Here is a 144,179-nt window from a genome sequence, read left to right as displayed (position 1 = left end):
CTTTTGAGCTGTGCCATTAAAGATATAATTTGTGGTGAATAAATCCTCCCTAGATTTTTTCTATACTTTTTGGAGTTTTTGGTCATTGTATCTTTCATGATACAGATTCAGAGCCCAGCACAGACTGTTAAATATCTTAATTATAGTAATAGCCTTAAAAAAAAAAAACCTAGGAAAGTTGATATAGTGAAATAGTTTTAACATTTAAAGTAACCACTGGTTTTTTTTGTATGTGTAAAAAAAAAAAAAAAGCAAGTTTTAAAAGTGCTCCTTATGTTGTAGTAATATTGATGTTTGGATTATCCAGAACTAGCAGGAGTTCCGTAGTTGAGGGTCTTGAAAATCCTGTTTAAATAACTATTGTTTTTGATCTGTGATAATTATATTTGTTGTTTCTGACCTTATAGGTAGATGAACCATGAAGCCCAACTTCCAGATGTTGCTTTCTTCCTTAAAACCTAAGTTACATAGACCTCCCTGAGGGCATGAAAGGCACTGAGTGTTTCAGTACGGTGCTTCTCTTGTTTTTATGGACTGGTTAACCATTTTAATAATGAAGACTCCTTTGGATTGTCTTTGAGAAAAGTGTAGTGTCCATAAATGTGGTTTTTTTAGTTGTTGTTTTTGGTTTGTTTTCTAACTTTCTGTGTTGTGATTTCCTAGGCAGCTGGAGGAAGTATTTCACATCAGGTTAGCTTCTCCTACTTCAATGCGTTTAACTCCTTACTGAATAACATGGAGCTTGTTCGTAAGATATATAGCACCCTAGCCGGCACAAGGAAAGATGTTGAAGTCACAAAGGGTAAGATTTAAAAAAAGATATATACATATATATATATATTGATTTGAATCTTAGCATGTTCACTTTTCTTCATCTAGGGCATGAGGTTGATCTAAGTTTACCACTCTGAAGTCAGATCTAGAAAGTATGTTGCAATGTGTATATGTTTCACTTGGATTGTAATGGTCTCCAAAAATCCAGGTGGATTTAATGGGATGCTGAGGTCAGGAATGGAAAAGTGGCTTTGACAGTTTTGAAAAGAACCTTGGCCCAATCTGTCAAACAGGTCAGTGGCACTGTGGCAGCAGCTTGTTTGTACTAGGAAGGAGTTGCCACAGAAGAAGGGCGAGCCCAGTCCTCGGGCTGAGTTGTGGCAGGGTGTTTTAGGAGACTGGAGAATAGCCAGTTCTTTTGTTTTGTAACTGAGTACCAAAGCGAATAAATGAGATAAGAAATTTTTTTCTTTGAAATTAATTTATCGGTTTTTGCTGTTTCATCATTGTAATATTTTCTATTGCTAGCTTTCAGAATTTTGTAGTTTTTCCTATACAGTTGAACTTGGGTATTTAAATTCAGTTTTAGATTTAAAAAATAATACCGAAATGACTTGAGCTTGCAGATTATAGTTGGTTAAGGAAGAAGATTGTTGTATATTATGAATCTTTTAAGATTTTAAAATATTTTTTTCTTCCAGAGGAATTTTCCCAGAGTGCAATACGCTATGGACAAGTTACCCCACTAGAAATTGATATCCTATACCAACTTGCAGATTTATATAATGCTACAGGGTAACTATTTTCATAATTTGTCATATTTATTAATAGGATAGTTCTTTTAACATGTGAAGCAGTGGTGCGCTTTCATTTTTTTTAAACAATAGTTTATTCAGTATATAAATTTCAAGAAAGAGAAGCAGTCAGATATGAGAAGCAGGAGGAAGGAGAGACAGGAAAACAAGCTAAAGGTAGGGGGAGATGGAAGGAGGGAAAGGGAGAGAGAACAAAAGGGGAAAGGAGAGAGGGGAAGAAAAAGGGAGGGGATAGAGGAAAAGAGCAGGTGAAAGAAGGGAGTATGGGTTTGTTGAGGGGTGTGACAGAGAGAAGTGGGGGAAGGAGAAAAATGAGCGAGAAGGGGATGGAAGTGAGAAGAAAAAAATAATGGAAACTTTTTGCAAACCCAAAAGTAAAACCCTTATCTGTTGCCACCTGGCAGGACCTGTGGGATAGGGGACTTATGATCTATAAGTGATCAGATATTCTTTTTTAGTTGCCTCTGGTAGTTAAGTATAGGAATATCTGAAAAATAGGTTTTAATCCCAGAACTGAAGACTAATAGAAGTTGAGTATACATGGGTAATTCATTGCCTTCACGCTACATAATGAATTGCTGAGTTAAAGATGATACTGAATATACCAGCCAGTCCTTGGTAATTGACAAAATATATCAGGCCATGTCTCTTTCATTTACAGTTCACATTTTTAGCAAAGGTTTTGAGCCTCCTACATGACAATAAATGCTTTAAAAAAGTGCTTCTCAAAACTGTATATGAAGTGACATTCTAGCTTGTTCATGGAGTGTACTTTTTTTTCATTTCTATTGAATGTATTGGGGTGACACTGGTTAACAAAATATTATAGGTTTCAGGTGCACAATTCTACACACATCATCTGTACATCGTATTGTGTGTTCCCCACCCCAAGTCAAGTCTCTGTTCATCACCATTTATACCCCCTCTACCCTCTTGCCCTTCCTCCCTCCCCCTGGCGGTCACCACACTATTGTCCCTGTCATGGAATAAGTACCAAATAGTGCGTTCATATGGTTCAGGATTCAGAGAGTCCCAAAGAGCACGCCATAAAGTCTCCCTTCTACCCTGTGCCTTTCCTTAAAGGCAACCAGGATTTCTGTTTTGTGTTTTTTCGTCTCAAGATACAGATGCATTAAGTATAGATCATATACTAAGAAAATACATTTAATATGTATGAACCGTCAATATCTATATTTTGCTTCTGGCAGAAATTATTTTTTTTACTTTAAATATCTATCATTGAAATCTTATTAAACGTGTATACTACACATCATTTCTCTGCAGTCTTTTGCTTCTTTTGTGGTAAGCAGGGTCTGAAGTTCTTTTTCCTCACTATGATCTGTGTGAATAGAGAAATACTATTTTTAAGCCATAGTTCTTCCACACACACACACCCATTTTTTTTTAAGAAACATGATCTTAATATGAAGAGTTTGTTGGTGTCTAACTGTTCTTTCTTTCCCATATTTTGCCTGAAGGCGCTTGACTTTGGCAGATATTGAGAGAATAGCCCCATTGGCTGAGGGGGCCTTGCCTTACAACCTGGCAGAACTTCAGAGACAGGTAGGAGTCTCATATATATAATAGAATCACCTTCAAAAATGCTGAATTAGTATGTACATGACAGCCTAGAGCTTCTGAATGATGACATTTAAAAACTACTTTCCAGAAAAAGGCTTTACTTAGTTCAAAGATCACCTTCATAGAACTTGTACCCCCACTCTCATAGGATATTTTCATGGGGTAACTAGATTTATGTTTGTGGTTTGCCTTTTAGTATTAAGATAAGGAAAATAAAGAGTGCAAGCATACATGAGTTTGTCTTCCTTTCCCCTAGAATTAGAAGTCCTTTAATTTGTCTAGTCACATTTAAAGATTAGTAGTGTTAAGTTCAGTTTGTATTGTTAAACTGGTATTATATAGGGTTTTTATATTTTTAGAGAGAGGGGTGGGGCAGATAGGGACAGATAGACAGGAAGGGAGAGGGATGAGAAGCATCAACTTGTTGCAGCACTTTGGTTGTTCATTGATTGCTTTCTCATATGTGCCTCAGCCAGGGGGCTTCAACTGAGCCAGTGACCCCTTGCTCAAACAAGCAACCTTGGGCTCAAGCCAGCGACCTTGGGCTTTAAACCAGTGACCTTTGGGCTCAAGCCAGTTACCATAGGTCATGGCTATGATCCTACGCTCAAGCCAGCAACCCTGCACTCAAGCTGGTGAACCTGTGCTCAAGACAGATGAGCTTGTGCTCAAGCTGGTGACCTTCGGGTTTCGAACCTGGGTCCTCCGCGTTCCAGTCCAACGCTCTATACACTGTGCCACCACCTGGTCAGATTGAAAAAAAGGTTTTTATGGGAGCCTGGCCAGTGGTGGCACAGTGGTTACAGTGTTGACTTGGAATGCTGAGGTTGCTGGTTCAAAAGCCCCAGGTCACCAGCTTGAGCATGGGCTTGTTGGCTTGAGAGTGGGCTTGCCAGCTTGAGCACAGAATTATTGACATGATCTGAAGGTCGCTGGCTTGAGCAAGGGGTCACTGACTCTGCTTGAACCCCCCGCCCCGCAGGGCATGTATAAGAAGCAATCAGTGAACAACTAAAGTGAAGCAACTATGAGTTGATACTTTCCACTCTCTCTCCCTTCCTGTTTCTTTCCCTTCCTGTTTCTCTCTCTCTCAAATAAATAAAAAGCTTTTATGGAAAATCATATGTAAGCTACAGACCACTCACACAAAGAACTTTTGGAATATAAACTGGGTTGGGTTCTGCCAAAACATTAGAATGATTTATCTATTTCATGTATAGCAGGGGTTGGGAACCTATGGTTTGCGAGCCAAATGTGGCTCTTTTGATGGCTACATCTGGCTCGCAGACAAATCTTTAATTAAAAAAAAATAACGTTAAAAATATAAAACATTCTCATGTATTACAATCCATTCATTTCCTACCGCTCATGTTCATGGTTGCGGGTGGCTGGAGCCAATCACAGCTGTCCTCCGGGACAACACCAAAATTTTATTGGATAATGCCTAACGTACCCGGGTCTTGTATGGCTCTCACGGAAGTACATTTTAAAATATGTGGCATTCAGGCCCTGGCCAGTTGGCTCAGTGGTAGAGCATCGGCCTGGCGTGCAGAAGTCCCGGGTTCGATTCCCGGCCAGGGCACACAAGAGAGGCGCCCATCTGCTTCTCCACCCCTCCCCCTCTCCTTCCTCTCTGTCTCTCTCTTCCCCTCCTGCAGCCAAGGCTCCATTGGAGCAAAGATGGCCCGGGCGCTGGGGATGGCTCCTTGGCCTCTGCTCCAGGCGCTGGAGTGGCTCTGGTCACAACAGAGCGATGCCCCGGAGGGGCAGAGCATCGCCCCTTGGTGGGCAGAGTGTCGCCCCCTGGTGAGCGTGCCGGGTGGATCCTGGTGGGGAGCATGCGGGAGTCTGTCTGACTGTCTCTCCCCATTTCCAGCTTCAGAGGAATACAAAAATAAAAATAAAATAAAATATGTGGCATTTATGGCTCTCTCAGCCAAAAAGGTTCCCGACCCCTGATGTATAGCATTCCTGAGACACAGGACTTGGTCTCTTTTGAGTATTTTGCATTTTCATGGACCCTCTTTGAATTTTGGATTCATGAGTAAAGAGAAAGCATTAAAATCCAGTTACTACTTCCTTTTTTTTGGAACTTTTTACCTTTGTCACCCATGGTAGTTTTACCATAAATGGAAATCTGTTCTCAAAAGGAATGAATTGGGTTTATATAGTAGTTTTAGTTGTTTATTTGCCATTTACCTCATTTAAATTACTGGATTTAAAGTATTTGAGAGAAAGTATATATTTGTTTAGTATAAGTTTATTTTAACATTATACACACACACACACACACACACACAATTTATCTCCATATCCTATACTAGTCTCTGGGTTTTAATCTTGTTTTGAAAGGCCAAGATATTTAATTCATTACAGGTGTATTAAATTCATAGATGTGATTTACAGACAAAAGAATTTTGTTTGATTTTTCCTAGTCTTATTTTGCCATTCCAATCATATATTTTGGTTGGTATAAAATCTAGCCTTTTTCTCCCTCCTATGCTCAGTATGAAAGAGTTCAGCTTTCCCTTCCTTTTCTTTTGTCCAGTAATGGTGTGCCATTTGGAAGAAGCAGTTCTCTTTATTAGAGTATACTGCATGAAGCAGCTTGGTTTGGGCGGGGTGCCTGACTTATTATCTGACATGATCTTGTTTTATCCAATTCTCATTAATAGGATGAGAATACATTTAACAACAGAAGAAAAAGAACTTTCTCCACTCAAAGTGAGATCTCCAGTCACTTCCTATAATATACATATGCTTAGGGAAAAGGTTAAAAATCATTTAAGATGCTCTTTTTTTAAAGATGGTCTACTCTTACTGTGCTTGTAAGAACACTTAATTAATGTTGTTAAATATCACGATCATAGTTATAACCTTAAGGGAGAGAGCACCTTTTCCTTTGGCCCATTTGCTCATGGTAGGCAATCTTCTTAGGCCTGAGTATTTTCTTTTAGCCTAAATGCTAAAAATTTTGTTCAGAGTCATTATAAATTGGGATAACAGCTACAGAAGCATTCTGCTTATGAATATTTATGATGTGAAATCCATAGCATTAATTATATTACTTTATGTACCTGAATAGAAGTGAACCATAAGTTATAGTGATAGGTGAGCCTAAAAAAAATCCTTAGTAACCATATAGTGTTTTGTTCTTTTTAAAATAAATGCTATTTAATAAGGGTGGAGGCAACATTTCTTTCAAAAGGCATTTGGGTTTTATAGTTCAAGATGTTTTTAGCTAAGAGTTAAAGCACTGTATAATCCTTCGGTTTTCATAGGATTTTGTAGGGCTTATAAACATTCTTTAAAAAAAGAGAGTATAAAGAAAACATATGTGATTGAACACGGAAACCTTTATATGAATAAGGGAATTAGTGGTTATTTGGCTCTTATTGAGATTATAGCCATTTTGTACTATGAGTTTTACTTTAACATATTCTTTTGAGAGGAGACATGATTGAAAATAATTAGTAATATATGAGAATGAGGTTTATTTTCACCCAGTTTTGTGATTGAGAAATTCTAATTTTGGAAAAAAGTTTTGTGTGCATGTTTTTAGAAGTTATACTATGTGTCTAATGGGAAGTATAACTACCATATTGATTTTAAAATATATTAAAATCTAAGTCAAGGCCTGGCCGGTTGGCTCAGCGGTAGAGCGTCGGCCTAGCGTGCGGAGGACCCGGGTTCGATTCCCGGCCAGGGCACACAGGAGAAGCGCCCATTTGCTTCTCCACCCCTCCGCCACGCTTTCCCTCTCTGTCTCTCTCTTCCCCTCCCGCAGCCAAGGCTCCATTGGAGCAAAGATGGCCCGGGCGCTGGGGATGGCTCTGTGGCCTCTGCCCCAGGCGCTAGAGTGGCTCTGCTCGCAACATGGCGACGCCCAGGATGGGCAGAGCATCGCCCCCTGGTGGGCAGAGCGTCGCCCCTGGTGGGCGTGCCGGGTGGATCCCGGTCGGGCGCATGCGGGAGTCTGTCTGACTGTCTCTCCCTGTTTCCAGCTTCAGAAAAATGAAAAAAGAAAAAAAAAAGAAAAAAAAATCTAAGTCAAAATGTTATAACTTTAATTTCTTCAAAATATGTGATACTAAACATTCTCTATACCTTGAAGATACAGATTGCATTTGTTTTCAACTATTGTGTTTTTGAAACAGTATTAGAATTAACTGGTTAGGGAAGGGAGTAAAGAGGGACAAATATACGGTAATGGAAAATGATCTGACTTTGGGTGATGGGTACACAACATAATCAATAGTTCAAATGCTATAGAAATGTTTACTTTAAACCTATGTACTCTTATTGATCAAAGTCACCCTGTTAAATGTAATTTTCTAAATAAATAAATTATTTTCTAAATAAATTTTGTATTTAAAAAAATACAAAAACAAGAAGAATTAACTAGTTAGCCTCACTATGTTTAGTCAACATTTAAAAAACTAACTGAAGCATATTCAGTTAACATAATACTTTAAAGTGATACTAAAAGGTTCTTGAATTATAAATAAAAAATAAAATTTTAGGCTCCAGCCGGTTGGCTCAGTGATAGAGTGTCGGCCGGCGGTGGATGTCCTTGGTTCAGTTCCCGGTCAGGGCACACAGGGGACGCGACCATCTGCTTCTCCCCTCCACCCCTTTCTCTCTCTCTGTCTCTCTTCTCCCACAGCCATGGCTCAATTCATTCAAGCACATTGGTCTGGGCACTGAGGATGGCTCTGTGGAGCCTCCACCTAAGAGGCTAAAAATATCTCGGTTGTGAGCATGACCCCAGATGGGCAGAGCATTGGCCTCAGACAGGGTTGCCTGGTAGATCCCTGTCTGTCTCTCCCTCTCCCTCCTCTCACTTGGAAAAAGCAGAAAAAAAATTTTTTTAAATAATTTCATTTATCTCATTCTTTTATAATTTTTATTTTGTATGTTTGAAGTACCTATATATTATCAATATATGTGATTTTATAATATGTATTACTTAAATTTATGTTAATATATAATTATATACAATTATATATAAATCATATATATATAATTAGTCCAGTGAAACATGCATATAATTTATAAATGAAATCATATTGGTGTTAGGTGCTTAAAATCTTTGCCTGGCAGGAGTATTCAATCAAAAACAGTTGTTGGAGCCTGACCAGGTGGTGGCACAGTGGATAGAGCGTCGGACTGGGATGCAGAGGACCCAGGTTTGAGACCCCGAGGTCATCAGCTTGAGCGCGGGCTCATCTGGTTTGAGCAAAAAGCTCACCAGCTTGGATCCAAGGTCGCTGGCTCGAGCAAGGGGTCACTCAGTTTGCTGAAGGCCCGCGGTCAAGGCACATATAAGAAAGTAATCAATGAACAACTAAGGTGTCGCAACGCGCAACAAAAAACTAATGATTGATGCTTCTCATCAATCATTCCTGTCTGTCTATCCATCTCTGACTTTCTCTCTGTTAAAAAAGAAAAACAAAAAACAAACCAGTTGTTGGAGACTGTTGACTCCAAGAATGATGGAGAATACAGTGGAGTGATCAGGGCCATTGCTCTGCTTATTCCCCTTTTTACTGAGACCTTCATCAAGTCACCTGTTCTGTTCATAGTATGGCCATTTTACCTTTGTATGTATAGTGACTGAAATAGTATAGTGTGGTCTCACAGTGGGTAGAAATTGCTGAGTGTCATCATCCTCCTGATGGTCTCAGAAGAACGTTTATTTACAGGAGACTGAAAAACATTGGACCCCTGAGGGCTGCTCCAGGCATAGGTCCTATGGTTGGTAGTATATTTTTTAATAGCACATCTCTAAACAATCTAAAATTAGTATTATTATTATAGTAATAAACAGAACAAAAAGTAATTATCTTTTTGAATGGCACATTTTTTTTTTGCTATTCTGTGAATGAACCAAAGTTAGGCTTATATTCACTGTTTTGTTAAAATATTCCACTCTTTTCCATAACAGAGTCCAAATAAAAATATCAATCTTAAATTATTAATTGCTAACTTTTGTTACAGCATATAAATCAAATATAATGGATAGCTGTACAGTTGCTTGGGCTAACTTGATAGGAAAAAATGTATTTTCTACAAGATCATGATTATAACCTGTGCGTGAAAATCTACCTATTAAATGATGGTTTCTTCTATTAATTAAATTCAGCTTTGGATGCTTATTATTTGGGTACCAGTCTACACTGGTATATTGGGATAAGTTGAGATTTATAAAATATGTACTCATATTATTTGAAGTAATGATTTTTCACTACTTGCCAGATTTTCTAGAGGTTTCATCTTGTTCATCAGTTTTTTTTTCGTTTACTATAGAATTTATTGAACCGCAACACCATAGCCTAATGAGATTTTTAAAAGATCTCTGCCTGTAGAGATCATAGTCAAACATTAAATATTTAGGTATCAGATGCTTTGGTTAAAACAAAAGATACTTATTGTGCTACAAAATTTACAAAACAAGAAGGCAGATAAAACCTTTCTATTGGCTGCTTTCAAAATTGTTTGTTAGTATCTGGCCTCGCCATATCTGGCTTGGTTATTTGAGCTGTGAAGAAATTATACAGATGAAAACAAATCAGAGTAGACTGGCTACCTTTTTTCTTTCTTTTAGATTTTAGGCATAGCTTCCCTCTTCATTAAATTATTATTGTTATTATTTAAAATTTTTTACTTAAGTGAGAGGAGGAGAGATAGACAAACTCCAACATGCTCCCCAACATACACCCCAGCAATCCCCCTCTGGGGCCGATGATGCTCTGCCTATTTGGGGCCCATGTTCACAGTTGAGCTATTTTTAATGCCCGAGGCAGAGGCTCCCCACAGCTCTCCTTAGCACCTGGGGTCAACTCGTTCCAGGCAAGCCATGGCTGGCAGAGGAGAAGAGAGAGTGAGAGAAAGGGGAGGTGGAGAAGCAGATGGTCACTTCTCCTATGTGCCTTGGTCAGGAATCGAACCTGGGACTTTCACCCCAGGTTGAAACTCTTATCACTGAGCCATCCAGCCAGGATGTCCATTAAATTATTCTAATTAGAGTATCTAAACTTTTTATTATGCTTTTATTTAACAGCTCATTTTTTAAAAAAAAAATTCTGTTTAGAAAATTAAATTTAACAGGGTGACATTGATCAATAAGAGTATATAGGTTTCAGGTAAACATTTCTGTAGCATTTGAGCTGTTGATGATGTTGCATAATCATAACCAAAGTCAAATCGTTTTCGTCACCTTATATTTGTCCCTCTTTATACCCTTCCCTCCCCATGTCCCCCTCTCCCTAAAAGCTCATTACAGGTTATTGTTTTTCAAGTTTTCTTTATGATAAAACAAGTGTTTTATGTTTTCATTTCAGAATGTTCAGTAGTAACTTCTATTTTATAATGAAAATATTAAAGAACAGGAATGACACTAATATAGACAAATTATTTCAAATTCTTTATGCTGTAGGTTACCTATGAAGTAACATTCTGAATCACAACAGGATTTTCCCCTTTGCTTTACTGTCATTGTAGATTTTATGTTAGAATCATAAATGCGACCAGGACATTGGTTTTCAACCTAGCTAGCTATCTATATAGCAGAATGATTTGAAATCTTTTAAAAATATAATATAAACCCTGCCAGGTAGCTCAGTTGGTTAGCATGTCATCCCAGTATGCCAAGGCTGTGGGCTTGATCCCTGGTCATGGCACATAAAAGAATCAACCAATGAATGCATAACTAAGTAGAACAACAGATTAATGTTTTTCTTTTACCGTTTCTCTCTAACATCAATCAATAAATAAAAATTTTAAAGAAATAAAAAATACATAGAAAATGTGCTTTAAAAAATATATATATATATATAAGCCCCAGGCCCCAGGGATTTATTTTTTTTAAAGCCTCTAATGTGTTTTCTATATACAGGTGGAGTAGAGTTGGGGAATACATAGGTCTAGGAGAGCAAATGCTCAATTGCATAGGTCAGAAATACTGCACTTGCGTAGCGATAATCTCAGTGGTTGAGCTGGAAAGCCAGAAATAAGGCTCTGATCCTAGAAGTAGTAGTTACTAAAGGTTTTCACTTTATCCCCAAAAGAGAAGCCCTTGACATTGCTTTCCACATAATCCTAGCAATCCTACTTATGTGATTTCTCCAGCCCTAATAGATGAGCAGCGGCAAAATCACACTAGGAATCTGTTGGTAGAAGAGGTGGTAGCTGTCCCGTGTGGGAGGACAGCACAGACAGCTGCATTAGATCTTTGATGCAGTCACTGATGGACATATGAGCATGATTTCCTCCAGTCATTAGAGGTGGTAGATATGACCAATGTTCTCTCTCCAAATCACAAGATAGTTCTTGTGAAATATTTTGGAAAGATTTTTAAATTTTAAAAAAGTTGCTTAATGTAAAGAAGGAAGGAAAGATGCTATACCTGAAATGTTTATTCACTTCAGTAAAATGATAGTATATTCCCTAATAGCACCAGATAAATGAAGCATTAACAGACTTGTTAAAAAATGGAAAAAAAGCTACTGTGTCTGTGACTGGATATGGTTTTTCAATGCCAATACTAGAGATATCCATACATTTTAAAATCTTAAAATAGTTATTGTAACCTTTTCGTTTGCTATACGCTTTTTCAGTTCTGTTTTAATTTTTAATTTGTTTATGTTTTCTTCTACCCCACAGCATTCTCATGGTGTAGGGAGGCCTGTCTGGCTCCAGATTGCCGAGTCCGCTTACAGATTCACCCTGGGCTCAGTTGCTGGAGGTGAGTGATATGTCTGGGTGCTGTTTCAAGCTTGTGATCATGTAGTATTATCTCACTAGACCAGGACAGATCAGCAAAGGTGCGGTTCATTGTTCCCGTGGGTCACGGCCGCAGGGCTTTCTGAAGCATTTTTTTTTTTTACCTATGATCAGAGGACTTGTTATAGCATGGCCACAGCCTTTCGGCTCCAGTCTGTCTTTAGGACAAACCCCTGTGATAATGTGAGAGTCTCGACGCAGTGCTGCACTCACCTTAATTATACTGGTTATAGCCAGGACACAGCCATGGGGAGTGAACCTGTGTGTGCTGTTGCGGGTGAGGGCTGGTAGAAACTCAAGATTTGGGATACAAATCCCGGAACCTTACAAAATAAAATAACCTCTCAAAGTGATTCACTTTTGCTTTTCTGATTGTATTTTTTTCCCTCATCCCTTTTACTTGTTGAAGAATATCTGGACTTGTGGCTTATTTGCTAAGATGAACCTACCGTCCCCGCTCCTGGGGAAAATTTGAGACTTTTCTTTCTTTTTTTTTTTTTTCCTCCTTAAATCTCTACATAGAAGAAGTATAGAATTTGAAATCGCTTTGTTGAGTAAAACTTATCAGGAGTGATTAAAATACTTACAATTTTTTCAAAACAAGCCTGAACTGATGAAACCATTCTCTTTAGTCTCAGTTTCAGAAGTTGCGAAGCATGTTTTGGTTTATAACAGCTGAAAAATAGTAATACTCCAGTTTATGTTATAAACTTGTTCATTCCTAAGAAATCTAAGGCCTGACCTTTTCTTTTTGTTTTTTTAAAACCAAATTCTGTACATAGGGATAGGGTTATATTGAGATTGGGATTTGGTTGCAATAATATGGTTGTAGCTGAGATTAATTTACCAAGATGCTTTGGTAAACTAAATTTTCAAATTACAATCATCTGTGTATACATAGATAGTCATTTTAAGTACTAACTGGTATAATATTTAGGCATTTAATGGAAAATATAAAGAAATATGTTATTTTAAAAAATATATTATGTTTAATAATTTAATGTTATGGAAAATCGAGTGTTGATTATCTAATGTTGGCAACGACTTGAAAAATCCACTACAGTTGTTCTCCGAAGCAGCTGTATTTGTGGCTCCCGAGGCTGCAAGCTTGGCACCGTGCAGCTTTGTAGGGGAGGAGAAAAAAATAACAGTCTCTTTTGTTAGAAAAGATACTGTGTCTTATTGTCTAGTCCTTTGAGATGAGATTTGTTGTCCTTACAGATTCTCCATTTAATTGTGCTCTCTTTTAAGCCTACAAATTGTTTTATTTGTAGCTGTGGGAGCCACTGCAGTCTACCCTATAGATCTGGTGAAGACCCGCATGCAAAACCAGCGTGGCACTGGCTCGGTTGTGGGGGAGCTGATGTACAAAAACAGCTTTGACTGCTTTAAGAAAGTCTTGCGTTATGAAGGCTTCTTTGGACTCTACCGGGGTGAGTAAGCAAATCTCAGCCGCTGAAGTTAGTGATTCTTATCTCACCAGCAGCAGATTTTAAGTCACTCACATAAACCAGTGTGTAGCCTGCCCAGTCAGACTAGGGCCATTTGTCTCTTCTTATTTTATTGTTCATCTCCCTTTTTACATTCTTGTTGGCAACCAGCAATGTGAGTCTGCAAACAAGGTCTTTATTTCTTCTTCCCGCTATTTATATTTCTTGGAATTCAAGTCTTGTATTTGTCCTACCGTGGGTCTTTGGTCACTGTACTCTTACACACCAAGGCACATGTCTGCAGGTGTATACAGTGATGACAGCTAAAATAGCTTGTTTTCTCAAAGAATTAGAGAGGAGAAATACATCTCTTCTCTGTGAAATAGAAGCCAGGCCATTCTGAGGTAAATTTACCCTCTAGCCACTTGTTTCAACTGAAATATCAAATAGTTTTGATTCTTCCATGGAGACCATTCATAAGTCTTTTCCACTGACTCATCTGAAGTTTAACAAAAAAGAAAAGAACCTTTTGGCTCCAAGTCTCGTTCTTGCTCCTTTCCTCTTAGTTCAGAGGCACTGAGTGGAAGCAGAGAGATTTCCTTGCGGAGGAAATGTTACCAACAGCAAGGCTGAGCACAGTGTCGTTGGCCTAGCAGCACCAGTCCGGTGCAGAATTCTCCCCGCCCCCGTGGGCTCTGTAAGAACTTGTTCTTCTCAGAGAGGGAACGACTTTCATGTCCATGTTTTCACATTAGAATTTAGGGTTTCCTTTGGGAAGGAGATTAATATTTTAATCCCTTTGGGCGCCACTTGGAATTCTTTGAAAATACTCTCTCCATGCTTAAGTCCAGGGCATTTATGTAATTTACTGTACTTGTTTGTTTGCACACACAGTCTCATTAATCCCTAGCTCATTCTGAGCTCTGTTGAACTGTTTGGCTTAGAACCTCTTCCTTGGAAAGAAAGACTGGGCCTGAACACAGCTTTCTGCTCATGGATAGGACGAAGAACACCCCTGGGTAGCATTCTGTGTAGGTGTCTCGGTGAAAAATCCAGCTCTGATACACTTGCATGTGAAAGAGAGGGTCATGAGTACGTTCATTTGTTGGCATTGTGTGTAGAAGGAGAGAAGAGAGTGGTTCTGAAATCAAAGTGGGCTGAAATGCTACCCTGCTCCTGAGAATAAATGTATTTTGCTCAAATATTCAAAAGTCTAGCCTCTCTAATTTGAGAGGTACCACAAGTGTTCCATGGAAGGGTATGTGTGATCAGAATCCAGATCAGTGCATGTGAATGCTTGTTTTAAACTGTAAAAACCCTGTACACCTAGATTTTATTTAATAGACATCTGAGGGTTGAATGGTACGTAAGATTTTTTTTCTTTGACATTTCCAATCTTTTTTGGTTGAATAGTGACCTTTCTCCCTTCTCGGTATACTTATTAAGAGAATGTCCTATAGTAGAAGGAACCTAACTATATACTGAACAGTTTAGCTTTCTCAATGAGTGGGTGCTTACAGATTTCATTTGTGAGCGATTTCATGTTAATTAAATGGGTCAGATATAGTCAGTTGTATGAGGGAGGAGGTGGAGGGATTGTTAGCCTTATTCAGGATGTGAGCTGATAAAATCATTCCTTTAAATAAAAGACTCTTGTAGTAAGGAGAAGATTGTAGGAATTCTGTATGTGAGCACTATGATTATTGAGATTGTCCTATATTGCTTAGAACTGGTCCATTATTCTGTCAGATGACTGACAAAATTGTTGACAGAGTAGCCTAAATTTCTTTGCAGGCAACAATGAGAAAATTACATAAATCAGTACTTTATTAAAATTCCATGAGCCTTGTTGAGGCTAGTCGTAAAACAAATACACATGCTGACATAGTTTTATGGGAGCTGGACTAAAAGTAATAGGGCCTGATAATCGTGAGGGTTAGAAAGTTAAGACTGCCATCTGCTGATTTATTCTTTTAAATCAGTCTGCTTTCCATTAAACGTGTGTGCAGATTTGTGTTTGTCGTTGATAATTCAGTTTGACTGACAGTAGCCTGTATGTATGATTACTTGCTGGCTTTCAACTCATAGAAAATCACTCAGCAGTGTCCTCAAAGTAGGCTTAAGATCAGCAGTAAGCGTGTACACACATACATAACTACTCCTTGGCTGGGTGATTTAAAGGATATAAAATGTTTATTGTTAGCATCTTTAAAAAACGTATGCAAAAAATGTATGCTAACAATTTGGGTAATCTGTGTGCTTTAGAAAGCTGAGCCCTATGAATATCTACAGATGTTGAATTGTTTATGTAGTTTTTTCCTTTCCAGTTTGCAGCCAGCCTGGAAATTTAACTTCCTAAGAATAATAATTTCCTTTGTTTTAGGAGGATTCTTTTGAAATGTCTTGACTTTGACATATTAGTAAATAAGAATACAATAGGCATGTGTTTCTGCTTATGGAAGATATCCATTAAATGATACATAAAACTGTGTTTTTCTGTTCCATTTTGGCTTCCTTTTAAATAAATGAGTACTGAATTCTGGGCTTCTCTAAAGAGAAAATTATGAGAGTTGGTATTCTGTAATGACCAAGCCACTGTATGCTATTCCATAGGTAGCATCATTTGTGGCAAAATCTGGATCTGTTTAACAGCATACTGTGCAGAGCTTTTCCGAGCACACAGCACTGGCTTTTTCTCACAGGTCTGTGTATGTTTGTATACTGTTGGTCGTAGAGGAAGGGAATGTGGTTCCATTGTTAGTGGCAGCGGTCCAGGTATAAAGAAGATCCATGGGCTTCATCCCTTCCTCACGCACCTTTTGGGAGGTTAGATAACTAGGCTTTAAAGGAAGCATGCTTAAGAGAAGGATTTACAGCCTCAAGGAAGCATAACATTACATTTGACATAAATAATTATTACATACATACACAGAGTTTTTTAGGATAATCCATCTTTCCCATTTCAATAATGGGAAATGGGTATATAACGTGGGGGAAATGATTTCTTGTCAGGCTTGTTTATTCACATCCAGCTCATCTCTATTGCTAACACTTCTCTCCATTTACCCAGGTCTGATACCACAGCTTATAGGGGTTGCTCCAGAAAAGGCCATTAAATTGACTGTAAGTTTTTTTTCTCATTAAATTTACGTTGTTTGTTTAGATTACCATTAAGCCGAAATTTAAACTGATGCTTCTGAGGCTGATACACTGTCAAGGCATTTGTAAAATTTTAAATTTACGTGTCGACATTTGATAATTTTTAATTCTATCACGAGACAAATATTTTGCTGATTTGAAAACAAATAGCATGTTAGTAGAAGAAATTCTGGTTAACTGATGTTAATTCTGATTAACTGATGTTCTCTTTTAATTAGGTTAATGATTTTGTTCGGGACAAATTCACCAGAAGAGATGGGTCCATTCCACTTTTTGCAGAAGTCCTTGCTGGAGGTTGTGTACGTATTAATATTGGGCGTTTCCCATGGAAAATATGTTCCTTTATCTTTCTTTTTTTTTTTTACATTTTTTTTAGAAGATTTTTATTTACTCATTATAGAGAGGCGGGAGAGAGAGAGAGAGAGACAGAGAAGGGGGAGGAGCAAGAAGCATCAACTCCCATATGTGCCTTGACCAGGCAAGCCCAGGGTTTTTTGAACCGGCAACCTCAGCATTTCCAGGTTGACGCTTTATCCACTGCACTCCTTTATCTTTCTTGCACATTGGATATAATATCTGAATGACATTCCCTTTGAATTCAAGGGATTCTAAGCAGATTTTCTCAGTGATTGTATGGAATGACTTAAATTTCATTGCATATTCTAACTGGTGTTGAATGTAGAAAATGGGTAGTGTTTTTGTCAGCTCAGTCTCTTAGAAGCTCCTGAAGCATTACCTTCTACACTTTTTAAAGTTCTAATTCTGATTCTTCTTAAATATCACAGTAAATAGCAGTAGTGGATAGAGTTACCATATATATATATATTGATTGTACATTAAAATAAGTGTGAGGTGACAGATGAATTAGGCTATTATATTTTAGCTGTAGGACTAAAGTAAGGCACTGTGGTCTAATTATAATTTTCCTTCTTTAGGGACCAGAGGATATAGCAAACAACCATAAGTATATTGAGGCTGTTGACAACTCTGAATGCAGAGGTTCAGATTGGATTAGAGCACAGATGTTTTTATCTTTAAAGTGTGAGCATGACATTGGATTTAGACTAATTTTCAAGTCTTAAGTTTGCAGCTAAACTAATTTTATTTGTTATTCATTTCACATTTGGTAATATGTGATTTGTTTAAGACTTACTTAGTCCATTTTGTCTCTGAAACCCCTGATAACTTTCAGTTGAATTGGCTGAAAGTCTTGGCTAAACCCTCCTCAGTTGCTTGTGGAGCCTGAGGTGATGATGTTGCTGACCTTTGTAGCTTTTAATTCAGAGAAGATGCCCTGAGGGTCAGAGAGAGGCTGCTCTGGATTCTCCTTGATGAGATTTGTCAGCTTGGCACATACCTGGGTCCTTACCTGTCTGCACCCGAAGTTCTTGTGAAAGGGTGTCATGGAGAGAGAGAGAGAGAGAGAGAGAAAGAAAGAGTGTGTGTGTGTTTGCGTGTGCGTGCGCGCTTGCTTGCGCGTGTGTGTCCAAGTGCCTTCTTAGAAATAAAACTCACCTCTTTGGCTGACTTTCTTTTTCATGAAGGACAGATGAGAGACATAGAATAAGCTAAAAGTGAAGTTTCTTTTTTTCTTTACCCCAATTAAATGCAGTAATTGTTTCTCTTTGAATGATGGACACTTTACAAATCGTAAATATTCTTTTTCTCAGTGGTTTTAGTTTCAACTTGGTTGAGAAGTTTCCTAACTCAGTTTTGCCACAGCACTTGCATACATTTGCCAGAAATCTCCTAAATCATTCTCTCTCCTATGTAGGTAATTATTTGTTTCCATTTGTAATATCCAGAGGTTTTTGCCCATGAAATTGACCTGTTCCCATGTCTGACATGTGACCGAAGTAGTTAAACCATAATCAGGTATTTGGTTCTTTTGGTGTCCTCGGTATGGGCCCCGTTTCTAGAACTGAACTTTGGGAATTTCTGTTGAAGTCCTGTGTGCCTTGAGGGTTATGCTGACACTCTAATCTCTTCCTTAATCAGACTTATTTCTGGACTCTTTGATGGATTATCCAGCCAGAAGTTGGCAGTGTGAAAAATAGTCATGTTGGGCTCTAGGCTGAATGATGAGGTTGTCTGCAATTCTTCACTTTGGATGTTTCTGCTTTTCTCTTCTCTTCCCTTTCCCTTCTATATCTCTTTGTTTGGGGAGGAAAGAAAATGTGCCCACCCCCAAAAAAGAGTGCAATTGTTGAGTATCTACTGATGAATTCAACCACACTGCAAATGACTGTTAAAGATAATCTACTTCTTCCAAAAATTTATGCATTTTGACAGGAAGTAAAGTCTTAAACAAAAAGGATGACTCTCCATATGTACAATATCAAACACTGTGGAGTATAGGAATATTCTTTTTACTGAATGAAACCTGGTAAACCACCACCAGATAAACACTGGCAAGAGTGGCTGCCCATGAGCCCGGTCATGAGACCCCTCACCATTCTGGGTGTCATAGTGTCCCTGTGACTGTGTGATGTTCTCAGGTGAGAAGAGTGCTGCTGCTCTTTCAAAAGTCATCAATTCTTTTTTTTTTTTACAGAGACAGAGTCAGAGAGAAGGATAGACAGGGACAGACAGACAAGAATGGAGAGATGAGAAGCATCTTTAATTTTTCGTTGTGCATTGCGACACCTTAGTTGTTCATTGATTGCTTTCTCATATGTGCCTTGACCGCAGGCCTTCAGCAGACCGAGTGACCCCTTGCTTGAGCCAGTGACCTTGGGCTCAAGCTGGTGAGCTTTTGCTCAAACCAGATGAGCCCATGCTCAAGCTAGCGACCTCGGGGTCTCAAACCTGGGTCCTCGGCATCCCAGTCCGACGCTCTATCCACTGTGCCACTGCCTGGTCAGGCAAAAAGTCATCAATTCTTAAAGATGTACTTAATGTGAACCTAATTTGGAAGAAATTGCTCAAACTGAGCAGTCTGTATTGTCTTTATACATTTTTCTCCAGCAGAAAGACTAGCTAGGACCTGGGCCTTTAGTACCATATGCATAAGAGGGAAATTATACATCCCATGAAAATGACGGTGCTGCCCTTTACGAGAAATGGCATGCATTGACTATCATGAAGTGACCAGGAAATAAAAATACTCAGTCCTTAGATATTATGTGTCTTTTGTTGTTTGTTTTATGATGTTTTCTAATGTAGGTGATATTTGATATGTGCAAAAGAGTGTATAGATATAAAGAGTAATAATAAAAATGAGCATCCATGAAACTCTCACTCAACTAAAATATTACTACTATCACTGACACTGGTTTTTGCTTTTAATGTAGTTCTAATTTGCTAGGTTGCTAGTGAGCAGTAGAGAATTTTTCTACTGGGCTGAGCATTTCATAGGCATTGTCTCATTATTATTCCCAACTAGAGTTGAAAAAAAATAAAACCTCAGTTGAGATCCAGCACTTAGTAAATGGCAAAGCTGAGATTCAAACCACTTTTTTTCCAAGTTCATATTCATATTTGGTGTGTTTCCATTCATTCATTCTTTCATGTGTTCATCTTCATCCAACAAGCTGACAAGGCTGAGAAGAATTTAAAGTTTCTCCCTGTGCAGGGAACCCGACTTAGAATGTGTTTATAGCTCATGGGAAAAGGGTAGTTCCTGACCATTATCATCAGATAAAAGTTAATTTTGTTAACCTTAAATCTAATCGTATTCTCCTGTGGTAATTTGAAAGTAAACTTTCTTATTGTGATTTGCTCATTTCTCCATATCACCAAAGAAAATATAAGCTTATGATTGTAGTTCATCATCATAACTATCATTTCCAGAGCATCTTGTGCTGGACTGAACACTTCATAGGCATTATCTCATTATCATTCCCAGCTAGAGTTGAGGAAACTGAAAGCTCAGTGAAATCCTGCACTTACTAACGGGAAAAATTGAGATTCCTCTCCAAATCCATATTTTTTCATACTTGGTATATGTTTCTATTTTATTTATTCTTTATTCATTCTATCAATCTTTTTTTGTGTGTGACAGAGACAGACAGATAGGGACAGACAGACAGGAAGGGAGAGAGATGAGAAGCATCAATTCTTCATTGCGGCTCCTTAGTTGTTCATTGATTGCTTTCTCATATGTCCCTTGACCAGGGAGGCTACAGCAGACCGAGGGACCCTTTGCTCAAGCCAGCGACCTTGGGCTCAAGCTGGTGAGCCCATGCACAAACCGGATGAGCTCACACTCAAGCTGGTGACCTCGGGGTTTCGAACCTGGGTCCTCCATGTCCCAGTCTGATGCTCTATCCACTGCACCACCGTCTGGTTAGGCCATTTTATCAATTACTGAATGCTTTCTGTGTTTCAGGAAAATTTAAAAAGAAAAGTTTTATTGAGGTAAAATTTACATACCCTACAGTTCCCTCCATTTAAAGTGTATAATTCAGCATTTTTAATATATTCACAGAACTATGCAACTATCACCACAATTTTAGAACATTTTTATCACCCCCAAAAAGAAACCTGGTACTCTTTAGCTATAGCCATCTGATCTTCTCTCCTGACCTCCCAGCCTAGCCTTAGGCAACTACTAAAAACTTTCTCTGTGGACTCGCCAGTTTTGGATCTTGCATATAAAAACAGTCACACAGTATGTGGCCTATTGTGCTGGCTTCTTCCACTCAGCATGTGCTCAAGGTTCATCCATGTTTTAGTATGTACAAATACTTCAGACCTTTTTATTGCTGAATAATATTCCATTATATAGATATACCATATTTTGTTTATTCAAAAGTTGAATGTTTGGGTTTTCACTTTTTGGATATTAGAAATAATGTTCCTATGAATGTTTATGTAAAAAGTTTTGTATGGACACATGTCTTATCTCTCTTGGGTATATACCCAGAAGTAGAATTGGTGGGTCATATGGTAACTCCAGTAAGTATTTTGAGGAACTGCTGGACTGTTTTGTTTTTTTTAAATACATGCTTTAAAAAAATTTTTTAGACTTTATTTTAAAGAGAGAGAGAGAAAAGGGGGGAGGAAAAGGAAACACCAACTTCTGTATATGCTTTAACCAGGCAAGCCTGGGGTTTCAAACTAGCGACCTCAGTGTTCCAGGTCGACGTTTTACCCACTGTGACCCACAGGTCAGGCCAGGCTGTTTTTCAAAGTGGATGTGCCATTTTATATCCCTGTGAGCGATGTATGCGGGTCCTGGTTTTTTGCCAATACTTGTTATTATCTGCCTTTTCTTTATAGTCATCACAGTGGGTGTGAAGTGGTCTTATTTTGATACAATGACTTGACAGAGTTGAACATCTTTTCATGAATATGGCATTTATCTGCATATGTCTATTTTCTTTGGAGAAATGTGTACAGAATCTTTGCCCATTTTTTAGTGAGTTTGTCCTTTATTATTGAGTTATAAAATTTCATTATATATTTAGAGTTCCAATCAGATGTGTTATTTGCAAATGCTTTATACTTTCTGTTCTTTGAAGAATTGGACTTTGATTTTAATGAAGTTCAATTTATCTATATATATGTTTTTATTTTATTTGAGCTTTTGGTGTTATATCCTGGAATGAAATCAATCATTGCCTAATCAAAGGTCATGAAGATTTATACCTCTGTTTTCTTCTAAAGAGTTATAATTTTAACTTTTATATTTAGGCCTTTGATTTTTTTATACCATTTCTTTTTCTTAAATTTATTTTATTGATTTTAGAGAAAAGAAGGGAGAGAGAGAGAGAGAGACAGAAACATCAGTCTGTTTCTGTATGTGCCCTGACGGGATTGAACCGGCAACCTTTGTGCTTTGAGAGGATGCTCTAATCAACCAAGCTATTCAGCCAGGGCTTTTGTACCGTTTTTGTTTGTTTGTTTGTGTTTGAGAGGGAAAGACAGGTGGACAGATAGGAAGGGAGAGATATGAGAAGCATCAACTCATAGTTGTGACACCTTAGTTATTCGTTGATTGCTTTCTCATGTGTGCCTTGACTGGGGGACTACAGCCGAGCCAGTGACCCCTTGCTCAAGCCAGCAACTATGGGGTCATGTCTATGATCCCATGTTCAAGCCAGTGATCTCAGGCTTTGAAACCTGGGTCCTCAGCATCCCAGGCTGATGCTCTATCTTCTGCACCACCACCTGGTCAGGTGTTTGTACCCTTTTTTATTTTTTTGTATTTCTCTGAAGTTAGAAGTAGGGAGACAGTCAGACAGACTCCTTCCTGCATGTGTCTGACTGGGATCCACCCAGCATACCCACCAGGGGTTGATGCTCTGCCCATCTACGGTGTTGCTCTGCTGTGGCTGGTACCATTCTAGCATCTGAGGCAGAGGCCATGGAGCTGTCCTCAGCGCCTGGGCCAACTTTGCTCCAGTGGAGCCTTGGCTGCAGGAAGGGAAGAGAGAGACAGAGGGGAAGGAGAGGGGGAGGGGTGGAGAAGCAGATGGACGCTTCTCCTGTGTGCCCTGGCCAGGAATCGAACCTGGGACTTCCACACGCCAGGCCGACAGTCTATCGCTGAGGCAACTGGCCAGGACTGTTGTAGCATTTTTTAACCTTAATTTTTTAGGGTCTTCTACCTTGACTTGAGATATTACCAAATGACAGTTTTACTTTTTATTGTCAAGATTTTGGTATGTTTTCTTCTAATGTTTTTATATACATGCTTGCTGTTCATGGGTATGTGCACATGCATGAACACACACACACACATTTCTTTTAAAACCAGATGGAAGTTTTGTTCACTCTGAGTTCTGATTGCAAATGAAAGAAGTTCTTGGTTTCTGAGGGCAGCAGGGGATCAGCAGCATTTCCCACGTTAGAAATACAATATAACCTTTGGGAATAGAAGTATAAACAGTGTACATTTTCAAATTTTGAATCTTCACTGTGAATATTAAACTCTTATTTTATAGCTAGAGCAAAACCTTCCCAAGAAAGACTTACTAGTTCAGAATTTATCATAATTTAGATATGATAATAAGATTTTTTTGTTGTAATATCTATAAATTGCATTCAGGTTTAATAATTGCTTGGCCTTTCTCTAGCTGGGAATGGGGTAAGAGTGTACGTGTACGTGTGCAGTTAGTAGATATTTGTTATGGATGTTGTATGTTTAGCGTGTATTTTTTTTATTGTATATTCAGATAATTTTTTCTCATAGGTAAGCCATTCTTATCAAGCTTTTTTTATTAAGTGAGAGGAGGGAAGATAGACTCCTGCATGCTCCCTAACCAGGATCCACCCAGCAGCACTGTCTGGGGCTGATGCTCAAATCAACCGAGCTATCCTCAGCATCTGCGGCCAACACTTGAAACAGTTGAGTCACTGGCTGCAAGAGCGGAAGAGAAAGAGAAGGGGGAGAGAAACAGATGATCATTTTTCAGTGTGTCCTGCCCGGGATCATTTTTCAGTGTGTCCTGGCCCGGGAACCAACCCAGGACATCCACATGCTGGGCCGATGCTCTATCCACTGAGTCAACCCGCCAGGGCCCTCTTTTTCTTTTACAATTTTATTTTTACTTTTGGAGGCTGGGGAAAGAGAGAGAGAGAGAGAGGGAAAGAGAAGCATCAACTAACTGTTCCACTTAGTTGTGCAGCCACTCATAGATGCCCTGACCAGGTTCCCAGCTACCTTGGCACCTTGTGAGGATGCTCTATCTACTGCACCACTGGTCAGAGCTGTTTTTAGTTTTCTATATATCTATTCATTTCATTTTATTATTTCATTTTATTTTGGTGAGAGGAGGGGAGGCAGAGAGACAGACTCCTGCATATGCCCGACTGGGATCCACCTGGCATGTCCACTAGGGGGCAGTGCTCTGCCCATCTGGGGCAATTGCTGTGTTTGCTCAGCAGCCAAGCCATTTTTTCTTTTTTCCTTTTTGTATTTTTCTGAAGTGAGAAGTGAAGAGGCAGGCCCTGGCCGGTTGGCTCAGTGGTAGAGCATCAGCCTGGCGTTCAGGAGTCCCAGGTTCGATTCCCAGCCAGGGCACACAGGAGAAGTGCCCATCTGCTTCTCCACGCTTCCCCCTCTCCTTCTTCTCTCTCTCTTCCCCTCCCACAACCAAGGCTCCATTGGAGCAAAGTTGGCCCGGGTGCTGAGGATAGCTCTGTGGCCTCTGCCTCAGGCGCTAGAATGGTTCTGGTTGCAGCAGAGCGATGCCCCAGATGGGCAGAGCATCGCCCCCTGGTGGGCATGCCGGGTGGATCCCGGTCGGGCGCATGCGGGAGTCTGTCTGACTGCCTCCCTGTTTCCAACTTCAGAAAAATACAAAAAAAAAAAAAAAAGTGAGGCAGAGAGACTCCTGCATGCACCGGACTGGGATCTATCTGGCAAGCCCACCAGGGGGCGATGCTCTGCCCATCTGGGGTGTTGCTCCATTACAACTGGAGCCATTCTAGTGCCTGAGGCAGAGGCCATGGAGCCATCCTCAGCGCCTGGGCCAACTTTACTCCAATGGAGCCTTGGCTGCGGAAGGAGAAGACAGAGATAGTAAGGGGGATGGGAAGGGTAGAGAAGCAGATGGGCGCTTCTCCTGTGTGCCCTGGCCAGAAATTGAACCCGGGACTTCTATACGCTGAGCCAACACTCTACAACTATGCCAACTGGCCCCATTTTTTTTTTTTTTTTTTTTTAGCGTCTGAGACGGATGCCATGGAGCTAACCTCTGCACCCAAAGCCAACTTGCTCAAACTAATTGAGCCATGGCTGTGGTAGGGGAAGAGGGAGAAGGGAGAAGGGAGAGGGAAAAGGGTGGAGAAGCAGATGGTTGCTTCTTCTATATGCCCTGACTGGGAATCAAACCTGGGACATCCACACACCAGGCTGACGTTTTACCACTATGCAAACCAACCAGGGCCTTAGTTTTCTATTAGAAACTCTCTCTCTCTATATATAAATACATACATATATAATAACATATAATTACATGTCCATATCACACATAAATATAATTGAGTTGTTTAATTATGATATCTGTTGTGGACATTAATAATACTTTAATGTCAGCTTAGAATTTTTAAAGTACTTTAAAAAGCACTGTGTCACTGCTATGCAAGAGGTAGATGAAGAACAGCAGCTCAGAAAGGCTAATTTTCTCACCTCCGTCACACAATTAAAATATCCTGCAGGTTTCATATGAGCCCAAATATTTTGATTTTAAGACCAATTCCTTTTATTCTATAATGTTCTCTTGAAGAATCAAATCAGGGCCTTCTCCATGTACTAAAATAAATCTAGATGAGCCCATTCAACTTTGTAGCAGCTTTTCTTTTTTTCCTTTTCATTATATGGGTATATATAAAATAAAAATTTAACATACCTAAATATATATACATGTATGTTAATTTACTTAGGTATAATTAACATACCAAAAACGAACAGATTTAGATATCAGTCAGTTCAATGAGTTTTAACAATTGTGTATACCTATGAAATCACTACCCAAGATAAGATATAGAACATTTCACCCCAGAAGTAACCACTGCCCTGATTCCTGTCACCATAAATGTAATCGTACAAAATGCATTCTTTCATTGTTGACATATTTTGCTTAATGTTTTCAAGAGTCATATGCTTTCACTTTTCTTGGGTGAATATATAAAAGCAGAATAGGATGATGTATTTTTAATTTGAAACATACTGACAGTTGGTTCTTGAAAGTGAATGGACCATTTTATGGTCTCATCAGTAGCATAAGAGTATTCAATTATTACACATCTCCACCATTCATATTCTTAGTCTTTTTTATTTTAGTCATTCTGATTGGTGTGGAATGATATCTTATTGTGGTTTAATTTGCATTTCCCTGGAACCTAAAGATATTGAACATCCTATCGTGATTATTGGCTATTCATATCTTTTTTGTGTCTGAAATATCTGTTCAAGTATTCTGCCTATGTTTCAATAGCTTATTCATATTTTCTTATTATTGCCTTGTAGGAATTCTTTAATACATCATGGAGACAGTACTTTGTGAAATATATGTGTTATGAATATGTTTTCCAGTCTGTGACTTGTCTTTTAATTATCTTAAGCAGCAGGAAAAAATGTAGAAAAAAAATCTTTTCAAGTCTGTAGAGCAGAAAATTTAAAAGTCTAAATGGACTGACCTGTATATATTTTCTAAACATCTCTCTGGTATATGTTTTTATGCTGTTAATTCTAACAAAAGCACTTACCTGACTGATCACATTACCTCTTTTAGAGAATGTACACTTCTGAATGAATGGAAGTCATAAAACTCAAAATGTACTTACTGCTCAGTGCAGGGCTAATATAAATCCATCATGTTGCAGGTGTTTCTGTAGCCCTGTGTGAACTTAGCTTCCTGAAAAACACACCCCTTCCCTTGGTATCTTGCTTTCAATCTGCACAGTGCTCCCACATTATTTAGTGCCCAAGAGCTCAGTTAGGTAGATAGAGCAGTTGTTGGGATCTCTATTGTTGTATTAGGAAACCAGGGAATGGAAAGATTATGATTATCCAAGGTTACAAAGTTAATGACAATATAGGTCAACAGCCTTCCAATCTAGAATGTTTTCACCATGTCTCTCATGCTTTCTCCCTTCAGCCTATGTGTGCCTTGCACATACACACACACCCATGTTAAGTGCCACAAAACATCCACTTGTTAGTTTAATCCTGGGAGCCAAGATCTATAGCTAGGCAGCTCCCTATGCTGTGTCTTCCTCAGCAAACTGAACTTGCACATATCTGAAGAGCTGTCTGGAAATAGTTTCTTCAGTTCCCTTCCCCAGGGATTGATTTGGTCCCAACTACATGCCTGAATACTTATATGAACACACAAACATATGCACACAAGTTGAAAGTTCATATAAAGTTATGATGAAGTGGCTTATGATAGGTAGCTAGGAATGTTGACTCTTCCTTTACCCCACTTAGGGGGATGTGTAGTTTTATCTGTTCATACCCTAACACCCTGGCATGTATCATCACTCAGCAATGAACAAATTGCTGCTTATTCCTCTTAAACTGTCATTATCCCAGATTGTTTTAGAATGAACCATAGCATTTCCCATTGTTATATGAAAGTCTAAGAGTGTTTATCATTGATGGTGTGTGATACAGCCACTGTCCCTGTTCCTCTGGAGGCAGTCCTTGTGACAACTAATTCTGTGACTCGCATTAGTTTTCTGGTTATTTTAAATGCACATATTTTGTACACCTGTTCAAGGAGCTGGTGTGGCTTTAAGTTGAAGGTAGAGTTTCATCAGAATGTAAGGCAAGATTTTGTAATAAATTGTTGGGATTGGATATTTTGTAGTTGGAGGAAAATAGTTGCAAACTATAGGAGACAATAGATCAAAGAAGGAAATAAACCAGGAACTTGGCACAGGCAGGGTTCACAGAGCCCCCGGGACAGGATTGTGAGAGCAGGTTGGACAAGCCTAATCCTGTGTGGCCTCAGGCACATAGAGGCGTGGTGACATAGCAATATTACATTCTTTTTCTTCTAACTTTCGCTGTCAGCTTTAGTTGGTTTATTTTCTCATTAAAAAAATGTAACACAAGATTAAATGGAAGTTTTTACATTCCATTTCTGTTGTATATAGGTAACCCTCATTCCAAATGAGATTTGGTCCCTTTACTGTGCCATTTGTATTTCAGTTCTGAACAACAAAATGACAACTTAATACTGAAAAAAGCATTTACGTCAGTTTTAACATGAATACTTGCCTCTCCTAAAAAATATAAGCAGCAATTTGAAGAGGGAAATAAATTTAGCAATTAGAGTTAAAAGTTAATTTTGGTGAGCTGGTGAGTAAAAAAATTCACCAGAGGTATTGTGTAGAATGGTATGTTATCTAAATCAGCATCAGTACCGGAAGCATCAAGATGTCAAAGCAGACAATCGTCACTTAAGACTCTAGCTGTGTTAATTTGAGATTTTATTTATCTTGGTATCTGTTATTTCAGATCCCTAGCTATCTTTGGTTTAGACATTTTTTACACTTTTTTTAAAAAAGATTTTTTTTTTTTTTTTTTTAACAGGGACAGAGAGAGAGTCAGAGAGAGGGATAGATAGGGACAGACAGGAACGGAGAGAGATGAGAAGCATCAATTATCAGTTTTTCGTTGTGACACCTTAGTTGTTCATTGATTGCTTTCTCATATGTGCCTTGACCGCGGGTCTTCAGCAGACCGAGTAACCCCTTGCTCAAGCCAGCGACCTTGGGTCCAAGCTGGTGAGCCTTTTGCTCAAGCCAGATGAGCCCGCGCTCAAGCTGGTGACCTTGGGGTCTCGAACCTGAGTCCTTCCACATCCCAGTCCGACGCTCTATCCACTGCGCCACTGCCTGGTCAGGCTAAAAAGATTTTTTTTTTATTGATTTTAGAGAGAGAAAAATGGTGGGGGAGGAGTGGGAAACATCATCTCGTAGTTGTTTCTTATATTTGTCTTGATGGGGCAAGCCCGGGACTTCGAACCGGTGACCTCAGCACTCCAGGTGGATGCCTTTATCCACTGTGTCCACCACAGGTCAAGCTGGTTAGTTATGTTTGTTGTTGTTTTTTCTACAGAGACAGAGAGAGGGATAGATAGGGACATACAAACAGGAACTGAGAGAGATGAGAAGCATCAATCATCAGTTTTTCATTGCAACACCTTAGCTGTTCATTGATTGCTTTCTCATATGTGCCTTGACTGCGGGCCTTCAGCAGACCGAGTAACCCCTTGCTCAAGCCAGCGACCTTGGGTCCAAGCTGGTGAGCTTTGCTCAAACTAGATGAGCCCACACTCAAGCTGACGACCTCGGGGTCTTGAACCTGGGTCCTCCGCATCCCAGACTCTATCCACTGAGCCACCGCCTGGTCAGGCTGGTTAGATTTGTGTGTGTGTGTGTGTTTTTTTGAAGTTGGAAATGGGGAGGCAGTGAGACAGACTCCCGCATGCGCCCGACCGAGATCCGCCCGACCGAGTTCCACCCGGCACGCCCACCAGGGGGCGATGCTCTGCCCATCTGGGGCTTCGCTCTGTTGCAACCAGAACCATTCTAGTGCCTGAGGCAGAGGCAACAGAGCCATCCCCAGCGCCCGGGCCATCTTTGCTCCAATGGAGCCTCGGCTTCGGGAGGGGAAGAGAGAGAGACAGAGAGGAAGGAGAGGGGGAGGGGTGGAGAAGCAGATGGGCGCTTCTCCTCTGTGCCCTGGCCGGGAATCAAACCCGGGACTCCTGCACACCAGGCGGACGCTCTGCCACTGAGCCAACTGGCCAGGGCCTGGTTAGATATTTTTGATGTTCATATATACATAGATAAGCTCTTTTAAAAATTATATTTATTGTGACCCTCATTCACTGCTGGTGGGAATGTAAACTGATACAGCCACTATGGAAAACATAGTGGAGGTTCCTCAAAAAATTAAGAATAGAGTTACCATATGACCCAGCAACCCCTCTTCTGGGTATTTACCTGAAAAATTTAAAAACATTTATTTGCATGTGCACCCCTATGTTCATTGCAGCATTATTCACGGTGGCCAAGACCTAGATAAGCTTTTTTTAAGTTTTCGACCTACAGATAACTGGGATTCACTACTTTTTAAAAATGCATGTAAAGTACATAAATTACCAAGTTTACCACAGGGAAGAATGTGTGAGAAAAGACCTAGTCTATAAAAGAAGCTATTGTTTCTAAGACCAGTTCTGTTTCTTATTTTTTGGGAAGTATTTTGTTTGTTTTGTTTTTATTTTTTGAGTAAATATATTCATTTAATTCAAAATTTAAAAAGTGTGAGGGGGTATGCTTTGAAAATTATTTCTCCCACCTACTTATTCTTCTCAGGAGGCAACCAATGTTTTCACCTCTAAGCCATTCTGATTTTAATAAATTCCAGTAAATTTAAAAAAAAAATTCCAGTAAATTATTACACATTTTTTTGTGATCAATGAGTCCCTAATATTTTATGTTCTGTTTATGTCATTGGCATACTTTTTGTCTGAGTAAGAGCGTATAATTGTTTCTACTTAACTGTTTTCTTATTAGACATTTACATTCTTTTTCTGTTTAATTTTGTTGCTTTTGTGTGTGTGTGTGACAGGGACAGGGAGAGGGCCAGGTAGGGACAGACAGGCAGGAAGGGAGAGAGATGAGAAGTATCAGTTCTTTGTTGTGGCTCCTTAGTCTCCTTAGTTGTTCATTGATTGTTTTCTCATATGTGCCTTGCCCCAGGGGGATACAGCAGAGCGAGTGACCCCTTGCTCAAGCCAGTGACCTTGGGCTCAAACCAGCGACCTTGGGCTTCAAGCCAGTGACCTTGGGCTTAAGCCAGTGACCATGAGGTCATGTCTATGATCCCACACTCAAGCCAGTGACCCTGCTCAAGCCAGCAACCTCAGGGCTTTGAACCTGGGTCCTCCACATCCCAATCTGATGCTCTATCCACTGTGCCACCACGTGATCAGGCTAATTTAGTTGCTTTTTAAAATAGCAAACATTAGCATATTTATAAAAATACAGGTACTTTTTTTCATTGAAAACTTACCATATTTCACAATTTTTCACTTCTGAAATTTTGTATATTCAATGATTATACTGGTTGTAAGCAGTTTTTTTTCTTTGAAAAGCTGTTATTAATGATAACACTTATAATTAATAGTCTTATAATAGAGGAGAAGTAATATTTTCTTGTATTTGTTTCTTAGAGGGAAACACTGAGTTAAGGATGCAATTACATAATTCTTGTTCTGTGTTACTAGGTTTCTTAGCAGAGTGATTGAATTAATTGAAAGTTTTATTCCCCCTCTCCATCCTCAATTTAATATGTATGAGATAGTGTTTAACCACAGAATTTTAAAAAGGGCTATGCATATTTGCCATATACATTTTTCTTTAAGAGTTATAAAATATTCAAAGTTTAAGACAAGTAGCAGTCTTTATTTTTTTCTAAAATTATTCAATATTTCTGGATAGTATAGGCCTGCTATATTTTTAAAAATGCATATTGACTTCTAAAATATATACTTACTATACATTGGTAGAAATTTTCCTTCCTCAGGTAGAGCACATAAGTGTGAAACAAAAGTATATAAGTGTGAAAAAGTGTATGTGTGCCTTGCTATATGTTCACTTGTCAATTTAGTTTTGTGGATATTTCCAATGTACTGTTGGGACTTAGTATGTGTTCTGGGTAGCAAACCTTCAATGCGTATGACAGTTCATGTGTTTGCATTTATTTATTTATTTATTTTTTTAAGTGAGAGGAGGGGAGATAGTGAGATAGACTCCCGCATATGCCCGACTGAGATCCACCCGGTGACTCCCCTTTCTGGGGCCAATGCCCAAATCAACCAAGCTATATTTAGTGCCTGAGGCTGATGCGCTTGGATCAAATGAGCTATCTTTTTTCTTTCTTTCTTTTTTTTCTTTTTTTTAATTTTTGTATTTTTCTGAAGCTGGAAACAGGGAGAGACAGTCAGACAGACTCCCGCATGTGCCCGACCGGGATCCACCCGGCACGCCCACCAGGGGCAACGCTCTGCCCACCAGGGGGCGATGCTCTGCCCCTGAGGGGGGGGGCCACTCTGCCACGACCAGAGCCACTTTAGCGCCTGGGGCAGAGGCCAAGGAGCCATCCCCAGCGCCCGGGCCATCTTTGCTCCAATGGAGCTTTGGCTGCGGGAGGGGAAGAGAGAGACAGAGAGGAAGGAGTGGGGTGTGGAGAAGCAAATGGGCGCTTCTCCTATGTGCCCTGGCCGAGAATCAAACCCGGGTCCCCCGCACACCAGGCCGACACTCTACCGCTGAGCCAACTGGCCAGGGCCTCAAATGAGCTATCTTAAGTGGCCCAGGCCGATGCTTGAACCATTCAAGCCACTGGCTGTGGAAGGGGACAAGGGAGAGAAGAGGGGAGAGGGAAGAGGAGAGAAGCAGAAGGTCTTTTCTCTTGTGTGCCCTGGCCGGGAATGGAACCCAGGATGTCTGTACACCAGGTTGTCACTCACTCCACGAAGCCAACCAACCAGGGCTGTGTTTGTTTTTAAAATGCAGTCATTTCCTTCTCTTAATTGTACTGTTCCTATAGGAAGCCTTTTACATGTACCCACAGAAAGAAATCTGAAGAGTTGTTAAAGGAGTACAAATCTCAATAAACTGGCAACTGTTTCCAAGAGTCCATGGGAGAAGAAGGGGAGGAGGGAGCTGTTGGTGAGGGGAGTGCTGGTTGAGTACTATTGCTCTGTGGGATAATTTCCTAATGACTAAGAACACGAAAGAACTTTATATTTACTTAAACTTAATTAATGTCCATGTTTAACAAGTGACACCCAGGGGTCAACATTGTCTGGTGGTGGCAAATTTTGGAGATTATAATCAAAATCTGTGGTTCTATTATTATTTTTTTTTTTAATCTGCTTTAGTTTAGAACATAAAGTGCATTTTCCAGAAGACAATCTTTACAAGAAATTTTAAGAAAGTAACAAACTTTTCAATTAGATTTGGTCTTTAATACTAGCTACAGGAACAATTACTTGGATTATCATTTTAACATAATTTTTCACCCAGTAATCCTTTTGAAAGTATTGTTTGCTTAAATGGAAACATTGAAATGAGTCTTCCTGCCTGTAGTGCAGCAGATTAAAAGAGAGAAAGACACAGGAAAATCAACATGTAAAATTGGGTCAGGCGGTCGCCGAGGGACCTGTGTGCCCGTGGTCTGGATTGTGTGAGTTGGGAGTTGCACAGATCCCAGGGAGAGACGGCTAATTGCTGCACCCCTACGCTTGGTGAACAAAAGGGGGATTTAGGGCCCTGGGGAATCCAGGACAAGAAGCTTCCCACGAAGAGGAAGGGGGTGTTGGCAGTTGTACATGTTGATAGGAGTAAAAGGGTCAGGATTGGCACAGGAGCAGTTGGGGGGTTCATAGCTCTCGGCCATTTAGGACAGTGGGCTGGGATTTGTTGCTGCCCCTTGGAAGGAGGTCTGGGAGGGCTTTGGGACTTAGAAAAATGAACCGGAATGTGGGTGAAGGTAGAGTATTGAAGTGGCATTGAGTGGAGCATGGAGTTTATTGTTTGTAGTCTTCCTATACCTGTGGAATTACAGTGCCCCACTGAGGGACACACACTTCCTGTTTCACGTGTGACATGCTATTGCATTGAAGTTATGATTATATAATATAATTATGATTATATAAGTATGATTGTGATTATATAAATAGCTGTAGGTGAGATGAAGAGTTTTTCATTTTATGAATGGAGATATGTAGGTATTTATGTTTTTAAAAATTATTCATTTTTATGTATCCATGTATATATATATACACACACATATGCACATTCGTTCTTACAGAACACAAAAAGGAGTTGGTAGCAGTTTTTTTAAACTTTTTTTTTCCCTTTACCAGTTAACAGATTTCAGATGGAAATACCCTCTCATTATCCAAATTCAAATCTCTGTCAGTCACCACTAGAGAGTGTGGAGTGTGGCTTTGATTTGCCTGTGTTGTATTCATGGTAACTAGATGTTCCATTTCCCAGGGCCGCCTTGAAGAGTTTTTCTGGTTTTGTGTCGAAACAACACTGAATTTGTCTTGCTAAATTCTGTCCTTTTATGTAGGTGTTACTGGGTCAAGTTTTGCTCAGGATGACACAATTTAGAATTTGAACCAGAGACTTCCCCTCTGACTTTTGGGTCCTGTGCTCTATAACCCACGGAGCAGGTGGCCGAGCTAAATCAAGCGAACACTTGCTAAGAAGCGGGAAGAAAGCATTTTAGACCCAGATTTTGGCTCCAGCTCCTAAAAGACACCAAGCGCCTCTTTCCCTGTCACTGGGAGCTCCCACTGCCACATCTGGCTTCGTTTTTGTTTTCCGAATGAATTTATTAGTTTGGCCATCTTGGATATAGCTGGTTTGATGCTGGAAGGACTGGTCTGAGAAACAGTCTCGACATTTCAAGCAGAAACAAACCCAGGCGTATACTGGCGTGAGCAGAGTTCGGGACTATCCCTGTGGACGGGACCACTGAAGAGGGAGACAGAAAGTGCTACAATGTGGACGCTTTCCTGGAGTTTTCTTTGTTGTACTGCCAGTCGGGTTCTGATTTGGAAATGTGCTTGTCTTCTCCTCCCTTGCTTGCAGGCTGGTGGCTCGCAGGTCATCTTTACCAACCCACTGGAGATAGTAAAGATTCGCCTGCAGGTAGCTGGAGAGATCACCACGGGACCCAGGGTCAGTGCCTTGAATGTGCTCCGGGACCTTGGACTCTTCGGTTTGTATAAGGTGGGTAGATTTCCCTCAGGTTATCTCAACAGAAAGGTTGAAACTTATTCAATAGATACATGAGAGAATGTGGAAACCAGGTTCCCCCCACCCCAAATGGAAAGCACTCTTGTCCAGCAGGGTAGTTCTTGGAGTAGAAAACCAAAGAAAAAGGAAAAGCCGGACTGTTTCAGCAGTGGAATGTACAAGCACACACTCCTGTCACCTGCAGGCTTTCTGAAGCTGCCTGCAGGGAGGGCCCACGCAGGCCACTGGCTTCAGGCACACAGCCTTGTATCGGATGGTGATTCGGAGAAAGTTTCTCTGGTGTTCCCTTGGGGCTGGTTTAGGACTTCAAGGTAGTGCTCTGTTTATTTTGAGTCTGAGTTATCTCTGTTGTTACCTTCCCAGTAGGAACGCCTCTTTGTCTTAATAATTTGACCACAGTGAAACAGTAGTAGAGTTTGGTAGGGTTCAGTTCTTTAAGAAGTTAAGTGGTGGGATTTGTCAATAATGAATTCCATTTTTTAAAAAAAAGAGTGTATTGTACTTGAGTAAAACGCCAGTCAACAGACTCCTTCCCTGCAGGTTACCTACTCCCATCATTACAGATCAGAGTAATGGAGCAGAAGCTATTATTCTTCTCAAACAAGGAAGAGTATTTCTTTCCGTTCTTTCTCCTGGTATGAGGGGAGAATACGTAAACTTAGCAGCTACAGACAACCGTGTTTGCACAGCATCTGATTTATTTATAGATCCATCACTGTGGAAAGTGTGTAAATTTGCTTCTATAGAAGCAAATTAGAAATTCTATAGATTAGACTCACACAGCTCCAGGGCTCTTAGGAGACCAGTGAACCAATGCCGCCTATCTTGAGTTCTGTACACATCCCCCCCCCTCCACTTCCAGTTTCCATCCTTTTTGGAATTACTTTTTTTCTAAGTGAGAGGAGGGGAGATAGACTCCCACATGCACCCCGACTAGGATCCACCCTGCACCCCAGTCTGGGGCTGATGCCTGAATCAACCGAACTATCCTCAGCGCCCAGGGCCAACACTTGGACCAATTGGCTGTGGGAGAAGAGAGAGAGAAGGGGAAGAGGGAGAGGGGGAAAAGCAGGTGATCACTTCTCATGTGTGCCCTGACCAGAGATCAAACCTGGGACATCCACATGCTGGTTCAGCACTCTGTCCACTGAACCAACCAGCCAGGGCCTGGAATTCCCTTTTAAAAAAATATTTATTGATTTGAGAGAAACACTGATCTGTTATTCCACTTACTGCATTCATTTGATGATTCTTGTATGTTCCCTGACTAGAGGTTGAACCTGCTACCTTGGTGTTTCAAGGTATCAGGATGACACTGTAACTGACTGAGCTCCCTGGCCAGGGCCTGGAATTTCCTTTGAGACTGAATTTATTAATATTGTTTCTCTTTGTATTATCGTTCAGAGAGTCTCTGGAACTTTTTTTTTTTTTTTAATGTTTGAGGTGTCTTTTAAAAAAGAGCCCTTAGGGAAAGAGTGCCAGAGCTGGAGTATCCGTCTGGCTGGGTAAAGCCCTGGCAGTTAGAGAGTGTGTGCTGCTGACCAGACTGTGGGATGGTCACTGTGACTTCAGAGCTGGGGTATCCGTCTGGCTGGGTGAAGCCCTGGCAGTTAGGAGAGTGTGTGCTGCTGACCAGACTGTGGGATGGTCACTGTGACTTCAGAGCTGGAGTATCCGTCTGGCTGGGTGAAGCCCTGGCAGTTAGGAGAGTGTGTGCTGCTGACCAGACTGTGGGATGGTCACTGTGACTTCAGAGCTGGAGTATCCGTCTGGCTGGGTAAAGCCCTGGCAGTTAGGAGAGTGTGTGCTGCTGACCAGACTGTGGGATGGTCACTGTGACTTCAGAGCTGGAGTATCCGTCTGGCTGGGTGAAGCCCTGGCAGTTAGGAGAGTGTGTGTGCTGCTGACCAGACTGTGGGATGGCCACTGTGACTTCAGAGCTGGAGTATCCGTCTGGCTGGGTGAAGCCCTGGCAGTTAGAGTGTGTGTGCTGCTGACCAGACTGCGGGATGGCCACTGTGACTTCAGTCACTGAGACACACTGTCCCTGGGCAGCTCTCCACTCCCATGGAAACCTGCTGCTGAAGCATGTTGTCTGGGTCCCCCCAGTGCTCTGCTCTGCGGGACGGGCAATCGGTGGTGGTTTCTTTCCCCTTCCTTTTCCACTGCCGCTGCCTCCTGCTTCTTACCCGGCCCTTCAGTCCTGGTTGATGTGCGTGGAATTGGAGATTTGTTAGTGCTCGGGCTGCCTTTGCTGGTTGCTTTGGAATCAAGCTATCAATACTGGGTTTCCAAGTCTATTCCCACTGACCTCCCATCAAAGCCAAATAGAACAAGCAGCCTGGAGGTTTGAAAATTGAATTTTTATTAACCTTGAAAAACTGAGTCTATACTGGAAATACCAGAAAATTCTTAGTTGTCAGAATAACAGCATTGCCCAGTTAACTAATTCCAGGACACTAAGACCCACCAGCTTTTCTGAAGCTTTGAGCCATCTGTGTCCTGATATCTAGTTATCCCCACCTTCCTTCCACATCAGTCCCGGTGTGTTTGAGGGACACCTCAGGCGTGTCACCGTGTGGCATCCACACCCTGTGTATTCAACTGTTCTGCTGTCTCTCCTCACTGTTGACAGGGCGCCAAAGCCTGCTTCCTCCGAGACATTCCCTTCTCTGCCATCTATTTTCCTGTGTATGCTCACTGCAAACTGCTTCTGGCCGATGAAGACGGACATGTGGGAGGTCTCAATCTCCTCACAGCTGGAGCCATGGCAGGTAACTACAATTTTTTTTTTAAGCCAAAAGAACCCTCCCCCTATTCTCTTTAAGAAGTGCAGAATCTCTAGGTACTTTCCCCCTCTAATTCTGGAAGGGTTATTATTTGTATCTGACTTAGTTTAAATGTGATCGCTTTTTCTCCTTTGTGGGATGTGCTATAATTCTGATGAGAGTTAATTACATTTGCATAATTTGGATAAACAGCTTAATGCAGCTTAGCAACTTGGAGCCAAATTAGATCTGCCCGTCGAAATTGAGCTTTCCTCATTAATGTGTTTCTTATCCTCCTGTGCCCCTGAAACCTTGGTGTCGCCAAGCTAAGCATTAAGGTAGAAGAGTTCTTTATCAAATCAGGTGCTTTGTTGAACCTCGTGCTGACGCACGTGTCTGGCGTGCCCTCACTCTCTGTCACATTGGAATGTGTATCATTTGGCTCAACACTGAGCTTTTATCCTGAAGCTGTTCTGTTCCTTCTACCGTCATTCCTTAAACCAAAGTAGGCAGGACTTCCCCAGCAGACCCCCTTGTACTTGATTGGCATCTCTTCTCATTTTTTTTTAACACTTTCTGTCTTTTATTAATGGTTGTATAAGTTTTGTCCTCTGTACTAGGCCGGGAGCTCCTCGAGGGCCGAGGTTTCATTCTGTTCGTCTCTGCCTTCCCTTTGTGGCCAGCATAGTAGTAATAGGATAGATGTCAGTCAATAAATGTCAATGGGAAAAATGAAAACCTTCATCTGGTCCAAGATAACAAATTGGATACAGAAGAGAGTCATCTGAAAGAGAAGTGTAAAAAAATGCAGGAAGGTCCTAAGATGCTTCCTTCCGGTCTCGTGGGTCGAGCCTTCCTCCTGAGTAATGAAGGGGCTGACTCGCAGCGGAAGGGGAGGGTGGGTGTCTCCGGCCGCTTCAGTGCTCCGGGGTCACTCAGGAGGGAAAGGGCACATGCTTTTCTCCATTACAGCAGGTCAGGGACGGAGCGTGGAGGGTGAACGCAAACACAGTCCCCAGATGATCATTTTAGTTCTGGTTGCCCGAGCTCTTGCCTGTGGAGCTCTCACTGGGCTCATTCTCCTCCGGTGCCCTGGCTAAACGTAGCAGGACGGCCTGAGCCCTCCCTGCCGTGTGGTGTGCAGCGGGAGCCCTTGGTGCTGCGGGCGTTGGGGACCATGATGTTGTTCCGACCCTGATGACAGCGAATGACATGTGGTGATGAAGAAACTCTCTCAGGGCCCTGGCCGGTGGCTCGGTATAGATGGAGCGTTGGCCCAGTGTGTGGAAGTCCCAGGTTCAATTCCTGGTCAGGGCACATGGGAGAAGCAACCTTCTGCTTCTCTCCCTCTTCCCCTCCCGCAGCCAGTGGCTCGATTTGTTCACGTGTGGCCCCAGGTGCTGAGGACAGCTTGGTACTTGAGCATCAGCCTCAGATGGGGTCAGGGCGCATGTGGGAGTCTGTCTCAATATCTCCCCACCTCTCACCTTAAAAAAAACAAAAAGCAAGAAAGCTCCCTCAGGGAGCCCTGAGCCCTTATTTGGGGCCCTTGTTTCCTGGCATGTATAACTTCAGTGAGTCGCTCGCACATTCGCACATTCGCAAGGCAGTAAAGCCGCCAGCTCAGCGTGGCACTGTTTGCCCAGCCCCTTTCTGTTACTTACCAGAGTCTCCCAGTTTTAAACGGGACCAGCAAGGTTTTCCTCATGTCTTCCCTTTGTGCTTTCCAATCAGCAGGGGAAAAAAAAAAACAGCCGAAGAACAGTGACCGTGGACAGGCATGTTGCCAGTGCTTAATAGAACCAAGCAAACACTTCCACTTCTTGTCCGCAGACATTTGATGTCAGTTTTCAGAATGAGAGAGGAATTTGTCTAATTTTTGCTCATAAAGCTTCACTTGCAGGCGCCGAGAATATTCAGAATTCAGAACATTCCAAAGGAAAGTAGTTGACTTTGTTTCACCCAAATAAGCCATAGAGCCACGCAGGGGTGGGAGGAAGAGATAGTATTTGCATCATTCTCTACCAGAGCCCCACAAGTCTACCAGCCCCATCTCCTAGTAATGATTCAGTGATACTCCATTTGAATTGAATTTCTCTTTCCCTGAGGGAGATTATCTTGCCCCTATGTTCCCTGTTTTGTTTTATAAGTAAAAGGTGTTGCCTGACCTGTGGTGGCGCAGTGGATAAAGCGTCAACCTGGAAACACTGAGGTTGCCGGTTCAAAACCCTGGCTTGCCTGGTCAAGGCACATATGGGAGTTGATGCTTCATGCTCCTCCCCCTTCTCTCTCTGTCTCTCTCACTCTCTCTCTCTCTCTCTTCCCCTCCTCTCTAAAATAAAATTAAAAAAAAAAAAAAAAAAAAAGGCCCTGGCCGGTTGGCTCAGTGGTAGAGCGTCGGCCTGGCATGCGGAAGTCCCGGGTTCGATTTCCGGCCAGGGCACACAGGAGAAGCGCCCATTTGCTTCTCCACCCCCCCCCCTTCTTCCTCTCTGTCTCTCTCTTCCCCTCCGGCAGCGAGGCTCCATTGGAGCAAAGATGGCCCAGGCGCTGGGGATGGCTCCTTGGCCTCTGCCCTAGACGCTAGAGTGGCTCTGGTCGCGGCAGAGCGACGCCCTGGAGGGGCAGAGCATTGCCCCCTGGAGGGCAGAGCGTCGCCCCCTGGTGGGCGTACCGGGTGGATCCTGGTCGGGCGCATGCGGGAGTCTGTCTGACTGTCTCTCCCCGTTTCCAGCTTCAGAAAAATACAAAAAAAAAAAAAAAAAAAGGTGTTGTGAAATCCATCTTGGGTGTCCTGCTGCTGATTGATCTCAACATGGCCCCAGGGGGCTTGGGCACAGGGGATGGATGCTAAGGCCTTCCCATGATCTGTCCCCTATTGTTCCTTTAACTGCTTGCCTGGTCTCCTCTGCTGCCATTGCAATGACTTCTCTCACATAAGCATTTCTGAAAGGGGTCACAGCTCTCAAGTTAGCCTCTCTAGTAGGTGAGTAGATATGAGTATTGATACTCACCTCCCATGTTAGGGTGACAAGAATAAGCAAAAAACACTACAGTGTGATGTCAGATACATTACTAAGCTCATTAAATTGACATTATCCTCATTTCTTATTTTTCATGGAAATACTTGTATCTTATTTAGGGGGGAAAAAAGATAAAAGAATTGAAATCTAAAGAGGAACACATGGGAGTTTCCTAGTAATACTGCTGCCTTTTTTCCTCTCACAGTTCTTTGGGATGAGAGAGTGTTTTTCCTAATTCAGAAAGAAAAATAATTTTACCCTGACCACACTGAAATAGCTAAGAGGCATTTATATCTCTTTTCCATTAGTGCCCAGACATCTCTTTAAGAAGCTTTGAGTTACATAGTTGAAGTTGCATTATAATCGTATTGTTAGATGTTTGCAGTATTTCTGTCCTTCATAAGGTACTTTGAATGAATTAAATGTGCTTTCCTCCTGGAAGGTGTGCCCGCCGCTTCTCTGGTAACTCCTGCTGATGTCATCAAGACAAGACTGCAAGTGGCCGCCCGTGCGGGCCAGACAACATACAGTGGTGTCATCGACTGTTTCAGGAAGATTCTCCGGGAAGAAGGGCCCTCAGCATTTTGGAAAGGGACTGCAGGTGGGGGCTGGGGCCATGTGGAATGGCTAGCTGGCATAGGGTCCTACTTCCATTATTCACAGGTCATCTTTGCCACAGTTATCCTGGTGCTCAGTGCCTGCCACCCCTGTCTCTCTTTTTCAGCTCGAGTGTTTCGATCCTCTCCCCAGTTTGGTGTCACCTTGGTCACCTATGAGCTCCTCCAGAGGTGGTTTTACATTGATTTTGGAGGCCTGTAAGTGCAGCTATTTACCATCTTTATAAAAGTACCCAGCCTGGCCAGGCAGTTGCTCTGTGGATAGAGCGTTGACCTGGGATGTTGAGGACCCAGGTTCGAAACCCCAGAGTCGCCAGCTAGAGCTAAGGCTCATCTGGCTTAAGTGCAGGCTCACCAGCTTGAGGGCTGGGTTGTCAGCTTGCGTGTGGGATCATAGACATATATGACCCCATGGTCACTGGCTTGAGCAAGGGGTCACTGGCTCAGCTGAAGCCCCCGGTCAAGGCACATGTGAGAAAGAATCAGTGAACAACTAAAGTGCTGAAACAAGTTGATGCTTCTCATCTCTCTCCCTTCCTGTCTGTCCGTCCATCCTTGCCTGTCCCTCTGTCTCCCGCTAAAAAAAAACCCCAAAAAACAGAAAGCACTCAAACCAAAGCAAGTCTTTGTTCAGCCTACGAAAACAGTTTTAGAAACTGATAGAGCAGAGAATTCCATAGGACCAGTGCACTTAAACAGTGGGCCTGAGCTGCTCGAGGAAGATCTTGGCAGGATGACATCATATGCAGCATTAAGCAGCTACTTGGGGAAATTAAGTTAGGTGAATAGTTATCTGTTTTTAGTGTAAGCAGTACTGAGCTTCATGGATTTAGATTCTTACTGTTTAGATTTTATTGTTTGGCTTTTTCACCAGAAGAACTGTAAACTTATATTAGTAACACTTTCATGAACTTTATTTCGGAGACTCAAGCCCTTTATACCCCTGAAATTTCATTATTTACCATAATTTATTATTGGAAGAGGTATACATGTTCTTAGAGCTAATTTATTGCAAGCAAAACAAGAAAGATTCAGAGAGCGGTTATGCCCATGGACATAATCACCAGTGATTATGAAATCGGGCCTCTTGGAGCCCCGCTGGAGAGAAGAGGACTCGCTTGCTGAGTGCTGGGTGGGAACAGTTATACCCAAAGCAAGCAAGTCTCTGCTTTTCAGCATAAGATCAAATCCTGCATCTGAGTCTTCACCTCAGAATCCTATAAACCTCATTTTCTGCTGAAAAGCCAAGTTAGGAATTAGCTGTTGAACCAAGTAGGTGGACTTACACAAAGAAAGAACAGCAATCTTACAATTCCAGGCTTTTCTATGCTTACACATTCCATAAAAGTAAGCATTATATTATTTCTCTTTGAATAATTTTAGTAATAACCTTCATGAGTCTACTGTTTTAAAAGTCAGGTTTTTTAAATTGTCAAATTAAAGAGAAATATAAACTTTTTATGATTATGCTTAGTGTAGAAAATTTAGAAAATAGGACACTATAAAAGAGAAAATCATTCATAATCCTATTTCCCAGAAAGTGTTAGTATTTGAGTGTATTTTCTTCTGATTTATTTTCTTGGATCTATTTATATAAGTATATAAGCATTGAAATCAAGGCCATTGTCTTCTGAGTCAAATACGTGAATGGGTTTCTTTCGGAACCCCTATAAACCATGACTACTGCAGCACAGAAGACAGGGGACTCGTTGGACAAAGAGTAGTCTTGTCTGTGGCATACGGGGCAGCCTGAATATGTTCATTTGTGTGGCATCCCCATTGGGCTTGAGCATCTGAGCATGCTAACCATGTGCTTTTTCCTGTCAACAGCAAACCCTCCGGCTCAGAACCAACACCCAAGTCACGCATCGCAGACCTTCCCCCTGCCAATCCTGATCACATTGGTGGATACAGACTTGCCACAGCCACTTTCGCTGGCATTGAAAACAAGTTTGGCCTTTATCTCCCCAAATTTAAGCCTCCTAGTGTTTCTGTGGTTCAGTCAACGGCAGTGGCAGCAGCTCAGTGATGAGACGACCATTGAGTGTGGCAAAATGGCACCGTAAAGAGAGAGGCCTGGGAGGGCAGCCCTGTCGTGTATCCGGTCGGCCGCACAGTGCTGACCGAGCTGAGGCATCTGTATGACATATACATATATTTGTTTATAATCATTTTCCCAGGGGGAAAAAAACACAATGCAGTTTCAAGCTTCTGTGTTGAAATGTTTTCTAAGCTTTGGCATGAATTAGTGTTCTAGACTGCTTTGCACAGTTTGCACTGATAGTGACTGACTGTACATATTGTACATCTTTGTACAGAGACATCTTGGCACCTCATCCCAACAAATCACATTTATAGAACGTAATGCAGTTCTTAGTGGCTTGAAATGTACAGAATGTTTTGAAAGTGTTTTATTAAGAATCACATGACAATAAATGTATTACAATTAAATTCATTCTCTTATGGGTGACTTAACGGGAATGAAGCATCAATATTGGATGTATTTAATTCCTAGCTTGTTTTCCATGCTGGAATATAAAGATATTTGCTGATCAAGAGGTATAACAAGACCAAGCGCGGACACCATTCAGAGGAGCTCCTTTGGAAAAGATGCATGCCAGAGGACCAGGCTAATGACTTGCGTGTGCTTCCATTGTGTTTAACGTGTGTGCAGGCCCTCCTCTGTTCATCAGTCAGAAGGCACTTCCCAGACAGCTCCCCCCCGTCGGTGTGCACGGGGAAAGCGGGGTATCTCCAGCCTCGCTGGCTGAGTTCTGCCTTCCTCTGACACCGCAAGGCCAGGGCCTAGCTTTCAGAAGAGTAAAGGATACTTTGGCAATGTTCTTTCATATGGATATGATTCCAATCAATAATAAAATACACACCAAAATGTATCCATGTAGTTGGGTTTTCCTTCCTAACTGGACCGATAGTGTCTTGTATTTTGATTCACCACTGATTCCTCATAACTCATGATTAGGTTTTTGCCTCTTACACTTTTACAGGAAATAGTTTGATTTAGAAAGGGCTATGGTAGAATGAGGGGAGGGAAGAAGAAAGGGGAAAGCTCTCTCTTGTGATTTAGTGGGGTCTCGGTTCTTTCTTATGAATCCAAGTACAAACTACCTATTTCAAAAGTCACTCACCAAGGGTGTGATTACTAATTTAGATCTCAAATGCATCTTGACAGGCACATCTACACTCCAGGATGGTTGTGATTTGATGTGTAGCATCAGAATTTATTTACTTTAGTAAAGTGCTTTGGAAAAACATTGCTGTTGCCAATGAGCCGGGGTATGCAAGGATATGCAGAAATATATTCCGGGGGCAGGACTGTTGATGGACCGAGCCACTTAGTACCCTCCACAGCACTCAGCGCTGATGGCCGCCAGCCCCGCAGCGCACCGTGGGCTCTCTCCGGGCCTGGCAGGAACAAAAGAATTAGCTTTGAAAGCAAAGTTTTCAGTTATTCTCATTGGAATAGAATAAATAGCAATACACTCACTGTGTTGCTATTGTCACACATTGTAAAAAATATGTAAGTAGTCTATGGACATGTTCTTACAAAAGATTCATAGGATGCTACATACATAGTAGATGTGGCAGGGATTCGCCGCTCCCTGTTCCAGAGGGTATCACTGCTAACTGGTTAGAGTGTAAATTTGTCGTCTGTTTTTCATCTCTCTATATAAATATTTATATACATATTTATACTTTAAAAACAGGATTATATTTTTAAATTTATGTGTGTATTATTCTATGACTCGCTTTTATTTACTTAAATGTCTTTGAGATCTTTCCATGTCAGTTCACAAAGGTTTATTTAATAGTTGCTAGTATTGCATCGAATTGGTTATGATACTTTCCATAAATTATCCCGTTGACAGTTACTCATTTTTTTTTCACTACTGCAAGCAGTGCTGTAGTGAATGTCATTGTATCTGTACACATATTTTGAGTAGATGTGCTAGTGTTTCATTAAGATAGATATTTAAAATTGGACTTGATAATTCACAAGATGTATAGGTTTACATTTTTTATATATGTTTTCACATTGTTCTTAAAGAGGCTTTACTAATATATTTTCCTACCGACAGCATATGAGATGCCTATCTCTTTGCAACCTCAGCAAAAAAAGGATATTAATTGTCTTTTACATTTTAGTCAAGTCATGATAGGTAATTATTTAATTTTCATATTTCTAATTACTGGTGAGGCTGAATGTCTTTTCATAGCTACTGGTCATTTATATATTTTCTTATTGTGGAATATAGAGGGTACATATGTGTATATGTATTCACAGACATACACATATTTTAGTTTTTTTGTTTGTTTGTTTTTATATTTTTCTGAATTGGAAATAGGGAGGCAGTCTGACAGACTCCCGCATGCGCCCTACTGGGATCCACCTGGCATGCCCACCAGGGGGCGATGCTCTGCCCATCTGGGGCATTGCTCTGTTGCGACCAGAGCCATTCTAGCGCCTGAGGCAGAGGCCATAGAGCCATCCTCAGCGCCCGGGCCAACTTTGCTCCAATGGAGCCTTGGCTGCAGGAGGGGGAGAGAGAGAGAGAGGAAGGAGAGGGGGAGGGGTGGAGAAGCAGATGGGCGCTTCTCCTGTGTTCCGTGGCTGGGAATTGAACCCGGGACTCCTGCACGCCAGGCCAACGCTCTAGCACTGAGCCATCCGGCTAGGGCCCATATTTTAAACAAATAGTCATAAAGTGAACACCCATGTAACCACACAGGTCAAGAAACAAGATTGCTCATGTGCCCTAAGTTCCCCTGAATAATCCCCTCTTTCCTCTTTAACACCATCTCTACCTTTCATTTCTTTGCTTTTTATTATAATTTTATCACCCATACATAATATCCCTACCTACAGTATTTAGTTCCTGGTTTTGAAATTTTACATGAATCAAATTATACTGTATACTTTTGACTTGTTTCTTTTCTAAATATTATAGGATTCATTCATATAACTATGTAGCTGTAGTTTGCTTACTCCATTGTATGACTATATTGCAATTTATTTTTCCCTCTAACTCTGAACATCTGGGTTTCCAGTTTGGGGATATTACAGTGCTGCTCTGGACATTTTGTATATGAACTTTGGAGTATTCATTTTTAAAGGACATACCCCTAAGAACAGAACCACAGAGGCACAGAGTTTGTTAGATTTCATTTTGCAAGATCATGCTAAACTACTCCCCAAAGATTCTTGCACCAATTTACATTCTCCCAAGGGTATATATATCAATAAACTTTATTAAATAATATAATTGCCATTATTATTAATGATTTCTTGCCAGCGTGAGGGCAATTTGTATATTCCATTTTTGAAAAATGTTTTATCTTTTGATGCTAAAAATTGAACCAGTGCTTGTTTGATATCTTCTTCATTTTTGAATTTTTTGTAAGGACAAAAACAAGTGATAGTCAGAGGGTGATAAGTCCGGGGAATATGGTGGATGCAACAGACATTCTTCTGTAGCATTTCTTCCTTGTTGAAATTCGTAAAAATTATAGTGGCGTAAATGAACTTTAACAGTAGCCATGGGTACACTATCGCTTCACACACAAGACTAACGTGAATCAACTTTGTTTTAGTTAATTTGCTACGTCAGTATGTATACATTAAGTGATAAAAATAGAGAGGCACATATGTGCCAAATAAACATGTGCTTATGTGTCAAAACTTGTGATAGAAACGGACAGAACTTTCCGGTAGACCATATATATATATATATAAAATTTTTTACCAATCTGTTGGCTGTATAACGTACCTCACATGGCTTTAAGCATTTTCCATCCAATGAGGGTAAACATCTTTCATATGTTAATATACACTGTTCTTTAAAAAGACTTTACTAATTTACTTTTTTTTTTAATATATAGAGAAAGAAAAGAGGGAGAGAGAAAGTGGGAGTAGGGAAAAGCAGGAAACATCACCTCATAGTAGTTGTTTCTTGTATGTGCCTTGACCAGGCAAGCCCAAGATTTTGGGCCAGCAACCTCAGCATTCCAGGTCGATGCTTAGTCCACTGTGCTACCACAGGTCACTAATTTACTTTCATACTGACAGCATATGAGAATGCCAATATGTTTATTGGCTACTTGGTTTTCATCTTTGGTGAGTGAAGTATATGTTAAAGTCTTTTGTCCATTTTTCTTAGTAATTTGCAGGGGGTTCTTTATATGTTCTGGATACTACTACTTCATGAGTTGTGTGGCAAAATCTTTTCTCAATTTGTCGCTTGTCTTTTCACATTGTTCTTGATGTATTAACATTTTAATATATTCAAACATATCAACTTTTCCCTTATGATTAGCATATTTTATATTTTGTTTTTAAAAAATTTTACTCTGTAGGTATAAATGTGGTTGATCTTTTCTTCTTAAATGCTTTATAGTTTTGTCTCTCACATTGAGGTTTCATCCTTTGTGGCACTGTCTTTGGCATGTTGTTGAGTTAATACTTTTGCTTTTTTATATGGTTAGTCTGTTGTCCCAGCACTGTTTATTGAAAAGAACTTCCTTTCCCTACTGCTTTAAAATGACTTCTCTGTTATATAATAAGAGTGATCAATGCAAAGATCTATTTCTGGGGCTTTTGTTTGTTATTGGTCTTTCTCTGAATCACTATACACACTTTTCCATCACTCTTTTTTAAAAGTTTTGATATATAAAATCACAAATCCTTTTACCTTCTTGCTCTTTAAGAGCTTATAGCTCTTCTTGGTTCTTTGCTCTTTCATATCAATTTTGGAAACAGCTTGTCAGTTTCCTCTCAAAAACTAAAGAAACCAAACACATTGAGTTTTTTTATTGGGGTTGCCATTGGGGAGAATTTATATCTTTATACAGTGAGTCTGTAAAGTCATGGTGCACTTTTGACTGGTCACAGGAAAGCAACAAAAGACGATAGAAATGTGAAATCTGCACCAAATAAAAGGAAAACTTTCCCAGTTTCATATCTATTCAGTGCAGTTCGATGTGGGCTCACGCACAGATTTTTTAGGGCTCCTTAGGTAGCTATCCCGTATAGCCTCTACAGACTCGTCACTGACTGATGGCCTACCAGAACGGGGTTTCTCCACCAAACTGCTGGTTTCCTTCCACTGCTTATCCCACCGAGTAATGTTATTCCTATGTGGTGGCGCTTTGTTATAAACACGCCGATATTCACGTTGCACTTTGGTCACGGATTTGAATTTAGCGAGCCACAGAACACACTGAACTTTCCTCTGTACCGTCCACATCTCGACTGACATGGCCGTGGGCTGCTCCACTGTATACACGGTGTTATGTCATCATCTGCGCATACGCACATACTGCCACATCATCCTACAGAAACTGGGAGGGTTTTCCTTTTATTTGGTGCAGATTTCACATTTCTATCGTCTTTTGTTGCTTTCCTGTGACCGGTCAAAAGTGCACTATGACTTTACGGACACACTGTATATTTGGCCTTCTAATCTGTGAAGATAAGATATCGCATATAAGTCTTTTTAATGTCCTAATAAAATTTTATAATCATCGAAGAGGTCTTCTACATCGTATATATATATATGTATTCATTCCTAGGTAGGTCATATTTAGAAGCTATTATAAATGATACCTTTTTAAAATGTCATTCCTGGTATATATGAATATAATTGAGTCCCCCCCCCCCTCTTTATTTTCAAAAATTTCAAACCTACATAAAAGTTTGAAGAGGCAAAATGAACTGTGAATACATTTCAACTAGATTCACTTATAAATACATTTTTTCCTTCTGAACCATTAGAAAGTGCGTTGTAGACCTCATGGCACTTTATTCCTAAATATTTCAGGAGACATCTCCAAACAGTGAGGACAGTCTGCCACCAAGCAATACCTTATCACACATAAGAAACAATGACTTCATACTGACATCTGATAGTCTGTATTCAAACTCCCCAACTACTCCAGAAATATCTTTGTTTTTCTGATGCAGAATCTCATCAAGATTGAGGCATTATACTTGGTTGAGCATCTTGTCTTTAATTCTGGAATAGTCCCCCACTTTTTGTTTGTTCTTACCATTTTAGGTCATGTATCTTACAGAACATCCCACATGTTTATCTCTTTCCTTGTGGTATTGTCTAACTTGTCTCAGTACTACAAACTGGTGGTAGTTATATTTTTAACAGCTTTACTGAGGTATGTACAAAACTGTAACCATCACCACAATCCAGCTGTAGTACATTTCCCATCAGCTTCCCAAGTGTAAATAAAGTATCAGTGTTACTGTTTCTCCACACCCTCAACACCATATTATTGTCTTTTATTGCAGTTATTTAATGCATAGGAAGTGATACTATATTGTTTTAACTGCATTTCCCCAGTGACTGATGGTGTTGGGCATCTTGCCATGTGCTTAGAGACATTTGTGTTTAAGTCTTTTACCATTTTTAAATTGTGGTTTGCCTTTTTATCATTGAGTTGTAGTTTATACATTCTATATAGGAATACTATGTTGGATTTGAAATTATTTTCTCCCAGTCTGTTTTTTTAACACTAAAGTTTGAGATTTCAATTAAGTCCCAATTTATCAATTTTTTAATTTTATGGATCACTTTTTGTTGTCATCTAAAATTTCTGCCATCAAGATTTTCTGTGTTTTCTTTGAAAATTTTTATATTTTAGCTCTTACATTTAGATTTTAAATCTATTTTGAATTCACTTATGTGCCTGGTGTGAAGGGCTTAAATTCATCTTTTTGCATGTGGCTCATCCAATTGTCGCAGAACAATTTGTTAAATTTTTTTTTTTTTTCCTGAAGCTGGAAACGGGGAGGCAGTCAGACAGACTCCCGCATGCGCCCGACCGGGATCCACCCGGCACGCCCACCAGGGAGCGATGCTCTGCCCATCTGGGGCGTCGCTCTGTTGCAACCAGAGCCATTCTAGCACCTGAGGCAGAGGCCACAGAGCCATCCCTAGCGCTGGGGCCATCTTTGCTCCAATGGAGCCTCGGCTGCGGGAGGGGAAGAGAGAGATAGAGAGGAAGGAGAGGGGGAGGGGTGGAGAAGCAGATGGGCGCTTCTCCTGTGTGCCCTGGCCAGGAATCGAACCCAGGACTTCCGCACGCCAGGCCGACGCTCTACCACTGAGCCAACCGGCCAGGGCAAAAAAATTATTTTTTGTTAAAAAAAACAAAAAATTAACCATACACGTAAGGTTTTCTTTCTAGACTTAGTTCTGTTCCATTCATCTACACTGCTCACAAAAACTAGGGCATCAGGGAACGTGCAGATACTCCAGTACTTTCAGCCTTTCGTACAGTGCATTTTCACCAATGAAATAAAAATTGGTTTTGCATCTCATTTGCATAATTGAACAACTTTCTTTGACTTGTCGGTTTTTTTGATGTTCTTATTTAATAAAAAAAAAAATGAAATGCTTTTTTTAATCGCTTCATATTCATTTTGAAATACTCCCAAATTTTTGCGAGCAGTGTATATGACTACTTATTTATGCAAGTATCACACTGTCTTTATTACTATAGCTTCATATTAAGTATTTAAATAGGTAAGTGTAAATCTTTCATCTCTGTTCTTTTATTAAATCATTCTCGCTGGATCTTTTGCACTTCTATACAAATTTTAGGTTAGTTGTCAATTTTTTTTTTAAAAAAGCCACTTGGTATTTAGACAGGAATTTTGTTAAACCTATAGATCAATTAGGGGTGAACTGCCATCTTAACAGTCTGGTCTTTCAATCCATGAAATTGGAATCCTTATTTAGGTCATTTAATCTCTGGCCAGGTTGTGGCGCAGTGGATAGAGCATTGGACTACGGTGCAGAGGACCCAGGTTCGAAACCCTGATGTTGCTGGCTTGAGCATAGGCTCACCAGCTTGAGTGTGGAATCATAGACATGACCCCATGGTCACTGGCTTGAGTTCAAAGGTCACTGGCTTGAACTCAAGGTCGCTGGCTTGAGCAAGGGGTCACTCGCTCTGCTGTAGCCCCCCTGGCCAGCTAGCTCAGCAGTAGAGCATCAGCCGGCATGTGGAAGTCCCAGGTTCAATTCCCAGTCAGGGCACACAGGAGAAGCACCCATCTGCTTCTCCACCCTTCCCTCTCTCCTTTCTCTCTAGCTCTCTCTTCCTCCCCTGCAGCTAAGGCTCCATTGGAGTAGAGTTGGCCTGGGCGCTGAGGATGGCTCCATGGCCTCTGCCTCAGGCACTAGAATGGCTTTGGATGCAAAAGAGCAATGCCCCAGATGGGCAGAGCATTGCCCCCTGGTGGGCATGTCAGGTGGATCCCAGTTGGGAGCATGTGGAAGTCTGTCTTTGCCAACCCCGCTTCTCACTTCAAAAAAATACAAAAACAAATTATTCCTAAGTATTTTACTATTTATGATGTTTTTATGAATGAAATTAATTTCTTAATTTTCAGATTGTTCAGTTATAGAAATACAACTCATTTTTCTTTTTTGATATTGTATTCTATGACCTTACTGAATTCACTTGTTAGTTTTGATGATATGGTTTTATTTTCTGTATGTCTCATTTCTTCTTTCTCTCTTACTCTTTTTGCTGCTTTCTTTTGTGTAAAATAGATATGTTGTAGTATACCATTTCATTCCTGTGTTTTTTTCTATTTTTAAAAATAATTTGTTTTTCTAGAGAAGTTTCAGATTCACAGCAAAATTAAGAGGGGGGGGGTATGGAGCCTGACCAGCGGTGGCGTGGTGGATAGAGCATCGTACTGAGATGCAGAGTACCCAGGTTCGAGACCCCAAAGCTCACCAGCTTGAGCCTAAGGTCGCTGGCTTGAGCAAGGGGTCACTTAGTCTGCTGTAGCCCCCCAGTAAAGGCACGTACGAGAAAGCAATCAATGAACAACTAAGATGCCACAATGAAGAATTGAGGCTTCTCATTTCTCTCCCTGCCTGTCCCTATCTGTCTCTCTCTCTCTGTCTCTGTCACACACACAAAAAAAGGGGGTGTGGAGATTTCCCATATACCCCACACATACATAGCCTATATCAACATCCCCTACCAGAGAGCTATATTTATTACGCTTGATGAACCTGCACTAATGCATCAGAATTCCCCAAAGTCCATAGTTTACATTAGAGTTTACTCTTAGTGCTGTACATTCCATAGGTTTTGATGAAGATATAGTAACATTTATCCAAATGTATCAGAAAGTATTTTCACTGCCTTAAAAACCCTCTGTGTCCCAGCTATTCATCCATCTCCTTCCCTTTACACCTGGAAACCACTGATGTTTCTGTCTCCACAATTTTGCCTTTTCCAGAATGTCATATAGTTGGAATTGTATAGTATGTAGTCTTTTCAGATTGCCTTTGTTTACTTAGTAATATGCAATGAAATATCCTCCATGTCTTTCCATGGTTTGAGAACTCATTTTTTTTTTTTTTTTTTGCCTGACCTGTGGTGGCGCAGTAGATAAAGCATCAACCTGGAAAGCTGAGGTCGTTGAGTCGAAACCCTGGGCTTGCCTGGTCAAGGCACACGTGCGAATTGATGCTTCCTGCCCCTCCCCCCCTTCTCTTCCTCTCTCTCATTCTCTCTCTTTTCTCTAACATGAATAAATAAAATCTTTTAAAAATAATTTTATTTTATTTATTCATTTTTTAGAGAGGAGAGAGAGAGGGAGAGAGAGAGACAGAGAGAGAGAGAAGGGGGGAGGAGCTGGAAGCATCAACTCCCATTTGTGCCTTGACCAGGCAAGCCCAGGGTTTCGAACCGGCCACCTCAGCATTTCCAGGTCGACGCTTTATCCACTGCGCCACCACAGGTCAGGCTAAAATCTTTTTAAAAATTAAAAAAAAGAATCATTTCTTTTTAGCACTGAGTAATATTCCTGGATGTACCACAACTTATTAATACATTCACTTACTGAAGGACATCTTGGTTGCTTCCAAGCTTTGGCAATAATGAATAAAGCTGCTACAAACATCTATGTGCACATTTTTGTATGGATACAAGTTTTCAGCTCTTTGAGTAAATACCAAGTAGTATAATTGCTGGATCATACGGTATGTTTGTTTAGTTTGGTAAGAAGCCACCAAACTGTCTTCCAAAGTGGCTGTACCATTTTGTATTCGCACCAGCAGAGAATGAAAATTCCTGCTGCCCCACAACCTACCTCATCAGCATTTGGTGGTGTCAGTTTTCCAGTTTGGCTATTCTAACAGGTAAGTAGTGATAGCTTGTTTTAATTTGTATTTCCCTGATGATATGATTTGGAGCATTTTTTTCATATGCTTTTTGCCATGTCTATATCTTTGGTGAGGTGTTTATTAAGATCTTTGGGGGCCTGACCTGTGGTGGCGCAGTGGGTAAAGCATCGACCTGGAATGCTGAGGTCGCTGGGTCGAACCCCTGGCTTGCCTGGTCAAGGCACATGTGGGAGTTGATGCTTTCTGCTCCTCCTCCCTTCTCTCTCTCTGCCTCTCTCTCTCTCTCTCTCTCTCTCTCTCTCTCCCTGTGTACTTTCTCTCTAAAATGAATAAATAAAATCTAAAAAAAAGAAAATTAAAAAAAATATTTTGGTCCATTTTTTTATTCAACTGTTTCCTTCTTGTTTAGTTTTAGAGTTCTTTATATATTTTGATAATGGTCTCTTGTCAGATGTGACTTTTGCAAATATTTTTCCCGATTCTATCACTTGTCTTCTCATTTTCTTGACATTGTCTTTCACAGAGAAGTTTTTGATTTTAATGAAGTCCAGCTTATCAATTATTTCTTTCATGGATTGTGCCTTGGTGTTGTATCTTAAAAGTCACCACCATATCCAAGGTCACCTCGGTGTTTTCTTTTGTTATTGTCTACAAGTTTTATAGTTGTAGGTTTTACATTTAGTTTTGTGGTCTATTTCTTCCCTCCTTTCTCTCTGGGACTTGCTGCTCTGTTATCTGTATATATGTATTATGTATATAATTTGGCCGATACCTTCATCTTCCTTGATCCCGTCCCCTCATGCCCCTTCTCCCGGACAGCTGTCCTTCTCTTCCTTATGGCCCTGCCTCTGTTTTTATTTTGTTCCTCAGTTGATTGTGTTTATTAGATTCCACACATAAGTGAGGTCATATGATATTTGTCTTTTTCTGCCTGGTTTATTTCACTTAGCATAATAATCTCCAGGTCCATCCATGCCATCTTAAAAAGAAAGATTTTTTTACAGCCATGTAGTATTCCATTGTGTATATGTACCACAGCTTTTTTATCCACTCATCCGCTGTTGGACACTTGAGCTCTTCTTTCTAGATCTTGGCTATTGTAAACAATGCGGCGATAAACATAAGGGTGCTATGAATTAGCGTTTTGGGGTTTTTAGGATATATTCCTAAAAGTGGAATGGCTGGGTCATAAGGCAGTTCCATTTTTAATTTTTTGAGGAAACACCATACTGTTTTCCGGAGTGGCTGCTTAAGTCCACATTCCCATCAGCAGTAGACAAGGGCTGCCTTTCCTCCACACCCTCGCCATCACTCGTTTGTTAATTTTTTTATGAGAGCCTATCTGACTGGTATGAGGTGGTATCTCATTGTGGTTTTAATTTGCATTTCTCTGATGATTAGGGATGTTAAACATTTTTTCATATGCCTATTGGCCATCTGTATGTCCTCTTTGGAAAAGTGTCTATTCAGGTTCTTTGCCCATTTTTTAATTGGGCATCTATGTTCATCAGGGATATTGGCCTATAGGTTTGTTTTTTTTTTTTGCCTATAGTTTTGTTTCCTTGTAATGTCATTTGTTGTTATCAGTCTGCTTAGGTTTTCTGAGTCTTCCAGTTTCAGTTTTGGAAGATTGGATGTTTCTAGGAATTTACCCATTTCACCTAGGTTGTGCAATTTTTTGGCATATAGATCTTCATACTATTTCTTACAATTCTTTGTGCTTCTGTGATGTCAGTTGTTGCTTCTCTTTCATTTCTAATTTTATTTGGGTCCTCCCTTTTTTTCTTGATGAGTCTAGTTAAAGGTTCATTAATTTTGTTTACCTTTTCAAAGAACCGGCTCTTGGTTACATTGATCTTTTGTATTGTTTCAGCCTCTATGTCATTTATTTCCACTCTGATCTTTATTATTTCCTTCCTTCTACTTCCTCTGAGCTTTGTTTTTTCTAGTTTCTTTAGGTGCAGGGTTAGTTTATTTGGGCTTTTAATTGCTTCTTAATGTATGCTTGTAATGCTATGAACTTTCCTCTCAGGACTACTTTTGCTGTGTCCCATAGACTTTGGGTGGTATGTTTTAATTTGTTTCAAGGACATTTTTTATTTCTTCCTTGATTTCATTGTTAACCCATTCGTTATTTAATAACATGCTATTTAGTCTCCAAGTGTTTGAATGTTTTTTAGATTTTCTACTGTAGTTGATTTCTAGTTTCATGCCACTGTGGTCAGAGAAGATGCTTGATATGATTTTAGTCTTCTTAAATTTATTGAGACTTGTTTTATGTCCTAACCTGTGGTATATTCTAGAAGATGTATCATAAGCACTTGAAAAGAATGTATATTCTGCTGCTTTGAGGTGAAAAGTTCTGAAGGTATCAGTTAAATCCAGTTTGATCTAGTGTGTCATTTGAAGCCTCTGTTTCTTTGTTGATTTTCTGTCTGGAGGATCGACCCATTGATTTTAGTGGGGTATTAAAATCCCCTACTATTATAGTATTGCTGTCAATCTCAGCCTTTATGTCTGTCAAAATTTGACAGGTGCTCCTATATTGGGTGCATAAATATTTACAATGGTTATATTCTCTTGTTGGATTGCTACCTTTATCATTATTTATTGACTTTCTTTGTCCCTTGCTTTCAGTTTATGTGTCTCTTTTGTTCTGAGGTGGGTCTCTTGTAGACAGCATATATACGAGTTTTGTTTTCTTACCCACGCAGCTACCCTATGTCTTTTGATTGGAGCATTTAATCCATTTACATTTAAAGTTATTATTGATATATACTTATTTATTGCCATTTTATGCTTTAAACCTACAGTCCTCTTTCTCTCAATTTCTTTATTCCTTTGCTCTTTTTATAGTAGCCCCCCACACCATTATTTAAATTTATTGATTTTAGTGAGGAAGGGGGAGAGAGAGACAGACAGACACAGGAACATCAATTATTCCTGTATGTGCCCTGACCAGGGATTGACAAAAGGTGAAAGATTTATATGATTTGAAGAGAAACAAGAGTATCTGACCAGGGACTGAACCAGCAACCTCTGCTCTAACCAACTGAGTTATGTGGCCAGTATACTAATGAACTTCTTTTAACCTTTTTTGCAAGGCAGGTAGGTCTACTGTCAACAAATTCCCTCAATTTTTGTTTGCAAAAGTTTGTATTCACTTTTGAAGGATAATTTCACAAGGCACAGAATTCTACGTTGGTGTTTTAACTATTTTTTTTTAGCGGGAGGGGTGGTGGTGGTGGTGGTGGTGGTGGTGGTGGAATAGAGATGGACAGACAGGAAGGGAGAGAGATGAGAAACATCAATTCTTTGTTGCATCACCTTAGTTGTTCATTGATTGCTTTCTCATATGTGCCTTGACCTGGGGGGGGGGGAGGCTATAGCTGAGCCAGTGACCCCTTGCTCAAGCCAGCGACCTTGGGCTGCTTCATGGGGTCGTATCTATGATCCCACACTCAAGCTGAGACCCCACGCTCAAGCTGGCCATCTTGGGGTTTCAAACCAGGGTGCCTGTGGTCCCGGGCCGATGCTCTATCCACTACACCACCACCTGGTCAAGCTCTCTTAACACTTTAATATTTCATTCTTCTTCTGAGTGAAGTTGAATGGTTTCTGAGAAGTTGAATATTGTTCTCATCTTTGCTAAAGTGTTTATTTCCTCTGACTTTATTTATTTATTTATTCATTTACTGATTTTTAGTGAAAGAGGAAAAGAGAGAGACAGGAATGTCTCTCTGCTCCTGTCTCTGCTCCTGTATGTTCCCCAACTGGGGACTGAACTGACAACCTCTGAGCTTCAGGATGATGCTCTCAGCAACTGAGCTATCTGGTCAGGGCACCTGTGACTTCTTTCAGGAGTTATCACTGATTTTCTATAGTTTTAAAACTATATGCCTGGCCCTGGCCGGTTGGCTCAGTGGTAGAGCGTTGGCCTGGCGTGCAGGAGTCCCGGGTTTGATTCCCGGCCAGGGCACACAGGAGAAGCGCCCATCTGCTTCTCCACCTCTCCCCCTCTCCTTCCTCTCTGTCTCTCTTTTCCCCTCCCACAGCCAAGGCTCCATTGGAGCAAAGTTGGTCCGGGCACTGAGGATGGCTCTGTGGCCTCTGCCTCAGGCGCTAGAATGGCTCTGGTTGCAACAGAGCGACACCCCAGATGGGCAGAGCATCGCCCCCTGGTGGGCGTGCCGGGTGGATCCTGGTAGGGCACATGCGGAAGTCTGTCTGACTGCCTCCCCGTTTCCAACTTCAGAAAAGTACAAAAAAAAACAACAATATGCCTCAATGCAGTTTTTTCTCTCTCTCTGAACTGAGAAGCAGGAAAGCAGACAAACAGACTCCTGCATGCGCCCAACTGGGATCCACCTGGCATGCCCACCAGGGGGCGATGCTCCGCCATCTGGGGCATTGTTCTGTTGCAACCAGAGCCATTCTAGTGCCTGAGGCAGAGGCCATAGAGCCAGCCTCAGCACCCAGGCCAACTCTGCTCCAATGGAGCCTTGGCTGCGGGAGGGGAAGAGAGATAGAAAGGAGAGGGGGAAGGGTGGAGAAGCTGATGGACGCCTTTCCTGTGTGCCGTGGCTGGGAATCTAACTTGGGACTTCCACATGCTGGGCCGACGCTCTACCACTGAGCCAACCAGCCAAGGCACCTCAGTGCAGTTTTTAATCTTATGTTTTCTAAACTTACTGGGTCTATGATTTGGTGTCTGACATGAGTTTGGGGGAAATTCTCAGTGAGTGAAAATTCCTTCATTTCGTCTTTTTGGTATTCCCAGTTCACGATACACCTTTTGTAGTTGTGTCACAGTTCTTGGATATTCTGTTCTGTTTTTGGATGTTTTTGTTTTTTCCTCCCCTTAGTCTTTTTTCTCTTGTTCAGTTTTGGAGGTTTCTAATGCGATATCTTAACACTCACAGGTTCTTTTCCTCAGCCATGTTCAGTCTACCACTAAGCCCATCAAAGGCATTCTTCATCTGTCCAGTGTTTTTATCTCTAGCATTTCTTTTGGTTCTTTCATAGCATTTCCATCCCTTTGCTTAGGTTGTCCATTTGTTTTACATGCTGCCTCCATTTGAGCCCTTAATGTATTGTCATAGTTTTTAGTTTTTGATCTGCTGATAATTCCAGCGTATCTGCCATATGTCATATGTCCCATATCCTCTGTCCCTTCCAAATGTGGTTTTTGATTTCTAGTGTGTTTTGTAACTTTTTCTGATAACCAGGTAAAAGGAATTGCTGTAAACAGGCCTTTATTAATGTCATGGCGAGGTGCGTGGGGAAGATAAGCATTTGATACTCCTGTGACTAGATCTCAGGAGTGATCCTGTGCCTCTGACCTGTGAATTACACATGTACTTCCCAGTCCCCTCTTCTCTTAGGTGGGACAGGATGGCTAGAGCGGGCTGGAGTTTGGTATTTCCCTTTCCCAGGCCAGGTCAGGCTCTGGTTCATTTCTCCTGAGGGCAGACCTTATTAAGTAAAACAATGGTCTGGCATATTTCAAAAGGGCTCCTTCCCCTCTCCTCCTGTCAGAACCACCAGGGGATTTTTCTCAGATAGTCACTGTGAGAAACTGGTAGAGACCCAAGAGGTAAAACTCACAAACAAGGCCCTGGCCGGTTGGCTCAGTGGTAGAGTCAGCCTGGCATGCAGGAGTCCTGGGTTTGATTCCCAGCCAGGGCACACAGGAGAGGCGCCCATCTGCTTCTCCACCCCTCCCCTCTCCTTCCTCTCTGTCTCTCTCTTCCCCTCCTGCAGCCAAGGCTCCATTGGAGCAAAGTTGGCCTGGGTGCTGAGGATGGTTCTGTGGCCTTTGCCTCAGGCCCTAGAATGGCTCTGGTTGCAGCAGAGCAATGCCCCAGATGGGCAGAGCATCACCCCCTGGTGGGCATGCCGGGTGGATCCTGGTCGGGCACATGCGGGAGTCTCTCTGACTGCCTCCTCATTTCCAACTTCGGAAAAATAAAATAAAAAACAACAAAAAAAACCCCTCACAAACAAAAGTGCCTCCCTTCTTCTCCCGCCTTCCCACATGACTGGGTCCCTCTGGAGTTTTTAACCCCGAGTTGTCCACACTGAAGCTCCGGCAATTTGTCAGTTACAGTCAGGTTCCCTATGCTGGCACGGGGGTCCACCGCAGTCACTGTTCCAGTCAGTTGTGATTCCCTGGCCTTGCCTGTCAGTCTCCAATTTGGGGGGCCACAGTTCGCCTGTGATCTACTTTCCTTATGGACCTAGGAGGAGTTACTGATCTTCGTTTACTTGCTATTAGGACAGAGTGGCAAGCTTCTTACATGCAGGACTGGAAATGATGTGTAGAATTCTTGGTTCAAAGTAATTTGCTTTGTCTTCATACATTATCATCAAAGAAAGGCCTGATACCAATAGTGTTAACTTACTTGCACACAACCTGTTTTTTGGCCTCTGGCTACTTTTAGAATTTATCCTTCATTACTGGTACTTCGAAAATTTACTTTTTAAAAATTTATATGTTTCTGTGCTGAAGGGAATGAACCTTTTTAACCCTGACTTTTCAGACCAAAGAAATCTATCCTACTCTACTTGTCTCTCTACATCCCCTCTTGTATCTCCTTCCTGTTCAGGTATTGGAATTGTTGAATTTATCCATGTATCTTTTAGCTTTTCTTGACATTTTCTCTACCTGTACTTCTCGGTTAAGGGAGACGTGCTTTGTGATCATCTTGCTTACAGCTTTGCTTTTCAGCTGTATTCCTCTACCATTCAGCCTGGTTTCTTTCCCCTCCTTAAATGGTTGTGATAGCTTCTTGCCCTTGGGATATGAAATAGACTTATTATGTTGTTGTTTTTGTGTGTGTATAGATTATTTTGTTTGGGCCTTTCATATACTGGCTTTCTTGAAATATTTTTATAATTCATAGTTGATTTGTTTAGTTGCTTATTTGATTGTTTGTTTTTTGAGAGCCTCTTTTTGTAGATGTTGTTTATCAAAGCCTGTGATGGGAAGTATGGGTCTTGTTGCCTGGTGAGGTTCTGTCAACATTTTGAATCTAGGTATAGGCTTCACTTCTCATCTTCAGGGTAAGCAAATTCCTGTGGGGCACTGCCTGCCTTTTCAGCTTCCGCAGCTTCACCCACTGTTGTGTCAAAGGCATAAACACCCCTTCTGCCTGCCCACGGCCCACGGTTGGGGGATGGGCTTGCTCAGCTCTTCGGAATCAGCTCCATAATAAATTACCCTGCCCATCACCTGTGGGCACCCTCCTGCTCTTTGCATCTATTGCTTCGGTGTTCCAATGCATTCCTTCCTTCTGTGTTGTGACTTCCTCATCTTATTTGCCTATACCTTTGATCCCACGTGCTTTCTATCTTTCTGGCATTCCTCAAAATTTCTATTTCATGACTAGCCCTCTCATTTTTCAGTGTTGTAGCAGGTTGTCTTATTTTTTTTCTGCATTAGCACATTATGGGATTTAGAGTGGAGAGGGATAGTAGATGCTTCTGTTCTGTCTGCCATCTTGATCTACCCTCACTAATACCACTTTAAGCAAACAGAACAAAAACTCTTTGCAGCCTTTTGTTCCAGTTCATTTCCTTGAAAAGAACAAATGTCGTGGCTGCAGGGATGGTCCTATATTTACAAAATGGGCTGTACCACTAGCCATTTACAGAATATTATTTATAAGGAATTATTGAAATATCAGCTTTCGCTTTTTTTTATAAATAAATTTTTATTAATTTTAATAGGGTGACATCAATAAATCAGGGTACATATATTCAAAGAAAACATGTCCAGGTTATCTTGTCATTCAATTCTGTTGCATACCCATCACCCAAAGTCAGATTGTCCTCCATCACCTTCTATCTAGTTTTCTTTGTGCCCCTCCCCCTCCCCCTCCCCCTCTTCTTTCTTCCCTCCCCCCGCCCCCCATAACCACCACTCTCTTGTCCATGTCTTTTAGTCTCATTTTTATGTCCTACCAATGTATGGAATCCTGCAGTTCTTGTTTTTTTCTGATTTACTTATTTCACGCCGTATAATGTTATCAAGATCCCACCTCTCTGCTTTCTTATTTATTTATTTATTTATTTTTATTTATTTTTTTTGTATTTTTCTGAAGCTGGAAACGGGGAGAGACAGTCAGACAGACTCCCGCATGCGCCCAACCGGGATCCACTCGGCACGCCCACCAGGGGGCGACGCTCTGCCCACCAGGGGGCAATGCTCTGCCCCTCCGGGGCATCGCTCTGTTGCGACCAGAGCCACTCTAGCGCCTGGGGCAGAGGCCAAGGAGCCATCCCCAGCGCCCGGGCCATCTTTGCTCCAATGGAGCCTTGCTGCGAGAGGGGAAGAGAGAGACAGAGAGGAAGGAGAGGGGGAGGGGTGGAGAAGCAGATGGGCGCCTCTCCTGTGTGCCCTGGCCGGGAATCGAACCCGGGACTTCTGCATGCCAGGCTGACACTCTACCACTGAGCCAACCGGCCAGGGCCCCTCTCTGCTTTCTTAACATGCACAATTTTATGATTGACCTGTCAACAGTAAAAAGCAATTCCTAGCAGTAAATACTCTTAGGGGTAATAAAAAAATACTAATAATCAGTTTTATTTGCATTGAGAAATTAGGGACCATGAAACTATCTTTAAAAGGATTCAGTTGGTCAGCATCATGGTGTTAAGACATTCCTTCCTTTTGTCCCCCATTAAACAACAAATTAAACATCAATCCACAAACAAAAGTACCATTGTGGGAGTTGTGGGAATGAAACCTGGGAGGAGTCTCACCGCCTAGCACCCAGTAATAGACCCTGGGACAGGCTGAGAGCCAGTGAAAATGCCCAAACTCTCTTGCCACAATCCGGAAGTACTGACCTAGGCAGATACACACAGATGACAGAGAATTTGGAGAAATCCAGACTTTCCAAAGGGTGATTCCAACACCCCATTAGAGCAGGAAAAATGTAGTCTGATTACAGTGGAGAGGGTAAGGGGAACTCTCCCAGTGCTGACCCTCAGCTCCTAGGCCGTGACCCCGCAGTGGCGGCCCATCCTGTGGGGACAGAAGAGTGGAGGGTTACTGCCCGGCCACTGCAGTGCTGGGAGACGCGGGTGGAGCAGTGGGATCCGTCCCATCAGCACCCAGCGCACTGAGGCAAGACCTCATGACTGAGGGGAGACTGGTAAAGAGGCAGATAATATCAAAGGGCATTAAAGAAATGAGGTTCCTCTGTCAAGATGACAGAGTAGGTAAACTCTGCTCATCGCATCGCATAATCACATCAAAAGTGCAACTAAATTACAGAACCATCACCATTCAGATTCATCTGAAGAGTAGCTGAAGAGAAGTGCTATCACTGAGAATAGAAGCCTTGTCAAGACTGAGAGGAGCCCTGGCCAGATGGCTCAGTTGGTTAGAGCATTTTTCTAAAGTACAGACGTTGCCAGTTCGATCCCTGTTCAGGGCACATACAGGAACAGATCGATGTTCCTCTCTCTCTATAATCAATTTAAAAAAAGAAAAAAAAAGACTGATAGGAGAAGTGATGACATGGAACAGGCAGGTTCCACACTCACAGCACGGCAAGAAAGAATTGGGAGGGAGGCCTTGAGAAGCGAGGTGGCGAGTATCTGTAGTCTGAGCGTCCTCTGTGGGGCCGGAGGAGCCCGAGCTCTCTTCCTCCGAGCCGCAGGGGCCAGGCCTGCTCAGACCTCAGCCTTCTCCAGGACCAACCCACCACAGGACGGCGTGGAATACAGCACATCCACCTGTCACCCAGCTGCCACTGGGCCTCGGGCAAGGTGTTACTATGTTAAAGGGGACGGACTGCAGACAGCTGCCCACACGGGCCTCCTGGCCCTCTCAGCGCTCACTTTTGCTGGGCTTCGTTATCTCAACTCCCAGGACGTGGGCGTCTGCAGAGCTGCTGGCACGCTGTGGAAGCTCGGGCCTTTCTGGCTTTACACCTGAGAACTGACCGTACACCTCTTTGCCTCTGCTCTGTCAGGCCATTCATCCCACAAGGAGGAAATAACATAAATCCATTGGTGAGGTAAATCTCTTAATCAACAGGTTAGTTTTAGAATTTAATCTATGAGGAAAAGGTTTGAGAGGAACTGAATACAAGAAATTGTGAGACTGAGTTCCAGAATCTGGTGAGTTAATGTCGTCCTCCAGCTTCTCATAAGACACACAGTATGATTGAACATTGCCTATAAACTTTCACATTTTAATTTATCATATTCTTAAAGGGAATTCAGCTTTATTACAATCGATACCTGAGTGGACTTCTATACTTGTCCTGGGAATGGTGGAGAAAGGGGAAAATGACTAATTCAATTAGTTCATGACAAGACTGCAGAACGTGGGCAGTACTTAGTGTTTGAAAACTTCCCTCCTTGTTCAGTTGATACCAGTCACACTGATGGTTATGGCTTTGGGAAACTTTAAGATAGGAAATGCTAGTATTTTATATCAGTGGTCCCCAACCCTTTTTGGTCCATGGACCAGTTTAATGTCAGAAAACATTTTCATGGACCAGCCTTTAGAGTGGGATGGATAAATGTATCACGTGACCGAGACAAGTTTCAAGAGTGAGTCTTAGACGGATGTAACAGAGGGAATCTGGTCATTTAAAAAAAATAAAACATCGTTCAGACTTAAATATAAATAAAACGGAAATAATGTAAGTTATTTATTCTTTCTCTGTGGACCGGTACCAGTCCGCGGCCCAGGGGTTGGGGACCACTTTTATAGATGACTAATTTCTAAATCCTGGGAAAAGAGCCTGGAGGGCTTCTGACTGTAGAGAAGTCCTGTAGAGGAAGAGGCCCCTTACAGATGTATCCAAATATCAATAGTACAGATTCTAAGACAGGGGTCCCCAAACTACGGTCCGCATACGGCCCCCTGAGGCCATTTATCCGCCCCTCCCGTACTTCCGGAAGGGGCACCTCTTTCATTGGTGGTCAGTGAGAGGAGCACATTGACCATCTCATTAGCCAAAAGCAGGCCCATAGTTCCCATTGAAATACTGGTCAGTTTGTTGATTTAAATTTACTTGTTCTTTATTTTAAATATTGTATTTGTTCCCATTTTATTTTACTTTAAAATAAGATATGTGCAGTGCGCATAGGGATTTTTTCATAGTTTTTTTTATAGTCTGGCCCTCCAACGGTCTGAGACAAGTGAACTGGCCCCCTGTGTAAAAAGTTTGGGGACTCCTGTTCTAAACTGAGGCTTAACCAACTCTAATGTGTTCATTTTGTTTGTTCTGAAATAATCTGTCCACAAATGTAAAACTTTAAGTAATAAATTGTTATTTTCCCATTGTGAGAATTCTATGAAAATAGTTTAAAAAAAAAAAAAAGAAATTCTGTATAATAAAAATGTATTCTACTCTTAAAAAAAAAGAATTGAGAGGGATATCCTGGCTGTGGACTGCCCCCTGAGGAGCAAGAGGTCATAGCCCAAACCAGGTTTCCCAGCTTGGGGTGCCAGGAAGAGAAGTCCCCATAAAACCTGGCTTTGAAAAAAGGTAGAGACGACATCTGAGCAAGTTGGAGGGCTGCTGGAGACCAAGCTGCTCCTCTGGAGGGGCTACGCCCGGACTAACTGGCTTACAAACTGAGTGACCCTAAGCCCAGTGCAGGGGCAGCAGCTCATAGAATAGGCATATGTGAGGAAGAGCTAAACTGTCCTCCTTTAGGTGAGGGCTGGAGGGGCAGAGGTTGGGGCAGCTCTCTCCTAGAAGGAAGTGCTGGCAGGGACCACTGTTCCTTTGTTGAACTCTTCCCACCAGCCAGACGGGCACAGGCAGGTGCCAAATCTGTGCTGTCCAGTAACCTGAATTACACAGTTCACGTGCATCCTGTTGGTCCTCTAAAATCCAGCCACACCTAATAGATAAAATGGCTACTCAGCTGCCATCTTGAGAACAATGCAGGCCCAAAGGAGGATGAAGGACAGGCTTACTTAGGAACCTGGCCCAAATCCCCCCTTGCAGTTGGTTGCTGATAGGGGATGGTTGAGTCAGGGTACAAACAGATTTTGAGGAGCTATGGTGCCACTCCAATCCACAGAGGAAACTGTCTTACCAGATGCAGCAACTTCAACTGCTTTTGCCCCAGGCCCTTTGATTATTCCAGGGGTCCCCAAACTTTTTACACAGGGGGCCAGTTCACTGTCCCTCAGACCATTGGAGGGCTGGACTATAAAAAAAAACTATGAACAAATCCCTATGCACATTGCACATATCTTATTTTAAAGTAAAAAAACAAACAAAACAGGAACAAATACAATATTTAAAATAAAGAACAAGTAAATTTAAATCAACAAACTGACCAGTATTTCAATGGGAACTATGCTCCTCTCACTGACCACCAATGAAAGAGGTGCTCCTTCTGAAAGTGCGGCGGGGCCGGATAAATGGCCTCAGGGGGGCGCATGCGGCCCCCGGGGCCGTAGTTTGGGGACCCCTGGATTATTCCATATAACCCTGTCCTATCCCTCCCTCGGGGCTGACACCCTTTGTTGGTTTCAGCCCGCTTGCACCCAGGTGCTTTTAAAATAAATTTCCTTTTTGAACACACTAGCCTCGAGTTTTCGGGTCAGCCCATGGTTTCTGCCTTTCACCACCCAGCTTGAGCCACTTGAGGCTGCTTTTCCACAGGAGCGGCCTATATCAGCTGATGCTATAGATTACTCCCAGATCTCTCAATGTTCCAAAAACACTAAACAAGCAGCAGCTGCCCTCGGAGTGTCCTATACCTTTGCTGAGCGGGTCCCACGCCCATCACAAATGCTAACTGGTCTCAATTTGCACTTAACTCCCATCAGGTGGCCCCAAGCCTGGCTTAAGTGGTGGCCATATTTGGCCTGAAACTTCAACTAAGTAGCTTCAACTAAGCAATCACAAGCCAGGTGCAAGTGAGAGCTTCGGTTCAGTGTAGCCTCTTAAGCTCATCTGAGCCCTGAACAGTGGCAGCTAACTGCAGATCACTTTGCGGCTGCTACTAGGCCAGGCACAAATGGCAGCCGACTTCGGCCGGCACCAGAGAGCCAGCCAAGAAGCTCTGGACCTAACACACCAGGTGGCCAGTTTTGGACAACAGAGCACTACCCAACCAGTTCCATAAACAACGTACCTGATGGACAGACTCAGCTGGCACCAGAGCCCCGTTAAAGCAACTCCTGCTCTATTGGTTCAACCCCTGCAAACAGCTCATCCACTGCAGCAACGCCCAGTCCTCACAGCCGTCAACCTGACAGTCAACCCCACCCACAGACGTGCCAACAACATCAAGGCCCATCTTTGAATAGATCTTTATTAGATCTTCCCTATTTTATTTCTTTGAAACCTATTTCATACAGGTTTTGTGGTCTGTCTCAACAGAGGAAGAAAACAAACAAACAAACCCTAAGTTAAGACTGGAAGGGAATCCTAAGTGGCCAAGTCAGAAAGCCTTGTGTGGTAAAACTGAAACCTTTGAATTTGTAAGGGTTGTTTTTAACCTTTACACAGCTGATAGAGCCTATAACTTAGGAGGTCCTGAAGAGAAATTACTGAACCTGTTGAAGGTTTTTACTCATCACCTACCATAACAGCAGTGCCTCCTATTTGTTATAGTGTATTTTCACATATATTTTGGTTTAATTTTGTAACAACCCTGTGAGGTGGTATATGAGAAACTAAGCTTACAGAGGTGAAGCTATTTGATCAAAGGTATGGTGAAGTTTCAAAACAAGTCGCCTCTGATTCCAAGATTCTTTAAACTGGAAATACAACTGCAGGACCACCACGTTTTGAAGGACTTTATCTACTAACAAAACATTAGGATTTAGCAACCAATCATTTCCTCTCAGTTGATATAATTCCAACTAATGCACATCATCTTGATATTCCATTAACCTTTTCCAGGTACTGATCTATGCGGATGTATTATTCCCATTATTCCTTTGTAACACTGATATTACTGCAGCATTCATTTTATAACAGTGAAGACAAAGGTCTAGAGCAGGGGTCTCAAATGCTCAATTGGTTTTAACAAGTCCGGTTTTGACTTATTTCTGGAAATCATTTTAGAGACAGTGAGACATCAGAGACGTGCCTATCCCAATGTGAGTTAGATAAAAGCTATCCCTGCAGGACTAAAGGCTTCCCCTAAGCCTGCAGCCACACACAGGTCCCCAAGGACCAAAGCTCTTCCTTCTAGTGATCATCTTCCTACAATAAACACGTTAGTCCCATGAGGGCTGACCCAAAGGAAGAGCACTACATAAGTTGTTAACAGTTGAATGACTGTTGTTCCTCAGATTTTGTGAAGTGACTAATTCCAGTTGTGTTACCATGTAGCTGGATTAGTCTGGAATCAAATTGGTTTTCTCTTTGTTTTGAAATAGGGGTTCCACTTTCTCTTTTCTAAAGATCTGGATATCACAATCCATGTTCTATATGTAGCTAACATAGGAGCAATGGCTTAGCATAGGCTGGAAATTCAGAGTGGGTGATTTTTTTTTCTATAAGCATAATTTGTGATTAGATCACAGAATAAGAGAAAGCATTCCTAGGAAAATATCCTTGATTAAGGGCAATTAGTATACAAATGATCAACAGATATATGAAAAGATGCTCATCTTCATTAACTATTAGAGAAATGCAAATCAAAACTACAATGAGATACCACCTCATACCTGTTAGATTGGCTATTATTAACAAGACTGGTGATAACAAGTGTTGAAGAGGCTACGGAGAAAAAGGAACCCTCATCCGCTGTTGGTGGGAATGCAAGTTAGTTCAACCATTATGGAAGAAAGTATGGTGGTTTGTCAAAAAATTAATAATAGCTCCAGTGGTGTTGTGGCCCTCGGAGACAAGACTGAGAGGAGGCCCGATAACGATGTCGGCGGCAGCTGTAGATGCCAGTAATGCTGCCCCCGTCGGGGTCCACAGAAATGAGTTTGGAGGAACTGAAGAAGATGACCAGAGAGGACTGGCGAAAGAAGAAGGAGCTAGAAGAACAGCGAAAACTGGGTAATGCTCCTGTCGAGGTTGATGAAGAAGGAAAAGACATCAACCCTCATATTCCTCAGTATATTTCTTCAGTGCCATGGTATATCGATCCTTCAAAAAGGCCCACTTTAAAGCACCAGAGACCACAACCAGAAAAACAAAAATGGTACAGCTCGTCTGGAGAATGGTACAACAGGGGAATAAAAGAGAATTCTGTAACTACTAAGTACCGCAAAGGAGCATGTGAAAATTGTGGGGCCACGACACACAAAAAGAAAGACTGCTTTGAGAGACCTAGGCGAGTTGGAGCAGAATTTACCGGAACTAACAGCTCCTGATGAACATGTCCAACCTCAGCTGATGTTTGACTATGACAGGAAGAGGGATCGGTGGAATGGCTACAATCCAGAAGAACACATGAAAATTGTAGAAGAATATGCCAAAGTTGATCTGGCAAAACGAACACTGAAAGCCCAGAAACTCCAAGAAGAATTAGCCTCAGGAACATTAGTGGAACAGGCTAATTCTCCAAAACACCAGTGGGGAGAAGAGGAACCAAATTCTCAGATGGAAAAAGATCATAATAGTGAAGATGAGGACGAAGATAAATATGCCGATGATGCTGACATGCCCGGCAGAACTTTGACTCTAAGAGACAGATTACCATTCGGAATCTCAGGATTCGAGAAGATACTGCAAAATATTTGCGGAATTTAGATCCAAATTCTGCTTACTATGATCCCAAAACGAGAGCGATGAGAGAGAATCCCTACGCCAATGCAGGAAAGAATCCCGATGAAGTGAGCTACGCAGGGGATAACTTTGTTAGGTACACGGGAGATACCATTTCAATGGCTCAGACACAATTGTTTGCGTGGGAAGCCTACGACAAGGGATCTGAGGTGCATCTGCAGGCCGATCCTGCCAAACTAGAGCTGTTGTATAAGTCCTTCAAAGTCAAAAAAGAAGACTTCAAGAAACAGCAGAAAGAAAGCATCCTGGAAAAGTAGGGTGGCCAAGAACATTTAGATGCCCCTTCAGCTGAATTGCTTCTAGCTCAGAAGGAAGACTATGTGGAGTATTCAAGACGTGGGACGGTCATCAAAGGGCAGGAGCGGGCTGTCGCCTGCTCTAAGTATGAGGAGGACATGAAGATCCACAATCACACGCATATCTGGGGATCTTACTGGAAGGAAGGCCGATGGGGATACAAGTGCTGTCACTCTTTCTTCAAGTATTCCTATTGTACTGGAGAAGCTGGGAAGGAGAGTGCTAATTCAGAGGAATGTATAGTGAATGATACAACCGGAGAAGAAGCCATGAAGAAACCTCAAACCCTCATGGAGATGCATCAGGAAAAACTAAAAGAGGAGAAGAAGAAGAGAAAGAAGCATCATCATCGAAAGAGCAGCTCAGATAGCAATGACAGAGAGAAGAAACACAAGAAACTGAAAAAGGCGCTGAATGCAGAGGAGGCCCACCTTCTTCACGTCCAGGAGCTCATGCAGGTTGATGAGAGGAAGCGGCCTTACAACTGCATCTATGAAACGTGGGAACCCACCGAGGAGGAAATGGAGGCTTACAGGATGAAGCATCAGAGGCCAGATGACCCCATGGCCTCTTTCCTTGGACAGTAGGGACCAGTCACAGACGGTTGCCCACAATAAACACAACAGACAAAAAAAAAAAAAAAAAAAAATTAATAATAGAACTACCATATGACCCAGCAAAACCTCTAATGGTTATCTACCCAAAAAACTTGAAAACACTGGTACGTAAAGATGCATGCACCCTCAAGTTCATCACAGTATTATTCACAGTGGCCAAGACATGGAAATAACCAAAGTGTCCCTCAATAGAGGATTGGAGAAAGATGTGGTACATATATACAACGGAATACTACTCAGCCATAAGAAATGATGACATAGTGACATTTACGACAACATGGATGGACCGTGATAATGTTATACTGAGTGAAGTAAGTAAATCAGAAAAAGCTGAGAACTGTATGATTTCACACATAGGTGGGATTTAAAACTGAGACTCATGGACATAGATAAAAGAGAAGTGGTTACCGGGGAAGGGGGATGTAAGGAAAGGGGCAGAGGGGAGGGAAAGGTGTAAAGAGGGACAAATATAAGGTGACGAAAAATGATTTGACTTTGGGTGATGGGTATACAACATAATCAACAGTTCAAATGCTATAGAAATGTTACCTAAAACCTATGTACTCTTCTTACTGATCAATGTCATCCTGTTAAATTTAATTTTCTAAATAAAATAAAATAAAATGGCAATTAATATTTCCCCCTCAGTTTACTGCTACCCCTAAATATTGGAGGGCTCAAATTATGATGTGATTTCTTAGAATTAAAAAATGCTGGCCGGTTAGCTCAGTCAGATAAGAGTATCATCCAGAAACACCAAGGTTCCCCTGGTGAGGGCACATGTGGGAAGCGACCAGTGAATGCACAACTAAGTGGAACAACAAATGAACGCTTCTCTCTCTCCCTCTCTGTCTCTCTAAAATCAATAATAAAAAAATTAAAAGAAAAAATTTGACTACCAAGCCACTTAATCCTTAGAAGATCTTGTTACATTGCACAGATGGCTACACAAAATAGTCTCCATTCTAGTATTAAAAAAATAAATAAAACAAAAATCCTTATTTCTGTGGTAATTTATAATTTGCGAACATCTTCACATTCAAAACATCACATGTAACTTTTACAGAAAGCAAATATTTTCCACACCTAACAGATAAAAATACTGATCCTTGTTCTCAGGTGACATTACTGGTAACGAGGGTATCAGGAAAATAGAACTTGGCTCTCTCAAACCTGATGTTCTTTTTCTCATATACCAGGCTGCCCTAAGAATAGGGGATTTTGTTTTATTTCCATAACTTTGTTCAGAAAAAAAGTTTTAAAATTTAGTACAAAAATTCACAAAAGATAAAATTTCTTGCCATCAACGCCCTACCGGTACTACACCTGGTATCTGGAGCTACACAGTCAGGTCTCTGCATGTTCGCAACACGTGTGTGCTACACCCTACACAATCACTGCCCCACAGCTTTCTGACCAAATCAAGGACATTAAAAGAGAAGCAGAATAATATGTTACCAGAGACCTGAATAAATGACCTCACAAAGTGAAAGAGCCCTTTCTGAAAGCTTTCCTGAGTGCAAGCTGTTCCATCCTCTGACTGGGAGCTGGTAATGGAATAGTAAGAAGCCAAAACTGAGATTCCTGCTATGAAACTAACAACACAAAATACTGTCATTTTAGAAAAGTTTGTAAAAGATTGCTGATTGGCTGTGTTGAAACTATCAGTGTCTAGAAGCTACATACTGAAAACTTAAATACCTGAAATCTATTCGAACTTGAAGAAGTTGGAAAATTGTGAACAGGAAATTGTGGCAGGCAGAAAAAGAATCTATAAACCTAAAATCCAACAAAAGGGTTGAGAGCAATGGCCTATTGAAAAAAGCATTACAATTATATGAGTAGCCAAAGTATTCCTGTTGGCATTTTGGTTAGGATTGTAAGATTCTTTTTCTAAAATGTATTTTTTGTATGTGAATAGAACTTAAAAAATATAGTACACTAAGTATAAGCAAATTGCCTTTTGGAGGCAGTAAGATTGAAGAAATTGGTTAAAAAATGTTAATTGTAATCATCTACTGCAAAAAAATAATGAATGTGGGTCTCCATTCCTTCTTGCCTTTGGGCGATTTCCTCCAGTAGCATTAGAAGCCCCCAGAATCTGTAAGCCAGATCTTTAAGTAAACAATTTCCCAGCATTTTTTAATGAGTCAAAAGTGACTTCCAGGTATTTTCCCCAAACCTGTAAGGTCCTTAGTTGCCTAGAAATCAGCAAGATGATAGCAGAAAAGCAAATTCCATTCTTGCCTCTATGCAGCTGGGGGGAAAAAATCTCAATATGAACCCCATCACTAAATCATCAAATGGTGCAAAGGCAATGGCTTTTTACTTTACCCTAGACTTATGAACAAGATTCGGACATGGCACCACCACCTTGGATGCAATGTCATATTTTATTATGTTTTGAGAGAGAGGGACAAAAAGGACAGACAGGGAGAGAGATGAGAAGCATTAATTCTTTGTTGCAGCACCTTAGTTGTCCCACGATTGCTTTCTCATATGTGCCTTGACCTGAGGACTCCAGCCCAACCAGTGACCCCTTGCTCAAGCCAGCTCATGGGGTCATGTCTATGATCCCATGCTCAAGCCGGCGACTCTGTGCTCAAGCCAGATGAGCCTGTACTCAAGCCAGCAACTTCAGGGTTTCGAACCCGGGTACTCAGCAGCCCAAGCCAACACTATCCACTGTGCCACTGCCTGGTCAGGCAGCAATGTCATGTTTAAACAACTTTGTTCTCACAGCCACTGAGCAGTTCAAGTTGTAACTGAAGCTCCATTCTCTCTGATATACACCTAATTGTATGCCTTTTTCTATTTAGAAAATTTTACAATAATAATGTTAAAATATAGGGATTGTGAAAAGACTTTTTTTTTTTTGACAGAGACAGAGAGAGTCAGAGAGAGGGATAGATAGGGACAGACAGGAAGGGAGAGAGATGAGAAGCATCAATTCTTCATTGTGGCACGTTAGTTGTTGATAGCTTTCTCATATGTGCCTTGACTGTGGGGCTGCAGCAGACCAAGTAACCCCTTGCTCAAGCCAGTGACCTTAGGCTCAAGCTGGCTACCTTGGGGTTTCGAACCTGCATCCTCTGCATCCCAGTCCAACGCTCTATCCACTGCACTACCGCCTGGTCAGGCGGAAAAGACATTTTAAAATATACTGCCCAACAGAATGGACATGAAAAAATCATATGCTTCACACCAGATTTTAATTCATTCTAGCCCTTCCCTTCCATATGGTCAAGTGGTAGAGATTAGTTTATCAGGACTAGTAAAAAACAGATTGAATCAATATTCTTACAATATTAAAAGAGTAGGATTATCCTTAACACTATTTTTGGTTTCCTCTAAATATTAAGCCACCCATTCTTCCAAGATTCAGTAGATCAGCATTACTGCAACAAGATTTTTATATATAGATTTTCTAAACGTTATAAGGAACTGGATTTATAAACAGGAGAATAACTTCTACGAATAAATTATGTTTAATGGTTTAAATACCAAAAAATAAGTTTCTGAGATTTACTGCAAATTAATTATTATCTGTAAAAACTGACTATTCTTTAACACAAACAAGGATAAGCACAATTTTTTCTCATTCAAAAAGAGAATAACCAGCCATGACTAATTGGCTCAGTAGTAGAGTGTTGGCCTGGCATGTGAATGCCCTGGGTTCAATTCCTGGTTAGGATACAGAGGAAAGTGACCATCTGCTTCTCCACCCCTCCACCATCTCTCTCTCTCTCTCTGTCTTTCTCTCCCACAGCTATGGCTCCATTAGTTTGAATGCATTGGCCCTGGGCACTGAGGATGGCTCTGTGGAGCTTCTACCTCAGGTGCTAAAAATAGTTCAGTTGCGAGCATGGGCCCAGATGGGCAGAGCATTAGCTCCAGGCAGGGGTTCCCTGGTGGATCCTGGGTAGGGTGCATGTGGGAGTCTCTCCCCTCCTCTCACCTGGAAAAAAAGAATGACTGACTGACTGAATAAATAAATAAATAAAATAGAATAACAAAATAAGAAAAACAAAATTAGCCAGAAAGCTATGGCTTGTTTTCTACTTGGGCGGGGGGGGGGGGGGGGGGGAGTATATATATATATATATATATATATATATATATATATGTATTTGTAAATATATAAATATAAAAATATATATATATAACTAGTAAAAAATAAGGTACATTTCCATAACTGAATATTCTTCATGTTAAAAAGGTTTTCATTTCTGAAAGTGTAAAAGAGCTGTGCTATACTCTTCTATTCAACTTAATCTGTCAAAAGATTTTACATCAATATTGACAGTCTCAGTACTTTCTATTTTGCTATCATATAGTTAACCTTAAAAGGAATTCTTCACATTAAATTCATGTGTCCATAAAAATGTAGACAAGTTAAATGAGTAAAGGTGTGTAGTGGACTTTTGGGAGGGAAGGGGAAGAAGTTACTCTCCCAATGCAAAAACTCCTTGGTGATAAGTTTTTTGCAAATACCAATTTATTTTTTTCACAATTGAACACATCAACTTGAGTCCAATGTGCATTTGATTTACCACACCTCTTGATTTACAACCTTAGTTATAATTATGTTTTCCCTTTTTCCAGTCATTTTTACAAACTGAGGGCAAAAATATAATAGCTATTATAGTGATTATATGAATTTTCCTATACAAAGACTATGTGACCCTGCTGAAATTGAACTTTTGACTCAGACATTGCTACCATGAGAAAACTTGAAAATGTTTGCCTGCTGATACAAAAAAACTGATCTTTGGTATATAATAGGTGATTATGGGTGTCTGTTTATGAAAACTGAATATATAAAAAAGGAGAAATGGAGAATCGCCTATAATTATAATAATTTTAGACTGAAAGGCAATTTAGCATCTAATCCAAACTTAATTTCTAGATTAAAATATTTGGCACAGACAGATGGAAAGATTTGGCTAAAATCACACTCCTCATGAGTGCCAGAGCTGGAACCAGAGTTGCATTTAATATTCTTGGTCAATTATTTCCTTATATTATAAAATACTTCTAGTTAAAAAGTTTTATTATTTGGAAATTTATCTCCCAAGAGATCTTTGTTAGAATAATTTTCAAAAAAACAACAAACCAAACAAAAATGTTCAAAGTCTGATTGCTATTCTTCCTTCCTATTTCATCTTCTGTTGAATAAATGGTGGGTTCAACTTTAGAACAACAAAAGGTCAAGATTAGGGAAATAGACAATTAAAGTGGATAAAATCAAGATCTGATCATAATCCTTTTTTCTAGTCCTGAAATAGATTGATTTTGACACTAAGTCTTAGATATTTGTCACTTACCTTTCAGACTTGTTGACAAAGTTGTGGTGACAGACCTCAAGATATAAAGTTGATTCAATGACCAAGTTCATTTGAGCATTTTTCCTTCATGGCTACAGCAAACATGAAATCAATTTCTCTCAAAGGAGGTTTTAGTTTCAGAGATTTCACATATACAGTGAGCTCAATCAGTGAAAATAATAGGCAGCTTTCTGTTTATTCTTTGAACTAAATATATCTTAAATGGAAAGAAAATGAAGTAAAGCAAAATGTTAATCTAGGAAAAATATTTTTTACTGACATTATCTAAATATCAGTTCATAATGAATTGGGAGATCTACAGTATATACTGTATGGTATATTTAAGGCACAAAGCATTACACTTGAAGTGGTTGCATACAACAGCAGCAGCTTAAAGAAAAACATAAAAATAAGACACTTTTATAAGAGACAGTAAAATTAAAATGTGAGGAGTAAATCAAAATGAAAATTTGAAAAGTTAAACCATATTTGTTTTTATTTATAGATAGATATCACATGAATTATAAAGAAGAAAAAGGATATTAGAATGTAAATTGGACAGATGTATGCATGCTATGGCTAAGATAAATGTTCCTAAATGTTATAGTTGGTGAGAACTTTATCAGTAAAACAGGGAATTATGATTATTTAAAAATATGCAGAGCTTACTTAATCTGTGCTTTAGAAATAACTGTATATAGTGTAATAAGTTGAAAAGAATTCAAAAGAATAACTAATACCAAATATACATCTGTGTATAAGAATTTAAAAAATGCTGCATTCAGTAAAGTCAATCAGCTGTATTAAAAATGACACAAATCCAAGATGCATGTCATATATAAAAAGGGACATTGTATGATATGCTTGCTGCATCAAATCCATGGTTTAATCCATGAAATTTACTTTTAATTATCATCTAGACAGAAGCATGCAAATAGTCTTAGGATCTACTTAGAGTCTTCTCCACATCTGCTAAGGCTACTAGACTCATTCCAGGAGCTAAGCAGGTATTCGGGCAGCGGCTTCCTCTTCTGCATCAGCTCGGTTTGCATTAATTTCTGCAAGTGTTCGGCTGAACCGTGCCCATTCATCATTCCGGGGGACAGCAATCTGCTGTTAAAAGAAAGACAATGTTTCATTCATACTGAAATAAAAGATTTACTCACTATTATTCAGTTTGTTTTCAAATAACTTTTCCATTAAAAAGTAGTAACTAGCCCTGGACGGTTGTATCAGTGGTAAAGCATAGGCTTGGCACCTGGTATGTCCCAGCTTCGATTCCCAGTCAGGGAACACAGAAGAAGTGACTATCTGCTTCTTCACTACTCCCCTTCCACTCCTGCAGCCATGGCTCAGATGGTTCGAGCAAGCTGGCCCCCAGCACTGAGGTTGGCTTTGTGGCACTAAAAATAGCTCGACTGCTGAGGACTGGAGCAATGGCCGAGATGGGCAGAGCATTGCCCAGTATGAGGCTTGCCAGGTGGATCCGGGTCTGGAAGAATGTGGGAATCTCTCTCTCTACTTCCCCTCCTCTCACTTAAGAATAATAATAAAAAAAGTAATAATTGACCTGAATGACCAAAAGACAGTGTTTGTGAAGGATGTTGTGATAGCCTCAGAAATGATTTTGCTATTCCATAAGAAATGATGACATTAGATCATTTACAGCAAAATGGTGGAATCTTGATAACATTATACGAAGTGAAATAAGTAAATCAGAAAAAACCAGGAACTGCATTTTTCCATACGTAGGTGGGACATAAAAGTGAGACTATGAGACATTGATAAGAGTGTGGTGGTTATGGGGGGAGGGGGGAGAGGGAGAGGGAAAGGGGGAGGGGGAGGGCACAAAGAAAACTAGATAGAAGGTGACAGAGGACAATCTGACTTTGGGTGATGGGTATGCAACATAATTGAACGACAAGATAACCTGGACTTGTTATCTTTGAATATATGTATCCTGATTTATTGATGTCGCCCCATTAAAAAAAAAAAAAAAAAAAAAAAAAAAGAAGCATGTAATGACGGCAAAAAAAAGAAAAAAAAGAAATGAGTTTGCTATTATCACCATCAGTGTGAGAGAAAATAACAATGAGGTTCTATAACTACAACTCGTATGCACTATCTCATAAATTTTGCTGGTAGGGGGTAATATCTTAATTTACTATTATTTTTTACTTCTTGTACCATTCCTAGTACAAAACAGTTTCAAAAGAGCTGGTTTCTTATAAGTATTAAGTTTTATTTGGAGCATAGGATAACCTTTCTTGATCACAAGGTATGCTGCTTCTTCCCAGCCCAGTGATGTACCCACAGCACAATTGCAGAAAAGGCTTGTGATGCTTTTGCCTCAATGAAGCAGTCCAATGACTAAACATTTTTGATAATTGTTATTATAATACTGGAGGAATGTGGCATTGCCATATTAGGAACATTCCATTCACTGTTGCAAATGGATGTACCTGCTTCTAAAATGAAATTAGGTTAGACAGTGATATCCAACCTATTGTGGTAGCTACTAGCTACATGTGACTATTTAATTTACTTAAAATTAAATAAAATTTAAAATTCAGTTCTTTGGTTGTACCAGCCATATTTTAAGTGCTCAAGAGCCCTATGTGGCTAGTGGCTATGATACTAGACAGTATGGATACAAAGCAATTTCATTTGTGCAGACAGTTCAATTGGCTACTCTAAATGATTCAATCTTCTTCTCTCCAGATCCAACTTCTAGAAGTCTTGTGGTGTCCAGAGGATGAGAATCATAAAGCATAATAAAAGGAGTGACTAAAGTACGAGCCAGGACAGAAAAAAAAGGAAATCACTCCTAGGCAGTGATTTATAACTGATTAGTGCCAACCCAAGCACTAACGATGAGAGAACTGCAACTCATCCTGTTGGAGTGAATCGTAATGATTCTGCAACAAACCTCAAGAGTCAAGATTCACATTTCACAATATCTTCAGATAACTCTCAAAAAATATCACTTGTGATTTCTACTATTTGGCCCAAACAAATCTACAAATACAAAAAATAAAATCTTATCTCAATATCAATTCTGTAAAACTCCAAAGTGCAACTCTAACTCCAAACTTCTTATTCTGCCTTAAGAATTTCTAGCTTCCAGCAATGCATTCTTCAAGAAATAAGGTACTTCCAACATTCTACTCTTAAAATCTGTTGTATGGGGACACAGGACATCCAGTTTAGAAAGAAAATTAATCTTAAGCATCATTCCTATGGTGGAAAGTATTGTCTTTACAACCATATAGTTTCTACAATTCATGAACCTCAAAGACTAGTTTTAGCCATGAAGAGAGCATTACTATTTTGTGAAAGATAAATAGATGTGTCAAAATTATAGGCAGCCAGCCCCATACCTCTCCCACATCATATATAACAATCTGTCCTTCAGAATCACCCACGGCAATCTCTCTTCCAGAATGGGTCCATCTTACACGATTAAGAGCAGGATTACCCTCCACAGAAATGCTGGCAGTTGGCACCTAAAATCATTTAAAATACAGTGAAGTGTTAAAAGTTTCATCAAAATTTCTATAAACATGTAAAACAGTAATTCTTCTTTCTTTAAATCTGGCTACATCTTTAAAGACAAAGATGAAAATAGAGATTTTTCCCAACTTTCTTCCTGTTCAGTGATACATTATGAATGACCATTATAGTCAATCCTTGAAAATGGTTTGGGAAAATAACTTAAGTACTTATATAAGAAATTCTCACATGACTGGATACATCATTTTGAAAGATCCTCTCTTTAATAAAGCATTCTTCGTTGTTTTAACTTCTTTAACAAGTCAAGCTGTTTGAAAATAGATGGCAAAAACCCTATTTTAAAGAAACATTTCAAAGCCCTCATAAACAGATTATGGTTCAATTTTAGAGGACAGGAATTACTTTTGTAGCTTGCATCTCTGACAACTGAAACTTGTGATTTGATCCACAGTTCCTGGAAACAGTTCATACTGAAGGTACAGTATGGGTTTTTCCAAAGTCCCTTGTTAGCATGAACTGTCTAATGCAGGGAGAACGATGGCACCTACACAATAGTAGCAGTCCCTTGTAATCTGACCACATCTCCCCTATGCCGAAGAAAAAGAGATTAACTTCCCAAATGCAGAGCAAACACTCAATGTTTGACTCAGACGAGAGCACAATAAAATTTTTTTTTTCTTTTCCAAGGGAGAGGAGGGGAAATAGACTTCCACATGCACTCGGACTGGGATCTACCTGGTAGCCCCCATCTGGGACCAATGTCTGCCCATCTGGGGTCACGCTTGCAACCAAGCTATTTTTAGTGCCAGAGGCAGAGTCTCCATGGAGCCATCCATGCCTAGGGCTGATGCACTCAAACCAATTGAGCCATGGCTATGGGACAGGACGAGAGAGAGAGAAGGGGAGAGGGAGAGGTGGAGAAGCAAACAGTCACTTCTCTTGTGTTCCCTGACTGGGATTCGAACCCAGGACATCTACACACTGGGTCAATGTTCTACCATTGAGCCAACTGGCCAGGGCCACAATAAAATTTTTTTCAAATTTGAAATCTGACAAAAAATAATCCTTCTAATTGACACCAGTCATCCCCTAATGATAAATTTAACCCCCTAGAATGCTAAAATTGTTACAGAGAAAAATATAAATAAAGGTGCATTTTTTAAGTTAATGATTATAGGAGAGATTAAAATTTAATTGTAACCACAAATCTCTAACATCAAAACCCACACTAAGAAAATAAAATTGGTACCATTCCCATAACCAGCAATGTGTAATCAAGTGCAATCATGTAGCTAGAGCTGAATAGTTTTTCCTACCAGTTTTTTTTTTCCCCCCTAAAGTTAGAAGCAGGGAGGCAGTCAGACAGACTCCTGCATGCGCCTGACTGGGATCCACCCAGCATGCCCACCAGGGGGCGATGCTCTGCCCATCTGGGGTGTTACTCCATTTTGGCTGGAGCCATTCCAGCGCCTGAGGCGGAGGCCATGGAGCCATCCTCAGCACCTGCCCGGGCTAACTTTGCTCCCATGGAGCCTTGGCTGTGGGAGGGGAAGAGAAATAGAGAGGAAGGAGAGGGGGAGGGGTGAAGAAGCAGATGGGCGCTTCTCCTGTGTGCCCTGACCAGGAATCGAACCCAGGACTTCCACAGACTGGGCTGATGCTCTACCACTGAAGCAACCGGCCAGGGCCATCCTACCAGTTTTTGAGTGTTCTTCCTCAAAGTACTAAACCAATAGTTAGTATAGTGTTAAAATTTTTTGCATTTCTTTTTTTAAATTCATTTTAGAGAGAGAGAGACAGAGACAGACAGAGAGAAGGGGGGGAGGAGCAGAAAGCACCAACTCCTATATGTGCCTTGACCAGGCAAGCTCGGGGTCTCGAACTGGCGACCTTAGTGTTCCAGGTCAATGCTTTCCCTATTGCGCCACTACAGGTCAGGCAATTTTTGCATTTCTAATATATAACTTACTTGCCCTGTATAAAACTATTTTACTTCAAGTTTATTTGGACTGATACCACTACAAATATTAAGTCATGTGGGAAAGAGTGGGATATAATTACGGAATCAAACAAGAGATTTTCTACTCAATTCTTAATGACAGAACTGCTAACATTCCTTCTTGCCACCACACTGCAATACAGAATTCTAAGAACATTTTTAAGCCTCTCTAAACTGGTAAAAAATATACATGGTTAAAAATAAGTCATAGCTACAGTTAAATTTCATTTCCAACAATTAATTTTAGTATAGCAATTAGGAAATTTTATGGTTTCTATATTCATTTTATATGAACAGTAACAATGTTTTCACTCCTTTAAGGAACAAGTGATCAAAATACATTTTTCCTTCATTCAAATATACCAGGCTAAGACTAATGTTTATGGATGACATACAATTCTATCAAGGCTAAGAGAGAATTTAGAAAGTCAGAATTAAGGTTAACATACTTTAAGAGTCTGAAACTCTGCTTTCTAGCCTGTGAATGAAAAATATTCCCGTTGCCTTATGAATGAGACTTTGCCAGGACATGAGAGACACAACAGTGCTTTTCAGAAGTAAAATAAAATGCCTCAGTGCTCTTCACAACATTATTTCTTTCTCCCTTCAGTTCTGCACAGCATGCTGTTTATTATTTAGGGTACAAAGCTTACTTGGTTTCTTTGTGATGATGCTACACTTACACAGCCCTTTTACATTCCTTGGGATAAAAAGAATTTCACAAATTATTCAATAAATCCCCAATTTTCTATTTTTCAGTACAATTTTTTTTATTTTCCTGCTTACCTCTGTGTCATTATTGAGATTCCACAGATCCAGCCTCCCCATGCCGTCCACACAGGCGAACAGGGCTGGATGGGTGGGCGACCACATGACATCATAAACATAGTCTGAATTATCTTCAAATGAGTATAAAGGCTTGTTATTCTGAAAGGGAAAAGTTGATTTTTAGCACAAAGTATGACATACATTCAACAGGTATAACATTTTATGATATTTAACTCAGCTTAGAAAAAGTCCCTATAATTTGTTTCATTATAAAATTATCTGAAGTTATAAAGCTAAAAATCAACTCTTGGATTGCATTTTCTTCTTAACTTATAGATACCATACCATGTTAAAAGAGGAATAGAAGGTGCTTTAAAACCATTTGTCAATGAGAGGATTCTGGGAAGATGATAGCAATGGCACTCCATTTTTAAAATTTCTTCTAAGTATCTCGATAGACCCAGACAAAGCATAGCAAAACAAAAGATTCACAGACACAATCTACAGCAAAAACAGGAGACAAAGCTCCAAATGTAAGCGGGTGAAAACCAACCTCTGACAAGCATAAGACCTGCACAGTATGAACATCTGTGAGAGAAGACATGTGTGGTCCTGAAGCCAGAGAACAGAACAGAAGAGCCTCAGAGTCAACAGCAATGCTGAGTGGACAGTGCAGGGGCCAGTCTGAGAACAGCAGCAGAAACTGAGGTGACACAATTCCATTTATAAATAAATGCAAGCAGACTCTATGTGATATAAGTAAGTCTAATGATGCAGTCTGAGCCCTATCAATTCTCAAAATTAACAACCAAAATGTCCTTTCAAGACAAAGTCTCACCAAAGAGAAACTGCTGGGATCAGAATCCAAGTTTTGGAACACAGCACAACAGAGACAAAGGAACGAGAAGACTCAGATACAGGTGGTGAAGAGGAACAGAACAGGCATATCTCAGATAGATAGATAGATAGATAGATAGATAGATAGACAGATTGATTGATTATATATCTGCTTTGCAAAATAACACAGGAAAGCTTTAACCTAAACAATGCAACTAGAAATGCTATCTTTACCAATTCCATTCCTCCTAAAAGTAGTATCCTAATTCACTAGTATCATGGTTTTCAACCAACAGTCCACAGACTCGTACCAATCTGCCAGAAATTTCAGGGTGATAAACCCTTTTGCAGACCAGCAGGAAATTTCAGGTGTGTCAACATGGGTCTGCAGGCTGGCGGTTGAAAATCACTGTAGTAGTGGACAATACGCAACAAAAAAGTACTTCGGTAAATCCCACACAAAGTTATTGTGACAGATCTTGAATAAGGGTGCCATGACAAATGGGAAAAGAACAGCCTTTTCAACAAATGATGCTGAGACAACTGAATATGCACATGTAAAAGAATGAAGTTGGACCCCCTCCTTCGTCACACAGAAATTAACTTAAAATGTACCACAGATCTGAATATAAGAGGTAAAACTAAAACCATAAAACTCTTAAGAGAAAGCATAGGAGTAAATCATTGAGATCTTGAATTCTGCAAGAGTTTCTTGGCTAGGAAGCCAAAAATACAAGAGACAAAAGAAAAAGGAGATAAATTGGGCTACATCAAAACTAAATATTCTTGTGCTTCAAACAATACTCTCAAGAAAGTAAAATAATGTTTATACAGTGGAGAAAATATTTAAAAATCATGTATCTGATAAATGACTTGTATCTAGAACTCTTACAACTCATTAACAAAAGGCAATTAAAAATTGGACAAGGGATTTGAACAGATTTCTCCGAAGATCTACAAATAGCAACTAAGCACTTAAAAATATGCTCAACATCGTTATCTACCATAGGAATGAAACGCAAAACCACAATGAGATATTGTTTCATACCACTAGGATGGCTCTAAAGGATAGACAGTAACAAGTGTTGGTGGTGAGAATGGGAGAAATCAGAACCCTTATACATTGCTGGTGGTAATGTAAACTGGCATAGCTGCTTTGAGACAAACAGTTTGGCAGTTCCTTAAAATGCTAATTAGAACTGACATATGACCCAACAATTCTCCTAGATACATACCCAAGAGAAATGAAAGCATAGGTATACACAAAAATTTCTGAGTGTTCATAGCATTATTCATAATAACTCTAAAATGGAAACAACCCAAATTAGATCAACAGAAAGTAGTATATTCATATAATGGGATAGTTCAGCTATAAAAAGAATAAAGTATAGACATGTGCTACAATATGAATGAACCTTCAAAATATTAGGCAACGTGAAGAAACCAGTCGCATATTGTATGATTCCATGAAATATCCATGAACTGCCCATCACAGGAAGTTATAAAAAAAAGAGAGAGTAGATTAGTGGTTTCAAGTGCTGGGGCAGGGAAAACAGGAATGACTGCTAACGGGTACAGGGTCTCCTTTGGAAATTGGAAATGTTCTAAAATTAGATAGTGTACACCTCTGTGAGTATACTAAGAACCACTGAATTATACATTTCAGAGTTATATTTTATAAGCATATGAATTATAGCTCAATAAAACTGTTATTAAAAACAAAAAAACACAAAAGAAACCCCAAAGATGCCCTGGCCTGACAGCTCTGTGGGTTAGAACATCGGCCTGAAGTGCAGAGGTTGTAGTCTGAACCCTGGTCAGGGCACATACAGGAACATTCCTGTCTCTATTTCTCTCTCCCTTTCCCACAGGCTAAAATCAATCAATAAAAATAAATAAATAAATAGACAAAGAAATGACAGACAAAGATTAACAAAATAAACTTAAAACAGCAACCCCTGAAGAAGAAAGCCAAAGCAATACAATGCAAAAAAATGGTAATTAAAGAGAATTGTCCTAAATAAAACAGAGCTCAAAACTACATGTTAAAGAGTATCCTGGGTATCTAGAACAACTGACTCGAGTTTTTCAAGATTTTATTTATTTCTTTTCGAGAGGAGAGAGAATGAGAGAGAGAGAGAGAGAGAGAGAGAGAGAGAGAGAAGGGGGAGGAGCAGGAAGCATCAACTCCCATATGTGACCTGACCAGGCAAGCCCAGGGTTTTGAACCGGCGACCTCAGCTTTCCAGGTCGATGCTCTATCCACTGTGCCACCACAGGTCAGGCTAGAACAATTGACTCTTTAAAAAAAAAGGAAAAAAATCATTTGCTCACCTAGATTTTTAAAGAAGACCAAGTCATAAGTAAGGAAAAGAAAATCAGATTTTTATCAGACTTTTTGACAACAATGTTTTTTGCCAGAAACAATAAAGTAACATATTCAAGGTAACTAAAGAAAAAAAACTATAAATCATGGACTTTATATGGAGCCAAACTGATCTTCATAACCAGACAGACTCTTGTGAATATGGGGAAAATGCACCAATGAGTATCTCCTGAAAAAGCTATTGTAGAATGAGCTTCAGTTGACCAAAGAGATTAAAGAAACATCAACAGAAGGACATGGGACAGATGCCAAGTGCTTCTTGAGGGCCATCTTATTTCTTTGGGAATATAAACAATCTACAACTATACACAACAACACGAACACTTAACATAACAATGCAAACTCCAGACTGTGAGAACCTGGTTTCTTCTTCAACAACAACAAAGCAAGAAGGGAAGGGAAGAAAGGAAACTCTATTTACTTTTTTTTTGACAGAGACAGACAGAGACAGAGAGAGGGACAGATAGACTGGAAGGGAGAGAGATGAGAAGCATCAATTCTTCATTGCAGCACCTTAGTTTCTCATTGATTGATTTCTCATATGTGCCTTGACCAGGGGGCTACAGCAGACCGAGTGACCCCATGTTCCAGCCAGCAACCTTGGGCTCAAACTGGTGAACATTGCTCAAACCAGATGAGCCTGCACTCAAGCTGTCAACCTCGGGGTTTCGAACCTGGGTCCTCTGCATCCCAGGCCGACACTCTATCTACTGCACCACCACTTGGTCAGGCAGGAAACCCTATTTTAAGAGAGGGGTTCAGGCTCTGGCCGGTTGGCTCAGTGGTAGAGCGTTGGCCTGGCGTGCAGGAGTCCCAGGTTTGATTCCCAGCCAGGGCACACAGGAGAAGCGCCCATCTGCTTCTCCACCCTTCCCCCTCTCCTTTCTATATCTCTTCCCCTCCCGCAGCCAAGGCTCCATTGGAGCAGAGTTGGCCTGGGTGCTGAGGCTGGCTCTATGGCCTCTGCCTCAGGCACTAGAATGGCTCTGGTTGCAACAGAGCAACGCCCCAGATGGGCAGAGCATCGCCCCCTGGTGGGCATGGCGGGTGGATCCCAGTTGGGCGCATGCGGGAGTCTGTCTGACTGCCTCCCCATTTCTAACTTCAGAAAAATACAAAAAAAAAAAAAAAAAGAGAGAGGGGTTCACAAGATATGTTAGTTGCAAATATATGGATCTCATTTGGCTCCTGCTTCAAACAAGTAATAGTAAGTTACACTCTTCTCCCTGCTTTTATATCTATTTGGAATGTTCCATAATAATAAGTTTAAAAGTATGAATTTAAAATGTTCAGATATCATAGTAAATGTTAACAGCACAATTATCTTTAACATCCAAAAATATTATGTTTGTAATTAAGAAAATAAGTTATTATTATTTTTTTATTAAGTGAGAGGCAGGGAGGCAGAGAGACAGACTCCCCCATGTGCCCCAACCAGGGGCATCCATTCAGCAAGCCCCGATGCTCTGCCCATCTGGGCGGCTGCTCCACTGCTTGGAAAGCAAGTTATTTCAGTGCGAGGTCATTGAGCCATACTCAGCTCCCAGGGCCAACTTGCTCTAACCATTCAAGTCATGGCTGGGGGGGGGGGGGGGGAGAGAGAGAGAGAGAGAGAGAGAGAAGGAGGAGGGGAAGGAGATGGGTTGGAGAAGCAGATGGTTGCTTTTCTTGTGTGCCCTGACTGGGAATCAAACCTGGGACTTCCACACATTTGCCTGATGCTCTTACTGCTGAGCCAACCAGACAGGGCTGGAAAACAAATTTTTAACAAAACTTTTTAAAAGTAAACTGCAAACAGACACTAAGTGGTTTTTTTCCTTTTAAGACCATTATTCCTATCATTTTCCTTGGCAACAATCCAAACGCAGTATCACTCTGAGGTAGTGGTTTTCAACTTAGGATGGGTAAACACAATCATCTTCAGAGCTTTTAAAACCAGATGCAGGGGTGCCTGACCTGTGGTGGCGCAGTGGATAAAGTGTCGGCCTGAAATGCTGAGATGGTCGATTTGAAACCCTGGGCTTGCCTGGTCAAAGCACATATGGGAGTTGATGCTTCCTGCTCCTCCTCCTCTTCTCTCTCTCTCTCTCTCCCTCCCTCCCCCCTAAAATGAATAAAGTCTTTAAAAAACAAACAAAAAAGGCCTGATGCAGGGCTACACTCTCAATGCACCTCATCAGTGTTTTTGTTGTTACTTCACTAGTGATTCTGATGGACATCAATGATTAAGAACTCTAAGGTCTATCACTCCTGAGGTGATTGTATACTTCTTCAAGAACATCCCATTTTCAGGCAATTCTATGGTCTCGAGACATCAGAGACTTAAAACATAAGTTGTATACAACCACGTTCACATGCTCAACTGTAAGAATATAAACTGGTCTACATATTTTTTTATATACTTTATTTTAAATTTAGTTAGAGGAGGGGAGGTAGAGACAGACCCCCCCACGTGCACCTTGACTGGGATCCACTAGGCAAGCCCTCTATGGGGTAATGCTCTGCCCATCTGGGGCCCTTGCTTCATTGCAACTGGAGTCATTTTCAGCTCCCAGGGCCAAGTCACTCTAATGGGGCATTGGCTGTAGGGAGGGAGGAGGAGGAGGAGGAGAGAGAGAGAGAGAGAAGAAGAAGAGGAGAAGAGAAGAGAAGAGAAGAGAAGAGAAGAGAAGAGAAGAGAAGAGAAGAGAAGAGAAGAGAAGAGAAGAGAAGAGAAGGAAGGGTGGAGAAGCAGAAGGGCGCTTCTCCTGTGTGCCCTGACCGGGAATGGAACCTGGGACTTCCACACGCCAGGCCGACACTCTACCATTGAGCCAGCTGGCCAGGGCTATATATATATTTTTAATTCCTCACAATTCTTAACATGGTTCTTTTATTATTATTATTTAGAAAGTTAATTTTAACAGAGTGACATTGATCAATAAGTGTATATAGATTTCAGGCAAATATTGCCTGACCAGGCGGTGGCGCAGTGGATAGAGCGTCGGACTGGGATGTGAAAGGACCTAGGTTCGAGACCCCGAGGTTGCCAGCTTGAGCGTGGGCTCATCTGGTTTGAGCAAAAAGCTCACCAGCTTGGACCCAAGGTCACTGGCTCGAGTGGGGGGTTACTCAGTCTGCTGAAGGCCTGCGGTCATGGCACATATGAGAAAGCAATCAATGAACAACTATGGTGTCGCAACGAAAAACTGATGATTGATGCTTCTCATCTCTCTCCATTCCTATCTGTCTGTCCCTGTCTATCCCTCTATCTGACTCTCTCTCTCTGTCCCTATAAAAAAAAATAAAAAAAAAACAAATATCACTATCATCTGATTAGTCAATTATGTTGTCATAATTTTCTAAAGAAGGGATTATCAATAGAAAAATGAACAAAAGACTTGAACAGGCACTTCATAAAATGGCCAATAAAGACATGGAAAGGTGCTTAACCTCCTTAGTCTCAAAGTATTGCAAATTAAAACCAAATATAATGCAACCACACTCATGAGAGTGATTAATATGAAAAAAGAAAATACTGTATTTTCTTGTATTGGTAAGGATGTAAAAGCAAAGGGAACTTTCATATGCTACTGGTAAATTATAAACTGGTAAAATCATTTTGGAAAATTCTATGGAAATATCTACTAAAGCAGAATTATCCATACCCTATGGCAAAGTATTTCACTCTAAGGTAAATGCTCAACGGAAATGAGCTTATTATGTCCATCAAAAGACAACTACAACTATGCTCTTAGCAGCACTATTCATAAAAGTTCCCTGTAATCAACTCAAATACCATCAGCAGTAGAATGAATAAATTATGATATATGTACATACTGGAATATTATATAGCTGAGAGAACGAACACTCTACAACCACACTCAATAATATCAATAACATGAATCTCACCAACATACACTGGAGCAAAAGAAGCCAGACACAAATGTATATGTATTGTATGATTCCTTTTTTAATAAAATTTGAAAAAAAATATTCAAATTAGATAAGACTTATTTATATTTATAACGAGGAAGAAGATTGTTAAATATTCCAGGAAAGAATTAGATTAAAATGTTTTGGCCCTGGCTGGTTGTCACAGTGGTAGAGTTAGCCTGGTGTATGGATGTCTCAAGTTCGATTCCTGGTCAGGACATACATCTGCTTTGCCACCTCTCCCCTCCCCTTTCTCTCTCCATCCCTCTCTCTCTCTCTCTTCCCCTCCCACAGCCATGAGTTGATTGGTTCAAGCTCATTGTCTCCAGGAGCTGAGGATGGCTCCATGGAGGTTCTGCCTCAGGTTCTAAAAAAACCTCAGTTGCCAGCATGGCCCCAGATGGGCAGAGCATCAGCCCCAGACAAGTGTTGCCAGGATAAGGTACCAAAGAATTGTAAAACTTAGCATTGGCAACGCCATTTTAAAGAGGAAAAGTCAGGCTTCTTGCCTCCTCCTTTCCTTAGAGAGTAGAGGGAGAAGGATGTGGGAGCTTCCTGGCTTACAAGGATGACTGGGTCATTTAGTTTAACTATAGTTCTCTGAAAGAATAAAGGTTATCTGAACAACTTCCTTTCCATTTCAAGAAGAGACAATGTTTGCATATCCTACACTGATTTTAACTCTTCCTCCCATTCTGGAGTCCTGAGAGTCTCTACAAGATGGATGTGAGGTAGACACTAAAAGATTTATGAATGTCTTTAATATGTAAAAAGGCATTTACCACTACTGTATTGATATGTAAAACGACATCACTATTGTGTTACCTTGTAAGTTTTAATATGTAGGAATGTTTTTTATAGATCCTATAGACAAATAATGATTGATTATTGTGTCATGCTCCCCCTCCTTTTCTCCAACCTGTATGTGATCAAGTCTATATAACTAGCTAGGTTATTAATAAATCTCCTCCTAAAAATTCTTCTGTATCCTGCCTTGGTGTCTCTACATAACCCGCGAAATTAAGGTACGCTACTTTATATGATAACAAGGATGCATGTCTATCTCCCCTCCTCTCACTTGGAAAAGAAGAAGAAAAAATGTTTCATCCACTTAGTGGACTATGATGCAGACAGAGAAAAAAGCAGGATACATTACAACTGGGTAAAAGATTATTATTAAAAATAAAAAAATAGGCCCTGGCCGGTTGGCTCAGTGGTAGAGCGTCAACTTGGTGTGCAGGAGTCCCGGGTTCGATTCCCGGCCTGGGCACATAGGAGAAGCGCCCATCTGCTTCTCCACTCCTTCCCCTCTCCTTCCTCTCTGTCTCTCTCTTCCCCTCCCGCAGCCAGGGCTCCACTGGAGCAAAGATGGCCCAGGAGCTGAGGATGGCTCTGTGGCCTCTGCCTCAGAATGGCTCTGGCTGCAACAGAGCGACACCCCAGATGGGCAGAGCATCGCCCCCTGGTGGGCGTGCCGGGTGGATCCCGGTTGGGCACATGCGGGAGTCTGTCTGACTGCCTCCCCGTTTCCAGCTTCAGAAAAATACAAAAAAAAATAAATAAAAAAACAATAAATGGTAACATGTCCCCAAATTTAAAAAATATGGTTACAAATCTTTTATAATTTTTTCAAGTATAATTTAAAAAACATAGTCATCCAAGGATTAATAATTTCATCCTCAAGAGAAAGCAAGCAAAAACAATTTTAGATATGACATCAAAAAATTAAAACCCCAAATTCATCTTTAAATGTTGTATTTTTTCCTAACTTAAAGAGAGCATCTGCCTAAATGGGAGAGGCAACAAAGAAGAGTTGAAGAGGGGCACAGACCTAAACTCTTGTCCCAGGGCTACCAATAACCAGCTTTAAGGCTTTAGAACAGGGGTCCCCAAACTACAGCCCGTGGGCTGCATGCGGCTCCCTGAGGCCATTTATCCAGCCCCCCACCGCACTTCCGGAAGGGGCACCTCTTTCATTGGTGGTTGCTGGAAAGTGTGGCGTCGCTCATGTACAGTACTACTTCCAGTGACGTGGGATGCATGCATCACGGCTCTGGAAGCGTGTCATATCACTTGTTACGGCTAGCAGTGACAAATATGGAACCGGACATTGACCATCTCATTAGCCAAAAGCAGGCCCATAGTTCCCATTGAAATACTGGTCAGTTTGTTGATTTAAATTTACTTATTTTTTATTTTAAATATTGTTTTTGTTCCCGTTTTGTTTTTTTACTTTAAAATTAGGTATGTGCAGTGTGCATAGGGATTTGTTCATAGTTTTTTTTATAGTCCGGCCCTCCAACAGTCTGATCGACAGTGAACTGGCCCCCTGTGTAAAAAGTTTGGGGACCCCTGGTTTAGAAAGTCATCTCATCACTCTAGGTCCCTATTTCTTTACTCATAAAACAAAGGTTTTGTATCAGTGCTTCTCAACCTTGACTATACACTGAAAACCTCCTAACCCTGAGAATTTTTAAAAATATGCTGTCACCTGGATCTCCCCCTTACATACAGTATTCTGATTTAATTACTCTGGTGTGTCAGGTAAGCACTAAATGTTTTTAAATTGCCTGGGTGATTCTAATGCAATTAAAACTGAGAATTACTACACTAGATAATGTCTAAAGGTCACTGCAGCTCTAAAATGCTTACAAAGAATAGGTTTACACGTCGGCCTGGCGTGCGGGGGACCCGGGTTCGATTCCCGGCCAGGGCACATAGGAGAAGCGCCCATTTGCTTCTCCACCCCCCCCCTTCCTCTCTGTCTCTCTCTTCCCCTCCCGCAGCCAAGGCTCCATTGGAGCAAAGATGGCCCGGGCGCTGGGGATGGCTCCTTGGCCTCTGCCCCAGGCGCTAGAGTGGCTCTGGTCGCGGCAGAGCGATGCCCCCAGAGGGGCAGAGCATCGCCCCCTGGTGGGCAGAGCATCGCCCCTGGTGGGCATGCCGGGTGGATCCTGGTCGGGCGCATGCGGGAGTCTGTCTGTCTCTCCCCGTTTCCAGCTTCAGAAAAATACAAAAAAAAAAAAAGAATAGGTTTACAAACATTTGCCAAAAGAATGAATCAAAACAAAGGATGTCTTTGAACAATAGATAGTATTTGAATAAGCAAAGGTAGCTCATTCTGGTACAATGGTAACAACACTATATGGTCAAGGGGCAAACTATTTTTTTCTCAGTTCTTTATAGTTGAGTATTGTGTTGAATAATGTTCACCTCCCAAATTCATATCCAACTGGAACTTATAAATGTGATGATATTTGGAATCAGGGACTTTACATCAGATATAATCAGATATAATCAGATATAATCAAGTTAAGCTAAGGTTATACTGCATTATGGTAGACCTTAAATCTAACATGACTGTCTTAAAAGAAGAGAAGACTACGGACAAACAGGGAGGACACCAGTGATAACAGAAGCGGAGACTGAAATGATGCAGCTGCAAGCCAAGATTGCTGGCAACCAGCAGAAGCTAGGAAAAGAGGCATGGAACAGAGGAACAGATTCCCCCTCAGAGCCTCCAAAAGTAACCAACCTTGTCAATGCCTGGATTTTGGACTTCTAACCCCCAGAACTGTAAGAGAATAAATTTCTGTTGTTTCAAAGCCACCTAGTTTGTGGTAATTTGTTTTGGCATCCCTAGAAAACTAATACAGTAATTCTGTATTTTCCTCGAGTAACTGGTTAGATCTAGATTAATAACCAATAAGTCCCTATAGTAAATACATGGGCATAAAAGTGAGGTGCCCTCAAGAGAACTGGGAAATATGTCCTCACCTGGATCAGACAGAAATAAACAGAGCCTCTTTAAAGAGAAATGATTCCAAGGTTAGAAATATCTTCTTTTTAACCTAACTGATAATACTACCTTTTTGAGAAGAACTGTGTCTATTAAAACCAATGGAAATACAAAAAGAAGCAGTTTTACAAGAAAAATACAGGCAGTTCCTAATATAAGCACTGTCCAGGAGAGAGACAGTCAGTGGACTCTGAGAATTACCACCCATGGCAAGACGATCTCTGTGAAGAAGAATGAATCATACTATCTTTGCTCGATGCCATTAAACATTCAAATTAGAGAACCTCTTTTGTTCCAATTCCTTGCTCACTAAGCAATCTTCTGATTATAATTTGGCTTCCTATGTGGATTATCTGCAGGGAAACAATGAGTTGTTCAGGCCAGCATGGGAATCTGGGCCTTTTGGCAATTATTTCTCATTATAAATTAATAAATTGACATTTCACTATATCAGTGTCTTAGGAGCCTGTTAGTTCCAGTCAGCACTCCTCAGCTAATCAACTCTGGTAGACTGATGAGACTGAGTATGTAAATATGCTAAGGACAGGTTGGACACTGGTCAGCAGCAAGTTACTATGGTCAATGCTGCCATTGGGTTCCAATGGTCAGTAGGCTTCCCCAAGAAACACCCCAACCTCAAAGCATTTTTCCATTTTAACTTCTCTAATATGTGAACAGTTAGCTATGTCAACAGTTAGTAAAATCTCTTCGACCCTGTTTTAATGCTTGTATTCTCTGAGATAAATAGGTCAGCAGTTAAAATGAGGGAATTTAAGACATCAGAGATTTAAAAAAAAATTGTAGGGTGTGTATGGATTGTAAAAGTCTGAAAAATACCAACTCTAAGAAGTTACTACCTTAACAATCTTAATTTTGTCACTTTATGGTAAATATGGATCTGATAGGATTGTTCTAAGACTAGAATATAACATGTGTGCATTAAAACATTCAGAGTAATCTAACAAACATGCTTAAATGTAATAGGCCATTAAGCTAATCTACCACTTAATTTAGTAGGGCAGACTCTTATGGAATCCTCAGGTTACCTGCAAGAAGCTTCTACGCTTTACATATTCTTTCTACCATTTTTCAACCCACAAAAGTATTTTCAAATAGGTATCTTGAAAAGGTAACTGTATCCTCCAAATATATTAGAAGCAATGTCTTGGTTGGTTTAAACATCACCAAAAAGTGAAAATCATCTATCTTTATCTTCTTTTATAAAAATAACTGAGGATTCTGTCATTGTATTATTAATCCCTAACCAGGCAAAATTTATAAGCTGACTACAGAAGCAGATTACTTTAAACTAAATCAGAGGCAGTGCGAAATTGAGATTTCTAGGGATTTTTTTAGAGGACTTACAGAAAGGGAGAAAACTTGCTACTGGGGCAGAGCCAGGTAAAAAGGACACAAAAATACAATAATATCTAATGATTCATTCTTTCAGTTTATGAGGGCTCAATTCCCAGAGTCAGAAAACACTTTAGAGATGGAGAAGAAAAACATTTTAAAAGTCTGTTAAATTCACAAATATAAAGATACTGGTTTAAAAAGCTTAAAATAAAATCAGAACAATGTTTATTTTTTACAGAGACAAAGAGAGAGACAGAGAGAAGGACAGACAGACAGGAAGGTAGAGAGATGTGAAGTATCAATTCTTCCTTGCGGCACCTTAGTTATGCATTGATTGCTTTCTCATATGTGCCTTGACTGGAGGGCTACAGCAGACCGAGTGACCCTTTGCTCAAGCCAGCGACGTTGGGTTTTAGGTTCAAGTCAGTGACCATGGCTGGGGTCATGTCTGTGATTACACGCTCAAGCCAGTGACCCTGCACTCAAGCTGGTGAACCCGAGCTCAAGCTGGCGACCTTGGGGTTTTGAGCCTGGGTCCCCTGGGTCCCAGGCCAACGATCTATTCATGGCACTACTGCTGGATCAGGCTGGAACAATGTTTTTAAAAAGAGTATTTAAAAACCTTACCTGCCTATTATTCATTATCTTTGTGTTAAAGAGCATAGAGGCTCTATCAAGTTGTTTGGCAGGGAAGAAATAAATACCAGCAATACAGTTAACATTGGGAACCATAATATTTGCAAATAAAATACTTACTCAGCAGGTTGTTTCTGTTCTATCCTTCATGCAGAAGTGTTTGCGTGTAGAACAGTTAGAATAAAAGGCAATTCTTCTGCTAAAAGGTTTAGAAGACCTTTAGGCATGTATGAAAACACCCAGTTCTATGTTGGCCCATCCTCTGGCCACTAACATTTGAGCGGTATGTGTATATAGGGAGGAGGGAAGAGGCATATTAAAGTTGAGTAATAAGTAAGTCTTCTATATGAAGCTCACAGAAGAAAGCAATAGCTAGCCCAGGAAGAGATAGGTCTGCCTGTCATTCTTATCCAAAGAACAGTTCTATATTGAAATACAACAAAATACAAGGACAAAAAATATCAACCACCAAATAACCAACCATGTGGTACCACAAAAGCAAGCATCAGTTAGTCTGCATTCACAGATTAGGTTCTATTCTTGTTTAGGCAAGACCAACCCTTCATTTTCCAGTCCTGTTAATAATATATATAAGGATGAAAGCCTCAAATTTAAAGCTAACTTAAGACCCGAGATATTAAAAATGATAACAAATCTACAAATAGTCTTTTCAATTACTAAAAAAGGAAGCTAGCCAAAAACCTAAGACAGATGTGATGTCTCCTGTGTTCATAGACAGGACTCCTAAGGTCAAAGTACATCCATATTCTGGCTCCTTACACTGCTGCTTGTAGTCTAGAGACAGTTTGCTTTGGTTTGTACTATCATTTCTTGTGGGAATCATCTTTCTCTTTTCCACTATATAAATCTCATTAAAAGAATAAAAATTCAAGAACATTTCAAGAAAGAAAATAAACCACTGATAAAGTATTATTTAGGCTCTGATTCCCCCTAAGGGAAAAGAAGGAACTGAACAATGTTAAGTGCCTATTACATGCTAGACACTGTGTTAAGCACCTTTCTTTATGTTGCCTTCATCAGACTTAAGGTAAGTGCTATGTTTCTACCTGTGAATGTCAAACCTGAAAATGCTCAATTTTAAAAGGCAAGCTTTTAGAGCAGGGGTCTCAAACTCGCGGATTCAGAACTTCATGGATTAGTCTGCAGGCCGCACAAAATTGTTCGGCGGGCTGCGAGTTTGAGACCCCTGCTTTAGAGGCAAAGTATTCTAACTCACTTTATATTAAATTTAAAAAAACATCAAGACAGGACAACTGTGAACAGTAAGTTCATCCTAGATTTCTGAAGCCAGTATTTGATAAATATCAGTTCACTGTAATAGCAAAGAACATCTCTTAAGACTACTAAGTTTGGTCCTAGCCAGTTGGCTTAGTGGGTAGAGCAACAGCCTGGTGTGTGAAAGTCCCGGGTTTAATCTCAGGTCAGGGCACACATGAGAAGCAACCATCTGCTTCTCTTCTCCTCTCTCTCCTCCTCCCCTCTCTCTCTTCCCCTCTTGCAGCCAGTGGCTCAGTTGGTTTGGGTATGGCCTGGGTCACTGAGGATAGCATGGTTGGTCCCAGCATAGGCTTCAAGCACTAAAAATAGCACAGTAGGTGGTCCTGGCTAGTTGGTTCAGCTGTAGAGCACTGGCCCAGTGTGTGGAAGTCCTGAGTTCAATTCTTGGCCAGGGCACACAGGAGAAGCAACCATTTGCTTCTCCACTGCTCCCCTCCCCCTCTTCCTGCAGCCATGGCTCAAATGGTTCAAGCAAGTTGGTCCCAGAAACTGAGGACAGCTCCAAGACCTTGCCTCAGTTGCTAAAATACCTCAGTTGCCAAGCAATGGAGCAGTAGTTCCAGATGGCAGAGTATCGCCACACAGGGTGCTTACTGGGTGGATCCCAGTCAGGGCACATGCATGAACCTGTCTGTCTGCCTCCTGGCCTTTCACTTCATAAAAAAATAATAAAAAACCATGGCACATGAGCATTGGTCCCAGACAGGGTTGCCGGGTGGATCCCAGTTGGGGTGCATGAAGGAGTCTAGAGTTTGTTTATTTCCCCTCCTCTCATTTAAAAGAAATAAAAAAGACTACTAAGTTTTCTCAAGAAAACTATAAAGCCTGCCTGACCAGTGGTGGTGCAATAGATAGAGTGTCAACCTGGGAATCTCAGGACCCAGGTTCAAAATCCTGAGGCTGTAAGCTTGAGCACGGGATCACAGACATGACCCAGTAGTTGCTGGCTTGAGCCCAGAGGTCACTGGCTTGAGCAAGGGGTGACTGGCTTGGTTGGAGCCCCCAGTCAAGGCACTTTGAGAAGCAGGAAGCACTTTATAACATTAAGTGGGGTTTTCAAATAACTGAAGCCTATTAAAACCAAAAAAAAACTTATTTAAATTATTTATTGTGGAAAACAAAAGTATATATGTATCCATAACTTTATACAATATTTTTTTTGTATTTTTCCATTTTTCTGAAGTGAGAAGCAGGGAGGCAGAGAGACAGACTGCCACATGCACCTGACCAGATCCACCCAGCAAGCCCACTAGGGGGCGATGATCGGCCCATCTGGGGCCGTTGTTCTGTTGCAACCAGAGCCATTCTAGCGCCTAAGGCAGAGGCCATGAAGCCGTCCTCAGCGCCCAGGCCAACTCCGCTCCAATGGAGCCCTGGCTGCAGGAGGGAAAGAGAGAGATAGAGAGAAAGGAGAGGAAGAAGGGTGGAGAAGCAGATGGGTGCTTCTCTTGTGTGCCCTGGCCAGTAATTGAACCCAGGACATCTACATGCTGGGCCAACACTCTACCACTGAGCCAACTGGTGAGGGCCTACAATACTTCCTTAATGATTCAAGTTTATTATGTGTAGCTTTATCATATAGGACTTACTGTATATCAGCTTTTATCCACCTTTTCTCCATTTTCCATAAGCTCTGAGCCACTGTAATTCTGAACAAGACTCTTATAAGCTCTCCAAAGAGAAATGTATGACTTTTTTTTTTAAAGATTTTACTGATTTTTAGAGAGGGGAGAGAGGGAGGGAGGGAGGAAAAAAGAGAGCGAGAAAGGGTTTGGGGAAGAGCAGGAAGCATCAACTCATAGTAGCTGCCTCTCCTATGTACCTTGACTGGGCAAGCCCAGGGTTTCAAATTGGTGACCTCAGCATAACAGGTTGATGCTTTATCCACTGCGTCACCACAGGTGAGGTAAAAATGTATGACTTTTGTGCTGAGCTGTATGACAGCTATGTGAGGTGCTATGCGAGACACTCGGGCTTTTTCTCCAACTCAGTTCAGGATAGACAGTTCTGTGCTTGAAAAGCCTGAAGTGGTTGGAAGACTGGTCTTTAGCTGTGTGTGGGTTACCATATATGTCAGCATACTTTTATGAAACTACAACCTTTACTAGCTCACTCAAGTTCTAATTGCTTACCAGATCTGATCTATCTTAACCATGCTAAACTATTAGAAAGTTTTTCATCTTTGCTCTGTAGTTTTAGAGCACCACCTTGTGTTAGAAATCTGAGCAAATGAGCAGACATTTGTTTTTAGATACCTTAGTTGTCCAAAGTTTTACTGTCCAGTCAAATGAAGAAGTGACAAAAAGATGTGAGAAGTCTACTGCTCCAACAGCTGCATGACAATGGATGCCAGTGATTGGTCCTTGATGTCCCTCAAACATCTCACTGATTCCAGCTTTGCTATTTCATAAAAGTGAAAATGTTAGGGAAATCTCTTGTAAGATGACCACTTATAAGTACATTATTTTACAGTTTATATATCAGATTTGATGACATAATTTCAACAAACTTAACTCTGCTCATAACTCATCAAATAAATTTAGTGTTGCCATATCTATTTGATAACACTACTAAAGCATTAAGTACATTTTGAACTACAAACATCACGTTGTTGATGAGAGAACTAAAAAGTTCAATATCTGAGGTGGTGGAAGAGACAAAGGGATGCTACATATAAGAGAGGAAATCTGGGCTTTTTTAAAGCAAAAGCTTTGAAGCAAAGGTGATCAATATTTAAGATGAAAACTGGACATTCAATTATTTTTTTTTTAAGAAAGCAACTGATAAGGTACAGCTAGACAATTTCAAAACAGATTGAACAGCAGGAGAAATACTAGTCAACTGAAAAAGTATACACAAAATTACTGTACAATTATCAAAAGGACTGAACTAAATAAAGCTCAACATCCAAATAAAATGGGAAAATGACTGAAAATTGTATTTACAGTTTTAAAAGTCAGCACAGTTGTGTGCATGCAGTATTTGTAACTGCTGAATGTTATCTCCACCACTAACGTCTATGAGCAGGTACACACATACAAAACCACAACCCTCAAAATTCAGACCCTATCATGACCCAAAGTAAACCTCTATTTTGGAAAAAAGTATTTGTTTTAATTTAAGATACCTGACTTCAAATAATTTATCACAAACCAGTGGCTCTGGGATAGACTTCTACTTAAACAAGGGGAGATTTGTTTTATTGAGATTCAAGGGAGAATTTTAAATAATTGCAAATTCCAGTTTCGATATACCTGCCATGGCGGCATGCTGTGTATACAGAGCCCTCTTCACTCCCAACAACAAAGTTGTTGACATCTCCAACTGGGAAGGACATAGATGTCACAGCTACTGCCTTTGACTGTTTATGAACCAATTCCATGCTATCCTACATAGAAAAGAAAAGAGATATTATTTTATAAACTTGCAATTTTTTTTTAAATTTTTTATTTATTCATTTAGAGAGGCGAGGGAAAGAGAGAGAGAAAGAGAGAGAGAGAAGGGGGGGAGGAGCTGGAAGCATCAACTCCCATATGTGCCTTGACCAGGCAAGCCCAGGGTTTCGAACTGGCGACCTCAGCATTTCCAGGTCGACGCTTTATCCACTGTGCCACCACAGGTCAGGCGCAATTTTTAATTTTTTAAGAAAAATTTCTAGTTTTAATTGGTTTCTAAACAATTACTTTATTATACTACTTAAATTATCTTTGATTAAATGAAGAAGGTTTGAAAATAAAGTATATAAACAACAAACTATTTAACACGTTTAGGTTTATAAACTGTTACCAAAATATCATAAAACATTTATGAAAAACATAAGCTGGAGTTTACATACACTTGAAAAATAACATTTGGCTCAAAATTTCAGAGTTTTCTAAGATGAACTTACCTGTGGATGGGAAAGCATGTCAAGACTCCATGAACAAATTTTTCCATCAGTAGAGATGCTAATCAGATTGTGAGCATTTTGCGTTCCAACGACATTTACACAATATACAGGATGCTGAGGAAAGAGATATTAAAGTTTTCTGAAATAATTTCACCAAAAGTGAAACAATTTCTACTGCATAATCACAGGTATTCTGTTTCATATCAAAACAGTCTCATATCTTCAGGTTATTTCTTTTTTTTTTTTTTTTTCATTTTTCTGAAGCTGGAAACAGGGAGAGACAGTCAGACAGACTCCCGCATGTGCCCGACCGGGATCCACCCGGCACGCCCACCATGGGGCGGCGCTCTGCCCACCAGGGGGCGATGCTCTGCCCATCCTGGGCGTCGCCATGTTGCGACCAGAGCCACTCTAGCGCCTGGGGCAGAGGCCGAGGAGCCATCCCCAGCGCCCGGGCCATCTTTGCTCCAATGGAGCCTTGGCTGCGGGAGGGGAAGAGAGAGACAGAGAGGAAAGCGCGGCGGAGGGGTGGAGAAGCAAAATGGGCGCTTCTCCTGTGTGCCCTGGCCGGGAATCGAACCCGGGTCCTCCGCACGCTAGGCCGACGCTCTACCGCTGAGCCAACCGGCCAGGGCCTCAGGTTATTTCTTATGTGACGCTTGATGCTATTCTGTTGATTAACAAAAGGTTGTCTCAGAAGAGAGATGGGTTTCTAATAGAAAAAAATTTCCAAAAATACAAAATAAAGGCCTTTGTTTTTTGTTGCTAAATGATAAGGAATTCATATATCAAGGGAAACACATTCTCAAACTACTCTGATGGACACTACTAAGTATCCATTATGGTGAAGGAGCACAGAAGTCAAATGGAAACAACCTCTCTACTCACTGTGTGCGCAGCAGCCGACAGTGGAGTTCTCTGCACTGGAGTTCTTTTATTGCTACGGTTATCCCACAGCACAATCTGGCCTGAATATGTACCACCAACAACCAGATTTGGATGAAATTTTGCAAATGTAGCAGACATCACAGCTGACTGAAAGTAAGATTTTTATACTTAAGTTAGAAGCCTGAGAAGTTATAAAAATAAATCTATATTCAAAACATCTTTCCCTTTATTGTAAGGTATTACATACAACACCTTCCAAGGAAGTAAATTCTTTAAAATTTTAATTTTGTTCCAGAATATAACTTATCTTTGGAATATTTTTTGCTTAAAATCAAATGTCTGGATTATTTATACAAATATACTTAAAGTAATTTATAAAGAAAGCAAAAAAATATTTCATTTAATTACAGTATTAAGTCAAAATAAAACTGGCTTTGCATTAGCCTCTAACAATAATCTGACAACAGAGTATATGCTAGTTTTGATTCAGCTGTTTTTTCAGAATTATAACATTACTAAAAGAGTGTAACTTATGCAAACAAAGAAGACTTGCAAATTTTAATGTCCCACTAAATCCACTTTAAAACTCTGCATCTGTTTCCTACTTCAAACATATGTTTCTATTTAAAACTATCTAGTTCCAACTCCTCAGGCCATGTATAAGTAATTCAGTGGGCCAACAGTCTAATTGTATATTCAGCAGTAAGTTCCTGAGAAACTCCCTGTAGAAAAGACATTTTATAAAAGATTTCTTTTATATAGTCAATCACAATAACAGAAAATCACGACTGCAAAGAACTTTAGGTGTGATTAAACATTATAAGAGATGTCAGAAACACTACAAAAGGCAGATCATGTTGAACTGAGAAGTCTTCAGTTTTCTGTTAACATCTGTTTGCAAATATGGGGTGGTTTAGTAAATGCCAACCCAATGAAATCATTATGTTGACAAGAAAAGAAAAAAAGCACTTGTCTAAATTCATTAATGAATTCTTACACTTGGGGAAGACTGTTAAAATACCATTTTACCTGGCAGTGAAACACATACTCAGGGGTAGTTTTTTTGTATTTCATATTCCACACAAGGGCCACCCCATCTGGTTCATGAGGAGCATCTTCATTGTTGTTATAGGAAGCCACGAGTAACTCTGGATACTGCTCACAAAGATCAAGTAAAAAAAAATGCTATGATAATAACTTTGTACATTTTTATTCAACTGTCTTTATCAAATTCTATAAATAAATTACTAACAATTCATCAAAAAAGATATTGTTAGTTACACTCACTAGAACGTTAGCACAACCTATCAGTATAGTTATTTAAAATGTTTTAATGTAGTTACTTAAAATGTTTTAATTAACTTCATTAATATATGTGTTGCAATTTTATCCAAAGGATTTGGTGAGCAACCGAAATTAGTAAAACTGTGTTGTCGAATAAGTAAAATCTTGAGTTTTAAATATAAGTAATGTTTCCAATCCTTACTCCCACAGTACATAAGACAAAATGATATAACAGTAGAACCATCATCCATTATTATTTTAAATGATATATTGATTTAATTACAGTTTCCATAATTAAAAGGTGAAGGGATTAAGCAAAAAGAAATTACTCATGGGTACAGAAAACACTGTGATGATTGCCAAAGGGAGAGGGGGATAAGGGAGGACTCAGAAAAGGGGGAGATAAATGGCGACAGAAGGAGACTTGACTTTGGGTGGTGAACACACAATATAATATACAGATGATGTGTTATAGAACTATACACTTGAAACTTATATAAGTTTATCAACCAACAAATAAAAAAAGGAAAAAAAACAAGAAAAAAATGAGTTAATAGCAACCAGTTTTGTTATAATTTACCTGAGATGACCAATCCAAACAACTAACAACCCGATGCTTCGACCAACGTTCATCAAAAAATTGTCGGTTCAATGACAGCTTTGCACCTGCTTGAATCTCTCTACAGAAAAAACCAAATCCAAAAAAAAGATGGTGTCAGAACTTCTCATTCTACCTTAAAGTAATTTAACACTTCTGAAGCTATAGTTTTAGCAATGAAACATTACCCTTCTTTGTCTTCCAAATCTCTTCCACTGTAGTCAAAGAAGATGTTAATCTGCTCAGAAAGAGCTCTTTCTACAATTCTTGTGGAATGGTCAAAGAAACTTAAAAATTCCTCAGTGTGCAATATTTGTTGCTTTTCTTCTTCAGTCAGCTCATGAGGGGGAGCTGAAAAAAAATGTTTTTCTGAAGTCTGATTTATGTGAGTCAAATCAGGTCCACTCACTATTATTTTGAATCAATAAATGCCACATATTCTTTTTCAATCAGATTCACCTCTTTAATGAGCATTTTATCCTACTTTCACACATAAATAACAAAAGAAATCTTAATAAGAATCAGCAAAATTTTTTAAAGTTTATTTTCTTAAGATACCTTTAATGTCATTTTCCTCATCTTTCTGTAAAGTTTTCTCTTCTTCAGGTTCAATAGGTGGTTTAGGAGTCACTACATCATCTTCTTCTTCTTCATCTGAAAAAACCCACCAGAACAAAAATTATTTTTATGAAAATAATTGATAATTTTTGAAGTAATATGCAGAAGGTATCCCAACTCTACATAAAAACAAGAGCAACCTGCTGATGAGACATAACAAGTACAAATAATACAAATTTTGTCAACACAATTTTGAAGAAAAAATTAAGTAGGGCCTCTTAGTTTTATACATACCTATGTAGTACCTCATCAACAGTCACACCAATTCCTTAGCTACAGAAACTGAAATAAGATACATAAGCAACTAGGATGAATTCCTCATCGGAAATCACTAAAAGCTTGCAAGCATTTATCATTCTAGACAGAATAACATGCAGCTCCTGCACAGTTTTATGTAGTAAGCTGACACATTAATGCTGTAGAATGAAGAAAATCAAATGTCTAAAATAACCTATAGAGCTGGCTGCTTACTTGTGATTTGAAATCATAGCGTCTAATGGGTCTTCATATGGCATAAAGACGGCTTACATTAACTCTCAGGTTGCTATTTGAGAGGCAGATTTTAAAGATAATAGCTATGAGACCACATTTTCTATTCCATCACTTTAAATGCAAGTCTCATTATCTACAGTTATATGTGGCAGTAAGCACTTAAAATGTTTTCCTAACTCGAATAGCAATATATATTGAGACAATAGACAACATTTATAATAAGACTTATTTTAAATTATTAAATCTCCTCTTATAGTCCCAAACCAGGAAATAACTTATTTTAAAATCACTTATTTTAAAATGTTATAGAACATACAATTCTGCCTATCTTCTCTTTCACTACAAACTGAGATGGATTTTTAGGGAGAAAATGCTTAGTTTTATTGCCTAAACAGATGTGTCACTTGTCTATATGGGAAGTGCAGCAGGCATCTACAGCAGAGTATCTCCAGTAATGAGGGCCTATTCAATAAAGGAACTTTACTCGTTAGTTATAGTCATTTCCCTGACCCATGTTCAAAATTATCTAAAACACACATACATACGATGTACACAAAAGAATGGTCAAGGATGGGAACCAGCTGCCAAGTCACGGTCCCAGCAGCCAGGCCAGCTGACTAGATAGCAACAACCAGATGGCACTGCTGGGATTGTGTCTTTCTGCTACAAGGTGGCAATGGGATGGCATAACATTCTTTCGCTTGACTGCTTCCAATCCTGTCTCTCCCCAATGGCAAGCCGTGCAATTACCCGCACTCCAGGAGGCCTACAGATAAGCCTTACCCTGCAAACAAAATGCAGCTTGGAGGCCACACCAGCTGCCAAAACCACACACATAGTGTTAGGTTTGGAGAGCTATGAAAATCTTTCTAACTCTATAGTATAAGCAATAAAAATATAACTGTAGCTGTAGGAAAGAAAGCTTTAAATGACACTGTATAATGCACACAATGATACAACCTCCAACTTAATCAAAATGATAATGACGTATGCCAATCCTGCATTACTTGAAATAGAGCGATTTTTATGTTCTGACAAGTTTACAGAACTAGGATAAATGGCACGAGTGATTTCAATATATGCTCATACTTTTGAACCAAATGGTGAAGGTTAAAATTTTTCCTTTCAAGGGCCTCAATCAGCCACAAAGGAAAACAGTAATCACTGTCTTTTCAGCCAGCCCAACCGCATTTGTCAGCCCTTTCTCCGTCAATGCAGCCAGAGCAATCAACCTGCCAAACATTCAGAATGGAAAAACAATCTGAAAATACAGGGTATAATGCACCTGCCAGTGAAAATGGCCATTTCAAGAAAAGCTAGTGATCTCAGTGACCCCGTTGAGGAGGCGGTGGTGCAAAGGGGAAAGAACACGTAAAAGAGTTCTTAGTGATCGCTACTCTCTTGCACATTGACACTTCCTTACAAAGCAAGCCAATTACAGCTTTTGTGCTACTTAAAAAATGAAAGCTTTTTTTGGACAATATAATCACACAGAGAAACAGAAAGACAGTACTCCTTTATAGATGAATTCTCATATACAATGAATTATTAATCTGAAAACAGTATAACATAACAATTCTATACTGCCCAAACATTAGAATGAAATGCTACTATAAAGTCACCTGCAAGTGTAATGTAATAAAATAACTTAATTACATTTAACTTAAAAGTTGACTTTTAGAATAATAGAATATTTACTGCTATTAAAAATTAAGTTTGGGAATACACACACACACACACGTTCTGCCAACACTATCAATTAGTAGCATTCACTGTAAGTAAATTCTAAAATCAAAGACAGGAATTTTGAATCACACTGGACAGGTCATTCTTGAGCACTGTGAATTATAAATGACAGCCTCCTACCCACATCATTTTCTTCTCCCTCAACTTTTTGCATTATACGGCTTCTAACTACCATTTCCAATGACAGGTGTCAAATTCCTGTCATCATACGTATGGTCAGTACTTTAGTGCTAAGTGACCTCATAATCTACACATTTTACAGAAAAGATCTTGTTTATAGACACTCTTTCCCTTTTAAAATTTAAAATGTAGATTAAGTATGCTAGTGATCTATGTCTACCTACTATATGGCACCTGCTATGCCTATTTGCCTATATAGATTATTTCAGTTGTAGTTGAATAAGTATTAGCTATCCAAATATATGTTTTCAGGATTTAATTTTAGAATGAATGTACAAACTTCCTTTCCACATGGATTAAAAACTGATTTAAGCTCTAGCTGAGTATCTCATTGGTTAGAGCACTGCTCCATATTCCAAGGTTGTGGGTTTGATCCCCCGCAAAGGCACATACAAGAATCAACCAATTAATGCATAAATAAGTGGAACAAATCAATATTGCTCTCTCTCAAATCAACAAATAAATTTTAAAAAGAAAAAAACTGATTTAAAAACTATGATAGGTACACTTAAACCCAAACTTCATAAAAATGATTGTTAAATAAAACTTCAAAGAACATAATCTGCTATGCTTATAAAATGCAAAACAATATTTTTATTATAAAGCTGATTTTGAACAGTTACCTATACAGACCAAACATTTGGCAAAAATGCCTAATATCAGTAATACCAGATTAGAGAATGTTCCTCTGAAACAAATATACTTCTCTTATTAAAAACTAATATACTAGCTATTAAAGGACTATTAACATGACCAAAATATTAAAATTCTAAAGGTCCTCTAAGCTAGTCCCTACTGCATAAAAAGCTACAATATATTTAAAACTGAAAAAGACCACAACTGAGCAGGAAGAATAAAAAATGGGACTGCCATGTCACATCAATTTATTGATGAATATTCATTGCAATACGCTAAGTGGCTAACTCCATGCTTTCTCTGACAGGGAATCTAAGGTTATAAACTGAGCAGTAAAGAATATAAAAGTAGTAGCTACTTTAAAAATGACAAATCTCTTGTCAATGAATGCTAAGACTAGGTTTAATGAACCACTGAATTTTTACTTTGAGTTAACATCAAAATTGTGATGTATTTTGGTGAGATGGAAAGAAAAGCTGTTTTGTAAATTAAGCTGCACCTAGAAATAACACCAAAGAATGAAATTCCAGTTGTCAGAAAATCTGCCACAATGGAGTAGGTTAATCAAAGTTAAATCATCTGTGAAATGGGTGGCTTTTGTTAAACTGAAGGGAATCTTCAAAGTACATTTTCTCATCTGCATGTCATATTACATTTGAAAGACACCTAGGAAAATAATAAGCCACAAAGTATACTCTGAATTATTTTAAAATATTACAATTAATTTAACAGGTACAAGATCCTAGAAAATCCTCACTAATCATTGATATTCATCTATCACTTATCACAATTCTCAATATAAAGTGAAAAACAAATTCTATCGTTAGTACATTAATGTGTTTATAAATAGTTCCATTATACTGCTTTACCTATTTTAAAATAGTTTAATATCAAATGAAGAATACCTAATTTAAAAAGTAGTCCAACTACTAATGGTACAAAGGAAGTTGCCACTGAGTGCTAAAACTCAGGAAATCTGTTGCATATAAAAATATACTTTACAAAAATTCAACATGAATAACTTTATAAATATCTTTCAGAAAATGAGATTATTAGAGGAAAATGCTACAATCATTAATTTACAAATACAGGTTAGATGTGATTGTCCTTTATTTTCACAATAATCCTTTCTTTCCTGGACCAACATCATTTTGAATCACTTCATTTCAAAGCATTTGTCCCGAATTTCATCTCCTTATACTTTACTTTTTAAAAAACATTCTTAAGAGAATTTACACTGGACCAAAGCTTCATGTATATAATCAAGGGAATCCATTCCCTTTATTATTTTTAAACATCTAGAGAAAGATGCAAAGTCACTTGAACTTCTTTAATAATTTAGATCTTCAACAAAGGAAATTATATAGCAGACTTTTAAAATCAGAAAATATTTTGAACACAGATCTAATGCTAATCTGGGGGACATATAAGGAAGGAGTTAATACTTGACACTACTTACTTTAATATAGAATTTGTCTATTGGCTCATTTTTATATAAAATTCAGATTTTATTTAGGCAGTATTTGGTATCATTTACACAGATCCTGTGATTTGTACTCTCAAAAATAATACATTTTTCTGAGGCCATACTTTCAGATATGCTAAAGACTCTAATCAAGATTAAGAACAAATGCTTCAACTTTCAATTATACTGTATTTATATTCTCACAGATTTCCTGAGAGTTAAAACTAATTTATCATTACTATTCTTTTAGAGCAGCGCTTCTCAACCTGTGGGTTGCGACCCACAGGTTGAGAACCGCTGTTTTAGAGAGAGAGAGAGACAGACAGACAGGGATAGACATGCAGAGAGAGAGATGAGAAGCATCAACTTCTTGTTGTGGCACTTTAATTGTTCATTGATTGATTTCTCATATGTACTGGGGGGTTCCAGCTGAGTTAGTGACCCCTTGCTCAAGCCAGTGACCTTGGGCTCAGGCCAGTGACCTTGGGCTTCAAGCCAGCAACCTTTGAGCTCAAGCCAGAGACCATGGGGTCATGTTTAAGCTGGTGATCCTATGCTAAAGCTGGTGAATCCATGCTCCAAGCCAGAAGAGCCTGCACTCAAGCCAGTGACCTTGGGGTTTTGAACCTGGGTCCTCAGCATCCCAGGTCAACACTCTATCCACTGCCACCACCTGGCCAGGCAAAACTAATTTATTGTGTTCTTTATTCCAGAATTTTTAAAAAACCCATTATTGACAGGGGTAATATTAACCAAATGCCCATAAATTTAGTCTATTTGGGAAGTATTGATTCTAGATGTTAAGATCGTACAATAAAAAATTAAAAGCTATTTACATATAATACTTTCCTACTTATTATAAATGCTAGTTAACATGTACCTGAATAAAGATATCTGTCTACTAAACCAATGCCAAAAATAACTGCAAAATCCAAACGGCTAAGAGTGTAGTGGCATAAGAAAAATAACACTTCACTGGAAATAAAAAAGCCAGTTCTGATTGTAGTCCTAATATTCTCTCACACTGTGAGGACAGGTTCATTAATGAACTTCACTTAAGCCTCAGTCTGCTCAAATGTAAACAAGATGATTAGATTAGATAACCTTTAGAATTTCTTCCTCTTTAAAAATCTGTTTCTAAAAATACCAACAAAAAAATAGAGATAAATAAAAAGTAATGCCACTTTCAAAAGAGTTAAAAACTTTTAGAAGCTAAGGGAAGAAAGTAACTCTTCCAGCAGTGTATCTGTGGGCACAGTGTTCCTGCCAGGGGAAGCTTTTTACCTGTGGAGAAGGAAATTGACTGAGGTCACATGTTCCTAGTCAATTTCATTCACAGTAGGTGCTTTAAGACATCAAAGAACCTAGGTTCAGTACTACCAACTTACAGAGTCAACTTGAAAGCAAGAAGATGGCTAGAATGTGGGAAAAGAAAAACAAGGCAGAATAAAAACGACTGCTTTTTAAAAGATTAGATTCAGCCACTTAAAAAAAAGGGAGAAAGGTAAGAGTTAAATCTAAGACCAATTTTTATCTTCAATTTGGTAACTCAAATAACTTCTGTACTGATTACACTGCCTACCCAAGTTTAATTGACTGTCTGTCTGTTATGCTCAAATTGTGATTTCTGCAATTCTGTCTCATGGTGAGTTTTGGAATTTGTTACATAATTCTTCAATAGGAACCAGCCAGGCTAAGTTTGAGAACCATGTATTAAAGCAATGGATAAGTACAAGTATAGTTAAGTGTAAAGTGTTTTTATTATAAAACCTTAATTTCAGGGTTTTTTTCTTTCTCCTCTTTCTAAAAACTTCCACAAATTGGGAAAAGAAACTTAATGTAAGAGCTCTAGACATGAAAACAATTGTAATGTTATAAAAAGAAAATTATCTCAATGGCTAAAGATGGCCCCATGGTATTGCAATACATTTCCCTCTCTCCTTCATTTATAAAACTTTATTTATTTATTCATTTTAGAGAGGAGAGAGAGAGAGAGAGAGAGAGAGAGAGAGAGAGAAGGGAGGAGCAGAAAGCATCAACTCCCATATGTGCCCTGACCAGGCAAGCCCAGGGTTTTTGAAGCAGCGACCTCAGCGTTCCAGGTCGACGCTTTATCCACTGTGCCACCACAGGTCAGGCTCCTTCATTTATATACCTGAACCTGAAACTAAAAAATAAAATAAAATAAACATAGAAAGAATAATCTAGTACCTTCATATATAGCATAAAATCAATAAACTTGTAAATCAATGAATACTTATCAGGCTGCAAGTGAATAAATATGGACCTTTCGTAAAATTAGTATCTAAGTCTAGCTCTCACAGGAAAATTTTAAAGGTATGTCTGCAACAGTGGTGGCTAATTAAAAACTGGGCTCAATTCACCCATCTTGTCACTTTCGCCTGCTATCAGTGATAATAAGAAAAATTCTATTTAACTCCATCGAAGATCAAAGCTGTTTATTCATTATTCTTAATCACTATAAAATGTTATTATCCTGATGCATACACCAATAAATAAGTTAACTAAAACCATGCTAGCCTTTAATGAAGTATTTTCAAACTACAAGTCTAAATCAATAAATTTAGTACATAATGGTCAACATTTTAAAAAATCAAATACAGCAAGAGAAGGGAAGAGGTTAATTCATAAAATTTTTGTTTTATTTAATCATCTTTATCTATGTTTGTACTGGATTATAGTATTAATTGAATTTCTTACCATACAGTAACTATCATAAAAGCATGGACATGCTGCTACAGGGGCAGCACAAGAGAGAAAGCACATCTTGGAATCAGTCAGAATGGATTTAGAATCTTAGCTACTAGCTATGTGACCCTTGATAAATTACCTCTTTCAGCTTCAGCTTCTCCATGTGCACATAGAACCAATACTTAAATCTTACTTAACTTACTTAAGGGTTTTGGTGAGAACTTTAGAGGTAATATAAAGGGTCTCATACTATACCTGATAAATAGCAGGCACTCTTTGCCATTAGAACTTTTGGTAATCAATTTAAACATGAAGTTTGAAAAACTGTTACAAACAAATAGCTAAAATAATATATTTGAAAGATTCTAACAGGTTCAATTTTGTTCAAAGCATCAGAGGGATACATGGAACACAAAATAATAGCACATGTTTGTATCTACATAGTACATCATCATGGATTCAAGAAGGTTATAAAAACCTATAATGATTTCATTTATGAATCTCAGTTCTAATCATACTTTTCCATCTAACTTTATCAATAATTATATTGTAGTATTAACACTTGAAAATAACCGATTTTCCCAGTAGTTACTTCCAGAGTACACATATGAAAATAAACATCTCAAGTAAGTAAAATCATTCTCCATAGGAGGTAAAAGTAATTAATTCCTTCACCAAGTATTTATTGAGTACTTACTATATTATAGGTCAGGCACTGTTCAGTCCAGGCATTAGGCACTGAAGAAGAAACAGTCCCTATTCTCACAGAAAATTTGGCAGAGAAGGTGAAATATGACGATGCTAAAGCCTTGCCCCAAATAATTTCAAACTGAAAAGACTATAGTTTATCTTCCACTTCTGGGTCATCAGCTTATCGAAAAAATCATGATCAATCTAATTTTTTAATTACTTGCAAAATAAGAATGCAAAAAAGAATTCTTTGAAATATGCCAGTCTTTAATATGGGGCTATACATCAAATCAGTTCAAAGGAAGTAAGTTACATGCTTATATTTTTAAAATTTTATGTATTTCAAAAACAAGCAATTAAAAATGAAAATTTCACAAAGGATATAAAACTGTATATTATACATGTGTATATATACATATATTTATGTATATTATACATAAATAAATTTTTGAAAAAAATAGAAAACTAGAAACAAAATATGGACAATGGCTAATATATAGTAGTATAGATATTTTCTCTTTATATTCTTTTAATATACTACTATTATGATCAGAAAAAAATTTTAAAAATGAAAGTCTTTACTTAAACTGAATATAATTATAGATCTATTACAATAGGCACTACCTAAAATAGCTTCAGAACACTTTACATTTCAAACAATCTAAAATGCACTCCGTAAGTATAATGGTAACTAAAAATAAATCTCCAAATTATTAGATGGAGGAAAAAAGCCTTATTTATTTTTTAAATGCGTCACTATGCCTCATTTTGGCAATTTTGCTCACTTTCTGAGTTAATACATCTAATAATGTAACTCCAAAAAGATAGACAGTATTATACTTGAATTAATGTTAATAAAATAATATTTTATGGAATCCTGCAGTATTAGTATTCTCCATATTGATAGTTCAACACTATCTTTTCTTTTTTCTTTTTTTAACTTGTTTATATCTCAAACAAGCTTACCAACAGAGCAGCTGGAATGAAACAAATGTATCCACAGAAATGGACATTTATATGGTCAAGTAAAAAAAATACTTAAAAAATGTCAGCCTGATTTCCTCAAATTTTTTAAAGTGTAATTGTATATATCAGTGGTCCCAACCTTTTTTGGGCCACGGACCGGTTTAATGTCAGAAAATACTTTCACAGACCGGCCTTTAGGGTGGGATGGATAAATGTATCACGTGACCGAGACAAGTGTCAAGAGTGAGCCTTAGACGGATGTAACAAAGGGAATCTGGTAATTTTTAAAAATAAAACATCGTTCAGACTTAAATATAAATAAAACGGAAATAATGTAAGTTATTTATTCTTTCTCTGCGGACTGGTACCAAACGGGGGACCACTGGTATATATGATAATGTCAACTCCTTTGGAAACAAGATGAAAGTTAAAGAAAAATTTTAAGGTATTTATTTAAATTCTCTTAGTGGGTAGAAAAAGAATTGTTAAAAGTGCATGTGATGATCTACTACAAAGTCAAAAAACTTGTATAATAGTTATGCTAATTTTCTGTGTAGATTTCTTTGGTAATAGCTGGGACTTCAAGGACCCCCCATCCCTTGGCTTACCTGTATTTTCTGGGCTTTCTGTAATGAATATTACTTTTGTTTCTCCTTACGGGAGAAACATGGTGACTTAACTAAAATTTTAAAAATAAATTAAACATTTGATAGTTTCTATGTATAATATTCTCTAATTAAGTAAGAATAAATTTTCCTGGCTAAAGAGAAAAAAATTCCTTAAGCATAGATTGTTAACAGGATAATTTATTAGCCCACAATTTCAAAATTATCAACAGCTTTAAAATCCATAAATTATTTGATGGTAATCTATGACTTGACCAGAAGTAAAGCTATTTATATATATTATCTTATTTAGCTTAAATATTCATATCTTTTGTTGCCAAAATATTAATGCCCAAGATGCTGCTGCAGTGTTTACAGATGGTATATGTACTTGACTAATTTTTCTGAAATCTGAAAAATTTTGATTTCAAATACATAAATGATTCCAAAGGTTTCATATAAGAAACTGTGGATCTGTATTAGTGATCTTACGTAAACCTATTATATGCATAACATAAATTTTATTAGCTTCACTGGGAAAAACAAGAACTATCATATTAACTTTATGCCTGAATCATTTAGCTATATCTGATGAGGTTTAAAAATTAGTTCCAATGTAAAAATGGTAACTCCTGGTTTAAGAATTATTAAAGGACTCCATCCATATTCAATATAATGTGTGTGCATATTTCCCTCCATTACACACAGATTAAAAGCTGATACATAATCAACATAGTAGGGCCCTTCTATCGTAAAAGAGAAAATTTAAGAATTAGATCTAGATTTGTTCATTAATATGGATAATAATTAAAATATCACAACATATCAGAATATACTGTGCTCTACAGAAAATAATGCATATAATTTAATTACAGTCAGATACATGCTCTTTTAGGGAGGAATTATGCTCAATGACAGAGAAATATAATATTCTAAGCAAATCTGCTTCTAAAACTATATATTAATGACAAAATTAATATTGACTTAAACATATGTCAACAAAGTTAAATCATATATACAGCTTATGCTTTATTAACTTTTAAAAGAAAAAGTTTTAAAACTAAAAATCAAATACAGAAATACAGGAACCATAAAGCATTACTTTCATGCCCCCCCCCCCAAGAAAATATGCCCAAAACAAAAAACAAAAAGATGGGGGAAAAAGAGAAAGAATCTTAGTTATTGGGGAGGGGTGTTAATGACAATCATATTAAAGATAGATATTCACCCTCTTTGGGTTGAGCCATAACTGGAGTCTGAGTTTCCTTTGTATATGTCACGACTTCTCGAGGAGGAAAGTCAACTTGTGTAATTTTAGCCATTCCAAGTTTAATAGGTCCTCGTCTAAATAAAGTGAACACAAATGTTTTAAAATACAACAAATGATACATTTAACTACATCAAACCATGTTATTTTGGAAAAGTAAAAATTAAACATTGTGTATCCAACATTGTAATTTAAATCCCTGTTTTATTCAAGAAATTTTAGATGAACAATGAATTGGTTTTATCTTAACAAAAGAATTAGAAGGCAACAAAAACAAAAGATGTTCCTGAATCACTCAAGGTATTTATTTTTCACTTTAAAAAGGCAAATAATTTAGTTTCTTAAAGCAAATCTGTGAGTAATAATGGAGTAAGATAGGGAATTTCAGAGTAGTCTACTGAATATGTTTGGTGTGAGAACTTTGTTTTTTAGAAGGGATGTGATTCTAAACATTTTGAAGAGTCAGATAATATGGATTTCACTCAGACCACTTTCAGTTTTCTTCACCATTAGGAGACTTCATTTTTAAGATAAAAAATAAGTATGATAAAAACCTTTCTTTCTCCTTTTATTTTGTAGAAATTGAGAATCATACAGTAAACTTACATTTTAAAATGAAATATTTAAACCTAAATCGCTAATATCTGCACAGCACATGTCCTAAATTCATATATGGACAAACTACAGTGCAGATACTTTATAACTACACTAAAACAACAGACCTTTTGAATAGTGTAAGACTACTAAAGATACTTCTATTTTAAATAGAGTGAAATATTCTTTTTTTGACAAACAGAGAAAGTTGTGGCTGAGGAAAATGGACTAAATGAAAAATATCTTTTATTAGGTATCTAGGGGATCTTTTGTTGGTTATTATATTAGATATTTAAATTCTAAACCAAATACAGTATGCATCCAAACCCCCAAAGAAGTTGTCAATTATGGAACTGTCTTAAAAGGATATATAATAAAGACATCGCTGTAACTTCCAGACTATCAAGCAGAATATCTGAAATATACATATATATCACTGGTAATATAACCTTTTTCTTATATAAACATCCTTTTCAAAATCCTGTATAAAAGAGTACAATAAAATTAGTGCATTTAAAAACTTAATTTTCTCTAAGTTCCTAAATGTGGGCCTTAAGAAATTTTTAAAATGTGTTTTCTATTTAAGGAATAAAATAGCTTTAAAGAAAGAAAAAAGCATAATCAAATAATTAAATGAGAAAATTTAAGTATATTTTAATAATCTAGTATTCTAAGAATAAAATTTGAAATAAGAAAACATTATATTCTGATTTTTAAGATGTGAACCATATGAAAAGTAAAGCACTCACATATCTGGGAAAAATGGTCAAGCCAACACTAGGACAAGTTACTAACTTGAGTATATATAGCATCTAATAGATAAAAATCACAATATTAGAACAAACAAAATATTCTAAGATTTAAAGGTAGAAGGGTAGGGAGGTAATACCTCACTTATCCAAAAGCCACTTTTACTGAGAATAAGGAAGCAGTTGGGGGTCAGGGAGCCTCGAGACAGCCAATAGAGAGGCCCTCCAGCTCATACAAGCTCATATATTTTTCATATCTGCAACTGAAGGCTTATTTATTCTTACTTTAAACATAATTCCAAAGGTATTGGTCATATGTCTTAGAAACTGCAAATTATCAAGGGAAAACATCTATCTCAGGCACAGTGGCAGCAGTAAACATTTATATTTTGCACTGGGAACTAGAATAAATAAGTGAGTGAAGAAATGAACTAATAAATAAAATGAATAAACTAATAGTAATATGGAGCCCCAGTACAGAGACCAACAGCTTTCTTCTTCTCAAAACATTAGAAATCATCAGTGAATTTTAATTTAGGAAATGATTTAATAGTCATAGTGAATAGCCCAGGAAAGGTTCAATGTATCAAAAGTCTGGGGAATTTGTAACACATCTTTTAAAAACTTAAATAAAAAGTACGGAAATAATAAAAGGAATCTGGACACTTAAATGGACAGATTTAGGGTACCTAGAAAATCAAATACATGGAATATTTCTTTCACTAAATGATAGAGGAGGATAAATGAGGTGTCACAGTAAAATATAACTCTTTTCCTAACTACAATATATGCTGAATATTACAAATTTAAGCAAAATAAAATTAGGACAGTTTCACAAAGAATCAAATTAATTATAAAAAAGGGAAGGTAATAAATCTATTCAATACCCCAAATCGGAATCTGAGTGAAGCTGAAGAACTGATGGATCTGTATCCCAATGCAGCGTCCTAAATGGTTGTTGGACAACCATGAAGCATTAGCAGAAAAGGCCATAAGTTAGTCAAGCAAATACACTCTAATAATAGCTAAATACTGTTCACAATTAAAAACCACATGTTCTGGTTAGTATGAAAAAAACATCAGTTATCACTCAATACTCTAGTACATGCAATAAGCCTAACACGGTTAAAGATGCAAACATACAACCTATAATAGTTTGAAAAACAGTATTTTCAGATTATGGGAAACTAATATTGCACAATAGTGGATAAGAACAGCCAAGCATTAAACAACACAAATAATATATTATTCTTGGATAAAAACAGGCTAGGCTATAAAAATAGTTTAAAATTTAAGTTTCCTAATGAAAAAAACATTAGTAGAAACATCTTAGTTAACATATTATAATCTTGCCCAAAGCATTAAATGTGTGCAGGAAATTGTCATATTGGTAAAGGAAATGAGTCAACACATAAGCTTTTCGGTAAGAAAGCCAAAGACTATTCCTCTGAGATAAGAAATAGCTAAAGTTTCTAAAATGTGACCCTTATGTAATTTATGGGTTAAGCACTGCCTTGGGCGTACACGTCATCCGCTTTAGAAAGGAGCTCAAGATGTCTGTCTATAGGAAAAAATAGATTTTTCCCCAGAAAAAAAATTTATATTCAAAGGATTTACCTAAACTAACTAAATTTTTAGAGATTATTGATTCTAAATAAATATTCAGTTTTGCTTTAGCCTTGCCTACTGGGATCTTTTCCACTTTAACTGAAATCTAGTCGTTACTAGAACAAAAGGTACTTTGTCACATTGGTATTCTTATAGGTTAGCAATATAAAATAATTATGTACAGCACTGTATGATGTTCAAAGTCCCAATTAAAAAGCACAATACATTCAGTGCTACTATTTTTGTCAAAATATTTGTTTCTCTTATGTTATAATACAACAAATGATTCTATTCTTTACTTGCCTATAATTTATCAATAAAAACAATCTGACTTGAACTAGATGAATCCATTCTAGAATTATCTTGGAATTTAAACAGTATTGTGTTTATGTAAAAAATGAAGAAGCCACAATGAAGATTTACTTTGTACAAAACAATGAACAGCAACAAACTTACGCTTTGTTAAACCAGAAGGGGTTCTATGAGATGTTCTCTAAGGAATATTCTGTCCACAGCCTTTACATTATATGAGAACTCTAGCTGTTAGTGACATAGAACTCCTTGTTCAGGATGTCATTTTAGCCTAGCATCTAGTAAAACTTTGCTGTAAAATACAGCCAGTACTGAAAACACACTGAACAACATATGGGATTATAATTATTAAAGGCATCTTCAGAACTATAAAGTAAAATTCCAAATTAATCCCAAAGCCAGAGAGATAAACCAATCAAGAATGAAAAAAAGGAACAAGAGGCATGGATTTCCCAGTTGAATAAATGCTGTCACCTAAATTTTAGAGATAACAGAAGTGGTTAAGAAAGTGAACTAAAAACCTAATATAACTTCCCAATCTGCAAAGTTAGAGAAATACCACTTTTCATGGCCTTTTATATTTATTCATATATTGCCACTAGGCTCAAAAGAAATTTTTGGCATTTAGAAATAGTGATTTTGACATTTTGATATATTTGATAACACCTAATATATATTGTCCTCATCCCCAAGTATACTAATCTTGGATTGTATTGGCCATCTCACATATATCCATGCATTTTTCTGTCATATTTCTTATATTTCTCTTTATTCATTCATTCTTATTATGCCTGCTCAATTTGAGTTTGTTTTGTTTTATTTTCATAACCTAGCATTTTTTTCAAAACCATTAAGTAGAAATGCTATTATTTTATTACGAATAGCACCAATTAATCAACAATATTAATTATCTTTCTACTATGGAACCTGGAGATAATTTAGTGGAAATCATACTTTTCTACTTGTGTGTGAATATACATACATTTACATATATATAAAATGAACATACTCTCAGCCCTCTTGAAAATCAATGTTTAAAATGAGTTCAAAGAAGACAATGTATGCACTAACGTTAGAAAGATTATGACATTTCATTCAAAAAGAGAAATTTTTCCTCTCCGATTAGAAGACACTAATTCTGTATTCATGCTCCAATAAGAATAGCCCTAATGGTACTTGACTACCTATTTTCTTGTTTTACAACTTATTAAAAATCTACACTTTAAACGCAAGTTAGCACACTATCATTAGAACTTTTCACTACAGTGAATAACATCCTCAATTTTTAAAAATTAAAGCATAGTTGACATGTTATTATATGAGTTTCAGGTGTATAACGAAGTTCTTCAACATTTATATACACCATACAAAGTGATCACCGCGATAAATCTAGTAACCATCTGTCATTGTATAAAGTTTTTACATCATTACTAACTATATTTCCTAGCTGCACATTACATCCCCATGACTTACACTATAACTGGAAGTTTGTAACTCTTCCTCCCCTTCACCTTTTTGCCCACCCCTATTCCTCTTCCTCTTGGCAAACATCAGTTTGTAGTCTGTATTGAGTCTGTTTTCGTATTGTTTGTTCATTTGTTTTGTTTTTCAGATTCCACATGTAAGTAAAATTATATTTGTCCATCTTTATCTGACTTATTTCACTTAGCATAATACCGTCTAAGTCCATCCATGCTAACAGAAATGGTAAGATCTCATTTTTTTTAATGTATGTATATGTCTTCTTTATCCATTTATCTATCGATGAACACTTGGGCTGCTTCATCTTAGCTCCTGTGAATAATCCTACAATACTCTGCTCACAAAAATTAGGGGATCAGAGAATGTGCAGATACTCCAGTATTTTCAGCCTTTTGTATAGTCATTTTCACCAATGAAGTAACAGTTGGTTTTATATCTCATTTGCATAATCAAACTTTCTTTTGACTTGTCGTTTGCTTTTCTGATGTTAATAAAAAAATCAAATGCTTTTTTTTTATCACTTCATATTCAGTTTGAAATATCCCCTAATTTTTGTGAGCAGTATAACAGGGATGCATATTCAAATTAATATTTTAATTTTATAGACAGCCAGGAGTGAAGTTGCTGGATCATATGGTAGTTAGTTGTTATTTTTTTGAGGATCTTACAGTTTTCCATAGTGCTGCACCAATTTGCAATTCCACCGACAGTACACAACAGCTTCATTTTCTACACATCCTCACCACTACTTTTTATTGTCATTTTGTGAGGTGACATCTCATTGTGGTTTTGATGTGCATTTCCATGATGATTAGTGATGATGACCTCTTTTCATGTGTCAGCTGGACATCTGCATGTCTTTTTTGGAGAAATATCTATTCAGGTCCTCAGCCCATTTTTTAACTGGATTATTTGTTTTTTGATGTTGAGCTTATGAGTTCTTTATATATTTTGGATATCAGGCGCATATCAGATATATCATTTGTGAATATCTTCTCCCATAAATCAATGATATAATCACTAGACTAAAAGTTCCATGAAAACAAGGGCCATAAATATATACTTTATTGTCTGTGGTAATCAAGTACTTAACATTAAATTGGCAATTCAATGAGTATGTGTTCTACAGGGAGGGCCAAAAGTAGGTTTACAGCTGTTGACATGGAAAATAATATAATAAGAAATATATAAGAATAAACCCTTCAGTTACTCACAACTGTTAACCTACTTTTGCCCCATCCTGTATACATAAATAAATACTTTTTTTTTTAAACTTTTTTTTTTGTGTGTGACAGAGACAGAAAGAGGAACAGGTAGGGATAGACAGAAGGGAGAGAGATGCCTTGACCAGGGGACTATAGCAGAGCGAGTGACCCATTACTAAAGCCAACAACCTTTATGCTCAAGCCAGCAACCATGGGGACATGTCTATGATCCAACGCTCTATGATCCAACGCTCAAGCCAGTAACCCCATGCTCAACCTGGTGACCTTGGGGTTTTGAATCTGAGTCATCTGTGTCCCAGTCCCATTGCTCTATCCACTGTTCCACCACCTGGTCAGGCTAAATATTATTTTTAATAATATTTACTCCCTGTAGCAATTTACAATATTCCAAAGGTCTCTAATAACCTCTTGGTTCCCCAATAAAACTGAGAGGGATATGTTTTAATTCATGTTAATTTTAGAAACCAAGTAGATGTTATATAATATTTGTGAAAGCAAACTTGCTGATGCTGCATTAAAATAATCTTTCTACTTCTATTCAAAATCAAGAAAACTGAGTTTGGAATGAACACAGTATATTATATACATAAAAATAATGTATAATATCAAATAAAGAAATTTCATAAATGTAATTATTTTTATTTTGGGAAATATTCTTACTATGGTAATTTTGCAGAAGGAGGAAAAACCTTCAACTGAAATACCACTTGCTTATTAGCAAAGGAATATTATTTGTAAAAAACCCATAGAAGTATAAATATTACAAAATTAATTTAACCTTAATAAATTTAGACTAAATAATCTATAATACATACTGTTTTATAAGGTAATAGCATAAAAATAAAACCCTGATTTTTCTTTTTTTTTTATGGCGGTGGAGAGGAATAGGAAGCATCAACTCATAGTAGTTACTTTTTGTATGTGTCTTGACTGGGCAAGCCAGGTGTTTCAAACTGGCGACCTCAGCATTCCAGGTCAACGCTTCATCCACTGCACCAAAACAGGTCAGGCTGATTTTTCTTAAATGATAGAGTTACGTCATTTACCACCAATGGCAGGACTGCTCAGATTTGCAATTTTGGTTCTCTACACAGAACAATTTTGTGCCTTCTAATTACTAATATCCTGATTATTCAGAAATTAGTACTAAGTTTATGGATTATCTAGATCCCCTGCTCTTCTTTTCCTGCTCTGTTTTCAGATACCCATTACTTATTTGTAATTACAAAATGAGGGGCTCAGGCACAAAGAAGACAAGACTTCTTATTGTTTTTCTTTCTTTTTCCTTTTTGGTTTTTAAGTTTAAGGAGGGGAAATAGTGAGGCAGACCTCTACATGTGCCCGTCCAGGATCCACCTGGCAACCCTCAACTAGGGCTGTTGCTCGAACCAACCAAGCTATCCTCAGGGCCCAGGGCTGACACTCTAACCCAGGCATGGCCAACATCCGACCCGTGTAATGAGTTTATGCGGCCCGCGATTAAATTTTTAATATTCTCCGCTACTTTAAAATCTCAGCTACTCAGAAGCGGAAGCGTCTTTGATTATTGGAAATCGAGATATTTAAGAAATAGTGATACCTGGAAAAGAATTCTGCATGTGACTAATCTAGGGTTAACTTCCAATAATTGGTCGAATGGATTCGTGATACTTATTTTTTAAAAAAATTCCATTATAAAGATTTATAACTTTTGTACTTGTCTGTACTCGATATGAACTTTTTGACGTTTAGTGGCGATGTGAAACCCACATTCTTTTAGGCGGTGTTTGCCAGTGCGCACCCCAGGTCAAACAATTCGTTATTTTTGTGGTCAAGTGTGCTGAATCAAGTGGCATTGTAGCATAGACAATATCTGCAGTTGATAACTGAAAATGTGCCCAGGCTGTTTGTAAAATGAAATAATTGTTTTATTTGCGATATAAACCCTTCAAGCTCATTCTATGAATTAAATATTGTTTCGATTGCGCTACAGATTGGATATTTATACGGTATGTAATTATATTTTTATTAAAATATATTTTTAGTAAAATAATATTGTAGATTAAAATTTTTTCACTCACTTAACATTTATTCATAAACAAATTACATAAAAAATTTTTGTTTACTTAAACGAATCGTTTTTGTATTTAACATTATTAAATTTTAATATTTCGTCCGACCTGTGAAAAAGTTTTCTTTCTAATCTGGCCCGGGGGCAAAAACTGTTGGCCACACCTGCTCTAACCAATCGAGCTGCTGGCTGTGAGACAGAAAGAGGGAGGAAGAGAGAGGAAGAGAGAGAAGTGGGAGAGGAGAGAGAGAGAAGCAAAAAGATGCTCTCCTGTGTGTCCTGACCCCAAATGGAACCCAGGACATCCATATGCTGGGCCGACACTCTATCCACTGAGCCATTTATTCCTATTGGCCAGGACCATTTATTTCCTATTAAAAGGTGTGTTGAGACTTTCCTGAGAACACTTAATTTTCTGGCCCAAAATCTAAATGCAGATTTTAATTAGCTATGTTTAATCTCATTTCAGTTGTCACAAGAAGTCAAAAAGTACAATGTTGTTAAAGACTTGCTATTGTATGTGTGTGAGGGTGAGGTAGAAAGAAAGAGAGAGAGAGAAATAAATAAGTAATAATATGTTTCCCAACATAGATTTTGGAAAGGAGCTGAAATCTTACTGAATTTTTGAAAAGCAAGACCCAACAAGTATGCAGAATCCTAAAACAAATAAAATATAGTTTTACAAGGAAGAAGCAAATTCAGGAAAACTTGGCAGTAAACACTTTTTTCTTTTTTAATTGAGGTGTAATTGACAAGTAATACCATATTAATTTCAGGTATACAACATAATGGCTCCATATTTGTATATATTGTGAAATAATCACAAGACATCTAGTTAATATCATCATCACCATATGTAGTTACAAATTTCTTTTTCTTGTGATGAGAACTTTTTAAAGATCAATTCTCTTAGCAACTTTGAAATATGCAATACAGTATTGTTAACTATAATCACCACATTGTACATTACATCCCTGTGACTCATTTATTTTATAACTGGAAGTTTGTACCTTTGACCTCACTTCACCCACTTTACCCGGCTCCTGTCCCCGACCTCTGCCAACCACTAATATGTTCTATGAGCTATTTGTTTTTTAAGATCCCACATCTAAGTGAGATTACACAGTATTCATTTTTCTGTCTTTTACTTAGCATGATGTCCTCAAGACTGTGAAAAACTTAATGTTCCCTTAGCAGTTATTCCTTATTCTTGATATTTTATGCACTATTATTTTCTATCATAATTAGAACTAGTAAATTAATAGAACAAAATTGAGCTGTTTAACTTTATTGTTAAAATTTTCAATTACTGGATAAGGACTTAAGCACAACATAGAAGTTTTACACTATTTATACCCAAAACAGTCACATTCTAACCCAATATAAAGTTTGTTTAAACAGAAAACATTTAAATTAAGACCTCTATTTTAATATAAAATAATTAACATAAACCAGTTAACTATTCAGTACTAAATTAATCAAGTGTGACAGTTAAAATATTGTAAAGAAAAATTTCCCCCAACTGCAACAAACAATTTCAGTGCCATTTAGATTTCAAAATATTAAGACTAACTCAACATAACTATTTAGAGTCCTTCTATAGCACTGACAGCATCTGGGCACAAAATGCATTCTATCATTAAAATATTAAAAGAAAATTACTATACCTAGATCCCACTGCGCCATCTCCAGAGTCTTGGCTTCCAGCTTCACTTGGTGTGCTCACAGATTTGGAGGATGGAGACATAGGAGGAGGGACTAAATAGTGAAACAGACAGGTATCCGCTGTTACTACACGGAGAGGTTGCTCAGCTTATGGCGTTTCAAAAGTAATTTAACATGAAGTAATTAACAAGAAAGAAAAAATAATGGCAAACAAAAAGACAAAAATACATAAATGAAAATGAACAGTAGAAAAGAGGAGAGAGACAAAGTTAACAATGCATGCTGACAATTCATGCAATTTCTCTGGCAAAATGCATTTGGGTTTTATATTAAAAAAAATAAGAAAGATTATAGAAGGATGCATCTTCATCTCAGCCAACACCAACTGTGGGTGCTAATTTTCAAAGGAAAGCATTCCTTCTCCTTTCTAATTTCTCACTTTTAAGATCACCAGATTATAAATGATATTTACAATTGCTGTCAAAATCAAAACTCTAAAATATGCTTCAAAGTCATTTCTGGTTTCTTGAGATTTATTTTTAAATGTTAATTTTTTGTCTAACATATTTTTTCTTTCAAAAATGTCTTGAATGATTTAATCCCTTCCCACCAAAATATATATAAAGGCCAATTTAGAGAAATGGAATGGCTCCTTTAAAATGTCCATTAATTTCCAGCAATTTGGGTGAAGAATGCAAACAGGCCATAAAACAGCATGCCTTCTAGACATGATGCATAACATAAAGTGATGCATGCAACTTAAACAAGGCAAGACTTATGGTAACTTCCTTACCCCAGTATTCAGAAAAAACTGAAGTGTACAGACAAAGATACAGACACCCAAAATATTCTTAATCCCTTCTTATAGAAAAATACACATTTTTCATAGTATATAAAACAAACAGCAAATGCTTTTCCCTAAACTGTTATTTATAACATTATATGCCAACAGTTGAGTGAGCATATTTCATGCTATTACATTTGTAAAACTTTCTGATTACCATTGCAGGGAGTATAGGAGGATCATCACTGCCATCTTCTGGTTAAATTTTTACCATAATTGTCCCCAATCCCAAATATCTTTTTAAATTAATTTTTCAATGTACAATATTAAGTAACTAATACATTTTATGTTGAGCTGCAAGCCCTTCTTTTACTAGTCTACTGAAAAGAAGGTAAGTTCCCAGTTATATAGGAACTAAAGAAATATATAATCAAAAGTCTGTGTTTTTGGAATAGTCACATTCACTAAACTCTTAAAATAATGTTTACATGTTATACATGCTGCAGTAGAAACACTGGGTTTGCTAATCTAACAAAAGTTTAGTATGATGAATTACAACTTAAACACAGACACACACTGATCATCCTATTTTTTCAGTGGCAAATTCTATTGGTAACCGGTAATATTAGAAGAAAAACAAATCATAGCTAAAATGTTTGTTTCCTGAGAAATTCTAAAGGACTATAAAAACATAATTAAATGTTTCTAATTTTGTGATTAAATTTCTCAGAAACAATGCAATGACATTGCCTTTATATGTTCACAGGTGGATGGCACTGTGCTAGGAGCTGCATGTGTAACTAAAAGTAGCTGAAAACGATTTGTATCAGAAATAAAAGAACATTAAATATCCTTTAACTTATGTTACATTTCCTCATCTTATGCCCATTTCTTACTGTGAGGCTTCCTTAGGCTAAGATCCAAATGGATAGGAATAAAGAGTAATATATAACAGTAGCTTGCCTATAAGCACAAACACATGTTTACTAAATCATAGTAAGGCAACATAATATTTTGATATTAAAGGTTGTCAAAGAAGAAATGTATTATTTAAATTATATAACTTAACTTCATGCTTAGGAAAATAATTCTTCTAAGTAATATATTAGAAAATAGGAGGAAAATAGTAATATTCCTTTCAATTTCATTATTTGTGATGAACTAGAAAATTCTTTTCCAGTTTAATATGTTCTTTCCCTTTTCTTGTGACTGCAAGTATCAATGACTCCACTTAAGTTCAACAATATCTTTTTTGGTTAAGACTACATTAAAAAAATGTCACTTCAAATTCTTTATGGAAATATGTTAAATAGTAATTATATATACATAAATAAATAAACTAACTTAGCCAATTCTAAAATAAAAATTCCAGGAATAAAAATAAATCACAGGGGTGATGCTACCAAATTATCAGTTTCTCAGCCAGAAGCAAAAGAAATCACCATAACTTCAAATTTGTAATTAGATAAAACTCTCCATCCCCCCCCTAAAAGTATCCAAGCCATTTGATGAAATGGATGTATAAAGAACTGAAAGTTATTATCTGGACCACCAGCTTCACTACCCTTGCAATAATAAGTAATGTACACTAGAGAAGGGTCAAACCTAAAAAAAAGAAAGTTATTATTATTGAAAAAGAAGGAATGTTAACAGGAAAAAGGGAATGGTAGCTTTATTTGATGACTACCATATGTTAAAGCCAATTAGTGTAGAAAAATAAAAAAATACAGTAATTGTACAAAAAGGTAATGCCATCATATTCCCAACTCCAATAAATGACCCCTAAGAACAAATGAAAGTATGCATTCACAAAGATTAAAAAAACAAATTAAAAAAAACAAATCAAATAACCCCCAAACAACTCTTTGCTTCTCAAATCTCAGAAAAGACTCAATTTTAGAATTCATTTTTAAAGATGGGTTAAGAGTCCAATCAGCTTTGAAAATACCATAACTTGTTAATAATTAGCTTTTGAAAAATATTTTAAAAATTATATGCTTAATAACAAGAGTAATTCAATCAGATGACCTTACTGCACAGTTCTGTATACAGAATAGCCTACGAAAAGCCTTTTAAATGGTGCAAAAGAAAAGATTTAATATTAACATATGTGGTATGTAAATGAATTTAAACTTCTTAGAAGTTTAGAGCAAAGATACTATTTCCTTCTTTGAGAAGCAAAGGAGAAATATAAAGTAAACTGAAAAACAAATCTACATCATAGCATTCACTGATCATATAAGTAATATTGAAAGGCTGTGACTCTAATTCTCTAGGACAAAAAGCCAGTCAAGAAGGCCTTTCTCGGCCCTGTGGAGTGTCGGCCTGGCGTGCGGGGAACCCGGGTTCGATTCCCGGCCAGGGCGTGTGGGAGAGGCGCCCATTTGCTTCTCCACCCCCCCTCCTTCCTCTGTCTTTCTCCTCCCCTCCCGCAGCCGAGGCTCCATTGGAGCAAGGATCACCGGGGCACTGGGGATGGCACCTTGGCCTCTGCCCCGGGCGCTGGAGTGGCTCTGGTCTCGGCAGAGCGATGCCCCGGAGGGGCGGAGCGTCGCCCCCTGGTGGGCGTGCCGGGTGGATCCCGGTTGGGCGCATGCGGGAGTCTGTCTGTCTCTCCCCGTTTCCAGCTTCGGAAAAATACAAAAAAAAAAAAAAAAAAAAAAAAAAGATTAAAAAAAAAAAAAAGAAGGCCTTTCTCGCCGGCTTACATTTTGGCTTTCCAGGGATATAAAATTAACATTGCTGCCTTTTGGGCTGTGAAGAAACAACTAGTATATTCCTAAAGCATAAAGGATCTGAAAATGCACCTAGATTTAGAATTATATTTGAGTCAACCACTGAGAACCACACAGAAGTCTCAGAGATAAGGGTTGGTACACAGACCAAATAATTTTCAAGTAAAAGAAAGCCTCTGGCAAAAAGGTTTTTTTCCTCAAAGATGGACCTAGAAAGGTGGACAGTCAAGGAAAGTAAATGCAGGGAATTAACGTGTTGGTAGAAGACAGTGATATGGAAGAAACGAGGTTTTGAGACAACCTGAATTTGTGAGGTCGCTTCTAGGATACTTACTATTCACACACAACCTTTGATACAGTTATGCCCTCTTGTGGACACAAATGCTCCTAGCCTGGAATATTGATGCCTAAGTAACCTTTTCATGTTTTCCTTTCTGTCCTGAAAGCTACTGCTTTAAAATCTTAAATTTCTGAAAAGCACTAATTTCTCCCTTTTCTATGGACCCTTCTCCTGATAATGAAGTTTATCCTCAACTAATCTCCCTTAAATGTTTCTTTTCTTTTATTCTCTTCAGTATAATTTAAAGAATCAGATAATTTTTTTAAATAATAAAATTTTATAGAATTAAAATACTAAAAGGAACTATTATTATTAGACTAAAATCACTTGAAAATAATGTCTCAATACCTGGAAAGCACTCCCTTGAAAAATCATATTTAAAATATTCAAAAGTTATAAGAGAAAGGAAAAAATATAAGATAATACTTATTTTGACTAGAAAATTTATTTTGTTTTTTAATAAAAGAATATCTAGATAATAAACTATCACATTAATCAATTTACCCAACTGATACAGACTAAGGCTACAGAGTAACCGATATGTTTTCATCTCTTCACAAAATGGTTAAAACAGTGGTTACACATACAAAAAGATTCAATTTTTTCCCATAATCATTATTTAATAACTCCACTATTGATAAAATATGTCTTGAATGCTGTATCCAAAATTATCTTTAAGACTTGCCACTTAAATTTCATTAAAAAAATAAAATCAAGCCATTGTGGACATTTCCACTATGCATTTTGCTAAATTTTAAATTTGTTCCTGCTTTTAAAGCAAAATGGCTTTTATTTGGCCTTACCAGCAATGAAGACACATGGCCTAACTAATAACTGAACAAACATTTAAGTGTCTATCTTGTGCTGGACACCAGGGATAAAAATGGATTATGTTATCCCTGCTCTCAAGGATCTCTGACAAAAAGCAGTCAAATGACCAAATAAATAACGATCTATCAGTGAAGAGAAGCTAAGAGGTTTTATTAGCTATATCTTTTAAAAATAGTTACTTTTGGTAGAATTTTTAAAAGTCTATTTTAAGAAAATAACTTTTTATTTATTTATTTATTTTTGTATTTTTCTGAAGTTGGAAACGGGGAGGCAGTCAGACAGACTCCCGCATGCACTCGACCGGGATTCATCCACCCGGCATGCCCACGAGGGGGCGATGCTCTGCCCATCTGGGGCGTCCCTCTGTTGCGACCAGAGCCATTCTAGCGCCTGAGGCAGAGGCCACGGAGCCATCCTCAGCACCCGGGATAACTTTGCTCCAATGGAGCCTTGGCTGCGGGGAGGGGAAGAGAGAGACAGAGAGGAAGGAGAGGGGGAGGGGTGGAGAAGCAGATGGGCACTTCTCCTGTGTGCCCTGGCTGGGAATTGAACCCGGGACTCCTGCACGCCAGGCCAATGCTCTACCACTAAGCCAACCGGCCAGGGCCAGAAAATAACTTTTTAAATAAATTTTCTTAAGTATCCTAGCAGTGTTTTTATATTTTACAATAAAAATATTTAATAAATTTATGCTGTACTGAGAAGAAAAACAAGTATTCATCCTGGGTCATGATAAAAAATGTATTTTTATTGTGGGTTACTATAAAAAAAAAGTAAGACAACCACTGCCTAGATCTGTATTCTAATTTTAAATAAATACTAGAAAGATTTTTAGGCATTTGTCAGAGAACAAAAGGTGGAAAACCACACAATTCATTTAATGAGGCTAGTATAACCATTATTAAAAAAAAAGACATGATATAGTAAAAGGAAAAAAAATTATGAGTCTTTGGGGCATAGATGAAGAATTCCTAAATAAAATGCTATCAAACAAATCTAGCAATGTGTAAGAAAAATAGTATCCCCAAACTAGGGGTTTATTCCATAATGTAGGCATGCTTTTGCATTAGAAAACATACTAATATAAATCATCATATTAATACATTTTAAGGGGGAGAAAAGCATATTTTCATCTCAAAATATGCAGAGACCTATGAGTTTATGCAAATATTTTGGTGGTTTTAAAGAATGTCCACAAATTCTATATGAACGTGAGCTAGACTTAGTGACTCTCTTCCAGTGGCCAGAATGTGGTAGCAGTGTAAGTCCGAGGGTAAGTCACAAACAGGACAGCTTCCTCCTGGCTCTCTGTCTCCCTTCGACTGCTCATTCTGGGAAAACTCAGCTGACATGCTACAAGGATACTCAAGCAGTTCTGTGGAGTGGCTCATGTGGAGAGGAACCCAGCCTTCCCACTAACAACCAACACCAACTTGCCAGCCATGGGAGTGAGCCACCTTGAAGGCAAATCCTGTGGCCTTAGTTAAGACTTCAGATGACTATAATCCTGACTAACTTCTTGACTTCAACACCACGAGAGACCCTGAACCAGAACCACTCAGCTAAGCCACTATTAAATTTCTGACTAGCAGAAAATATGAGAGATACTAAGTATTTCTATTGTTAAAAAAAAAAAAATACAAGAAAAAGTAGAAAACCCAGATAGATATAGTCTATAACCACAAAAAACTTAAAATGGTTAAAAAAATTAAAAAGCCTATTGTCCCCTACCCTCTGGGGAAAAAGTCAAAATTCCAGGCAGCTTTTCAGTTAGATTTTATCAAGTTTTTAAAGAACAGGTAATATCTTTTACAAGTTGTTCTGCAAAATAGCAAAAGGGAAAGCTGTCCAATTTATTTTAAACCATAACCAGATGGCCACATGGACAGTACAAGAAAATTACAGCCATATTTCACTTATGAGTATATACACAAAAATCTTAAATATTAGCTAATCTATTTTTTTCTTCTTCTTTTCCATGTTGAGAGGAGGGAAGATAGACTACTGCATGTGCCTCATCCGGGATCCATACGGAAAACCCCATCTGGGGCTGATGCTCTGCCCATCTGGAACCATGCTCACAACCGAGCTATTTTTAGTGCCTGAGATAGAGGCTCCACGGAGCCATCCTCAGCACCAGGGGCTGATGCACTCAAATCAATCAAGCTATAGCTGCAGAAGGGGAAGAAAGAGAGAAAGGTGGGGGAGGGGTGGAGAAGTAGATGTGTGCTTCTCCTGTGTGCCCTGACAGGGAATTAAAACTGGGACATCCATACGCCAGGCCAACACTCTCCTACTGAGTCAAACGGCCAGGGCCAGCTAATCTATTTTTAAAATAAACACACAGACACAAACCCCTTGAAAGTGACTACTAGTAATTAAAGTGAAAAAAGTTAAGCACGTCTCTTGCTTTTCTAACAGAAAATGCAGTTAGAGTAACCAAGTAGCCCTATTTACCGAGGAAAAGGTCCCCTTTATAGAAGAATGAGACATACAGTACAATGCCATGCATGTATATAAAACATATACATACGTAAATACACAGGACAGATCAAAAGATTTATGTTAAAAATGCAAAAGTACTTAATGCAAGCCTGGGAAGAATGAAATTGGAGATGGGGTAGAAGGGAGAAACACATACAAACAAACATATGCATATAACTAAAGAATGATCTTTTAAGAATTGATGATGGAGGTGGGCCATAAATGAAAAAAATATCAGCAAGTGAAGTCAGTGAAGCTAATGTCCTAAAAAGAAAAAAAAATTCTACAGGAGACAAGCAAAAGCCAAAGGCTCAGAAAAAAATGATCATTCAAAGACTATACAACTAACAAGTAACTTGGTATTTTTAAAATAAAGTAACAGTGTTCTGATGCATTTACTTTAAAAATTGCAATACGCAACATAAACTTATTAAATAAAGATATAAATGTTAATGTATTTCAATATTCACATTCTACCAATAAAGGAAAAGGCAAATGAGCTGAAAGAAGTAACAATGAAGCAGACTGGGAGGATTACCAGCTTTTTCATCTTCCAACCTTTTAGAAATAACAACTCTAAGGACAGTTTTACTTCAGTTTTACAACAGGTATAAAGCAATTACTATCTCTGGTATTGATTCCCTCAACTACATGAAATTAGCCAACAATCTAACTCTAAAATTTTAGGTCCCCAAAGGACAATAGCCATGTCAAGCTAAAATACTATGTAAAAGCACCTAGTTCAAAATTATTTTTTGTAAGCATTTAATGCTTTCTGTTAAGGAAGACTGTCCTCAGTACCTGTACTATTTCAGTTTTTTGGTCTAGCACTGCTATCAAAATGAGTAACACAGAAAAAGAACCAGACTAAGTCAAGATCACTGCCAAAATAATGTACCAGTATTATTTCCCTTAGAGCACTAAGAGCAGAAGTTACAAGCTTCTCCTTCCACTCCTGTATCTTTGAATATTAATATACCTTTAGAACTCTGATTGATCATACCTCTATCTAATCTACAGAAAGGAATTTAGAATAAAATCAGGATCTACAGTCAAAAAGAGTTTAATTCAGAGTGGCACAGAAAGCTTGTTAACAAATGTTTGTTAAAATAAATTACTGATTTAACAAGAAAAATAAATTAGTGGTTCATATGTGTTAATTAACATAATTAACCTTGAAGCTCTTTTGAACAAACAAAATACCATGTTTTTATTTTTGCCACAATTCCAAATAAATCATAAGTGCAGTAATTTTTAAGATACACAAATAAGAAAAATATGCAAACTATATTGTCAGCTCACTCATCTCAGGTACATCTGAGAATATACGTCTCTTATAAATGGATATATTCTTATCCTTACCAATGGGGGATTCTGGAGTTAGCCCCATGCTTTGAAGCAATGCTTCAGCTTCTCTTCTTTTTTTTTCAAGGTCTGATTCTTCTTGTGCAGGAGCAACTGCTTCCTTCTTCTGATCAGTCTAAATTTTTTTAAGTAAAAAACTTAAGTTTACATATGGTACACATTTGCTTGCCAAAACAAACAAACAAACAAAAAAACTATCTATCTATATATATATATAGATGTATTCTGTGATACACATTATACTCATTAAATGAAAATCATTCTCAGTAAAGTTCTAGTAAGTAATCTCCAAATGATATGTACTAAAATGATCCATTTTTATATGTAGTCAAAGAGCTTCCACAAAAAATTTTCCTAATAGATAAATTCTAAAAGTACAGTCAACTTCTAATTATCCACAGTATTAAATTGCTACACAGGAATTGTTAAAATCTCCTCCAGTGGCACAGAAGCTTAGACATAAATATTGCAACACTATGGGCAAAAAAAATTATATGAGGTAAAAAATTTTAACTAAATTACAATTTGATTTTTTGAAAAAAAGTATGAGTACCTTAAACTTCTGTATGAAGTTTCATTGCATTTATGCAACTTTATGTAAGGATGTTTATAAAAAATGCATCTGGAGAAAAGCTTTAAATTTTTTTTTAAACTATAGGTATTATTAATTTTATTTTTAAATTTTTCCATTGATTTGAGGGAGAAAGGGAGAGTAAAAGAAAGGCAGAGAGAGAGAGAGAGAGAGAGAAGTACCAACTTGTTGGTCCACTTAGTTGTTCCATTTAGTTGTATACCCATTAACTGCTTCTCGCATGTTCCCTGACCGATACTGAACCCGTAACCTTGGTATGCCTGGATGACGCTTTACCTACTTAGCCACCTGGCCAGGGCCTATAGGTATTGCTTTTATGATAAAAATGTGGTTGAGTTTGGTAAAATTCACTTTTGCATAGTTAAACATTTTTTAATTAAGTTCTTATCAACTTTCATTTCAGACATTTATAGTTTTAGCAAAATCTTCCAGTTAAACTAGAGAAACCGCAATACTCTCAGGCTCATCCAAAACATCTCAAGTGAAATTTAAACCTTCACAGTAAAAGTGCTATATATACAGTAGTGTCCCATTATCTGTGGTTTTACCTTCAATGGTTTCAGTTACCTGTGGTCAACCTTTGTCTGAAAATATTCAATGGGGAATTCTAGAAATGAATAATTCATAAGTTTTAAATTGCATCCATTCTGAGTAGCATGATGAAATCTTGCTCTGTCTCACTATGTCCAGCCTGGGATGTGAATCATCACTTTGTCCAGCATATATGCTAACCTTCTGCCAGCTTTTAGTAACCATGTTGGTTATCAGATCAATTATAGAAATGCCTGTGTTCAAGAAACCCTCATTTTATTTAACAATATCCCAAAACACAAAAGTAGTGATGCTGGCAATTCAGATATACCAAAAAAGAAGCCATAAAGTGTATCCTTTAGCCTCACCAGGTGGTGACTCAGTGGATAGAGCATCGGCCTGGGATGTGGAGGACCTGGGCTCAAAGCCCCGAGGTTGCCAGCTTGAGCGCAGGCTCATCTGGCTAGAGCGGGAGCTCACCAGTTTGAGTGTGGCGTCACTGGCTTGAGTGTGGGATCATAGACAGGACCCCACGGTTGCTGGCTTGAGCCCAAAGGTCACTGGCTTGAGTCCAAGGTCACTGGCTTGAGCAAGGGGTCACTAGCTCTGCTCTAATCCCCCCAACCACCAGTCAAGGCACACATGAGAAGGCAATCAATGAACTAAGGTGTCTCAACGAAGAATTGACACTTCTCATCTCTCTCCCTTCCTGTGTGTCTGTCCCTATCTGTCCATCTCTCTGTCTCTCGCTAAAAAATAAAGTACATCCCTTTCCTTTAAGTGAAAAGGTGAAAGTTGACTTAAAGAAAGAAAAAAAACTGCTGAGGTTCCAAAGATCTATGGTAAGAATGAATATTCTATGTGTAAAATTGTAAAGGAAAAAGAAACCTGTGCTAGTTTGCTGAGAGAACACATTTACATAACTTTTATTATAGTATAGTTTCATAATTGTTCTACTTTATCACAGTCATGTGCTGTACAACATTTTGGTCAATAACAGACCAGATATACAATAGTGGTCCCATATGATTATAATGGAGCTGAATGCATTAAGCATATGTTTGAGGTGATGCTGGTATAAACAAACCTACTACACTATCAGTCATATAAAAGTATAGCACATATAATTATGTCTCATACATAATACTTGATAATAATAAAAATGACTGTTACTCGTTCATGTATTTACTATACTCTACATTTTATCATTATTTTAGAATGTACTATTTCTACTTATAAAAAACAAGTTAACTATAAAACAGCATGCATGTTACGCCAGCAGCAGCCTCATACATCTTGTATACCATGTATATACCAAGCTGATTTTATGTCATTTTGTTTTGTACAGTAACATGCTGTACAGGCTTGTGTCCTAGGAGCAATAAGCTATATCATATAACTAAGGTGGGTAGTATGTATAGGCTATATCATCTAGGTTTGTGTAAGTAACTATGATATTTGCACATGGATGATAAAATTGCCCAACAACAAATTTCTCAGAGCATATTTAGGTCATTAAGTGGTGCCTGACTGTGTCAGTAATTGCTGTTAATCTTTTACTATGCCTCATTTATAAGTTAAACTTTATCATAAATATATAAGAATAGGAAAAAACATAGTATTTATAGGGTTTGGTACTATCCACAGTTTCAGTATCCACTTGGGTGTCTTGGACCCTATCCCTTGCAGATCAAAATATACCTAAAATGCTTATTTCATCTAAGACAACTATTACTTATGCAATTGTCTACAGTAAATTTTGCTATTCAGACCTGCTTTCTTTAAAGTAAGATTCATCAACAGTACTATATTTTGCAGTCACAATTGCTAAATTTTAACTATTCTGAAAGCTTTGCATAAAGATATAAGTACCTGAAATAAAATCCAATTCTTTTTATATTAAGTTTATTTTGTAAAATCATACATACTTCCTTTTTTTTCCTTTCTTCTTCTTTTCTCTTCTTTTCCTCTCTGATTTGGGCCAACCGCTGCTTCTTACGTTCCAACTCTGCTTTTAATTCACTTTTGTCCGACATGCTTGTGATCTTAAGAAGCATATAATCATATATAATCATTGTTACATTGGTAAAAGCAGCATTCTTTAAAATTTTGTCTTCAGGAAGAGAAATATCTCAAGAGGTCATGTAGCTCAATGCTATCTAAAGAGAACATATAAACTCTAATTTTAAAATAATGAAAGCATATCAATTGCTAAGACTTGAAAAACATTATGAACAATCTAATTGCATATAAGAAATATTATTAAGAGTTGAGCACAGCACCTGGCACATAGCTCTTTAATGTTCACATGTCCAAACTTAACATATCTTTGGCACTTAAAACAGAAAACATGGATTGGCAGTAAGATACTTAACTTAGGCTACACGATACAGATCAAACCTATCACGGGAGTTTTGCATTCGTTCCTAGAAGTTAGATAAAAATCGTGTGCGGCCAGACACAAAATTCCAGCAAATTCTAAAAGTTCAATGTAATAGTAATATTTTGGACAAGCGATACACAAAAACAACCATTTACTATCAAATAGACTTAGTTACAGTAAATATACGTTTAGTCAAAGCCCCAAACAAAGTCTGACCAGCTTAACTCCATACAGCTGACCGGCCGCCCACCCTCACAGAAGCCTGAGTCTCAATGACTCAGACACAAACGTCTCACTTTCTTAAAACTGAAGGCTGAGAATGTCCCCGGAATGGTATGCTCCACTCTCCGCGTCTGGGTAGCCCCCAACCCAGAAACGGCGAGGGAAAACGCATTTACAGCAAGTAGTCATGCCTTTCATCTATAAAACGGAGTAAGACGAAAAAGAATCACTGGGGTCTCTCCTGGGGTCACAGCCAAGAGGGCGCGGCCAGGACAGCGCGTCCGGAGGAGGGAACCCGTGGGCACTGGACAAGCCTCCAGGCTCTCCGAGCCACCTCCGGGGGGTCAGCAATGTCAGCGAGTGGCCTCGTCCTCCCGGCCGGCCTGAGTCACCCCGCCTGGCTCTGCCTGCCGCTCTTCCCAGAGCCGGCCCGGGCGACAGTGTCACCAGGAGCCCCCAAGCCGCCCTCAGAGTCCCGACACGACACACACACAGGAGGGCCTTGAGGGAAGGACAGTCAACCCACCTGTCAGGTGGCGAGATGGGGAAGAATCCGCCCGCCAGCAACTTCCCGGTAACGTCCCTCACTTCTCCCCACAGACAGCAACTGTCGCCGCCACCAGCTCCGCGGCAACCCCAAGCACACAAAGAGGGATGGGCGGCGGCTGCTACGGCGAGGGCGTAGGGACAAACGGCCTAATCAGAACGAGGTCGCTCCCAGAAAGAAAGGTGGGGCCCTGCTGCGAGGAATTGCGGTCCCCTCCGTGATTTACCTGTGTAAAGCAGAAGACGAGAAAAAGAAGCCACAGGGGACCGAAGTTTTCCCGCTATGTCAGAAACTGGAGGACTACTGTTAATATTGTCGGGCTGAATAAGCAACCACCGGACTGCATCAGCAACCACCGGCCTGGCCTTACAGATAGACACAACCCGAGAGAACTACAAGCCCCAGCTCCAAGGAAAACTTGCGTGCGGCGAGCAATGCATTTTGGGAGTTGTGGTCACGGGTAATCGCAGAGTATGCTGGGATATGTAGTGTTTCCTAGTCTGTGATTATCCTCTTTGAGGCCTTCTTCTTTTAAAACTCCGGTGAGAAGCTTCCAGAACTTTTGCTTAATGTATTGTGTACCTTAATCGGTGCTCACAATATTGTACGTTATATCTTAAGATATGTGACTCAACATTGGCCGAATTTTCAGAAAGGTTTACTAGTAGTGAATCTATATCTATATTTTGGGGTAGGACAATTTTTAGGATATACATATTCAGTTTAAGGGGAAAAATGCCTGTAGAGGTTTCATGTGGGATCTTAAGTAAAATTTAAAATATAATATCTAAATTTTGAAAATGAACTGTAACCCCATTCTGTCAAAAACTGTAAGAAACTGAGGGTGCTGAACACACAATACAATGTACAGATGATGTGCTGTGGAATTGTGCACCTGAAATTTGTATAATTTTGTTAACCAGTGTCACCTCAATAAATTGAATAAAAAGAAAAAGATACTTGTAAATCTTACTTAGTTTTTACTAGTATTTATGGTGTAAACTTGCTTAGTTGCAGTGTGACAGTTTTGACAATTAGCAATAAAAATATCTAGTTCCTATATTTCCTCTTAAATTTCATCATGTACACATGGACTATTCATCTGGGGCTAAAATAAAATTGTTACTGTTGTAAAAATAATTATAAAATAAATAAATAAGAACATACTAATCAGCATAACAAATAATTCTCCTGTAGTTTATTGTAGTACAGTAGGAAGCATTTTGGTTTTGTCTCAAAGAATTTTTTAAAAGAAAGCATTTTATGCTATTAAAATCCAAACCAAGCAAAAATGGTTTTCACGGTTGTTGGGACTTTTAATATACAGAGAAAGCAAAAGTTATTGGAATATGAGTTTATTAGAAATTTATGGGTTGACACATATTTCTTAAAATTGTATTTATATAATTTAAAGCATTATTTGGCAAGAATTAAAGCTAACGCCAATGCAGTGTTTTTCTTATATTCTAGAAGGACAAGTCTAGGATTAACCTTTAAGATTCAAATTCTAAGTCCTTGGGCCTGGGCCTAGTCTTTTCCTTATTTTGCTCTGCCTATATACCAAGTAAATATCTCAAATAAATTTGAGAAGGAAAATTCTTCAAATTTCAAGACTTTTCCCTATAACCTAAAATTTCAAAGTGCTATTTTATAACTACACAAGTAATAGCATGGAGATATTGCAGGTTCGATTCCAGACCACCACAATAGAGTGCCTGTAACAATAAAGCAAGTCTTACTCTTTGCTGCTGGAGGGTCTTGCCTTCAATTTATAAAAATCATGATATCTGTGCAATGCATTAAAAGGAAGTGCAATAAAACGAGGTATATGCCTGTAGTACCTTTTTATTTTCTTTTTTCCTAGCACAGTTTTCATTTATTAATTTGAATAAAATTGTTATTGATTACTATGTGCCAGGAATGGTGGTGCATGCTCTATGTAAGAACTAAAATGCACGTCCCTGTTCTCAAGAGGGTAAGACAGTCCGGACATTCAGTTCAACTAAATATTATGATCTGATTATGTAGGGAAATTATGGAAACACTGGAAAATAAAATTTTCATGATTCCAGAGCTAAGTCTTCGATTCTGCAATGTTGAGTAGCAAAGTTAACCAAGCAAAGAAGATGCAGAAAGGTGACCTTGGAAGGGGAAAGAATATGGCCAATGGAAACGTGTGAGAGCACAGACTACTGGAGAATCTGGAAGGCATTCAGAATGGCTGTAGGCTAAGATAAGAACTGGGGAATGAAGATGTAAGTAGCTTCCTTAGGCTGAAGGTGATGAGACTCCACTAACAGGTTTTAAGTAGGATAATGGTATAATTCAATTAGCATAAACAATTGACGATTTGAAGTGGTCTGAAGAAAGGCTGGTGTGCTGGTATTTTTTCTTTGGCCCTCAGACTCATTTCCTGCCCTTCTGTGTCAAGCTCTATGTCTGTGGGGGTTTGACCTCAGCTTCTCTGAGGACTTGCTTGTGATTGGGTTTGTCCAAAGAAAGCCTTAGGCCAGGTTATCAGAAGCAGGTGCAAAGGGAAACTGGGCATCTCTTCCCCATTTCTTCTCTCCTATGATGATACATCTCCAGCAGTTAGTTCATCCCTCCATGATTATAGCTCCTGTCAGGTGGCCCCTCCTCATAACTCTACCTTTCACTTGGCTCTGCAAACTTTATTTTTTCCCTTTATCCCTTTAGCATCTCCTCTGTGGCTAGTCTCTAAATGCATTGTCAACTCTTATTTGCTCCCTTATCTCTGCTAGCCCTTCTCTAACTGGTCCTTTCTTTAAAGTATCTTCATTTGAACCATTTGGGTGAATTCTGTTTCCTGCTGAGACCCTTATTGATACAGCTTGGTTGGAAGGATGGGAGATGTAGATTAGAGGCAGGGTAGAGACTAGACGCAGGGAATGTAGTTAGAAGGCCTTTGGATTGGGCAAAATTACACATGTATTACCCAATGCACTAGCTTTGGGAATAAAGGAAAATAGATAAATTAGAGAAATGTTAAGATTATGTAAGACTTTTTTTATAGCAGTAAAGCAGACTAGGTTTCCCCAACTGACCTTCTGAAAACAACTACATTTTAATTTTATTTATTTATTTTTACTTATTCATTTTAGGGGGGGGAGAGAGAGAGAGAAAGGGGGGAGAAGCAGGAAGCATCAACTCCCATATATGCCTTGACCAGACAAGTATAGGGTTTTGAACTGGCAACCTCAGTGTTCCCAGGTCGACGCTTTATCCACTGCGCCACCAGAGGTCAGATAAAAATACAAAATAAAATAGCCTTTCTTATTGCTTCAATGAGCTGGTAAGAAAGTAAGGCATATTTAAGCCAAAAAGATGATGGGAACTTAGAGGGCACTTGCCTAGCCTGATGAATTTTCATGGCCTTATAAGGGTCAAATCACAAGACACAGGGCCCAAGGCCTACTCTAGACTAGGATTTTAAAAAGAAAACCTCCCAATAAATCCTTGCTGTAAGAAATCTACCTTTACTCTTGGAAGATTACACAATAAATTGGGCACTGAGTGGGATGCAATGAAGAGGTGAATCTCCTCTGAGAATGTTATTCACAAGTGGGCCCTCACATGGATTTTTCAGCCTGAAATTTCAGTACTGGGGTAGTTTATAAAAACATGGACTGAAAATTTGATTTACAGTTGTCCCAGACTTGTCATATACTCAGGTGCCTGAGAGAAGCAATCGTTTCTGTAGGAACTCATCCTTATTCCAGGCTTTGAGGAATTTCCCAGATAAGTTTCAAGAACTATGAGCTCAAAAATCACAAAATACATAAAAAAGAAAGTACCAAACCAAGAGCCAACCAACCAAAACAACAGCAGAATAAGATCCACAAAGACTTCAGATATTGGGATCATCACACACAGAATAGAAAATAAATATGATTGGCATGTTTAAAAAAATTTAAAAAAAGAACAGAAAATATGACTAAAACAGTAGATTGTGAAAAGAATGAACTAGACCTAGAAATTAATAACATAGCATGTGAAATAAAAAACTCAATAGATAATGTAGCTAAAGAGAGCAGTATAGTATTGCCTTTAGACCCAACCTCAGGCCTTGTACTTTGGACTCTGCTCTGGCCTTCATCCAGCCACAAGGAATCTGAATGGCTAAGGATATGGCTAGTCACATGGAGTCGATATGCCCCCTTCTAGATCATACTCCTGGCACCATGGACCCTGAAATTCCCATCTCAAATGGTCCCATTCCTGCTTCCAGTTACTTATACAGACTTCTTCCCAGGTCTCTCCTCCTGGGAGTAGACTGTGGCCTCAGGGAGTAGCTAAGAAATGGCTCTTGTGGGATTATGGACAGAATTTGGATTTGTAGGTTGGCTGTCTAAATATGTACACTTGATGTCCCTTGCATTGTGATATGGAGCTGAGGATAGAAGCAGTGTTTAGGGTTTGCAGTTAAGTGTCAATAGGTGTCAGTTGTCCTTGTGCCACTGTAATTATAGGTCATAGCTCTAAGTATCCAAAAATTTTAAATTCAAATGTCAGATCCTGATTGATGCTGGCACAGTGGATAGAGTGTCAACCTGGGATGCTGAGGTCCTAGGTTCGAAATCCTGAGGTTGCTGGCTTGAGCGTGGGCTCACCAGCTTGAATGTGGGATCATCAAAATGATCCCATAGTCACCAGCTTGAGCCTGAAGTCTCTGGCTTGAAACCTAAGGTCACTGGCTTAAGCAAGGGGTCACTGGCCTGGCTGGAGCCCCCCAGTCAAGGCATGTATAAGAAGCAATCAATGAATAACTAAAGTGCCGCAACTATAAGTTGATGTTTTTCATCTCTCCTTTCCCGTTTCTCTGTCTCTTTCTCTGTCACTAACAAAAAAAAAAGACAAAAAAAAAAAAAAAAAAAAAAAAAAAAAAAAGAAAGAAAAAGAAAGTCAGAAAAATGTAATATATTTTATTTAATTATTTGCTAGCTTGGTTTCTTCTTTGAAATATATATATATATATATATATATATATATATATATATATATATTACGTGGTTTTCCATTTGCACTCTTTCCAGAGTCCCAGTAATACTAAGGACAAGTTGAAAAGGGAAAATTTGTTTATTAGAAGATAATACTATAGAAGTTATTTAGAATGAAGTACAGACACAAAAATATAATGTATGAGAAAGATTTATAAAAATGAAAGATCATAGTAGAAAGTCTAACAAGCATCTAATAAAGTTTAGAAGGGAAGGGGAAAGAGACTAGGGCAGAGGCAATATCTGAAAAGACAACATTCCACAATTGGTGAAAATCACCAATCCACAGATTCAAGAATTCCTATTGGTTGCAAATGGGATAAATGAAATCTAGAACTTGACATAACAGAATGAAACTGTAAAATTAAAAAATAATAAATAAAATAGGCCCTGGCAAGTTGGCTCACTGGTAGAGCATCAGCCCAGTGTGTGGATGTCCCAAGTTCAATTCCCAGTCAGGGCACACAGGAGAAGCCACCATCTGCTTCTTCACCCCTCTCCCCTCATCCCTTCCTGCAGCCATGGCTCACCCTTAGGGGGCTTTCTGGGTACATCCCAGTCTGGGCACATGTGGGAGTCTGTCTCTCTGCCTCTCCTCCTCTTAATAATAATAATAACAAAAAACACTGTAAACCAAATGCCTATCAATTGATGAATGAATAAATTGTAATATACCCATACAATGGAATACCACTCAGCAACAGAGAGGAATGAACTACTCAAATATGCAGTAGGATGAATGAAACTTGAAAACATCATGCTAAGTGAAAGAAGCCAGACATAAATGACTGCATAGTATATGATTGCATTTCTATGAAATCCTAGACAAGGCAGAACTACAATGACAAAAGGCAAACCAGTGACTGCCTGGGGTTGGGATGGAGACAGTGACTAAATGCCAAGGGGGCAGAAGGGAACTTTTTGGAGTGGTGAAGTGTTTTGATTACCTTCACTTTGCAGTAAGTTTTGAGGTGTGAAGGTGTAAGACCTCCAACTTTGCTCTTTTTTTTCCCCCAAGATTGTTTTGGCTATTTGGAATCCCTTGAATTTCTATATAGATTTTAGGATAAATATTTCTAATAGTTTGAAAAAAGGTCCATTGGGGTTTTGGTTGGGATTGTATTGAATTGGTAGATCACTTTGGGGACTATTGCATCTTAACAGTATTAAGTCTTCCAATCCTTGATCACATAATATCTTTCAATTTATTTGGTGTTTTTTTTTTAATTTTTTTTTAGTAGACTTTTTTCCAGCAATTTTTCTTTTCTTTTCTTTTTTGGTTTTCAGTATACAATTCTTCCTCTACTTGGTTCAATTTTACCTAATATTTAATTCTTTTTGATGATATTATTTTTCTGAAGCTGGAAACGGCGAGAGACAGACCCCCGCATGCGCCCGACCGGGATCCACCCGGCACGCCCACCAGGGGCGACGCGACGCTCTGCCCACCAGGGGGCGATGCTCTGCCCCTTCGGGGCGTCTCTCTGCCGCAACCAGAGCCACTCTAGCGCCTGGGGCAGAGGCCAAGGAGCCATCCCCAGTGCCCGGGCCATCTTTGCTCCAATGGAGCCTTGGCTGCAGGAGGGGAAGAGAGAGACAGAGAGGAAGGAGGGGGGGGGCGGGGGCAGAGAAGCAAATGGGCGCTTCTCCTATGTGCCCTGGCCGGGAACCGAACCCGAGTCCCCCGCACGCCAGGCCGACGCTCTACCGCTGAGCCAACCGGCCAGGGCCTAATTCTTTTTGATGATATTATAAATGTAATTGGTTTCTTAATATCCTTTTTGGCTTGTTCTTTGCTAGTGTATAAAAATAACATAATTTTATGTATTTACCTGGTATCCTGTAACTTTGCTGGGATTCATTTATTTGTTCTGTTTTGTGTGTGTGTGTGTGTGTGTGTGTGTGTGTGTGTGTGTGTATGTGTGTATTCTTTAGGCTTTTCAGTATATAAGATGATGTCACCTGTGAATAGAGATAGTTTTACTTATTTTTGTTTAATTTGGATGCCTTTTGCATTCTCTCCCTGCCTAAATTCTCTGGTTAGAACTTCCAGTGCAATACTGGATAAAAGTGATGAATGAAAGCACCTTTGCCTTGTTCCTGATCTTACGGGGAAAACTTACAGTCTTGAAACTACTGATTTTTAAAAAGGTCAGAATATCTTTAAGACCATAGGTGACCTCTCTAAAACCATAACGGCAATGTCCTCTATTATTTGACCCTTCACAGAGACGTATGTCTGCTCTGGGCTGTAGGGACTGAAAACTCATGCGTTCAAGCAGGGCGCTGAAAGTGGTATGGGAAGGATATTGTTTGGGATTTTGGTCCACTTAACAGGGAATAAAGTATGTGTGAAACTCATGAACTAGTTTCTGTCTCTTAGTACCTTGCAATTTCTATCTCTTTGTGGTTAAAGAATTAGGTACTGGCTAAACAGGGATACATAGTTGTTTTTCAAATCCTAAAATCTGATTAAGTAAATAAAGGTACAGCCGTAGAAGGCATTACCATGAAGCCATTAAAATTAACATGGTAGTGGGGGGGGGGGGGAGGGTGAACACACAATATTGGTGTACAGAGATGCGCTGTAGAATTGAGCACCTGAAACCTGTAAAATTATGTTAACTAGTGTCGCCCTAATAAATTCAATAAAAAACATCATGGTAGTTCTCTATGAGCAGATGGCGAATAACCTCCAATATAATTTACAATCGAACAAAAGTAAGGTACAAAATAGTTTGCATAGAATGATTT

General features: G+C 38.9%; 2 protein-coding genes and 1 pseudogene across 8 annotated transcripts in view; 2 read left to right on the top strand and 1 right to left on the bottom strand.

The window, feature by feature from the left end:
• Positions 1–44,091, top strand: part of SLC25A12 (solute carrier family 25 member 12) — a 209,209-nt gene extending 165,118 nt beyond the window's left edge. For all 3 annotated transcript variants that reach the window (XM_066346580.1, XM_066346581.1, XM_066346582.1), the window contains exons 7-18: positions 664–802; positions 1,476–1,569; positions 3,068–3,152; positions 11,835–11,916; positions 13,229–13,387; positions 16,455–16,507; positions 16,762–16,842; positions 34,622–34,762; positions 37,425–37,563; positions 41,023–41,181; positions 41,305–41,395; positions 43,028–44,091. In XM_066346580.1, the coding sequence (XP_066202677.1) occupies positions 664–802; positions 1,476–1,569; positions 3,068–3,152; positions 11,835–11,916; positions 13,229–13,387; positions 16,455–16,507; positions 16,762–16,842; positions 34,622–34,762; positions 37,425–37,563; positions 41,023–41,181; positions 41,305–41,395; positions 43,028–43,226 (1,422 nt within the window). In that variant the 3' untranslated portion in view covers positions 43,227–44,091. The remainder of the gene's footprint in view (positions 1–663; positions 803–1,475; positions 1,570–3,067; positions 3,153–11,834; positions 11,917–13,228; positions 13,388–16,454; positions 16,508–16,761; positions 16,843–34,621; positions 34,763–37,424; positions 37,564–41,022; positions 41,182–41,304; positions 41,396–43,027) is intronic.
• Positions 44,092–68,256: 24,165 nt separating this feature from the next.
• Positions 68,257–70,042, top strand: LOC136378449 (pre-mRNA-splicing factor SLU7 pseudogene; annotated as a pseudogene).
• Positions 70,043–75,832: 5,790 nt separating this feature from the next.
• DYNC1I2 (dynein cytoplasmic 1 intermediate chain 2) lies at positions 75,833–136,792 on the bottom strand. Of its 5 annotated transcripts, none has more exons than XM_066346584.1 (17): positions 136,634–136,792; positions 135,184–135,300; positions 132,130–132,247; positions 123,596–123,686; positions 116,138–116,197; positions 113,869–113,984; positions 103,089–103,184; positions 102,719–102,881; positions 102,513–102,612; positions 101,678–101,803; positions 100,649–100,795; positions 99,761–99,874; positions 99,126–99,259; positions 98,127–98,271; positions 81,662–81,802; positions 78,744–78,869; positions 75,833–76,476 (listed from the first exon to the last, which is right to left on the bottom strand). In XM_066346584.1, the coding sequence occupies exons 2-17, from the start codon at positions 135,289–135,291 to the stop codon at positions 76,363–76,365; spliced, it is 1,899 nt and encodes a 632-aa protein (XP_066202681.1). In that variant the 5' UTR covers positions 135,292–135,300; positions 136,634–136,792; the 3' UTR covers positions 75,833–76,362. The 5 variants fall into 5 exon arrangements, with proteins under 5 accessions (XP_066202681.1, XP_066202680.1, XP_066202682.1 ...); XM_066346583.1 differs by lacking the exon at positions 136,634–136,792 and adding an exon at positions 136,387–136,545; XM_066346585.1 differs by lacking the exon at positions 136,634–136,792 and adding an exon at positions 136,387–136,545 and having other exon boundaries at positions 75,833–76,473.
• Positions 136,793–144,179: the final 7,387 nt, after the last annotated feature.

Source organism: Saccopteryx leptura, chromosome 7, assembly GCF_036850995.1.
Source record: "Saccopteryx leptura isolate mSacLep1 chromosome 7, mSacLep1_pri_phased_curated, whole genome shotgun sequence".
NCBI classification, from domain to species: domain Eukaryota; kingdom Metazoa; phylum Chordata; class Mammalia; order Chiroptera; family Emballonuridae; genus Saccopteryx; species Saccopteryx leptura.
This window is presented reverse-complemented; position numbering and strand designations above follow the sequence as displayed.

Bases quoted from the DNA above. Each gene is read 5' to 3' on its own strand.
- DYNC1I2 (XM_066346584.1), bottom strand. From the start codon at position 135,291: ATGTCGGACAAAAGTGAATTAAAAGCAGAGTTGGAACGTAAGAAGCAG. The intron at 116,198-123,595 runs GTATAGTAATTT...ACAACCATTTAG, and splicing joins GATGGCGCAGTGGGATCTAG to GACGCTGCATTGGGATACAG. The intron at 103,185-113,868 runs GTGAATATCTAT...GGGTTTTTTCAG, and splicing joins TATGGCTCAACCCAAAGAGG to ATGAAGAAGAAGAAGATGAT.